Source organism: Micrasema longulum, unplaced genomic scaffold (assembly GCF_059751315.1).
Source record: "Micrasema longulum isolate JH-2025_06_02 unplaced genomic scaffold, ASM5975131v1 h1tg000696l, whole genome shotgun sequence".
NCBI lineage: Eukaryota > Metazoa > Arthropoda > Insecta > Trichoptera > Brachycentridae > Micrasema > Micrasema longulum.
Genome location: NW_028277892.1, coordinates 300,864 through 429,404, shown reverse-complemented (window position 1 = coordinate 429,404; position 128,541 = coordinate 300,864). Strand labels below are relative to the sequence as shown.

At 32.5% G+C, this 128,541-nt stretch overlaps 1 protein-coding gene and 1 non-coding gene across 2 annotated transcripts; both read right to left on the bottom strand.

Moving 5' to 3' along the window:
* Positions 1 to 8,874: 8,874 nt before the first annotated feature.
* On the bottom strand, positions 8,875 to 123,060 carry LOC148279595 (uncharacterized). Its single transcript, XM_088229692.1, has 10 exons — positions 122,753 to 123,060; positions 103,035 to 103,960; positions 73,824 to 74,026; positions 73,333 to 73,460; positions 67,890 to 68,140; positions 40,089 to 40,298; positions 39,127 to 39,259; positions 38,259 to 38,459; positions 21,375 to 21,513; positions 8,875 to 13,449 (listed from the first exon to the last, which is right to left on the bottom strand). The coding sequence occupies exons 2-10, from the start codon at positions 103,277 to 103,279 to the stop codon at positions 13,319 to 13,321; spliced, it is 1,641 nt and encodes a 546-aa protein (XP_088085818.1). The 5' UTR covers positions 103,280 to 103,960; positions 122,753 to 123,060; the 3' UTR covers positions 8,875 to 13,318.
* On the bottom strand, positions 77,664 to 77,825 carry LOC148279596 (U1 spliceosomal RNA). The gene has a single exon (XR_015822828.1). It is a non-coding gene; the product is annotated as a U1 spliceosomal RNA (small nuclear RNA).
* Positions 123,061 to 128,541: the final 5,481 nt, after the last annotated feature.

Below are 128,541 nucleotides of genomic sequence, written 5' to 3'. Positions count from 1 at the left end.
TTGTTTCGTCAGATTTTATAACATCAACATTCCTTTCAACATCGTAAAGCATGTTGTACTTTGATTCAATTTTGTCTAATGCTTTTTTATTGGTTGTTTTTTTCTTAATATCCTCTGGATCTTCATACAAAACTTCGTATTTTTCTTCGATTTCCATGATAACTTTTTCGTCTTCTGTATCTTTGTTGATGTCTTCTGGAACTTCGTAAAATACTAAGAATTCCACTTCATCTGGTAATTTCTGTTCTTTTTTCTTAGATATGTTTTCTGGATTTTCGTAAAGCAGAACAACGTATTTACTATATTCTTCATTTTCATTTGATACACTTAGCTTCTTTGAAACACCCTCTGAGTTTTCACGAACCAACACACAAATATTAGGTTTATTTTCTTTGGTCAAAATATTTTCAGGAGAGGTGTCATCAGGTTCTTCATAAAATACAGCCGATTTTTCTTCTTTATCATCTAAACCATTTTCATTAGTTGATTTTGGTATATAAAAGTCTTCCTTCGTTTCAATACATTTAATTTCACTAATAGCATCTATTTTTTCAATTTTGTCGCCACCACATGCATCATTGTATTTTTTATATTTTACAGATCTAATACTATTGTCAGATGTTTCAGAGACATTTGAAGTACTATTTAAGATATAATTATTCGACGTGTGTGAGCTTAATTTCTTAATAACTTTATCATTGATTCTGCAAATTTTTTGAGACGTATTAAGTTGATTTGGAGGTTGTTTGAGGTCTTCATTTTTCAAACAAGTTTTATCTTTTTTAAAGGTTTGTTTGCGCAAAACTCTTCTAAAAATACCAATTTTCTTTTTTTCTTCTGTTACTTTGTTGGAATCGAGGGCTTGTGTTTTGAACATGAGTTCTTCATACGCATTTTCTTCCGGTTTAAGATCTCCGTCTGAAAATCTTCTAACTTTCAACTCGGTATTCTGTGATGATACTTCATAATATCCTCTGTCTGTCAAAATGGTATTTGAATCATGATCTTTTGACCCAAGAAAATTATTCATATTAAAAGTGTGATTTTTTATTTTTCTTAAAATCAAATCATCTTGACATCGCACTTGTTTCATAATTCCACTTTCCATTTCTGTATAAGGATGTATTCTTGTTAAGGCACGTTGAACTTTATTGCTATAGAGAAAGCTTTTTGGTGGAATCATATTGCGTAAATCGATGTCATTAGCAGTTTTAATTTCTTTTTTAATTTTAATATCGACGCTTTTATCATTATCATTATTAGTTTCTATTTTATCAGTCAAGTTTTCTGATGATCTATTTGTTTTGATCAGTGAATCTCTTCTAACTGGTACTTTTGGTTTAACCTTTGTTGGGTTTCTTCGTACATTGACAGCTGATTCAGATGGGTGACTGACAAATGGGTGATGAATTTCTAGAGAGTTTAATTTTTTGATATACTTTTCTGGGTCAGATTTTAAGTCATTGATAGCATTTATAAGTTTTTTTGCATCTATTTTTGGTCTCCACATTGCTACAAAGACTTCTGATAGCAACTGAAATAATATTTTAAAACACCAAATATTAGCAAGCGGGAATAAAACAACACAGTGTAAATGTTATGTATTGTTGTAAGTTAGAAGCTTATATTTTAAAACAGCGATTTGAGCAATAAAAATATTTCAATTTCAAAGTTCTCACCTTTTAAAGAACTTTTTTTAATGTAAGGTTTTATATTGTTATATTTTATTGCTTATTATTCTTAAGTTATACAAAACATATTATTTTATATTCGTTCGTCTTAGGGTATACTCGTATATATATATATATATATGCTGTCTCGAGTTCTGAGGAGGACCAAGCACTGTTGATTTTTTAATTGTTACTGTTCATCGTCATGATTAAAAAATATTCTTCTGTTTTCTTTAACAATAAAACGAACCGTTTTATTTAATGTCACTTTTTTCCATTTACAGTGGTCTCTCGGTTATCCGGCAGATATCAGACCAGAGCACTGCCGGATTACTGGGAAACACTAAATATGATGCATTTAAATATCATAAGCTATGATTATGTCTTTCCTTTGAGTAAGAGTATTTTTGAATCTGTAGGAGAGTATTGTTTTAGCGTATAATTGCTTTGGTGTTATAAGTTGTGATTTGTGGAATATTTCTTCAGTAGATGTCTGTATCGGGACTCGTGAGTATTATTTTAATCATGGATTTTTGTACAACAAATACACTATTTAAAACTGTGTCACTCGCACCACCCCATCCGATTATACCGTACTCCAAAATTGATTGGCACAATGCAAAATAAATCTTTAAAAATTCCTTTACATTAATAATATTTTGAATTGTTTTGAATATATATGTTTTTCAATGTATATAATCTATGTACATTTTTAAATAATTTTATTTTTATTTATTTACAATTTTAAAAAACCCGTTAGGGTTACATTAGAAATTTAATATTGTCTAGTCATTTTATGTCTCGTCTAGTCTAGTTAGTTCAGTCATCATGTGCTTTTTCAGGTTGATTTTAAATTTAAAGTAGAGGCTTTAATTTGGATCTCCGAATGCGCATTGTACGGTATTAGGTTTTCTCAGTTCTATTTTAAGGCGTCAAAACGTGGACACCCACCCAAAGCACTTAAAAAAGATCGAAACCATTGAAATGTGGTGCTACAGGAGGACATTAAAAATCTCCTGGGTGAACAGAGTCCGAAACAATGACGTTCTCCGACGGATGGAAAAAGATAAAGAGGTACTGAAGTACTTGAGTACTTTGGGTATGTGATGAGAGGCGAAAAATATAACATTTTATCAGTAATTCTACAGGGAAGGATTGAAGGAAGACGCAGTGCAGGTAGAAGGCGCATCTCTTGGCTAAAGAACTTTCGTGACTAGTTCCATTGCAGCACTCAGTCATTGTTCAGGGCAGCTGCCAACAAAGTGAGAATTGCTACGATGATACTCCATCGAGGAGATGAACGATACGAAGAAGAAAAGAAAAAATAATACCATACCAAAAGTTTCACTCCATCTAATTCCTTTTGATTAGCAAAACACAAGTATTCACTCAAATTATTCGACACCAGAAAATTCTGCACGTCAGTCGTTGTCCAATCCTTCACAATGTTCATGAATGCCATTTTAGTTTTCGGGGATTCCATTTTCTTTTTGGAATCTTTAACATAACAATATGTACACGTAAAACTCGAAACAATGAATATTATTGTCATTTGCTGCAAAAAAGTAGCGAGAACACACTGGAGTGGCAGATGACCTAATGTTATACTGAGTTAACTCTAATTAGTACAACGAATGTAGTTCATCTGAACGCCTTGCGAAGTATGCTCTACTGAACATTATTAAAAAGGTTTCGATTACAAAAATGACCGGAGATGGGTCCGATTAGACCCAGCAGTATTAAAAATTCTCGATTACGTGGAATGTAATTTTTATGCGGGTTATTTACAAATAAAAGATTTTTATCAAATTTGAAAAAATCGAAAAAGGCGACTTTTAAAACTGACCCACCATCGCCACGCGTATTTTTTTTTGAGTGAGCGGGATTTAAGAGTTAAAAGATTGATCAACAATATTTAGAGTTTGTCAAAATTTTTGTAGACAAGGACTGGATTCAACTCCCTGGGGAGCTGTTTATTTTAACATATTACAACAGAGATGAAGAAAATTTCTAGAAGTCTAAGAAGTCTATCCATCTACAGGGCTTATGACCTGTCGATGGCTGGATTAAGTGGCCACTTTACACACTAGGAAAAAATATGTAAATAATCATCATCATTCCCTTTCCGCGCTTAATGGTGCATAGGGCACTGCATTGGTACACCAATTGCAGTTTTACGCTTCAGGTACCAGTCCAGGGACTATGAAATATTCTGGTGTAAAAACACCATTTCAAATAAATATTTCATGTCAACCATGTCGGGAATCGAACCCGAGACCTTTTTCATAGTAGGCAAATGCGCTGACCACTGCACCACGAGGCCGACAAAATATATATAATAATAAAGTTAAATATCTGCCTCTCAAAATTCCTATAATTTTTGACCTAAATTTACATACATTGTCACAAAAAATATCAGCCTCGGTACATATATTGTTATATTGGTCGCATATTCTAGGTATTGTAGATTGTTTAAAATAGTTTGTTGGCGCGTTTTCTGTGTAAAACAGAAGATTTTGTCTTGTCCGTCTAGATGGCAAACGGAATGAAAATCTTTCAAGTAGGTTAGGAGAATCAATTTTATTATTAAATAATTTGAATAAAAATAACTGGTCTAACATTATTCTTCGATTTTTCAGAGAGTTTATTCCATGGTACTGCATTCTTTCAGCATAGTCAGATAAGTTAATGTTTCACCGGTAGTCGACTTGCTTAAAAAAATGTTATGTTTGTTATGTTTTGTTTTTGTTATCGCGGTTATAAGTCAACGCGTGTGTAATCTCTAAGTCAACGCTCGTGTCGGTTTGTTTTTTGTTTTCCTCGTAAATAAATACAGTTCACTGGCGAAAAATCGTCATTTACTATAAAAAATTATAAAATATACCGCATTTGCAAAATAGTAAGGAGTACCTAATACAAAAAAGTGAAAATTAAATTACAAACAATTGTTTGTAATTTAATTTTCACTTTTTTGTAATTGTAATTACTATGGCGACTACTTTTCTTGACATTTGGCTTGCCGACCGCCGCCGCCGGCTAAATGCAATAAATTGCATGATAAATTGTGAACAAACAAATATAACTTTATAAAACTAAATTATTCAACTTTACTAAAAAAAGAGCAAAGTAGAATAATAGAATATCACCAACCATTTTTTTTGCCAATATTTAAATCAAATATTGGTTCCCACTGACGCATGAAAGTAATTATGGTCTTATGTCAAAAGTACCATCTCAAAGAAAAATTTCCCTTAAGAAACAATGTTTGAAATACTGTTTTCCAAATCAAGAATCTTCAAATAATTTGTGTAATCTGAAAGTTTAATCTAGGAGAAAAAACCCGCACTGTGGTTAATACATTCAAAATATAGTATACTTATGCGTTTGAAAAAATAAGCTGGAATAATCGGCTCATTCCAATAATAGTTTCTTGGCTCACCGCAGGCGCTGGGCGCGCTTTATTAAAATATATATTTATATTAGGATAAAAGTACAAACGGAGGAAATGATTAAAAATAAATGTTAATTATTTATTTGTTTTTCTATAAATAAAGTTTCCATAAAACATTATTATGGTTAGTCAAATATAATAGAAAGCTGCGCATAATCGCTTCTATACACGGTCCGCCCCCGCTAGACAGGCATTAAAAAATAAATTGTTAACGGTAATTATGGGTAATTTTTTATTATTTAACGGTCATCAGGGGTTAGTTTGTTGCCAACTTTACTATATTGCTGTGTAGTGTTATCTATAAATATCGGATAGTGTTATCTATAAATACTTTGTCATCTGTATTGGGAACTTGTGGGCTTTATGCCCGATCAAGCAGATGAAAAAAATACATTTTTATAATATAAAATTGAGACATTCCTTCAGTTAGGAGTAGACGGACGCCACCAATGACAGGAACGCTTTTTTGGTAGTGATAAATACAAAATTCGGTTTGATTGTGGTTTGACTGTACAATAAAAACGAGGTATGAAGTGATTGTAGAGATACGTCTCACCAATTAGGTTGACTAACAAGGATTACTCACCATAATAAAGCTTACAAAATGATTTTTTAAAATCTGTACATTTTTTGTAATTTATTCTAAATTAAGCAAAACCATATTTTATCCCATATACATAGGTAGTTTTTTTTTTAATCAACCGTATTTTCATATTGGCTGTAATATTAAAGGTATAATATTTTTTGCACAAAGTATTATATAACTATATAGGTGTCCATGATATCCCCGCTCAGATGAACCCTAATGTATTCACTGTAATTTGCGTACCAATGCTGTCTTTGCTGTAGGAAATTTTAGAACCAACGTGGGATTCTTTGCATCTCTGCTAAGGATCCTAAGAACAATGAACAAAATTTCAAGATCAGGAGGAATAATCTATAGTGGACCAAGCAGGAAATTCTCAGCATTTGCTTTTGTGAACAGGAAACTACTTAAAACTCTTCAGAAGAAGCTGGCCTGGTGACAGTCGTCAACAGGCCTTCCGTTCCGCTAGAAGACTGTTCGGCATTTTGTGTCCTACTTTGGTTTATTTTACCAATGTCGTGCACTAACTTGACCATGTAAGATACCATCTCTTGTATAAGTTCTTTATGAAGTATTACAAATCCTACGTCGTATAGGTCTTTGCCCAGACTTCTGCATCGCGCCTCTGGCTGTTGTTTCTGAAAGCTGAAAAAAGGACAATGCATCAACAGATGAGGGACATCTTTAGGTGTTTCATCGTCACATGGGCAGCTGTCGAACCCGAAAATCTTGAAGCGATGCAGGTAGCTCTTGAACCCAGCATGACTCGTGAGGATTTGTGTTAGCCCAAAGCCGGCTTTCTGCATTCTCCTGTGTAAGTGCCTACCGATTGTTATTTATTTAAACTTTTACATTGTTTGTATTCTTTTTTATACAGAATAATGTTCCTTCACTAGGGTGTCCCGTGCCGAGGGAAACATTTCACAAATGTGAAACATGCCTAAGATTAGCTATTTAACAAAGTTAACACAATAATAACAGTAAAAAAAACGTAATTAATCCAATTAACCTAAATTATCATTAACATAATAAACAGTAAAATACTAAAATAATCATAAAAAAACATAACCAATTTATATAGACCAATAGAACAAATTTCATAAACAGTACACACATTTTATTTATTTGGCTCGATCCACTCATCGATACATTGCAATGTACCTATAAGTATTTTTTTAATGTTAAAAAAAGTGCATGAACTCATTTTAAAGGTACAGACGTATAAGACTCTAGTTTATAAAAACAATAGAAACAAAGACAGCTAAATCAACAATACACATTACGATACATAGTTAGAGAGGAATAGTCTATAGTTAAGATTATTCCTTTATACTCTTAACTGATAATCTCACTGTGTTGCCAAGCTCTTAAATAGTTGTTCGGTGCAAATAATTTTATGCGCTCTAAAGGTTATTATTAGTAAGACAATGGTCCTCGTGGCCCGCAAACTTGCGATACCAAGCTTACATATACCAAGAAACAATGATGGGTATTAAAATAGGTGTCCACCATACTCCCTCATGTACAGGTTACGAAGAAACTTCTTCTGTAGTCTCTCAACCATTAGTGAGTAAGTGGCTTCTTCAGGCCTCCACACCACCGCACCGTTCTCCAGAAAGCTACGTTCTAAAGTTGTACATATACGAGTACAGCAGTTTGTTGATATTTTAACGCATAAACATAAATTTGGTTCTTTCAAAAAACACAAACGGTTATGCATAAGTTTACCCACGCCCACGCTCAATTCTGTAAAGTTTGAGAGAGCTTCACGTGAGGATAATAATTATTAGAGTTTAACAAAGTGTGGGTGTGTACCAAGTACAGAGTAGGTACTTACTCAATTGCCGTGGTCAATTAATAACGTTGCAATAATTTGGTAAATAATTCCGACAACATTTTGAGTTACTTACCGTGCGCGGTCCGTCCATAGATTGGATGGAACCAATGCTTGCCAAAATTTGACTTCTAAAGAATTAGTTCTAAATTTTCTTAATATTATAATATCAGATATAAGTTAACTAATCTTTTTAGGCAAGGACTTTTTTGATTTTTTGATTTTTAATTTTTTTATATATTTTTTTTTATATGGGAGTTGCTTTATTATTTACCTTGCTTATAATATACAAGGTTTCTATATCAAAAGTGGATTTTTCTGCTATTGAATTTCTTCAAATTTATCTTAACTGTTGAGATCAGGAGCGATATACTAACGTGGGCCAATCAGGAACTTCTCAGCATTTGCTCATGTGGAGAGGAAACCACTTAAAACTTTTTAGGAGAAGCCGGCCTGTTGGCAGTAGTCAACAGGCCTTCCGTTCCACTAGAGGAGTGTTCGGCATTTTGTTCCCTACTTTGGTTTATTTTACCAATTGCCTGCACTATATTGACCATGTATGATACTACCTCTCGTGTGAGTTCTTTAATACCTATCACCGATGGGATGTCGCATAGATCTTCACCCAAGCTTCTGCATCGCACCTCCAGCTGTTGTCTTTGAAAGCTGAAAAGAGGGCAATGCATAAACAGATAAAGGAGACATCTTGAGGAGTTTCATCGTCGCATGGGCAGCTGTCTATCTCGGAAAGCTTGATTCAGGCAGGATTCAGGCAGGATTCTCCCACTACTTTGACATAAGTCTCTTTCATGTATTTTTTCTTTTTTATAGCATATTCAAAATTATTTTCTTAGACAATTAGATTTCAGAAATAATGTTTCATTCTCAAGTAGGACTGAGTCAGCTAATTTTCACAAGGTTCAAAATCTCGCAACTCGGCGTACCATGTTGGATATGAGCTTTCTATACAAAATTGTTAATAGCGTAATTGATAGCCCAGAAATTGTTAGAGGCATTTCATATCGAGTCCCTGTCCGTAGAACTCGTCAATCTGTACTCTTCGACATTCCTAACTCAATGACTAATTATTTAAAAAATAGCACTCTACGAAGAATACAGATTACCTATAATGACAGTTTTAGTGACATCGATATACTACATTGTAAATACCATATTTTTATCAGATCAGTTAAAGACATTTTAAATTTATCTCCTGCTTGACTTTTAACTTTTAATTTGAATTTGGTGCCCAAGATAGCTATCGATGTACTCGTATTTACCTCAAAACTCGTTCCACTTGTCCAAACCAGAGGGATAAATAAAATGAAACAAATCGTGTAACTTGGCTTTATTTAAAAATGTTTATAAAAATATTAAAGCGTAGTATTTAAAAATTATAAGTAATACTTATTTTGTACTGCATATATTAAATAAATAATAAATCATACAATGCTCAGAATCTTTTTTGGGTGATCCCTTGTAAATTCGATTCGTTTCGACATTTCGGCTACCATTGCAGGAGCCAACTTCAGGGTAAACTGTGTGTTTTGTAGAAAAAGTATGTGTGTATGTCATAGACTTATAATAGTCCAGAAACCGCGTACGCGCATCTCACTGAAGCCGACTAAACCACTCGTAAATGAGTAGTTTTACGATTTGGCTATTAGGTACACTTTAGGCGTCGCTTAGTACGCTGCCGATTTAAATTCAATTATGCCGGGTTGTGTCGTTTGAAAGTGTCAAAATACTGCTGAGAATAAAAGAAAATACTGTAAGATCACATTTCATGTGATCGCTTCTTACAGAAGCGAATTCACAAATAATATTACTTAAGAATTCGATTATTTTACCATCTGTCAGATTGTTAAATAAAATTGGGTGGACATTTTGCTAGTATTGCCGGGGAAGTCGAATTTTTTACCCGGCTTTCTATTAATACGCCTTAGTATAATATTAACCTGTCTTAACATATTACAACAGAGATAAATAACATTTTAGAGAAGATAATATAGAAGTCTAGGCACCTACAGGGTTTATGACCTGTCATTGGCTGGTTTAAGTGGCCACTTTACACACTGTATAACATTCACCATTCTGCCCGTATTTGAACATCTATATCCTTTCAATTCTTTTATCTGTCAATGTTTGTGAAGTTAAAGAGCGAAAAACATTTATTTATGCGGGTGAGATTCGTGTAATTGAATTATTTCACCTGCATACTAGGCAACGCCTAAAATGTTATTTTTTTTTAATTTCTATACTTCTATGAAGAATGTACCATGTACCAGGTGGATTTATCAACAATATTTTACAAAAATTTGGACAAAATCAAAATAGTGTTGATAGACTGTATTGTGAAATGTTTTTTTTTACGTTTATATGTATATATGTGGTTGGATAATTTATAGAGCGCCATTTTTGTGAAAATCACCTCAAGGGCGCTGATGTCTAATAATTGTACCTATTTTTTTTATTGTCCAGTCACTAAAATATTTTTTGTGTTAAAATATTATAACGTAACATGACACAAAATTATCTTAAATTTGTGTACATTGTTCACGGTCTGGTAACTTCTGGCCACTTCACGCATGTGCGGGCGGGATGTCGGGTAGAGGGCAGACTTTTTGACACAGTACGATATATACAAACTTGGTTCCTACGCGCCTTTCAGTATATTATAATTCTACGGTTTATGTATTAGTAATTTGTGCCGTGTCGCAGTCGGCAGTAGGCACATTCCGTGTCTTTTTTGTAGTATGTAGTGCCGGGAACCATGTTGAGTTTTATTTCATTGCATTGTTTATGTTATTTGGGTGTCTGTGTATTTCAATTGCCTCTTTTATTATTTAGGCACTGTAATTTCTAGGTTCATGCAAAAATTTTATTTCGAAGGCGAAATATGTCCTGTGTCTGTAAAGTAGTGTTCTGCTGTTGCAGATTTTACATGGTGCCTCTTGGGCACCTTTTACACGCTCTTTTATGTTCGTCAATTCTTTTTATATTACATACTCACGGATTGCCCAAAAAAGATACATATTAATGACAGTGACCGTGTCACCTATTTACACAACGCTAAAAATAAGAAAATACATATATTCTTATTTTAGTTATGCAACAGAAATATCAAATGCTTTTTTATATAAAATAAAAATGATTTTATGAATCGCGTTTGAAGAAGCAAATCTATCATAATCCTTAAATTGTATTTTTATAAAATCAATACATGTTTACGTATTTATTTAAATTTCGTAGAATAGGGAAATATCACATTGTACGAATATCGATAAAAATACATAAAATGGATTAAAAATAATTAATTGTATTTTCAAAATCAATATGAATATTGTGGAGAAATGATTTCATACATAAATGTAAAAAAGAAATTTAATAAAAAATCGTTGCTAGAAAAATGCGACGTGTTTGGCCTTGGATGTTGTGACTTCAAGATTCGTGATATTGTTCTGAACGCATTTCAATGGCCAGGAACAAATAAACATGAATTGTGACGTATTAGGGGCGTGGCCAATGGAATGGCCGTTTTTGCGGGAATTTGAAATTACAAATTTAAAAGTATTTTTTATGCTACTAATACATAGCATTTTTTTTTACTGGACGGTATTTCATACACTTTTTTTACTTCAAAAATGTAAAAAGAAGTGATATTTCCTTATTGTTCGAAATACAAACTCCATGATTTTCCATGATCGTCATTATCATCCTTTCCGCACTCAAAAATGCATAGGGCACTGCACTGGTAAACCAAATGCAGTGTGTTACACAAAGGTAAAGTGATCAGTCTTATCAGTCCAAGAACAATGATACATTGCAGTTCGAAAAACCTTTTTAGTCAATATTTCACGTCCACGCTATCAGAAACCCAGGATTTCAAGTGTGGTAGGCGAACGAGAAACTGATTTAAGGGTACTTTCAAAGTTTTGCTTTTGACCTGATAAAGCTCAGCCTCATCAAGTGAGGGTTATCACTAGAGCCCGCCCAGGGCACTGCAGATTGAACACCTTGCTAGAATGAACCTTTACGAAACTTCTAGATGAAGGTTCTGCAGTGCAGATGAGGAAACACCTATACGTGTTTTATGTGATTGTGATGCTTTACATCATAAAAGGAGCCTCATCCTCGGGGGACCACCGGTTAAACCTGAGGATGTTAAAGAGCTCGCCCCCTGCTTAATAGCCCTATACTTTATGAATCTGAGCTGAGAGGGAGATTTAGTAAAATTTAAACTCTCGCCTTTCACGCAGTAGCCAGGCTCTTTATAGACCTTGGCTTGGAGGGCGAGAACTATTCACATGGATCCGTCAGAATAGATCTTTACAGGTCGCAGTGACGTCAGGAGCATGCATAGCACTGAGCCCCACCTCTAAGAATAAGAATAAGAATCGGATGAGTTAGATGAAGATCCACTCGATTTCTTTATTCAGGACTTTTATCTGAGAGCAACCATCGAGTTGAAAACACTTGTCCAGGGTTCTGATCTTATTTCATACACAACATTCATGTAATAACCTGCCTCGTACTGTAGCGGTTAACGCGTTCGCCTATCATGTATGAGGTCCTGGGTTCGATTCCTTAGAGGCTAGACATGAAATATTTGTTTGTATAGTGGTTTTGCCCTACAGTATTTTACGGCCTCTGGATTGGCACCTGAAGCGTGAGACCGATTTTTTTTTTAGTTGAAAATTATTTGTACCTTGTTTTTGTCATATGCAAGGTTTTATCGAATATATTTATCTTTAGGTTATATTCAGTTGACTTTAACATTTTTCACCGTAGATAACAATAATAAAATTAAAAGCATAATCAGAATAAACAAAATAACTCTAAAAATATTACATTATCAAATAATAAAAAATAACACACAAAAAAAAAATGACAAAAAAAAAAACCAAAAAAAACCGAGAAACCGGTCACATTACCTTCGCGTAACAGATGATCGAAATACATTGCATTTAGTGAATCGATACAGTGCCCTATGCACTAATGGGTGTGGAAAACGAAATGATGATAAACATAAGAAGGATTGTTTGGTTTGTCTTAAAACACTTTCGCCCCAAAAAATATCATCTGTGAAGTGGCGAATGCATAAAAGTTTTTATAAATTTAATTTTTATAAATTCAAATAAAAACATATTAGTAATTTTAATTCCTCACACCATGAATTTCGCATACATTGTACATAAAATATTATTACACCCATATAACTTACAATTTTTACATATTTTACACTTATATTAATAGCACTTAATATTAAATTTCTTACATTAATAGCACTTTTATAAATGACATACTTAATTCACAAATGTATTAAACGACAAATCATAAACCTACATGTAAACTTAATATTGCTCATTGTCTTACTAAATATAAATACTTCTAGTAAATAAAAAAGTTAATTAAAGACATTTACAATATGAATCAAGAAATAACATCTAAATCAGCTTGATTTTTAAAAACAAAAATAACAGTTATTTCAAACAGCAAGAAAATAGTATAATGGTTGCAAAAAAGTTCAAATTGTTCAATTTTACAAATTGCCATGTAAAATGGGATCGACTGGAAAACAATTGGACAACGATACTATTGATATAATGTTGCTAAAAATCTTGAAATAAAAATAATATTCCCGCCGGTTTCAGATCAGACAGGAAGACCCCAAGTCTTTTAAACGGTTTTTGGGTACGTGGAAGGAGTGCTTCCCTGTGTTTGTTACATAAATTGATTATGGATTTGATTATGTCTGAGGAGTTGGAAGTTTTTATTTAAGTCATAACAACAGCTTTGAAGATGCAAGTCTCTTCTTCCATTAGTGCTGGCCATATAAAGGACCTGATGAGATCAGATCTCTGGTCTGAAGAATGGAAGCGGACGTGTTTTTCTGGTCTCATTAAAACTGGAAATAAAAATCAAACATTACTTATTATGTAAATCATGTAACAAAGCGGAAAATATTTAGAGAAGGAAATATCGTTCATCCGAAAAAATAGTCAACTAAAAAAGTAAAATTTCCAGGAGAGCATAAAAGATAAAACGTGTTGTCTTTAAATCCGGATAAATGTTCGGATAAATAACTATTTATCAACCAGTATTGATGTTACATCGGGTGTACCTCAGGGTGCTCATTTGGCACCCCTGCTTTTCAATTTGTTTATTAATGATGTTGCTAAATCATTCTCTTACTCTCGTTTTTGGCTCTTCGCGGACGACAATAAAATTCTCAAAATAATTCAAACTTTACAAGACTGCTTTCTTCTTCAATCAGACATTAACTCTTTTAACCGATGGCGTAAAGTCAATAAATTAGAACTAAATATTAAAAAATGCAAAATAATGTCATTTCATAGAACAAAACAACCAATTTCCTTCGAGTACCTATTAGAAAACTCCAAAATTGATGTAGTCAAGTCCATCAGAGATTTAGGAGTTGTTTTGGACTATAAACTGACATACAACGAGCATATAGATAATACAGTAAATAAATCACTGAAATTACTTGGCTTCATTAACATAATATCCTCTGATTTTACTAATGTCCGTACAATCAAAACTCTTTATTGCTCAACTGTTCGCCCTCTTCTTGAATATGCCTCAGTGGTCTGGTCTCCATTCCATGTCAATCGCATAAATCACATTGAATCAGTCCAACATCGCTTGCTTCAAAAAAAAGCGTGGATGCTTGGGCTAGAGAGAGATAATTATTCTTATGCTGAAATAGAGTCAATGTTAAATATTTCTAGTCTACAAAAACGTAGAACTAATATTGACTCCAGATATATGTTCGGCATACTAAATGATATAATCGATGTTCCATCATTACTGGGACAAGTAAAATTCAATATTCCGACTCGTAGATTGAGAAACAATGAAGTACTGTTCATCGATCAGCATAGAACAAACTATGGCCTAAATTCTCCAATGACCCGCCTTTGTCGTATTGTTAACTCAAGACAGGATCTGGACTTTTTTGGTTTAAATTTACAACGATTTAAACGAGCACTAAATAAATAGTCCAGATCTTGTCTCGATGTCCCTTATGTTTGTCAATGCTTCTTTCTTTTTTCTTTAAATGTTTTAAACTATTCTTTTATTGTAATATTTAAACCTTATAAATTGTATACATGGACAATGTCCGTTAATAAATAAATAAATAAATAAATCCTGTTTTTTTCTTTTGTTTTTTTTTTACATTCTTAGTCCTGCAGGTGTGTTATATATTTGTGAATACGAATTGTCTAAAACAATGCTATTCATTAAAAAAAAAAACTCGATAGTCATAAATAAAATTGTTAAAATTTGACACGTATGGTCGTCTTCAAATGGTGTGATTTTATTTAAAGTAGGTATACCCTGAACGGCTGGTTTAAAAGATACAAAGTTTGAAAAAGAATATTTTTTATATAGTTTGAGCTAAAAACGATAAAATGGCCTTGTGCTTTTTTAAAAAAGAATAAGGTGCTAAACCCCTATTTTTTTATTATATTTGCCTTCCCTCGTTTGCGAGTGATTTTGGCTCTTAGAAACAAGAATAAGAAATTTAAAGAATATACGCTTTCGTGAACGACAAAAAAACCGTACCCACGAAAAAAAAAATATAATGTGAGGTAGTTAAAATCAGTATGAAAGAGTTATGTGACAAGAAAATATTATTACCGTCTAAATTAAACGTAAACATAACATGAAATTTTGGGCCAAAAGTATAGAGGGACATTCAATTAGACTTATTATTTAAATTTGGCAAATAATATTAAACAAATTCAAATGTTTTTATTATTTGTCCTTAAGAATTTAGTCAGAAGTAAATAAGTATCCAAATCATTCTGGGCGAGTAAAAATTTTACGTTAAGAGAGAACGTGTTATATTCATCACAAACATTTTAAAGGAATTCGCTTCTGTCGTAGAGGGGACAGTCAAAGAACAGATGACCCCTGTCTTCATTCATAATTCGTTTAATCATTAAATCAAATGCAATTTTCCACTCTCACTTTCCTTCAATCATCCTTTACCACTCCTTATCAATGTCCTTCTTTTCCTTTCCACTATCTCCTTGTTTTGTCCATATTTATCTTATTTTAATATATAGTATATTTATTATTTATATAGTTTAAACTTCAAGCCGTCGTCGCTTTATTACAGTAGTATTTAGTGAATACATATAATTGGATGGCAGGCCCTACTATGTATACATTTTATATAATTTTTTTTTAAAAAAAATATTCATTTAACCTGTACATCTGTTTGTATTCGAAATAAATAAAATTTTAAAATCACAAATTGTATAAAAAGAACCATAAATTTAACGTAGTCATGCAAAAGGCATCCAGCCATAGAAAAGTGTTTTTTTTTGTAAAAAGTGTATAATAAAATTTACACAACAGTTAGAATATTTTTTTACTTTAAAAAATGATAAGTAAAGCATATATTCGTTTATTTATATATTTTTTTTTGATTTCGTCAATAAAGGATCTTGGCATTACTTTACATAGTAAACTCTCCTATCGTGAACACATTGATAATATTGTAAACAAATCTCACAAACCGGTTTTATCAGTAGAGTGACGACGGACTTCAAAAATATTAATACCATCAAAACTCTTTATTGCTCACTAGTTCGACCCCATCTAGAATACGCTTCTCCTATTTGGACTCCTACAGGACTCATATTGACCATATCGAGTCTGTCCAACACCATTTTCTAAGAAAAGTGGCATGGTTGCTCGGATTACAAAGGGGTAATTATTCCTATTTTGAAATAGAGCAATCTCTTAATCTGTCTTCATTGGAGAGACGTAGAACTGAGATGGACCTTCTATGCATTTTCAAAATACTTAATGCCATAAGTGATGTCCCATCTCTGTTGCAATCAATTTCTTTTCATGTTCCCAACCGTGTCACCAGAAGTCAAAATCTGCTATTTGTAAAATCTTCTAAGAGCAACTTTGGTTTTTATGCCCCAATGTCCAGAATGTGTAGATTAGTCAATTCATCACACGACTTGGAATTCTTTGGATAGATCTTCCGGCTTTTCGTAGATCTCTTCGCGAATCAAAAGTGTGGGATGAAGTTAAATTGGCATGGTTTAGCTCGAAGTCTTAGGTCTTTCTTTTTTATACAATTATTGTTTTGCCCTTGTTTGTCTTTGCTATTTAGCAAAGACAAGGGCAACTATTTAGTTTTATGTTCTTTTTGTTCAGTTTCTTGCATATATGTTTCTTCATGTAACTGTTGTAATTGGCTTAGGCCGTATACATAATAAATAAATAAATTTATAATATTAAAAAAGAGTTTAATGATACCGGTATTTTTAAATAAATGAATTTATAAAATTCAAATATTTATGTATTTATCCACTTCAATTTATAAAATACAACTACATTTCTGGAGGCATTAATCTTTCCATCAGCATATATCCCGTAATATTTTTCTAGCGCTGTGGGTGTTTTCAGCAAATTGAGTACTGCCATTTTTGTGATCAACACTATTTTCAGAAGGTGATTATTACAGGTTTTTGTACGAAATCGACCTGTTGTTTTCAGCAAAACATAGAATTGACTTTACTGTACCCGATAATACCAAAATCAAATTTAAAAAAAATTGTTTTCAGAAAAAAAAACTGAACGAGTTACTGAGATATTTGCGAAAATCTTTGAAAAAATTATTGTGAGATTTGAGACAACTAAATGAAGAATGCTCAGTTTGCGGTGTCAAGTTGTCTAATTGAAATCGGTTTTCGCAAGATTTAGAGACGGTTTTGAATTACGCTATTATTATGGTAGGTTTTTATGTATACTTTATTTTAGCATCAATAACTAATTTTTCGTTTTTGGTGGAGATTTATAAGTTTGCTTCTAAAACCCCCCCCATACATCAAATGATTCGAAATTTCTTGTCAAAAAAAATTATTTATTTTCATTTTTTTGTTTACATTTTTTACTCGTATATTTTTTATTACAAAATATCTCACTTTATTTATTTTATAAAAAAATCCACATAGGCATGGTCTCATGGGTATATTACATTTAGAATACATTATCAAATTTATGGTGTAGATGCATCCATAAAAAAAAATGTAAAATAAAAATTTTAAGTTACATTTTGGATTTTTTTTACAAAATATGAGAAAGTTGAAAATATGAAATATAAAAAAATAAACGTAAAGTAAAACTTATTAAATTTAAGTAAGATTATTATTCATTAAAATTAAATCATATTTTACTAATTTTATGATCTTTGTCAAAAAGCTGCCGCAGCGCGCCTGTCTGATGGTAAAACGACGCATCTATAATTGCATAGTTTTGCCGTCATACGGCTCAAAATATTTTACTCTCTGAGATATGTCATACGGTAATTCAAACTATTTTTATAAAGCTTCCTCGCCAATTGGCAACTTTGTGTAACTATAGAAACGTTTTGATTTAATTGCCAAAACATTTTAAAAGCGATTATCTCAGTTCGACTTTTTTGAGATGCATCGTTTTGCTATAAGATAGACGTGCCCTTTGCTTATTGAATAAATTTCAATATATTATTAGTTTATTTAATTATATATGTGTCCTCCACGCATTTTTTTTTGTTTCCTGTATGTAAAGCTCATTCTTTTACCTGACCCTTCACACGTCATTTGCATTAATTGGCCAATTTGTAATTACGAGAAAATTCATTATAAATAATGCCTCTATCTACGTGGCCACAATAGAATAATCGTCTTTTGAAATACGGTACCTTCGTTTAATGGCCAGACATTGTTATTGTTCAACGAATTTATCAGAGTTATTGGCGATTCTAATTTGGCCAATCACCCACGTTTCTAACATTATTTACAATATAAATAGCTTGTAATAATAACATCACAGGTACAGTTGCCACTAATTCACTCAATTTGTTCCAAAAAATAATGATATTATGTGGGTTCATATGTACATATTTAGAATGTTAAAAATACGATATAAAATTTACAAATAATCATTGAATTCGTACAATTTTCCAATTATGTTATGCCTTTAAACTGATTTTTAGCATTGAAATGTCAGGAAAAGCTTAGGTAAATTGGACAGTATAATATATTAATTTGAATTTGTTATATTATATTACATTTTAGTATTATATTAAAAAGACGTGTCAAGGGCAAAGATTGTCCGCAATACAAGAAGTGAGAATTTTTACACGAATTATCTACTCGTATGTTAATAATTCTAACTTAAATAAGTTGGGTAAATAAAACATTAAAATAGCATTATATCAATTCATTAGTTAACCCAAAGAAAATTTGTTGATAATGACCCTTAAGATAAAAATAACTTTATTTAATTTACTTACATATAACTTTGAATTATGTATCCTTACCTCTGTTCTGTATAAATACATTTAACTTTTTAAAAAAGATACCAGTCTCGAAGATGTCGCGAAAGCGATGAAACCGGTCACTGGATATTCCAAATTTGTGGATTAAAGTATCACTCGTATTTTATTTATATAATAAATTACAATGAACTTCCATCAAGAATTTTCACTTACAAACTTAAATGTTTTAGATAACTGAGGGACATCTTGACTGACATGAAGAAATTATTGGATGATGTAAAAATCGAAATATCATCATAACAGGGTCCCGATTACAATCGGAAGTTAACAGAGTTACTCGTATCATAAATTATCTATAAAGAATAATAAAAAAAATATGCGAAATGTGTATATTTGTACGTTTTTTCAAATATAAAATACTTAAAATTTGTATACGAATTGTTTGGAACCTCGTTTTACGCGGCTTTGAAATAACAGGGTACAAAAAATAAATTGAAAAAAATTGGATCATTAATTTAACAATGCTTAATGGCAATATAATTATACTGCTCGTTATTGGAATGCCCTACATCGCTTTTTTACTTACTTGGCGTATAATTATTATGATAGTGATGGTAATTAAACTTAGTTACGATTTTTTAGGGTATTTTGATGTCATGTTATATTTAAGAAAAGTAATGAGATACAAAAAATAGTAAACAATAAAAAAAAATATTTTTACATGCTTTATATTACTATAAACATGGTGTTTGCTAAAAAACAAGTAATATTTGGACTAAAAAGGAAAAAAAAGTATATGCAAAATTTGCATTTTTTTATCTTTTTTCAAAACTGAAGCATTTTAGCGAGCCAAAAACATTAAAAAAATAAAATTTACTGGTTTTCTTATGCTTTTTCTAAAACCCACCTTTTGAGAGCTATTACGTTTCTGAATTCGAAAGTTAAAAAAAATAACAGACCCTATAGTCTTTAAAATATAGTTTGATTAAAATGACAGCTGCCAAACTAATGAGATGGGAAATTATTAATCACTTATCATGTACCGATCAAATCAATTTTATCAGTTTTTCATGCAAACATGAGACACTTGTTTCCGAAAATTGATATAAAAACGCAAGCACAAGCCTATTATAGTGTGTTTAAGACAATTGTTGACTAAAAAATGTGACATTTACTTCCTTTTTTACACAAACAACAACAAATGAATTTTTTTTTCGATCGATTTACATTGATCAATTTGTCTCATCTCTAACATTTTTGCAAAATGACGTAACCGTCATTAAAAAAAGGGTTAATTTTAGTTTTGAAGCTGATTTTATATCATTATTTTGATTTATATGTCAAGCATTGTATTAAAAAAAAACATGCCCGATACGAATGATTTTTCGTGTGTCAATATAAATCACTTCTTTTAGACATTACTACAAAGTTATGTCCTCACTTTTGCTGACAACTGTTATTCTAATCAAGCTATATTTTAAGGACTATAGTGTGTATTGCACGCACGCACCCTCACGTTTTTAAGTTGATACTTTTTATATCTCCTTCTACTAACGTACCCCATCGCCGTCGGAATTGGCAAAATTAGATTAAGGGTTACAGACAAATTGACTATACATACGTAGGTTGCTCTGGCGGCGATAGGGGTATTAAAAGCAGTTAATGTAAATTATTTAAAAAAACTCGAATATTTTGTAAACAAGGAATTTTTAATTAAAAGCTTAACAAAATATTTTTGCAACGCGCGGATCTGAAAAGAGGCCATTTGTATGGCCTCTTTTCCTTTTAAAGGTTGTCCTTTAAAAGGAGTCCGGGTAAGTGGGTGGTTTTAATACCCTCTTCTACCACACTGCTTACCTGAGGACATCAGAGATTGAGGACATACTGCGAAGCTTCGGTAAATTTGGTTATAAAACTTTTTTTTTCTCTTTAAAATGTAAATGAGAATTATTTTAAATGTAAATGAAGTAAGGAACGCGGAGTAAAATTTCGAGATGTCCCTCACCTGTTGATGCATTGCCCCTTTTTCAGCTTTCAAAGACAACAGCTGGAGGCGCGATGCAGAGGCCTGGGTGAAGATCTATGCGACATCCCATCGGTGATAGGTAATAAAGAACTCACACGAGAGGTAGTATCATACATGATAAATATAGCGCAGGCAATTGGTAAAATAAACCAAAGTAGGGAACAACATGCCGAACACTCCTCTAGTGGAACGGAAGGCCTGTTGACTACTGCCAACAGGCCGGCTTCTCCTGAAGAGTTTTAAGTGGTTTCCTCTCCACGTGAGCAAATGCTGAGAAGTTCCTGATTAGCCCACATTAATATATCCCTCCTGATCTCAATAGTTTAGATAAATTTTAAGATATTTAACTGCAGAAAAATCCACTTTTTGAAATATAAACCTTGTATATTATAAGCAAGGTAAATAATAAAGCAACTCCCATATAAAAATAAAATAAAAAAAGTGTTACAGTATCTAATAAAATGGCGCTGTATAAGTGAAAACCATAGCCAACCTGGAGTGAAGTCCGTGTCTAATGTGAGAGGGGGACATTGATTACACAGAGTCCATGCGAGTCTGCAGCAGTCGGCAATATACTGCATCAATCCAGTGCATCGCTCGAGACAAGGGTATTCGTGAAGAGTCGACAGGACCTGCAAAATTAATAAATAAATAAAAGATACGCAATATCGTCGTCGTTCGGGCAAAAGTCACTGACCCTAAAATTGAGAGCTTTAAGTTAAAAAAGCCATTCGAAGCGAAAAAATATGTTCTTTAAAAGGCAACCGTCACCAAGTCTTCAAGTTAGAAAATAGTTGCGCAAATCCGAATTATTTGTTTTTTACAGCGTGGTCTATAATTATGTATTAAAGATTATTGTACATTCATCTTATATTATCGGGTCCGGAATTAAGACATTGCCATTGACAGATATCGTCTTCAGCGACAGATATCGTCGTCAGTGGCCATGCTCAAATCATTATCATCTAGTAAACTGCATTTGTGGACACCGCAGCAGATGAGGATCATCCTGCACCTCTCCAGAACCGCAGTTCATGTCATCTCCCTCCAGAAAACCCCACCTCTATGAATTGTATTTGTACCTAGACATTCACACCCTTAGTCTATTGAGAACTTTCCACGTAGGGAAGTCCAAACTGAGGGCGGTGTTTGTGCTTTCAGATGGCTTTATCCAGAGCCTATCTACCAGTTTTTCTCTTCACAGATCATCTCTGCGTTTTTCTGCAGAGGTCTCCAAGTCAGTTGTGACTTTGAGGAAACTCCTTCTCGATCCCAGTCTCGGAAGAGCCATTCGAAGGTCGTAAACGGGGTGTTTAGGGTCGTAGATCTTGAAGAACAGATTATTTCAGGTTCCATGCACGCAGCAATACACCATTGAGCTGTAGTATAAATACAATAAATGTAGAGTATTAGGGGTATAAAAGTGTGCTATAACAATGGATTTAGAGCCCTACACAAGCTTTTCCGACATTGTGGTGCGAGTGGAATGTTTGGCCAGAAAATTCATCGTACACAAATCCAATTAAATATCTACAGACAATATGTAAGAATAGTATCTCATTTCGTTCACAATTCAGCCATGGTTTTGAATGAAAAAAATATGCCTACATGCCAAAACCGCACAGAAAAAATCCCAAAAAAGAAAAAAAAGTTAAACCTTCTTATAATAACAAAAATTTTTTTTTGGCTAAGTTGACTGACAAAACAAATTTTACAAAACAACCTTTTTTTAAGATCCACTGAACTTCCTAACCGATGAAATATTTTTTGTTTGTTATTATTTTTATGCTTATTAATTATTGTCAGTGTACAGGTTCTGTGTGTAAAATTTAACCAGCATCCTGGACTGTTTTCTACTTGATAACTAGGTGCTCTCAGGGGTGTTATTTTAAATCTTCTCTGCCCCCTTAGAGAGTGATTAATTCGAGGATTTTTATTTTTTGCACATGTTTACATTTTGCTTTATATATGGCCATACTGATTAAACGTCAAATAAATATGAAAACGTGAAATCAAACATTACGATTCCTAATGCGACCCTAATCTTTACCCAAAACACTTAATTAGGTTAAATTGACCTAATTGTATTTTTTTTCATTTGGAAAACTGTTTTATACATTATTTGACGTTTAATTATCAATGTGACACTTATATGAAGGGAAAACGGTTGAATTTGGCCTTGTGTTGGTCAGCGCGTTTACCTGCCATGCAAGAGGTCTCGGGTTCGATTCCTGACACAGTTGACATGAAATATTTATTTTAAAATGTGTTGCGGATTCATATATCTTTTCATTTAAGTGTCAAGCCATTCCTTCCTCTGATTCCGGTGGTCCTTGTTTTGAATTCCAATGTACCTCCCTCCCTGACGGCGAGTCAAAAAAGCAACGCGCGCGAACACACCACGAAAACGTACCGCGTGCGTGACGCCATTCGGATCATCAAAATATAAACGAAACGTTTTGACAAAACGTTTTGACGAAAGCGACTTTGTGCAAACGAAAACGGTGTTTTTCTGGACCAGTGCCAAAGGGAGGAAATCCTAAGTACTTACCCCTTTCATTCATTCCAGGATTGACACTTAAAACCATAACGTCAATTAGTTTACGTAAAATCAAACGTTCCCCATTTTCTTCGAACACGCGTATCGTGAGAGGGCAGGCCTTGTTTTACAGTCCCGAGGGCATCCAACAATGTGTTTTTACATTGGAACATTATTTGTCTGTACCCGGGGGTTTGAAATATGTAAAGGATTTATTTATTTATTTTATTTATACTTCCCTTGTCCCTACCTTGTAGACGGTGAGGGGTGGTTTTAGAGCGGCAGTGAAAGGGACATTGAATTTGGTTAGTAAAGGATGGAATATAATTAATTCGTAATGAAAAAATAATAATAAATAAATGCTTGCTTGTATGAGTGAATCCGAAGAAAGACATAACAACAACAACAACAACAACAAACCATCACGCCGTTTCCCCGAAAGGGTAGGCAGAGAGGATAGAACGCCACATAACTCTATCTTTGCATACAGATCTCGCTTCTTCTACATTCATACATCTTCTCATGCACGCGGGCCGATTATTCCGACTTTTGACACGTCCATCTTCAAGTATTTGTTGGATTTGGTCATGCCATGTCTTTCTCGGTCTACCTATATTTCTGCATCCATCAACATTCGCATTGCAAATACTCTTAGCCGTTCTTTCGCTGTCCACTCGTTCTACATGTCCAAACCAGCGCAAAGCTCCTTTCTTGATTATGTCGATAATGCTTGTCTCAGCCTTACATAATGTACGGATCCCAACATTTGTGCATGTATCGTACATAGTTTTACCACACATTCGCCTGAGAGATCGCATTTCAACAGCATTCAGCCTACTTTCATCCCTGTTTTTCCAAGTACATACTTCGCTCCCATACATCAGGGTCGGGACCAGGACTCCGTTGTAAACTGCTAATTTGGCCTTTAAAACGGATTCGGGTATGTGGTGGATGCTTTCAATGTACCTGGACTGGTACTTGAAGCGTAAGACTGATCATCTTACCCCTCTGTAACATAAATGATCAGGATACGCTGCGATTGGTGTAACAATGCAGTGCCCTATGCAGCGGAAAGGAAATGAAGATGAAGATGATGAAATCAGCCATCCAGTAAGAAATAACAGATTCAGATATATTTAGTTTTTAATAGAGTTCGTACTTTTACAGATTTACAGCTATGATGAGCGGTACGAACATAAATTTTTACTGCTAGCTAGATTATAGTCGGTATTATTATCAATAAAGATATATTGGAGTCCACGTTCTTATTCGGTAGGCTACGTGCCCACTGATGAAAGGTCACGGGTTCAACTTCCAACGATTGGGCACCGCGAGCGGTGGGTATGAAAGCAAATTGAAATAATTTTTTTCTATTTCAATTTATTTCAACAGAGAGGGAAAACATTTTTGAGAAGGAAATATGGAAGTCTAGGCATTTACAGGGCTTATGACCTGTCATTGTCTGGTTTAAGTGGCCACTTTACACAACTTTTGACATTCACCATTCTGCAAATGTTTGAACATCCACATTTCGTCAACTCTTCCATCTGTTTACTTTTGTGAAGTAAAAGAGCTGAAACCTTTATCACGGGCGTGAGATTCATCCGGCTGAACCAAATTTTATTTCATTTCATTTAATTTTTTTTGCACCACAACAGGCCAGGAGGCCCAATTACAGTGGTGAATTACATTACAGAACAACCAGGCTTGAGAAAAATCACATTTTTTATTTTTGTGTTCTCACCGGGAATCGAACCCGGAACCTTCCGTGCGTGAGTCAAGCGTCTTGACCACTACACCACGGAGGCCGCAAATAACCTGCTAAGCAACGCCAGACAACAATTTTCCAATTTTTATACTTTTTATTTTATCAGGTAGTTAATTCAACAATGTTTGAGTATGTCCAAATTCTTGCAGACTGGCTGGATTTTCTCCCTAGGGAGTTGTTCATATTTGAATTTGACAATGACAGGTTTTAAGCCCTGTAAATGCCTAGACTTCCATATTACCTTCTCAAAAATGTTTTCCCTCACTGTTGAAATTAATTTAAATATGAATAACTCCCTGGGAGGAAATCCAGCCAGTCTGCAAGCATTTGTACATACTCAAACATTGTTAATTCAAATCTATCGGAATCAGAATGTTTTTAAATTTATTATGGTTCAAAAACAATAAAGAATACAAATGATATTGGTATAATAATCACAAATTGTTATTTTAAAAATTGTTCATCAATTACCTAGAATCAAATATTAAAAAATGTCTTTTTATGCAGTGAAAAAACCAATCTCCTTTGATTACAAAATAGAAAATATTAATTTAGATGTAGTCAAGTCCTGTTAAGGACCTCGGAGTTATAATGGATTGTAAACGTACTTTTTATGAATATATTGATTCTATGATTAACAAGTCAATAAAACTTTTAGGATTTGTTAGCAGGACATTTAGTGACTTTACTAATATGTTCACGGTTAAAACACTATATTGCTCACTTGTTCGTCTTCTTTTAGAATATGCCTCCGTGATCTGGTCTCCATTTTATGTAGGCCGGATAAACCATATCCATTACTTTAATATATAATTCATTAAAAAATTCATAAAAAATACCACAGTGAATTCAGTCGATATTAGGTATTCAATTGAAATGTCAACTGGCCGTATTGTTCTTGTAATTAATACTGCTAAAAACGGCTGCGTGAAGCGCTATATGTCCTGCAATAGGACGCATGAAAGTAATTATGGTCTTATGTCAAAAGTACCATCTCAAAGGAAAATAGTCCTTGAGAAACAATGTTTGAAATACTGTTTTCCAAATCAAGAATCTTCAAATAATTTCTGTAATCTGCAAGTTTAATCTAGGAGAAAAAACCCGCACTTGGGTTAATACATTCAAAATATGGTATACGAGTTTTTTGTATGAAAAAATAAGCTGGAATAATCGGCTAGTTTCTTGGCTCACCGCAGGCGCTGGGCGCGCTTTATTAAAATTTATATTTATATTAGGATAAAAATACAAACGGTGAAAATGATTTAAAATAAATAGTAATTATTTATTTGTTTTTATAATAAAAACAATAAAACACTATTATGGTTAGTCAAATAAAATGGTAAGCTGCGCATAATCGCTTCTATACTCGGCTCGCCCCTGCTAGATAGGTGCTAGGTACTTGTCACTCCCACGTTGACCTTGGGCGTTTTAAGATCACAGCACGTGTCCCTAAATGGGACACCACGTTTCATCACAGAAGAGAAATGATCGTGTAATTTGGACGAAAAGAAAGCGCGATACATAAGGTGTGTAATGGACGTCGATACGGCAGATTCGATACGGGCAATTGTGAAAAATTAAAAGGAGTACTGACCTAGATATATATCTATTAATATACACGGACAGGTAAGGGCTATGGTGACGTTCAATGCTGTAAGTTGTGTAACGCATTCCCTTTTGAGTTACAGAGCAAACATAATCAATTATTTCTGCCCGTAATAAGATTTTATCATCACATTACATGGATATCTGTGTACCAATATTATTACCGTCTATTGCATATCGTCGGCGTTGGCGTCGCCTTAATTTGAATACAATATAAGTCGCTAAATGATAACTTTACAGGAGACAACAAAAACTTCATAGATCAATAACCTTCTATTTTTTATTTGTTCTTATACAAGTTTACTTTTTTTTTCATTATTTATTTTATTTAGTTTTATGATTAACATAGTCTGATTTATATTTACAACACAATATTTACATCTATACTTATTCTAACATTATTTATCACTATTATACACTTAATATCCTAATTTATAATATTAACTGTTTCATATGTACATTTTCATTAATTATATTCACTATTTACACTATATACTACCTTATATTTTTCACATATATAGTTTTTACATTTAATTTTTAATATATTTACGTTAATTTCATTTTTTATGCTTTCTGGCATTTCCTCAAATAGTTGTATTCCCTTGTACATAAGGCAGTTCTGGGACATTGCTTTTGATTTCTTTTCCAGTTTTATATTTTTAGATCCTCTTGTTGCATAGTTATGAAAGAACTCTTTTTTTTTGTGGCGCAGAAGTTGTCACCCGATGTTCTCTGACTGTATTTTTTTTTATAAATGAAAATTTTTTTGTGAATTTCTAGTGAAGCTCAGATTTTAAGGATAAGTATAATATGCGCAAATGTTAAGTAGGTACCTACAGTAAATAACACAGTACGGACCATGTTTGTAGGCATCTTTGTGAATTTTTATATTGGTGGCTAGTTTTTTTTCTTCATAATGTGATGATATAATGCGAATTAAAATACATATTAGGTACTGGTGAATAGCAATGATTTCTTAGTGAGGCTCAGCCTCACTTGCTCCATATGCTCCTTCGTCCCCGGTGTTTATTAAATATCTTAACTTTTGTTCTCGAAAAAATGATATCAGTCAAGCTGACGGATATTCCCTTTGAGGGCTTCAAGAGTCTGAGACTTGTTAACATAGACTCTTGACTTCAAGAAACCCCACATAAAAGTCAGGAACGGTTAAATCGATCTTGCCGGCCAGTGCAAATCACTAAAACGAGAGATAAAGCAACCCGAAAATACAGCCCTCAGAATATTGATTGTGGCTCGTGCAGTATGAGCCGTTGATCCCTCCTGTTGGAACCACATGTTTTCCAATGCTGGTCGATACTCCGGGAACCTCTTCGACATCTTCAGCCACAGCCGGGATATTCTCAGTATAACGGTTACTCCGGGGTCGGCCCGGCATGTTGTCGGAAGAATTCACTTCCCTCTTTTCTCAATCTAATAAAGCGCATATTAAGTACTTCTGGATTACCTTCTATCAGCACAAATAAGCTAAGGCTATCAGATCAGAGAGAGCTCCTTCGGGCAGCTTTTCTCGTTCGGCAACGAGCAACTTTTCCGCCTATATGGGAACCGCCAAAGAGACTTATGTCCTCAGATGCGGTATGTGGGGGGCAAGCAGTGTTTATATTTACTTTCAAGGCATCAGACGACTGCGACTTATTCGCATAGACTGGTGATTTAACGTAGCCACACAAGAAATAATCTAATGGCCTTAAATTAAACATTGGTGGCCAGTTGATATAGCCGAAACGCGAGATACCATGCCGTCGATATGTCGAGCAGAAGATCAATTGTTGAATGCGCTGTATGGGATCACCGTCTCGTTGGAACCACATGTCGTTGAGATCCATATCTTCCTATTCAGAATACCAACAATTGGTTATCATCGACCTGCATCTCTCGCCGTTGACAGTTATCGTTCATACCTGTTCATTTTGGAAGAAGAACGGGTCAATGACCTCACCGGATTAAAATCCACTCCAAACAGTAACTTTTTTGGATGCATTTGCAACTGATGGCTCTTATGTGGATTGTTGACTTCCAAAAAGTGTCAATTTTGCTTGTTTACGTAGCCATTTATCCCAAAAATAGAATCGTCGATTAAGATGATTTTCCTACCTCGAACAGAGCTATCATTTTGATAGTAAAGTTTTATGATTTATATATTTATTTATTTATATACGGCATTTCTGCCATTTACATATATGTGGTATAAAGAGTGCTTAGAAATAAAAAGATTAAAAATAAAAAAAAATCGAGTATGAAATATTAATATACTCGTACTATACACATTATTAATTACTTGAAATACTTACATATTTTAAAGAAATTATACAATAACAAAATACATTAATCAATCAAATTATAACTATTCTAACCCAATCTTCTGAAGATGTTTTGCTCTTTTTGATAAAAATATGTTGGTCACTTTATTTTTTAAGTTAGGCAGAGATAAACTAAATATATCAAAATGTGATGCATATTCATTCCCGGTATTCTGTAATCTAACAATAGGTGAGTAATATTGAGCTACCGTTCGAGAATTTTGACAATAAAATATTGTAGATGTTCTGCTTAATCTAGGTGGTACATAGAATGAAATCAATTTCAGTAGATCAGGGGTATCAAACATTGGTTTTATTATTTTATATAAAGTCATAAGATCGGTCGATGTTCTTCGTTCTTGCAATTTAGTTAATTTAAGAGAGTCTAAAATAAGTCTAAGTCTACGCGTAACTCAACATTGTAACTTTCCATGAGAATTTGCCCAACATTAATCATTAAAAATTCTAAATCTAACAGCTGTGGCTTCACCAACATGGCCACTATTCAAAGCTCAAGCTCCCTATTAAAAAACCCTATACATGCTTTTAAAGTGATTTTTCCAAACTAATGGAAAATACTGTACTACTGACCACCTACTGGCTTATTTTATTTTATTTATTTTATTTTATTTCATTGGAAAGCCAATAGACATTTATAAGATACAATTATACCATAAATACATATCATAAAGTCCAATTAAGCTAGGGTTTCCTATGACAGCGGTGCCTGTATCTTAACGACCGTAGTGAACGGTGATGCGGTGGACAGCCGTCGTAACGGTGACTAGAGAGTGGTTTCTTAGGAAAACGGTGTTAAACGGTGTTAAACGGTGTTAAACGGTGTTGATAGCACCGTTTTCTTAGGAAACCACTCTCTAGTCACCGTTACGACGGCTGTCAACCGCATCACCGTTCACTACGGCCGTTAAGATACGGGCACCGCTGTCCTAGGAAACCCTAGCTTTAGAGGCTTCCACATAATATTGTTATTGTAAATGTTGTCACATAAAAAATATACATAACATAAAATGAGTAATTATACAAAATTTATAATATTACTAGAAATGTAAATGTTATCCCGTACTCCGAGAAGTAGGTAGGTAAACATCTTTTTGAAAAGCGCGTTATTCAAAAAATGTGTTTTAGCTCTTTTCTGTAAACATTTTTTTCGTTCAAATGTCAGAGATAGATGTTATTTTGTTCGGTGAAAAATATTCAACTATAATCTCAAATACAAAAAAAACTACTTACATTGTATTCAAATTAAGACGACGATATGTTAAACATAACGCATTTTTTAATCTACTTATAAGAATATAAGATATGCACATGCGTTAATATTTAAAAATCGAATGCGCAAATAGTTAAGGAATAATTAAAATAAATAAATTATACAAAGAATGTGAAATACTGAAATATATGATATCTCAGACGAATGTGTTGGAAATCAATGTATGACAGGGTTACGAATGATGAAATCAGGCGAGAGTGTAAATCTGAGTCAAGTATAATTATTAAGATTGAGAAAGGGTCTCTGAGATGGTTTGATCACGTAGAACGAGTGGACGACAAAAGAATGGTAAAACGCGTATATATGGCGAAAGTGAATAGCAACATGAGACGAGAACGACCAAGGAAGACGTGGCATGATCAGATAAACCGAAGTCTTAAGTCTGGGCCTCGATTACAATGAAAAGTTAAAAGAGTTATCTTCGACTGTCTATAAAAAAAACCGATAATTGAATACGAAAATAAGTATGTTTGCATGAAAATTTAAAGTATCTTCGTCGGTAGCCTATAATTGAACATGTTTAGAAGAAAAAAATGTATCTGTATTCTGATTTTCTTCTCGAAAAGATAATTTACTTTGTAGATAAAATTAAAGATAAATGATAACTTCCCATTGTAATCGGGGCCCTGGTCATGTCAAAAGCAGACAGAACCGAAGGGCATGTGTGATAAGATGTATGAATGTGGAAGAAGCTTGGAATATAAGCCAGGATAGACGTGTGTGGCAGCCCATTCTCTCTGCCTACCCCTACGGGGAAATAGCGTGATGGTAGTAGTAGTAGTAGTAATGCCAAACACAAGAGACTGACTCTTATTTGGTAAGTTCAACCTGAATTATACTTATTTCTTTACATTATTTTTCTTATTAATTCATTTGCCTTAACGATGCGGTGTCTTATGCACCGCTACGCACCGATGAATACGGATTTGATGATGAAGGTCTAAGAAATAAAAAAATAAAAACATGGCCAGTTCGGGCATTTAAATTTTCTCGGTAAAAAAGTAAACGCTGGAAAAATAGGTTAACCCTTGAAAAGGGCAAGAATTTATATACTTTTAGTATGGTACGAGTTTTGAAAAAAGTTAATCTGTCAAATATACTTTTGGCAAAAATAATTTGTTTTTTCAATGTCTAAATACCTTTGGTGAATCTTTACGATAACTACTTTAAAGTGTAATTATTATAACTGTAATTTGGAGATTGCAGACCCCGTAATTATATCAACAGAGAGTAATTATGCCCATTTATTTCTTTAGAGATAATAACTTTATTATTACGAGGTACCAATAATTTTAATTGCGCCTTACTAAATGTGTGTTCCCATCATTACAAATACGGATTACAAAAATTTTATGACAAGCACTAAGGAAACTTTTGGTTTGAACACAAATAAAATTATATTATATAAAAACTTACATCGAGCAACACTACAGCCAACTTTATCGTAAAGCTCACCATTAGGCTTGAAATGACAGTACACGTTATTCCGCTAAAGTGTAAATATATTTTTTATAGCGTTAAACATGTCAAATTACGTGCGATTTTACCATTTGAACTCCTGCACATAGAATAAGGAACAGTCCAGAAGGAGCGTAGAATCATATTTGAATACATCGGACTGTGTCCAATAATTCCCCCACTATGTCCCACATCTGCCGCGCGCATTCGTGATGTCGCCACGTAATGTTGCACGATGGGAAAAAATATAATTATAACACAAATGTAAGGTAAAAAAGCAATCTGTCAATTACTCTAAAATTTTATTGTGCACGCGGAAATATTGATTCATTATTGGTCATTTAATAAGAGTAATTGAATTAATGAACTGTAAACTTAAAATATAAAACAAATTTTATTTATCATATATTTGATGTTTTAAAGATAATGTCGGTCAAATGTCCACGATAGAGTTGTTTTATCTAGTTTTCATTAGTTTTCTCATAAGATGAGCAAAGTAGGGTTAAAAAAATTACCACCCTGGCAACACTAACGAAATATTCATTTTGTTTCTTCGAAAATCTGACAGATGGAAAAATAATTCAATTTTTAAGTAATGCATTTGTTACATACACATTCATTTGCTACTTACATATATATAGTTGGATAATTTTTATAGCGCCATTTTTGTGAAAATCACCTCAAGGGTGCTGTAAAATTAATAAATATCCCAATACGTCTTGAAGCTACAGAGCGCATGGACGGTTGGGATTCTAGTTCCTCGTTTTCAATTAAGATCAATCAAAAAATATAACAGATAGGAGCTAGATCACAGAACGTCTTGCAGCTACAGAGCGCATAGACAGTTAGAAATTAAGCCCCCATTTACACATTTTAAAAATTGACAAATAAATTTAGTGTATTAATGATACTAAAAAAAAATAATAATATGAATAATAAAAAGGAGTAAGATTACAACACGTCTTGCAGCTACCAAGCGCATAGACGATTGGAATTCTAGACCCCATTTACAAAATTTAGGTATTTTAAAGTTGATATATGAATCATCGTGCAGCTACAAAGCGCATGGACGAGTGGAATTCTAGAAAAGTTATAATGATATCAATAAATTTACAAAAAATAGAGCATGGTAGTAAGTTTGTCAAGTGTTCATGCCAAGAAGTAAGCAAAAAACTAAATAAATAAAGCACTGTATCAACTCCATGGTTAACAAAGGGAAATAGATGTCCGAAGAGAATCTTTTGTAGACAGTAGGTAGATACCGTCATCATGTGGTAATGTGATTGCATTATGTTTCTTTAAGATCCTAGCAGTATTTCTACACTTTAAAAGGACACAGCACGGCATAGTTGAATTCAAATCGGGAGTTGCGTACTGACCGACGTCTAAAAAAAACGTAAACCTACTCATTTATGAGTAGTTTAGTCGCCTTCTGTTTGATGAGCGTATGCGGTTGGTGGACTATTCTTAATTCTATGCTCCTGTATCAATATCGATTGATTCGGTATTTATTTTTAGAACTCCATATTTTAACATATAGAATAAAAAATCTAACACTGATTTGAGTCTACTCAACACTTAATTTTATTTTTACAAATATAAAAACGAAAATTTCGTGACAATTGTTTCGCCTTCTTAGGGCGTTTAAAAAATGAAAAAAAAGTTTTGAAAATGCCCTAACAAGGCGAAACAATTGTCACGAAATATGTGTTTTTATATTTGTAAAAATAAAATAAAGTGTTCAGAAGACTTACATCAGTATTTAATATCTTATATTATAAGCTCCTGTATCTTAATTAAAATCATTCAATATAGCCCGTTATACGATGTACGATTGTAATAGTCAACCTATACCCAAAGTCACGTCCTCCCTTCATCCTTCAACAATTCACCCGCAGCATAACATATGTGGATAGTGGGTATTGCATGTTGGTGTTCTGACGAAGAGGCGGGTACGCCTCGAAACTGGCAGACACAGAAAAGTTGGTAAGTGGATATATACAAATATTTAATAACACTTAGTAAAAGGTTTGACCACAAAGTCAATGCTTGAAATATAAATAAGATCTTTTCTTACTGAGGCCACTTTGAAAAATAACTCTTCATTATTTTTTTTTGTGCAGAAAATCCGACTCCACTTTAAAGACAAATATGAAATGGAAATATAATAATTAATTGTATTTTCAAAATCAATATGGATATTGTCGAAAAATATTTTCATACATAACTTTAAAAAAGATATTATAAAAAATATTTCACTAGAAAAACGCGACATGTTTGGCATTGATAATTGTGACGCCAAGATTCTTGATGATGTTCTATAAAAAATTGAAATGTTAGGAACAAAGATCAAAATTAACATGAATCGTGACGTATAAGGGGCGTGGCCAATGCAATGACAGTTTTTGCGGGAATTCAAAATTACAAATTAAAAAATTATTTTTATGATACTAATTAGTAAAATTATTATTTTTTTACTCTACAGTTTTTCGTAGACGCTTATTACTTTAAAAAGGTTAAAAAAGTTATATTTCTCTCTTTTAGATTAGTCTGTTAACTACTCTTTTTAATACAGGACCAGTGCCCCGATTACAATCGGAAGTAAACAGAGTTATCTTATACTGTCTATCAAGAAAAACCGATATTTGTGGAAGAAAATGAGTATATTTGCATGAACATTTAAAGTATTTTCATCGGTAACCTATAATTGAACATGTTTAGAAAAACATTTTACTTTGTAGATAAAGTTGAAGATAAATGTTAATTTTCCATTGTAATCGGGGCCCATGAATCATATAACAATGATATTCATGAATACGAATTTTCCGTACGAAAATGAGTTTATTTTGTGCAAAATTTTGAATATTCTTCTTCGGTTTTATAAAATTGACTATCTATAGATCAAATACCATAACTCATTAATTATTTGATCTCATCTAAAAATTGTATCAAAGAAATCCCTTTTCATAGGTACAAAATTTTATTATTTCTACGGGTTTCTCATATTATAATTCGAATTTGTTTTTTTAAAATATGGATATGAATCTTAATGTTCCTGTTTGGTAAGTAAACTTGATGAGTACTTCGCCACAAGGCGAGAAAGGCCTAATTAACTTCACATATATTTTATTATTCAAAAGTTTTTATATATCCCAACTGCAAAAAATATACACGATTCTCACACTTTTGCCATATCCGGTATTTTCTCCAACATTCTAACTACTAACATTTACATCCGGCAAACGTTATTTGCCATGACATCTCCTCTTTCACCGGGATTTATTTGTAAGAAGTTCCATTAAAAGTCATTAGCTTTCTATAGAAAAGCAAATCGATAATTGATGAAGATTTAGCGCAATTAGATAACTTTGAAATTTATTTTGCATTACCAACGACCACAAATAATTAACAGTTATCTTAAATATGTAAAAGTTGTTTTCAATTGCATATCCAGACGCGCGCAAACATTTGTCCGATGAAGTTTATCCAAATGTTTGGAGACATGGATTTCACCCCCTCGGGCAGTGGTTCTTAAAATTTGATGTTGACCAAAATGAAGGTATGGATGATTTTGTACAATGTTTTAAAAATAATATCTAATGTGCAAAAATGGCATATTTAGCCGATATTTTTGATTACTTGAATAGCGTCAATGACAGCATTCAAGGGAGAAAAAAAAAATTGACATCCACAGACAAATTGACAGCCATTCGGAAAAAAGTAACTTTTTGGAAAAATCGCATTTTGAAAAAAAGAGTAAATACGTTTCCTTTGTTAAATGAAAACACTGCTGAGAAAATTATTTTAGCTATAACAGAACATTTAACTTTATCGGAAGAAAATATTGAATATGACTTTTCTTTAATGAATATAGAAAATTATGACTGGATACGAAATCCCTTTGCGGCAATTGGTACTTCCAGGGATACATCAAATTGTGAATTTTCGTATCAAGAAGAACAATGAATTACTCTATCAACGGATCGTACTCTAAAAATAAAATTCTCAGCGATAACTCTGAATGAATTTTGGATTTTTGTTCAAGACGAATAGCTCTCTCCACCAGGGCACTGAAAATTTTATTACAATTTTCAACCTTATATTTGTGTGAGCTAGATTTCTCGACATTAACCAATATTAAAACGAAGAAACGCGAAAGACTTAGCAATTCGGATGAAGAAATGAGAGTACCTATATCAAATATTAGACCTAGTAATCGCTGAAATTTGTAAAAGCCGGCAAGCTCAGGTGTCACATTAAATGATTTCCGCCGCAACAGTTTCATTGGAGTATTTATGTTTTAATGTATTTTTTAAATTAATGTAATTTTTAACTTGTCTGTAATAAAATTTTCAGTTTTATTTTAATAAAATTTATTAATTTAATTTTTTTTTTTACTTTTGTATGTTTTTAAATCTTTAGTTTTGGTGTACCGTGAATTTTTCTTTCGATCAAAAGTGCTCCCTGACTTCAAAAAGGTTCAGAACCACTGCCCTAGGGTTACAAAACTATTAAGATTAACACATGACAAGAGAGATGCAGTGCCCTATGCGCCATCTAAAAAAATATAAATAGCTCCTTAGACGTTACTACAAAATTATGTCGTCATTTTTGCTGACAGCTGTCATTCTAATCAAGCTATATTTTAAAGACATATTAACTCTTTAAAAATGTTAAAAATTCATAAAACCACAGTTTTTCGTGCGCGAGTGAAGGGTCTTAGCCTTACCACCACGGATGTCCCCACAAAAAAAGTATATTATAAAACGATCAGAACCAATAAAGAAAATACTGTCATACCATAATGAGTCAGAAAGATGGAACGCATCACAAATTAGAAATGTTGATAAATAATAGAAGTCTTAAAAAGGAGAAAGGTGGAATGTTGCCGATTTAAAAGCACAATCTTCCGCCTACAAGAACAAATGATTCAAGAAATGATGACTCAAGGTTATGATATATCGAAAGAGCAAGACATCTTTGGAAGGACTGCCTGCGCAAAACGTGGGGTACTTTGCTAATTCAGAACCTGTCTGATGATGCCAGGTTTAACTCTTAAAAGACTGTGGTAAATAATTCCTTTACTGTTATATTAAAATAAATTTAAAATTATAAATACGCCGGTCGTCTTACATGCGTGCATCCCTCATTACTGTCAATAACCGATTGAATCTCTTTCATGCCGGCCACAGAACAGTGTCTCTGTTTCCCTTTTTATGTCTTCTATCTTCGTGCTCTCTCTTTTACAGATTTATTGCTGTAGACGTCACATTCATTTTTCAGGTAGCAAGGATACATATTGTTTGTATTAAAATGCATGGTTATACACATTTAACTTTCTAAATCCGCGGTGATTATATCCATTTGAATATCAAAAACATTTTTAGAGATGGAAATATGTGTTCTGCGTACGTTTAAACATCCACATTTCCTGAGCTTTTCCATCTGTTGACATTTATGAAACTCTAGTCTATACTCGGTCAAAACAAAATGCCGGTTATTCAACTCTAGTATAATGCCAGTACTCCTATATGGGTAAAGAACTCACACGAGAGTTAGTATCATACATGGTCAATATAGTGCAGGCAATTGGTAAAATAAACCAAAGTAGGGAAGAAAATGCCGAACACTCCTCTAGTGGAACGGAAGGCCTGTTGACTACTGCCAACAGGCTGGCTTCTCCTGAAGAGTTTTAAGTGGTTTCCTCTCCACATGAGCAAATGCTGAGAAGTTCCCGATTGGTCCACATAAGTATATCCCTCCTGATCCTAACAGTTTAGATAAATTTAAAGAAATTAAATAGCAGAAAAATCCACATAAACCTTGTATATAAGCAAGTTAAATATAAGCAAAAAAAAAAAAAACTCCCAAATGGGTGCGAATCTTGGCACCTTACCAAAGCTCAAAACACCAAACTTCTGAGTTTTGAGAGTAAGTGCTTGAGAAGAATATTATGCATAAGGTGTTTCGATTGTATAACTAACATTGAAGTCCGAGAACGGTCTTCCATAATGAGCGTCTTGATGATGCGGTAGTGGACCTGGCTAGGACACGTGCTGCGCTTGCCTTAGGAGAATCTAAACCCATGTTGCCGCTTCTTTAGACCTGCGAGCTCACGCTGTCCTGGAAGGCCGTCGATGACGATCTTTTGACATTATTCAGTGGAATTAAGGGGCGCTGGATTGATGTAGGAATAGGCGAAAATACTAGCTGGCGATAGTCTCCTGGAGGCAACAGGTGATGTCCGCATGCTCCACTTGAAAGCGGATGTGGAAAAGAAGAAAAAGAAGGCATTAAGAAGTAAAAGAGCTGAAATCTTTTCTACTTTCGGAAGCGGAGGCGGTAAGTTTTTAAGAGTAGAAACTTTAAAAGAATTGTAACATGTTGTCTCTTACCTGATTGGCCACTTGTCTCTCCGCCTCGCCCAATGGGAAAAAGTCTGCAGAAGCCGCCATGGCTGATCTCGCTGCACTCTCCAGCTGCGACAGTTCCGCTCCCATGCCCTCGGCAGCAGGGGATCCGGGACACAGGCCCAGGGTGGTCCTGATGTCACAGAGCTTCCGGTCTCGAAGGATCTGGCAGGATCTAAATGCGAGCTAACCGGACGAACAGATAGGACACTTCAATGTAAATGCATTAATGATTTCCTACAGTAAACATTATATTTTTCATACTGAAAACTTAATTTTACTTTGTAGATAAAATTGAAGATAAATTTTTAATTTTAAAATCCGCCCGGGGAAAAGCTACAGATATATCGATCAGCAAGAATTCCCGATTTCCATCAAATCTAATTGATCATTAATTATTGACCGTTCAGAATTTGAGGGAGTGTCTGTTCTACCATGCATAACTGTCGTAAAGATTTTATGCAAAATATAGTATTATTGAGGTGGCTTTTAATATTCATTGTTTATATTCTGCAAGTGAAGAAAATTTTCTGTCTATGTCTAATTAGTATTGAGTGCAGGGGAGAATTTCGGAAGAAGACCCGTAAAGGGACTTTTTTGAATTCAGCTTGATTTATTTTAAAATACAAATTTATTGTAATATAAAAAGATAAACCAAATACGAATATTGAAATGTCGTCACTAATTCATGCGCAATTAATTGATTTAACTACAAACGCGTGGGAAGCTAGGAAACAATAGGAGATGACGAATACCATAATATAATAAGACAACTTTGAAAAGGCAACAATGAAATACCAAAGCTTTTAGGACATACAGTTTGAAAAGGAGAATTTTATTTTGATTGGCTCACCACAATGACCGAGAAGAGAATTTTGGTTTTCAGTTGACGGGCTTGCTGCAGGGGAGGGAGAGCATCGAGGGCATCCAAGGTATCAACTCTTGACTTGTTGAAGAGCTGCCCGTACCTCATTACCAGCTCCGATCTGCGGAAGAATAAGAATAAATATATTTTATTCCTTTTATTAAGTCTTTAGAGTTATTCAAGTTATTCTTCCCTTAGAAAAGTACCTATTCAAACGGTTTTGGAACTGGTTAAATGATTCTGCAACATGCTTTGTACTATTGCAACATGACAACGTATCTTGATAAGGAAGCTTGTGTAGTTTAAAACAAAGCTGTTTTATTTTAATTTAAACTGTATTTAGTTTAAAATAGGTACTTGTTAAAAATCCTAGCGTTATCTTCATTTACCTTGTTATGCACGCCCTTCGATTATATAGACTTTTGATATTACCTTATTGAAAATGTTGATAATACCAAGTCCTTCTGAATTGTTGTCTTCCTGAGTTTCTGTTCACTCCTATTATACCTACGAATTTATCCATTCTTCCCCCATTTACTCTTAAATCCCGCTGGCTCAAAAAAATACGAACGTAAAGGTGGTAGATCTGATAATATGCAGTTTCAAAAGTCAGTTTTTAGTCGTTTTTCGTGAGTTTTCAATATTATTTAATCGTAAAAATATGGTTTAAATCAACAGAAAGGCACGCGGTAAATGGATTTTGTTAAGAAAAATGACAAGCATAAAAACTCCTTTTTATATAATCAAGAATTTTCAATACTACTGGGTCTAATTGGACCCATCTCCGATGAATATAAGTTAATTTGTTGAACATTTAGAGCATATTTTCTTAGTGACCGCTCTTTTATTTTGATTACACTTGTTGCATATTTGCATTTTGCAACTTCTTCATTTGTAAACCTATTGTTCATTGATTTTCATAGCTCAGGTTTAAAAATCACGTTTCTAACCTTGCAGAGTCAGCTTCATTTCCTGATCCGTCAGGGTCTGAGTGGTAGCCATCACTGCAGCAAGACAAAGCTGGTGGCGAAGGCGGTGGAGGGGCAGGCGCTGCTGTGATTGGCGGAGCGGGCGACGTTCCAGATGCGGGCGCTGAAGGAAGAAGGGCTAAAACCGCGCCGCAACCTCGGGAGAAGCTCATTAAGAGTCCAGCTGCGGCTCTGAAAGGTTATATTTACATTTAAGTCAAGATTGAAATGTCACTATCTAAATATTTAAGTTGTTCCTTTATCCTTCTTCTTTCCTCCCTCCCCTCTCCTCTCTTCATAGTATAGTGTTAATTTTTTTATGTATTTTTACTTTTTTAATCTTTTTTAAAATTTTTGATTTTTGCCTAAAATTGTAAGATTCAATATGTCCATGTACTTGTAATTTTCTCAAACTTAAAGGTTTGGGTAGGTAGGAATAAATTGCCTTAAGGCAATATGTACGCCTTTATATGTACATAAACTGTATATAAATACAAAAGTAGTAGTGGTCATTCACTGGTGATTCTGCTATTTTTTTAGAGTAATATTATTTATAATTGTAATACTCGTATTTCAATAAAAAAGGAAAAGTACTTAGAAAAAATAATGTGTTTTTTATTGTTTTCTTTTATTTTGTACGCTTAAATAATGAAATTCATACCTTTAATGTGGATTTCACTATAAGCTGAACCTTAAACGGCCATTCATTGGTGCTTTGACCCTACTCATTTTCGTACACAAATATCGGTTTTCCTTTATAGGCAGTCAAAGGTAATAATAATAATAATGTTTGGATAATTTATATAGCGCCATTTTTGTGAAAATCACCTCAAACTCTGTTAACTTCCCATTGTAATCGGGGCCTGATGATGCTTATGGAAAAAATCCAACAAATTCTTGTCATTAACGATGCAAAAATTTTCTAAAAATGGACGATTCTCGAAGAAATTATGAAAGTGAGAATTAACTCATAGTTAACACGGATTTTGATGGCTATCAATACGGTATTGTTTTAGTTTTTATATAAGAAAGAAAGCGAAATTAGTTAGAAGACAAGAGATTTTGTGTGTGAGAATCTTTTTCAGTATTATCGCCTTCCCATAAACATGCGATTGTAGCATTATTGCCTGAGAAGATACTTTTTGTGCGCAAAACTCGAAAGTGAATCGTAGAATAGGCGAGGTTAGTGAAAGTATTTTGGCATATTAATTATTATGATTATAAAAATATTGGAAGCTTTTTAGAATTCTCGGGCTGCACCTATCAAAAGGTTGATGAGGACTTAGTCAGCATCTTTAAATTATATTTTTTTACTTTGATTCTTTGTCAACGATAATGAGGCAGTTCAGTTGTTTTTTTAATTTATTTATTTAAATTTCTAAACGCTTTGAGCACCGGCCGAATACACATAGAAGTTACCCTGTGCCCGGCCCATTTTCGTGAAATTTCATGCTTTGTAAAGGGTTTCTTCAAAGTGTCATATTTATGAAAATACGAAGTTAAATCAATTGAAACTTTCATATTATTTTAAATAATTAAGTAAGTCATTTTTTCATGATAGTTTTGCCAACATTGGCTTTTATGGAGAGCCACATTGCGCATTGCAATGTTCACACCTATGCCGGGCCTCACTCCTTTTTTGGGCTTTGTATCCCGGAGCCGTGTAAACACGTGATTTTTATAACCATGCGTTGTGCCCGGTCCCGTGTTTTCACGTGGTTTACCAGCAGCAAAAAAGTACTAATAAAAGTCACTAGATGTCAATAATATGCACTTTTTTAGACAGCTGGTAAACCACGTGAAAACACGAGACCGGGACACAACGCATGGTTAAATAATCACGTGTTCACACGGCTCCGGGATACAAAGTGTTAAAAGACTATTAAACTTAGCAAACAAATAATTATTATCGCTATGATTTTTTAATGTTTTGTAATCAAGAAAATTCCTACCGAAATTTCGAAATTACACAGCCCGCCCTCGACGTCAAGAGTTCAAGTCGTCGAGTTTTTCTTACATTTAAAAGTAGAACTCCGTACACGCCAATTTGTAGCCGCTAAACGTCAAAATATGCAATGCGTCAAAAATATATCTGGGCCGAAAATATTATTCCTAAACATATTACAACAGAGATAGAAATCATTTAAGAGAAGGGAATATGGATATATAGGCATTTACAGGGTTTATGACCTGTCAATGGCTTGTTTGAATGACTTATACACCGTGTTTCACGTGTAGAGTGGTCTCCTGACAATACTCGAAATATAATTGATGTGCAGGAACTTTTAAAGATTTATTTTGCATTGTGTCAATCAATTTTGGAGTACGGTATAATCGGTTGGGGTGGTGCGAGTGACACAGTTTTAAATAGTGTATTTGTTGCACAAAAATTCATAATTAAAAAAATACTCAGAGTCCCGATGCAGACATCAACTGAAGAAATATTCCACAAATCACAACTTATGACACCAAAACGCTAAAACAATAAATACTTACAGATTCAAAAACTACTCTTACTCAAAAGGAAGACAAAACCCCTACAATACATCACAAACAAATAATATAATCACTAGATTCTCAAAAAAAAGACAACCTAAACAAATGCAAACTAATACCACTTTCGGACAAAGGGATTTTGAGTATTATTCAATTAAAATCTATAACCTACTTCCACTATCTATTAAAACAATTAGTAACGAGAAAATGTTTAAAAGGCTATAAAAAATGGATAGTGGAGCTAGGTAGAAGTAAAATGGATTGTCTCATTAGCCCAAACCAATATTGAATCAACCGCTCCACAAGTGTATAGCTTATGTTAGGTTTTTGTTATTTTCATTGTGCGTTTTGTAATATAAATAATACAGATGTACATATCGGGGGTTAAGGGTCATAAGGGCGAAACTACAAAAACACAGTTTTGAGATAAATGATAAAACAGTTTTCAAAAAATAATTCTGTCTTTTAAGGGTAACAAATAACGAAAATTAAAAAAAAAGTCAATAGAGCATAAAATATTTTAGAGACAAAAAATATGAAACTACGCCTTCGTCTATATGACCCTAAATTGCGCTTACATTAGTAAATAACCAAATTGATGTAAAAGGCGTTTTATTCTTCTGACTTTAAACAAAACGCTTCATTTGTAGTTTCACACAAATTTATCTAGGTAACTACTTATCGGATGAGTTTCATCTTTTTGTCACTAACAGGATATTTTGTTTGTATATCAGATTAGTACTTAACACAAAACAGCATTTTCTGTAGTTTCGCCCTAATGACCTTAAGCCCCCGATATATACCTTGTTTTTAAAACTGTGAATATTTTGTTAATTATCTCTGTTTATTCAGTTAGTCTTCTTTGTTTATTCTCTAATGTAAAAACATTTCAAAAAAGTATATTGTTAAGTGTCCTCGGCACGGGTACCCAGTGAGGACACATTATTTTTATTATTAATTATAGTTTGTAAGAGAAAAATATGAATAAATAAAATTTAAAAAAAATGAATGCCGGCATTTAATGAACAGCCTAGCCGCCCAGTTGAGTGGCTGATTCAACTATTTGGTAGCGATATATACATTTTTGCGATATATACATTTTTTTTTTAAATTTGTGAAAATAAGTTTAAAAAACCTTATTTTTAAAAACATAAAATAAGATTTGTCTTTGAAGACTTACATAAATATTTTTTTTTAATATGAGGGTACTAGAAACAAATTTAGAAATCTCCATTGAAGGAGCTACTGAGATATTTTTTGCGAAATACTGAATCTAATTATGCTTCACCAAACCAATGGAGAATGCTTAGTTCGCGATGTCATGTAGTATTATTGAAATCTGTTTTTGCTAGATTTGGAGACGGTTTTGAATTACGCTATTATTTAGGTAGGTAGGTTTTTATGTAAAGTTTATTTTTGTATCAATAACTAATTTTTCGTTTTTGGTGGAGATTTCAAAGTTTGCCTTTGCCTGTAATATCCTCACAATTTATATTGGCTACTTTGAAGCAGCGGTCATGTAATAAATATGGTAAATTTAGGATTTTTGTGAAAAAAAAAATTAAATTACGTCGAAAATAGGATTAAAACTTCAGAGCAATAATGCGTAACCTAGAGAGAAGCCCTATTACTATGTTTCATAGAACGCAAGCGATGTTGGTTAGCAACCAATTGGTGGCCATTCTGTATTATTTGATAACATAAACATAACGGTTCGATCGGATGCTTTTGTAGCTGTGCTTGGCTTTGTTTGTACATAACTTGGATATTTACGTTATAATAAATAAAAATCGACTATGGCGAATTGCAGTATGTTTGGTTGCAGCAGTAGGAGCGTCAAAGGTGTTAAAGGAGTTAGTTTTCACAGGTAATTGATTTCGAATATTTTCCCATGATTGACATTGATTTTTGGCATTTATTGTCCCGACACGTGTATTATTTTGCTTATAAACCTTACTTATATCAGCATATTTACTTCAGATACTATTTTATTTCAATTCGGGAGATAAATTTGTGAAATTAAGTATGTTTACTGTTGATAATGACAGTTGATTACGGACAATATATCGAGGGCGCACTATATAAAGTTTGAGTCTTTATCGAGTTGAGGTCGATTAAAATGTTACTCGAAAATAGCAATGTTAACCTTGAAGTTGCATCTAAAATGACGTGTACAAATTTCAGGCCGCTCCGACTCGCCATTTCGAAGATGTGACGGACAAACAAACAAACTTAACACAGGATTTTGGTTCCATGGAGTTGGGATTTATGTCTAAATAAAAGTTACATAAGTATATTGTGAATAAAATTATTAAATAAATAAAAAAATTAGCACACACATGTATTTTCAGTTTTATAAATAAAAAAATTAGCACACACATGTATTTTCAGTTTTATAAAATGCCTTATAGGCGATTAAAAAATATATATATATTGGAATAACCCTGCAATAATAAATACACACGTACATATTTAAAAATATTTACAATGCAAATAATATCCATTTGGCAATTCTCGACCTCCGTACGGCCCATTGTTTCGCTGCGAACTGTAACTAACTTAATACCCAATAGTCATATAATGGTTTTCCTACGTTTGGGCTCCTCTATAGCTTGGCGCATTATTACTCTGAGATTAAAACGAATGTAATAATATTTTAAAATACGTCTAAATGTTTTATACGGGGCGATCTCTTAAATCGCTCAAGCTCTGTAAATGTCTATAATTTTACATTCCCTTCTAAAAAAACGTTTGTCTCTCTTTTACAAAACGTATATTTTGAAATTCTAGTAATATTTTATTTTGTTGTTGTTTTGAAATACTTGATAAACTATGTTTAAAATTCACGGCAATGTAGTGCTTTTAAATCACCTTGGAAAATGTATTATGTAAGTTATTGACCCCACACTAGAAGAAGATGCTATACATTATTTTATACTTGTTATAAGCAACTATTCCATTTCCTGCAGACATGTTGTTACGTCACATGTTAGAAAAAGTTGGTAGGAAGACCAAGATCTACTGTTGCGTTATGGACGATATTAACCCTTTGCACCCACACTTTATTTATGTAAGAATATTTAATATTTTTAATAAAGTATAATATCTTTTTTTTTAAATTTCAATTTTATTTATTCATAAATAGGACTATTACAAATAGACTATCTTAATTCATACATATCGAAATAATGAAAATAAACATGTAAAATTTGGTATGAATAAAAATAACACACAATTATAAATAATATCCAGAGAATAATATGTTAAAAAAGTAAGAGAACCTTTTAACGAAAACCTCCCTTAGAGACGTGAAAAATGTCAATGTCCAAAGTAATATTGTTCAACATAGAGATAGCCCTTCCAACAGGCATAACCACTGGCAGGTTGGTGCTGTAAATTGGAATATGAAAAAGTCTATGCTGACGCTGGCTAAGGTAATGTAATGTCGGTAATGGCGCAAATGCCTACCATGCAAGAGGTCTCGGGTTCGATTCCCGACATGGTTGATATGGAATATTTATTTAAAATATTTTTTTCACATTAGAATATTTCATAGTCCCTGGAATGGTACCTGAAGCGTAGAACTGATCGTCTAACCTTCATGTAACGAAAAAAAAAGGTCAAGATACGCTGCGATTGGTGTACTAATGCAGTGCCCTATGCACCATTAAGTGCGGAAACTGAATGATGATGATGTCTAAGGTAATTATCCGGAACATAAAAGCTAATGCTAATAATTTCAGGGTTGTTATATACACATTCCTTCTGGTCTTCAAACTGCTGTAACTGAGCATACCCTGGAGGAACTCTGAGCCGGGAGTGGGATAAAGCCAAGGATAATATCCGCACTCCCTCATGTAAAGATACAAAAAAAAATACTTCTGAACCCTCTCATCCATAAGAGAGTACTTCAAATACACATTCCTTCTAGTCTATGTTGCAGCCGAGCATACCCTGGAGAAACTAGATCGGGTAGAGCCAAAGATAATACCCCCCCTCTCTCATGTAGAGATATCTCAGAAACTTCGTTTGGATTTTGTCTATCATAAGAGAGTACTTCAGTTCACGTGTCCCCCAAATCATCGAGCTACTCTCGAGTCTAGTTCGTGACGAGTTATAAAGAATTCTCAGTACTCGTGCATTATCAAAATCCCTAGTAGTACGCAGGTCGAGTCCTAACATCTTCAACGAACTACTACAAACTGTTTTAATCTCATTATGAAATGTCGGGAAATTCACAAAAGAAACGGCCAAATCTTTAACCATTGAAGTCCGCATAAGATTCTGGTTGATTCTGATTCATTATAAAGCGAAAAAAGCGTTTTGTTGGCCCTGGGGAAAGACAGAACTGAGCATTTTGAAATATTTAATAATAATTTATTTCGTCTTCCCCCATTCAGATACGTATATCATATCCGCCTGGGTCATCCGCGAATTTTTTATCTTTTAATTTTATTTTAATAGTATAATTTTACATTTTTACAATTTAAAAAAAATAATTCACTTGCTATATTTTTACTAAAACTAAAATCCCACCAAGCCACTTTCTGTAGCTTGTTGGTGAAGATTATATTTATTCTAACTTAATAATATTATTTACATTTATAAAAATAATTAATAACAGATAAAAATTAACAGCCGGATAGATTAGAATAAACATGTTTATTCAGATAATAATACATAAATTACACAACGCCGCAGACATTTCATTATCCATCGCCGTTCATCATCATCCGCCGACTCCCGACGAAAGTGAGTGCCAGCAGTGTTCCTGATCACAAATTTCCCTGATTGCGTGAGCTGATTGCCGACAAGAAGGAAGTCTCAACTCTAAGTTATTCGGTGTTATTACATGTTGATTTTCTCTGGTCCGAGTACATGTATAATAAATTGTTTTCTGCATAATCCATTGTCAGCTCACATTGTCAGTTTGGAGAAATTAATTTAATTGTACGCTATCATAAATATATTTTTAGAAACGCAAAGGTTTATCTATTTACACGACACCACATCCACTGTAACTACATAATTAAAAAAAATCTCAACCGCTAGATAGCGATGACGATTGTAAGGAATTTGTAGTGCCAAATATTTGTCGTACACGGAGTATTAAGGGTTAAGACGCAATCACACCGGAAGAGACTCAATTTGAGGTAAGTACCAACATCTGTGTTTGAATTCCGGAAATATTAGTTTTACTTTATAGACTAGAATTAATTATTGTTAAACAATAACTACATTCTAAGTACTCAGTATTCTTCCGCAGTCTTAAATAAACAATCTAAATTATTCGTTTTTAAAAATAATAACTTTGATTGGTGGGTAATTAATTATACTTTGTACCAAGTAGACAGGAAGGATATTTTGATCACTGATTTTTTGATGACGTTTCACTCAAAATTATTTGATGAATGAAAATGTTCATGATATTGACTGCAGAGTCGTACACTTTTGGTGCAATGAGCACATTGGGACTTCGCTGCCTATAGACCATTACGGACATAGTAAGTCTTGCATAAAACTGGTTTCAAGTATGCAGGAATGCTGACCCCAAAAGGACCAGAGGAAATGAAAGATCCTCGCGGGAGCACAGTATGTGAGATAATATTTGTCTGGGAATACTATCGTCATAAGTAAAAAGGGTTTTTAGTGTTTATCAACAAACTGTAAGTAATCATAAGTAAAAACACAAATTTCAATTGTTTCTAAAGCATAAAACCCGTGTGAGTCATATCTACAGCGAGTTTTTGCTTATGAATCTCTAGATATTGTGTTATTGCCTAAATCTTTGAAGAAAACAACTTAAAAATCATCATATCGTTTTTCTTACTGAAATATTTTTAACATATTACGAAGTCTAAGCATCTAAAGGGCTTATGACCTGTCAATGGCTGGTTTAAGTTGTCACTTTACACACTGTGTAACATTCACCATTCTGCCCATATTTGAACATCTATATCCTTTTAATTTTTTCATCTGTTGATGTTTGTGAAGTTAAAGAGCTGAAACCTTTATTTATGCGAGTGAGGTTCATCTAATTGAATTATTTCACCTACATACTAGGCAACGCGTGAAAATATTATTTTTTCAATTTCTACACTTCTTCATGGACCAGGTGGATTTATCAACAATATTTTGAGTTTGTCCAAACTTTTGTAGACAAGGACTGGATTCGACTCCCTTGGAAGCTGTTTATATTAACATATTACAACAGAGATGAAGAGCATTTTAGAGAAGGTAATATAGAAGTCTAAGCATCTAAAGGGCTTATGACCTGTCAATGGCTGGTTTAAGTTGTCACTTTACACACTGTGTAACATTCACCATTCTGCCCATATTTCAACATCTATATCCCTTCAATTCTTTCATCTGTTGATGTTTGTGAAGTTAAAGAGCTGAAACCTTTATTTTTGTGGGTGAGATTCATCTAATTTAATTATTTCACCTACATACTAGGCAACGCCTGAAAATGTTATTTTTTCAATTTCTACACTTCTCCATGGACCAGGTGGATTTATCAACAATATTTTGAGTTTGTCCAAATTTTTGTAGACAAGGATCGTCTCTGGATTTACTCTGTTGTAATATGTAAATATAAACAAACAATTTTTTTTTTTTTTACTTCTCGTTGCTATATATCAAATGATTCGAGTGTTTTTGACTCGATGGCTGCTCTCAGGTAAAATCCTGAATAAAGAAATCGAGTAGAGATAAGTCCGCCCCGTTGTGTAGCGGTTGACTCTTATTATTTTCGCGGTCCTGGGTTGGATTCCTGGGAAAGTGGTCATAAAAATATTTATTTTAAAGAGGTTTTTTGAACCGCAGTATTTCATTGTGCCTGGAGCGTTAGACTGATCACACCGCTTTCACGTAACAGATGATTGCTGCTTTGGGCGTATTAATGTAGTGCCCTATGCAGCACTGGGTGTAGAAAGAGGGATATGATGATGAAGATAAAGACGTGATTTGTTTTTTTGATTGCGAGATACGTTGGTATCAACATTTTCAGTAGCGAATCAAGAGCGATTGTGCAGGTTTAAGTTTGTATAAACAATTTTTTCTTCTGTTTCCTAAGGCGGTATCTACACCTGAATCTCCACGCTTGAATTAGCGAGAGAATTATTTAACCATTGTTTGTTCTGAGACAATAGTTCATAGATAGTGTTGCTCCTACACATTGCTCACCTACTTCTTACAACAGAATTCTACCTTCACAGTCAAGATGCGTTTTAACATATCCAAAGCGTTAGAACGCATCTAGTCTTTTTGTCTTTCTTCTTTGCGGGTCACAATCTGTGCGATTGATTTACATCATGCGTGGTCAGTCTCTACTCGCCTCTATCGGAAGGGCTCAAACAAGAGCGCACATTCGTATTGCCTAGTGAGTACTATACAACTCATTACTTGAATTTCCGTCAAAAAAAAACTTAGAAAGCTGACTAAGTACCAGTGGCGAATCGTGATTTTATTTACAGGTAAGCTATAAAAAAAATTCACATATTTGCACCTACATAGGAGGTACATAATATAATGTAAGTAATATATACTATAAATTGATATTTTTCCGTGGTTCTGTGTGATACAACAACTCTCATCCATGAAATCAACTCAAACGATGTAACTTCGTGATATATTATATTAAATTGATATATTATCCATTACTTTAATATATAATTTATTAAAAAATAAATTAAAAAATACCACTATGAATTCAGTCGATATTAGGTATTCAATTGAAATATCAACTGAACGCATTGTTCTATTAATTAATAGTGCTAAAAATGGCAGCGTGGAGCGCTATATGTCCTGCAATATGACGCATGAAAGTAATTATGGTCTTATGTCAAAAGTACCATCTCAAAGAAAAATAGTCCTTAAGAAACAGTGTTTGAAATACTGTTTTCCAAATCAATAATCTTCAAATAATTAGTGTAATCTGCAAGTTTAATCTAAGAGAAAAAACCCGCACTGGGGTTAATACATTCAAAATATAGTATACTTATTTGTATGAAAAATAAGCTGGAATGATCGGCTAGTTTCTTGGCTCACCGCAGGCGCTGGGCGCGCTTTATTAAAATTTATATTTATATTAGGATAAAAATACAAACGGTGAAAATGATTTAAAATAAATAGTCATTATTTATTTATTTTTATAATAAAAACAATAAAACATTATTATGGTTAGTCAAATAAAATGGCAAGCTGCGCATAATCGCTTCTATACACGGTTCGCCCCTGCTAAATGCATGAGCTGCTCCAAAATGCATGAAAGCAACTGCTTGAATCTTAGTCAAACCTCCATGGGATAACCCTTTTGGAGTGCTGAGAGCCATCTCCCAGTACCAGGACTGGTCCAAATAAGAAAGCGGTCTGATAGCTGAGAAGATGAACTCTCGGTTCGAAAGCAAATATCTTGTACTATGAATGTTTTAAAATACATGAAAGCGGTATGATAGCTGAGATAAAAAACTCTGCCTTATATAGCGGGTACACGACCTTTATAGGTGAACTCTGGTGACTATTTTGGTAGGGATGATTTCCTTCAGGTCTCCGCGGGGGACGAAGCGCGCAGGGGTAGCCGGTCAGCTGCGATGTTAGAAGAGTAACGTTGTGGGGCCGAGATAGTGATACATGGGCAAAAAAATCGTCTGTACCCATTTCGGCCGCACGTTATAAATATTAATAATCTTTAAATAAATTTTGAAATATAAAAAATAATGTTAAGTTTCCGGAGGATGCATACGCAGAAAAGAAGAATTAAGAATTTAAGAAGAAAAATTAAAAATAGTTCTGTATTTTAATATCTTATTTTATAAATGCTTGTGTTATTTCTAAAATAATGGTTTTATTAATTGAGGAAACTGGTTGAAGAACAACCCAACCCACAAAAAAAAAAATTCGAGATTATCGCCGTTAAAGTTTTTGAAGTGTTTTCAACATGTGATAAGATTTTTTAAAATATTTTTATTTTAAAGAAAGTTGTATTTGCTATTCAGCTATTAAAAGAGGTAAAAAAAATTTTTTTTTGCAAATGGTCATGTTAATATTGCCTTTTGAATGAGTCAATGTCTTACGTCGTTCTTACATTCTGTGAACAAAAATGAGTCAAGTTATACATTTTCTTTACCAAAACCGGGGACCAACTTGAGAGGTATGTCAATATTTTTGCATGCCTCAAAATCTATTCTGTTTACAAGCTAGAGTGACTATTTTTTGTTTGGTGATAGCTAAGGCAAGCAGTATACTAAACATGAATTAGCCGGATAAACGGCCTAATGGACGTTAGGTTGTTTCTCCACCTGTGTCCTCAATTGTTAATCTCCCATAACCTTGGATTAAATAAGTTCTTCCAATTCTTAATTTAATTTATAATTTTCGTAAGTTTCACTTGTTTATGACCAAAATAATAACCTTGATAATCAAGAATATTAAACACATTTCCTATGATACGCATCTCCATATAAAACATTTGGGATTCACAAGAAAACACTAAACAGTTTAAATAAATAACATATTTAAACAGAAAAGGAGAACTTTTAAAAAAAGAAAATCAGGGAGGCAACGTGGTAACAAGGCAAAAAATTAATAACCAGACTTGATTAGAAAAAAAAACTCTATCTAATCAGTTATCTTAAAGATCGAGGAATTGTTCAAGATCAGGTATACGAGTATTAATATAAAATCTTAAATAACGAAATTTATTCCCCCTGAACTATTATCGCTAATAAAATTTAGAATACCTAGATTCAATATGTGTATGTATCAGTGGCGAATGGTGATTTTATTTATATGTAAGCTACAAAAAATATCATATATGTGTACCTACATAGAAAGTTCATATTATAATGTAAGTAATATATACTATAAATTTATATTTTTCTGTGGTTCTGTGTGATACAACAACTCTCATCCATAAAATCAACTCAAACGACGTAATTTCGTGATATATTATATTATAATTCTAATTCTTAATTTTAACTTTTAATTAAAAATTTTAACTTAATTTTAATTTAAACTTTTTATTTTAATTTTAACTTTTACTTTTAATTTTAAACAGTTGATTTCAACTCTTAATTTATACTTACCTACATCTACTACCTGCATCGAATAATTTATTGTTGGCTGTGATTTTTTTACAATTAAATTTAAATGTTCATGGAAGCAGAGAGAGAGAGGGAGGAAAGTAGAGTAGCTTTACAATGTCTTCTCCTTTTTATGAACTTTTTATGTAATGTTTTTTTTTTTTCCTTTTTTAGAATTAAATTATTTTTCCCCTCTCCTCATGCATTCATTAGTGTGAAATCTATAATTGGTCTTACTTTTTAAAATTGTTCTTTTGTACCTTGTTTTATATAAAGACTATATGATTTCATTAATAAATAAATATAGATATATTATTTATTACTTCAATACACAACTCATTGAAAAACTAATAAAAAATAGCACTATGAATTCAGTCGATATAACATAGGTATTCAATTGAAATGTCAACTGGCCGAATTGTTCTAGAAATTAATAGTGCTGAAAACGGCCGCGTCGAGCGCCATATGTCCTGCAATATGTCAAAAGTACCATCTCAAGGAAAAAAAGCCCTTAAAAAAATACTCTTTTTCAAATCAAGAATCTTCAAATAATTAGTGTAATCTGCAAGTTTAACCAAGAAGAAAAAACCCGCACTGTATAGTAAACTTATTTGTATGAAAAATAAGCTGGAATAATCGGCTAGCTTCTTGGCTCACCGCAGGCGCTAGGCGCGCTTTATTAATATTAATATTAGGATAAAAATACAAACGGTGGAAATAATTTTAAATAAATAATTATTATTTATTTGTTTTTCTGCAAATAAATTTACAGTGAAACATTATTATGGTTACTAAAATATAATGGTAAGCTGCGCATAATCGCTTCTATACACGGTTCGCCCCTGGTATGTATGAATGTAAATAAATAAATATTATATTTTTATTTTATTTTTAGTTTTTATGGATGAAATATTTTTATTTTATTTTTAATACGATTTTCTTAAATTTGAAGACAGAATTGATAAAATAACCAATTTGAGACCCCGAAATATAAAAAATTAGTCATACTTGCTCTACCTAGGTAGGTTCATGCTCATTCGGTTGTACATAGAAAGTGGGTACTACTGACTTTGCAACAATAAACGAAGAACCAGAGATTCAGTCTGTTTGTATAATAAACTCATATAAAGGTCTATTTATTTTTATTTTTGCTGTATTTGTGTGCCTAATAATGTGTTCCTATGTATGATTTACAAACCTAAAATGTATTTCATATTTACTACTTTTCTTCTATACTTCACTGTTCTTTTTTTATTTATTTTTTTATTTTATTTATTGGGGATATCAACAGTAATACATGTAACAAAAATACAACAAATAAAATATACAGAGAATAAAACCAATGAAAGATATCCACAGAAATACATTAAATACACGTACAATACATACTAGTGTGTTTGTGTGAGTGTGAGTGGGAGGGTGGGTGTTATATTGGAATGAGGGTGGACATGTGTGTAAATATTGCACAAGTGTCAAGTGTCGAAAATACAAATATATTAAAAATATTAAGAATTAGAGATAAAATATATTAAAATAAGATAAGATAAAATAAGACTTTATTATTATTTTTTCTATGAATCATTTATTTATTCTTTTTTTACTAAACATTACTTTTATTGAGTTTAACCATAACAGTTAACTATGTTTTCCTTATATTATATAACTTTGTATTTAACTTTAATTTTGTACAAATTGGCTACGGCCGTTAGTTATAATAATAAATGAATAAATAGTAGAGTAAATATTTTTTTTCATCATCTCTTCAACAAATCAAATCAGGGTCAAAAAGATCTATCGTGAATGTATTCACATTCACGATAGATCTTTTCAATGAAACAAAATATTGTTTCAAAAATATATTAAAATTGCAATGGAGACGTCACAAGAGCAACATTTTAGATGCCATTTTTCATTTTATTTATTAGTTTTCTTTCTCTTATTATTAATTATAAATATATGTACGCCTATGTATGTATGTATGTGTATTTGTGTATGCATATATGTTTATGTGTGTATATTAGTTTTTATTTCTTTATGCATTGTTTTATATTTCCTTACTCTTTCTTCTTCCTTCCTTATTTTCCCATCTCACTTCCTTTCTCTCCTAGCGAACTGTAAATTTTGGTTTTTATATTTTTGTATCTATGTGAAACCCGTAATTAGTCTTGTTAGGGCCGGTTTTATAAACATCCGTTCGTTAACTTGATACCATTTTTAACTAATATTTGGTGTACCGGCCGATTATTGCGTTTTATAAACGTTCGTAGCGTTACGAGCAGTTAAATCTATGGATAAATGGTTACTGGCCGATTTTGGCCGGTTAAATGCATTACGATCCGTTACCTTCAGCGCCGCTGCCGTATTTGACATGACAGTTGTTTTATCACATTGTTATTTGATCAAATCTCCGCCCAATTAACACGCAGATAGTCATTATTTTGGGATTTAGTTGAATTACTAGTTTTATATGTTTTTTACTCTGCGTGGTAGTATAAAATCAACTTTAGTCTGATGGATAAATATATTCAGCAATTTATTTAAAAAAAAGATTTATTGATATAAATGTATACTAAAATAACAGATAATAGTAAAAACTATCCATCGTACCTGTTTTAATTTTAGTTTTAATTCATAGTACTCTCAATTCATAGTTCTTTTTTGTGTAAAAACTTCGTTCAAAATTGTCGAGTATTTGCATCTGATGTATTTTTTCATTCAATGCGAATGCGCACCGTTTGCATTTGACAGAAAGAGCTTAGATAAAAAGTTTTTCCATAGACAATTGACAAAAAAATATAGAAGCTGCGACTAAAATTTCAATTTCTATGAAAATGATTACCGGTGACCGTCCGTTAACAAAAATGGTTTATAGAACACAAAACCGTCAGTTATCGTAACGAACGACCAACCGTTCGTTACACTTACGGAAGTTTGATTAGATGTTTATAAAACCGACCCTTATACTATTAATTAATATGACTGTGTTGGTTTAAAAAAAATACTGTAGATTTTTGTCACAGCGAAATGCTATCTATGTAGGTAAATTAAATACTATATTTTATGTTAACAGGTATTTGTGCCGTAAAATTATTTTTTAATTGATTTATCCTAACTCCGATACCTACCTATTTATTGCTTACTGTTTTTACAGATTAGCATTCGCGTAATTATGAATAAGTGAAGGCGTATATAATTAGTTCAGTAGGCAGATATTATGAGCGTGTGACTTTAGCATAAAGCGTTCCTATAATCTTGATCTTGACTTGTAGTTCTCTTAACCATGAGAGAGAAGATAGACGGGACAAAGAGAGGTAGTGTAATAAAGGGTAATGACACAAAGCTATTAATTTGGGAATGATAAAACGTTAAAAGACTCACATTGTACCTGCATTCAGAGGAAATAAGATAATTTTGAATACTAATTTTCTATCAAATTAATTTTGCATCGTAAATAATTGACAGTCAATAATTGAATCCTTGTGCCGTGACTTATCTATGGAAGCTAAGTGAAGAATTGAAAAAAAACAAGCATTAAAATTAGGTAAAATGCTGTCGAAATGCAATAAGTGTGTGGTCAAACTATGTACTAGCCATGAAACGGATAGTGGTTTGGTCGGATACCGGATATTCGGCGAGACTCTAAGCCGGGTAGCCGGATATTTTATATATTATTTATTTTAGATATTTTTATTATTTTAAAAAGTCTATTTATTCGCTACAAAATGAATGAAAACAATCTGATACGAACATCGAATGTTAAGGATCTGGGCGTTAGATTTGTGAGCACCCTGACATTTCATGAACACTTAGAGACAATCAGTGGTAATGCATTGAAGATGTTAGGATTTGTTCTGCGTACTGCCAGGGTTTTCGAAAATACCCGCGTACTGAGAACCCTTTACAACTCCTTGTTGCGAAGTAGACTCGAGAGTGGCTCTATGATTTGGGGGCCACATGAACTGAAGTAGTCGTACATTTTTATCGATTGCGGTGTGATCGATAATTCTGAGATAATGATGAGCATTGATTTGTGTGTTCCTGATAATTATCTAAGACAGCGTCAGCATAGATTGTTTCATATTCCGATAAACAGGACCAACCTGCCTATGGTTATGCCTGTTGGAAGGGCTACCGCTATGCTCAACAACATCGCTTTGGATATTGATCTGTTCCATGTATCTGAAGGGGTTTTTCGGAGTAGGATACTCCTACTACGACATGAATCTCTTTCATGTATTTTTTCTTTTTTATAATATGTACGTATTTAATATATGTTTGTAATGTATATGTTATATTTAAATAAATGAATTGAATTGAATTGAATATCCGGCATATTGTCTTTTTCTCACGCAAATATATCGTCGCTGCGTCTGCAAAAACCAACAAATATATGAGAGGGTTAAATGCAAAACGACCATTGTGCATAATCACTATTTATGGGATGATCAACAAAACCAGTGGCCAAATTACTATTTCTTTTAAGTTCAATATACACATTCAACTTAAAATGTTTAGTATTTTTGTAACCTGTTATACCACGCACAAATTACACATCTGTCTTTTTGCTGCTAATTTAGTTGGTCTTTCCAGAAACAGTGATTATTCACGGTGGCGCACATAAGGACGGATGACCGATTTAGCGTGCCAATAATTCATGTTGTCTTTAAACTAATCAAAAATACTCTAAAAATGTTAACAATAAACCAATACCCAATGTGACGCATAATTTTATTTTGTCCACGCAACATATCAATTTACGCATGCGCGCAAAGTTGGGTTATCTTCGGCACGGCCAACACCAGTCAGTTGCGTTTGGATTGTTGACGGAGTAACTACGCTTGTCCTGTTTTACTTAATTTAAAATCGCAAAGTTTTCAACATGAATATTGAAGTATTAGGTTAGTACTTTAATCTGCAATCATTATTTATGTAACTATTGTACGTAATATAGATATTATCCATGTTTTATGAAACACCGTTTTTGTTTAGAAAAAATATTAATATGGTTACTTTCCCTTGAGTTTAGAAAAAAGTACCACCGAGTTCCACTCTGATCTGAAAATATATAGAATAAGTTTATTATAACCAGCATAAAAAACAAAATTCACATCCACTTTCATCCACCTTTTTAAAATATAGCGTATTCTTTGCAGGTCATCGTTCCGAACCCGTTCTAAAAGAAATTAAAATTAAAAGAAAAGAACTATTTGAGGTGTTTAAAAATGAACAGTTTTGCAAGTTATCGGCAGTGAAGTGTAATAAACAATCATTTATGTATATATTAGACAAATTTGGAGTCAGTAAGTTTTCAGAAGAATGTGAAAAACAAATTAAAATAGTAGTTAAAGTGTTTGTCTCGAAGCTCTTGACAAAATGGCGTAGCTGTAACTACATGTACGAGCGTTTTTACACCAAACATAAAAAATGGCTTGACGAAGAAGTGAAACTCCCGAATATGGAGTCATTACAGCTTTCATCCTTACCGCCAAAAAGTTCAGGGGAAAAGAAGCGAGGCAGTCCAAAAAAATTGTTCTATAAGATCTCTGGGCGCAGTAAACAAAGGCATGCTAAATCAGTGTTTTCTGATATCAGTTCAGAAAAACTGTGTTCGGCAATAACATCAAGTTTAACTCTATCAGGTAAAAGAACTGCTACTCAAGTTGTAAAATTGGCCATCCAATCTTCGCCCAAAACATTGAAAAAAATGAAAATGGCGCATGATACTTCATCCTCTGTGACCATAAGGCCATACAGCCCAGAAGAGGCCTTAGGTTTTATGGTGGATCTCGGGTTGACAAAAGAAGGTTATTTAAGGATGCGACTTGGAGCAAAAGAGAGAGGGGCTAACATTTATCCCTCATATCAAGTGATAGCAGAGGCAAAAAAGAAATGTTATCCTACAAATATAAGGATAACTGAAAATGAGGCTGTCGTGCCACTGTTGGATCTTCTTATACATACAACACAACGCCTGGCTCATGTACAAGCAGATGTAATACTACAAAATATTTCAGAGGGCGATGATACTATCGATGTTTATTAAAAATGGGGTTTAGATGGCAGCGGTGGACATAGTATATATAAACAAAATTTTGCGAATAACTCAGAGTATGCGGATTCTAATATAATTTTGTGTACAATTGTGCCATTGCAAATGTGTGAACCTAATCGTTGTAAAATATTTTGGAAAAACATGTCTCCATCGTCAACACGATATTGCCGTCCAATCTCATTCAAAATAAAAAAATAAAATAATCAGAATGTCAAAGAGGAGTATAATGAAATACACTCACAAATTTTGCAATTAGAGCCATCAGTAATCGTTCTTGGCACTAAAGTACTTAAATTCAAACATATTCCCATTTGTACAATGCTAGATGGGAAGGTTGTCAACATTTTGACAAATACCTCAAGTTCGCAAGCGTGCAATGTATGTAAAGCTACTCCTAATGATTTAAACAATCTCAAAAAACTAAAAAACAGAGTTTGTAATAAAGATACCTTTAAATATGGTATTTCTGTGTTACATGCGCACCTTAGATGCTATGAATATTTGCTTCATATATCATATAAATTAGAATTAAAGCAGTGGCAAGCAAGAGGTATAAATGCAAAAGAAAAAGTAAAAGAGAGGAAAAGTAAAATAGCTACTGAATTTTACAAAGAAATGGGCCTAGTTGTCGATCAACCAAAACAAGGTGGAGGCAACAGTAATGACGGTAACACGGCACGGAAGTTTTTTAAAAATCCGTCACTTGTTTCCCAAATAACTGGGATTGATAAACAACTTATTGAAAGATTTTCGAATGTGCTTTCCGTTATTTCTTGTGGTCATTACGTAAATGAAAAGCTATTTCAAAAATACTGTTTCGAAACAGCTCAAATGGCTGTTTCTCTTTATGGCTGGTATAAAATGAGTGCCAGTGTTTATAAATTGTTATTACACGGGGCAGATATCATGAAATATCTACCATTACCAGTAGGCCAACTGTCTGAAGACGTTATTGAGGCAGGACACAAGGAATATAAAAAACTAAGAAGTAGTCACTCTAGAAAAACATCTAGAATTAACACAAATATTGATATATTTAACTGGATGTTGGTCTCTTCAGACCCTGTTGTGACAAGTAAGCGAAAAAAGCCAAAAAAAAATCAAACTCCACTGAATGAAGTTGTATTAAGCATGCTAAGGCTACCTTCTTTCTATGGTGGTGATGATGAAGGCATCTGTGATCAAATGTCTGATGATGATGATGATGATGTTGTAGATGGTGAGGATGTTGATGTACAGTAGAATTTTATCCAAATTGTATAGTATGTACATATACTTTAGAATAGAATCAAATTGATATGTTTTTTTTTTATTAGAATTTATGAGAACCCAACCCCAAATAACCCTAATTGGGCATTTTTTTGTAAGATAATTATTCAAAAAGGCATCTTTCATCCTTTTCTGATCATAATATTAAATAAAACCCAATATTATATTTTTGGCGCCCTAAATTGGTCATTCGTCCTTATGTGTGGCGGTTTTGCATTTAACCCCCTAATAAGACGTAAATTCTGCCAGGTTTTTAACATCACATGGCTTTTGGCTGTTGGCATGGCTGCATAAAACAAAAGTGATTAGAAGTCCAAAAGGGTTTAGAAAAAAACCAATAATAAAAGTTTTCATAAAAAAAATCGATAATATCCAATCATATTTACAACCTAGTTTTTTTTTGCATACTTGAATAAATATTGTACCACGTAAAAAACTTTTTTGATTTTTTCAATCATTCAAATATTTTTTGTTTGTCGGTTTTTGCAGGCGCAGCGACGAAATTTTAAACTAAAAAAATACAATTTTAAACATTTTTTTTCTGGGTTTAATTGTTTTTCTAGAGAAATCATATTTTATGATTTTACTGACGAACGTTTTAATGGAAAAAAGTTTATTTTTTCAAATAATGCGGGTAATTTCCCTTTGCCCAAAGACGGTAGATATCAATAAATCAATTTGGTGGCGTTGATTTCGTGAATTTTTCGCAGTTTAATGAATATTAGGGATTCGCCATAAACCTATATACGGCTATTATTCGGTATCCGGCCGGATATTAAGCAAATATCCGTTTCATCTCTACTATATACGAAAGGTGCACAAAATAAATGCTGAGATCCGTGCGTTATTGGCGGCCTTCATGGTGTTGTAGCCAAGTCTTGACTAATGTCTTAAAAATGTGTAATAAACTTCTTATAAGTAAATAAATGGTCAGAAATATCTGGGCTTTTTCTCAAGCCTGCGTGTTCCGTGCTGTAATTCACCATTGTAATCATGATTTTTGTCTTATTGTGGTGGAAACAAATATATATTGTAAACCATGACAGGCGTCGTGGCTCTGTTGGTTAAACGGGCAACTGTAAAACTGGCGTCGCGGGTTCAATTCCCGCCAGTTGCGAGAAAAAAATCCAACAAAGATTTTTTCTCAATTGGTCTGGGTTGTGGTGTATAATTCATATCTTCCTTCCATTTACTTTATTTTTGTACCTGCTAAAAAGTCTCTAAAATATATAGAGCTTTAGCGGGTTATTCCTTTAAAAAAATATACGTTTATTTTGAGTACGTCCAAATGCGTGAAGACAAGAACGGGACTTCGGGACTTCGGGACTTGAATAAGTTTTCGCTGTTTATTCGTGAAAATTACTGCTTTGTTAAAAATAATTGATAAAAAACATGCCATTAAAAGAATTGTCAGTCGCTAGTGATTACTTTTTCCCATATTTCTGCCAGCAAATGAATACCATCTCGATTTAAACTTGATATTGGCTAGAACACCCCAGTAAGGGGTGAAAAAAGCCAAAAAAAAAAACTAAGAAGAAAAATACCATCTCGAAATAACGACTTATCTTCTAAGGTTATCTACGAATCGAGCCATTTTATGACATCTTCATAAGAATGAAATTACAGCTCAGTCAGGACGTGAGTCATCCATCGGAACAAGTGATAATTGGAAGGACCAATATCCGGTGAATACTGTGAAGTAAGACTTTCCATTTGAGCGTTTTCAAGTACGTTTTGACTGGCCTTGCAATACGTGGTCGAGCATTGTCATGCTGCAAAATTGCTTAATCATGAATGTCTCTCCTCGTATTGCGGCCGTTTTTCCTTCAATGCCCGGTTCAAACGCATTAATTGTAGTCAATAGCGATCTCCCGTGAAGGTTTCTTTGGGTTTGAGGAGCTCATGAGTTGAGCTTCCGACAGAGCATGGCCACCTTAGGTCCCCACAAAACACAATTTTACTGAACAATGTTTTGATTTATAGTATAGACTATAGAGTAATTATAAACTATTGAAGATATTCCTTCCCATTGCAATCGGGGACCTGGGCCCGTATTACAATGGGACGAAAACAGTTATCTTCAGCTACGAGTATATCTATAAAGTAAAATTACGTTTTCTGTGTGAAAAATAGAATATTCATACTTTTTTTTCTGAACTCGTTAAATTACAAGTTATCGACAAAGATACTTTCAATTTTATTTTATACAGTCGAAGAAAAGTATTTTACCTTCCCATTTAAAACGGGCCCTAGTAATAAATACGTATTTAAATGCAATATTTTTTTCATCAATAAATAATGAATTGTGTATGATCAGTAATTAAAAAGTGTTAAAAAGATACAAGTAAATTACTAGTTTAAAAAAATATAAATATGTAGTACCTGTTTACCAAATTACGTATATTCAAATATTTTAAAAAAAAAATTAAAAACAAAAAAAAAAAATTGGCGATAAACAAAAGTAAGTCAAAAGTGATGGTATTTGAAAGAGGAAGTGAGGTTACTGACTGCATAATAAATGTGAACAACGAATGTCTTGAATAAGTCAAAGAATTTGTGTATCTATTTCTAGCTTTCTGCTTTTCTGCTTTCGCATGTTTTCAAGAGATGGAAGAGTAGAAAGAGATGTTAAAAGGAGAGTGAACGCGGGCAACAAAATGAACGGCGCACTAAGCACAGTAATTGCTAATAAAAATATCTCAATCTAAGCTAAACTGGCAGTGTACAACGGAGTTTTAGCCCCAACACTTATGTATGGAAGTTAAACATGGATCTGGCAGAGGAAGGATGAAAGCCGAGTGAATGCGGTTGAAATGCGATCTCTCAGATGAATGAGTGGGAAATAAATGTATGACAGGGTTACGGATGATGAAATCAGGCGAGAGTGTAAATCTGAGTCATGTTTAATTGATAAGGTTACGAAAGGGTCTCTGAGATGGTTTGGTCGCGTAAAACGAATGGACGACGAAAGAATGATAAAACAAGTAAATATGGCGAAAATAAACGGTAACGTGAGATGAGGACGACCAAGGTAGACGTGGCATGATCAGATAAACCAAAATCTTAAGTCTGGTCATGTCAAAAGCAGACAGAACCGAAATAAATGTGAGTGAAGCGCCACACAGATAAATGTGTGTGGCGCTCCATTCTCTGCCTTATTATATTATATAATTATTTATTTCTGGTAGTAGTAGTTAAAAAAAATTAAATCGAATTGAAAAATAAAAATACGTTCGGTTCTTTCACGGTTGACGCCCAGCAATTAATTAATAGTTCTGTACTCTGCGCATATAAGCGCCTAAGATATTATTTTTATATCTAGACATTTTTGTAAAAAAAAAGCTTATAATTTGGGTATAGCAAAGTACAGAAAAGCTACAGTAACTGTTTCCGTTAAAGTTATATTACTAACGGATATATGGTAGAACTAAAATCAAACACAATTAAGCTCGTATTTTTCTTAACAACTAGATAAAATACCGTTAAATGGTAAGGAATGTGTCGGATCTGCTAATTGGCTTTGGTAAAAATACAATAAATAAATAAATCCATTTCCTATGGTAAATTAACGATTATTTCATAACTGGTATTATTTGGTCTTTGAGTGTAGCCGTATACTACTGTGTTTGGTCCCGATTTGATTCCCTACTAGATAAATTAACATCATATTTGCTGTCTTATTTGTTAACAGATTGTCAAACCAAGCAAAAAATGTTTCGATTTGTATGTAATTTGTTATTATAGATACATTTTGTGATTTTGATAATCCTCACCATAACTTCGAAATTATACCGCCCGCGCACAGTGATTCAGTATACAATGTTACGAGCTACTTAAAGTAAAAAACCTAATAACATAGAAATTGTAAATTTTAACCAAACGTTAGCGAAAAGGCGGACTGTAAATGAAAATCGAATTTCATTCAGTTTTGTGATTGGGAAATATTTGAGAAAGGATAGGAACAAGGAATGGATACCTACCTTTAATATGATCTGAGTGTTCTTCAATTTCTGGTACTGGATGACAAAATGAACTATTGAATGTTACAACGTTTTCCACGACGCGCGACGATTCCAACCACTTTTTAATCCGATTTTATGTGTAGTCAAAAATCTTGTTTGGTTTTTGCTCTAAATCTGAATTTTCTAATTTTGAATATCTTCTATCTTGATGTTAGGTAGGTACCATAAGGATGGGTCAAAGTAAGGACGGGAACGACAGGTAATCGGCCTGGAATAGTATCGGTAAATGCTGTTATTTACTAAACATACTCCCGGCCTTGAGGAACTATGATAGGTCCTCAAAATGAATAAACAAACAATAAAACGAAACTATCGAGATCCAGTCAATCAAACCATGAAACAATACGATAGTCGATTCGCTTAAATTTTGACCGTTAATTTGCATCATTTTGCCGCTAACCGCCACACTTCTTTACGCTGTTCCTTTGAGTGCATTTGTGTTATATCCATACTTATTTTTGGTTCATCATGCCTTCTACTCCCACAGGAAAAATATCAATATTTTTTTGACAAAAGTTACTTATTTAACTAGAAAAAAAAATCTGCATCGAAAAGTCATCACACATTTTGTAAAAGTTATCAAGTTTCACGGAGTAGAACTTTTTCCCAGCACTTTCCAGCACACACATATTTTTTGTGTTCTTGCGTATTTATCTAGCTTTGAAATAAATCTAGTTTTAACCCTCGTATCCCCTCGTTTTGGGAGTAAGATTTTTTTTGTCCTCATGTGCCGCACGAGAAATGACACGCCTTCATCTTTTCGATCTCTTATGTCGTGACAATATTGTCAACCAAGCAAAATAGGGAGCTAATGGAAGCCTTCATAATGGATGCCAGGGCTTCCAGAGGAAGACATTGAGAAAAAAGTGAAAGTGTTTGCTGCTTTTCTGACCAAAACACAGAAGGTAGCTCGAAAAAAGGATCAATTTTTTGCACAGTTGGCTACAAAAAGAGCTCTGGTAAGCGCAAAACCAGAGCAAAGTGCTGGTGAAATAACAAAAACAAAAACAACAATAATAAAAACACCTGCACAACCTGCTGGTACACCCATTTGATCTGTAACAAGACCAAAAAAAAATTCCCAAACAAGCTCCTCCGGAGAATGTGCTGTCACCAATAACTTTGTTGGCTTCTTCTTTGCCAATGCATTTAGCTCCATGATTTTTTTTTCCCGGTCCTGTTTCAGGTCAAATGGGTGTAATAACACAACGTTCGCACCTTTTTCCGACGTTTTGGATCGCATTACAGCGTCCATCGTCATGACGCAACGTACATTTTCACACAAATAACGAAATCAACCTAAGGTCTACTTTAGTGTTATTATATTTCAGAAGCCGAAGAGGCAAATGATCAGCCACGTCGATAAGCTCTCGTTCTGGTGTGTAATTTGAGAGGAGAGCGGATGTTGGCAGGTTAACTAACTGCAGAACCACAATAAGAGAATTGGAAGGTGTAAGAAGAGAGAACGCGAAGGTTAGATTAGCATCACATACAGAGGAGAGGATTAGTACCTACCGTAATAACATTCCCATGGAAGAATTTTAACTACATAAAAAACGTATCAAATATAAATCAAAACACCGTATATTTTTTTGTTGTAATTCATATGTTGTACTGAAAATATTTACCAATTAAAAATAAAGTAAACACATTATTATAAGACGCCACTCGCCATTATGTGCACACAAATAGTTTTTTAACGTAATGGGAAACGATTTTCTTTTTTCTCTGCTGCATTGGCATGTTTTTATACATTTAAACTACTTTTAATTACTTATATTATATATGTAAATAAAATCAATATATTGCTGCTCTTACTATAATGTGTCATTAATTTTGAAGATGTTTTTAAAATTGACTTAAATTTACTGTCTTATATTTCACTTAAAGATTCTTCTCATCGTTTCTTTGAATCCCTTAAAATAAATATGTGTATATTTATGTTTTTTTTTTTTTTTTTTTTTTTAAATGTTATTACTATTTTATTTTATTTTTACATTTGAGCATGTTTTTCATTCTTTATTTCAATTCTTAATTTTTAAAAACTCTTACAAATTTTCTTCATTTTTAATACTATTTCCATTTGTAAATACTCACTACAAACTACAAACTTTAAAATATCTTTTTTTCACTTAAATGTTAATTTTTAAACAACTTTCATTTATGTTTTTCTTTTTCCTTCTCTTTTTTATACTTTCATAATTAACCTTACATATAATTGCTTTATAATATGGAAACTTCACTAATCCATTAGAATTAAGTCTAATTGTGTAAAATATTAAACTTTGTAACTGTACTGTGTGTTTCCTAAATAAAAGAAAATAAAATTTAAAAAAAAAATAATAGTGTAAATATACACAGTAAATTTGTACAGGGTGTTCTTTAAACCCTGTCACATCTGAAGCTACGTTGATTAGAATGGGCAAGAAGACATATTGGCACATTAAAATGAATTTTTAGAACGAATCATATTTTAAAAAAATACATATAAAACAAAACAAATGGTTGCTTACTTCTGCAGGGGAGAAGCGAGGGGAGCGCTGCCGCGCTGTTGGCGGTGTATCAAACTCCCCCTCTCCCCCCACCATTTGTTTTTTTATTCGTATTTTTTTAAAAATTTATTCGTTCTAAAAAATATTTTAATGTGCCAATATGTCTTCTTGCTCATACTGATCATCCTGGTTTCGGATGTGACAGGGTTTAAATAACACCTGTATAAAATTTGGATTTAATTATAATATTAAATACAATTTTTTTTCTGAATAAACTAAACTGAAAAAATGGTATCGTTTACTTAAATAAAAATAAAAGAATATTTGTTTTTAACAACTTATAATTTTTTTAATTACCGACTGGTTTCGGAGTTACTACATATGTATGTGTTGCCTTTAACGATGTACCTTAAAAATGAATATAATCCTATCCAGTAATGTTAACGGTGTCTGCATAAACCTAATAGATATGGAAGACAGGCGCCGTGGCGCAGTTGGTTAGATGGTCAACTGTGAAACTGGCGTCGCGGGTTCGATTCCCGCCAGTTGCAAGAAAAAAATCCAAGATAGATTATTTCTCAATTGCTCTGGGTGTTGTGGTGTATTATTCATAAATTCCTTTCATACTTTTTCTTTCCTACCTGCTGACAGGCCTCTAAAATAAAGGCTTAGCGGGTTATTCCTTAAAAAAAATAAAAAAATGAAAAAATAAGTCAAGTTTTTTTGTCAAGTTTATAGAGGTATTGAGAAGGGGGTGAGGGGGTCGAAATTAGACATTCAACGTTTGCATTTGTTCTCAGCAAAGAAGAGTGGACTGTTTAAAATATAGTTTATTTGATTATTTTTTGTCATTTAATATCGCTTATTTAATTTATAAGATTTCTAATTTATTGTTTAATTTTAAACCCAAGGATTAAAAACTTATAACCTGGGTCTATTACTGAATTCATAAAATCAAATAGTCCCAAATGTTGTCTGTTTATCTGAGAGAGTTCTTTCAACCTTTATAATAACATAGGCCATCTCTTCGTTCTAGTAACGAGTGACCTCTTTTAATACCCATTCACCGCTATAATTGTTTCGCCTCCTCTTTCACAGTAGTAGCTGCGAGCAGCTTAACAGCAACAATCGAGATTGTGGAATAATCTACCTAAAGTCGAACCTGTTTTGAGCTGGCAGTCGATAGAGATGCATGGAGGCTCTTTGTGGACACCACATGCTACAACTACAGAGCGGATTTGGAATAACGATGATAAATCGTAATATATAAGTAAACAAGTTCTTTAAATGCCAGAGTTCCATATTTCCTTCTGTAAAAAGTTCTTCATCTGTGTTGAAATTCGTTGTTTAAAAAACAGTTTTGTTTTTACCTTTCGTCGATGTTTTCCAACGTCGGGTCCAGCCTTTTGATCTGTCCCACACAGGAGAGGACCTCCTTGTCATTCTGCACCCTGGAAGACAGCTGGGAGATGAGGGGGGGTAGTGCCCCGAGCACCGGACGGTCTAGGAGTGTCAGCACAGTCTTGTTGTCGATGAGGCGCTTCTGGATGTCCCCACGGGTGGTCGCCAGGAGGCGCTGGTGCGACGAAGAAGCAGGATCTTGGTTCAGAGTCACATTAGACTAGAATTAAAAAAAAAAACGACATGGTCGACATACAATTTTGAAATATGCCGGGAATTTGTTGTTAGATTTTCCCGATTTTACATAATTTAATCACCGCTCTTTGAAATTATTAAAATTATTAATCTCGAAATTACACATAACAATATACTTTTAAAAAAATATATATATATTTGAGAATAATCAAAGAAGACTTCACAAACAGAGATAATTAAAAAATGTTCAGACAGTTTTAAACACTTCGCATTTATGTTTATAATTAACTATAATTTAATATAAATATGTATATATTTTAAGTGTACTTTATACAATTAAAAGATATATATAATATAGTGCGTATATTTAAATATAGTATAGTGATAATTTTTTAAAAATATATTTTATTTTGTTAATCTCTGCTTTTAATTTTTGTATGAAATTGTAAGATTCAATATGTTCTTGTATTTATAATTTTCTCAAACTGAACGGTTTGGGTAGGTAGGAAGAAATTGCCTTAAGGCAATATGCCCGCCCTTATATGTATATTTATTGTATATGTATATAAAGTGTCAAATAAATAAAAATAAAAAATACGAAATAAAATGTAGTTGTAAGATTTGTTGTTTTTAGACAATATTTGAACCAACAATGTTTTGAGTGTGTCAAAATGTTTGCAGACTGGCTGGATTTTCTCCCAGGGAGTTATTTAGATCGTAAATGTTACACCGCGTGTAATGTGGCTACTTAAACCAGCCAACGACAAGTCATAAGTCCTGTAAATGCCTAGACTTCCATTGTCCCTTCTCAAAAATGTATTCCACCCTCGGTGGAAAACGTAGCCAGTGTAATTCCCGAAGCAGTGGAGTGATATGGCTAAACTTAAATATTTTAAAAATATGTCTCGCTGCGGCATTTAATACAGACTGTAGGCCAGTCATTTCATTCATTGGTAGACCTGCGTAGATACCATTATTGATTTTGATTTTTTTAAAGAAAGAGTATCAGGAAGATATTCTCTGTTTCAGAAAGTAATGCTTTTTCTAAAAATGGTTATCATTATTTGGTAGCGTATGTCCAAAGAAAGCATATTTAACTAGGCGAATTTAAGGATTTTTGGATGGTTCTAACCATAGAATTAAGAATAGTCCAGAAGGAGCGTAGAATCATATTTGAATACATCGGACTGTGTCCAATAATTCCATCACTATGCCCCACTTACGCCGCGCGCATTCGTGATGCCGCCTCGTAATGTTGCACGTTGGGAAAAAATATAATCATAACACAAATGTAAGGTAATCTGTTAATATCTCTAAAATTTTATTGTGCACGCGGAAACATTGATTGACACAACAGATTAGATAAATAAAGGGTCATTTAATAATAGTAATTGAATTTATGAACTTTGAACTTAAAATATAAAACAAATTTTATTTGACACAAAACGGATATTTTTATATCATGTTAAATAATATTTGATGTTTTAAAGACAATGTCATTCAAATGTCCCCCACGGCGTTGTTTAATCCGAGGTCTAATTTTCATCAGTTCTTTTATTAAATGAGCAAAGTAGGGTAAAAAAAAATTCTACCCTGGCAATACTAACGAAATTTCCATTTTGTTTCTTCGACAATCTGACAGATGGAAAAATTATTCAATTTTTATGTAATTCATTTGTTACTTAAACATTCGTTTGTTAATTACACATGAAATGTGATGCCATCCTGTTTCTTTAAGATCCTAGCAGTATTTCTACACTTTAAAAGGACACAACACGGCAAAGTTGAATTTAAATCAGGAGTTGCGTACTGAGCAACGTCTACAAAGAAACTATTGGGGCAAAACGTAAACCTACTCATTTATGAGTAGTTGAGTCGCCTTTTGTTTGATGTGCGTATGCGGTTTCTGGACTATTCTTAATTCTATGGTCCTAGCTCTTATAAAAGATAATTTACTAACAAAAAAAAACAAACGGTAGGGACACGCCAATGATAGATATCTAAAGTGTGTAAAATTATTATACGGGTATTATCCTTGGCTCTACCCGACCGAGTTTCTCCAGGGTATGCTTGGCCACAACAGTTTAGAGACTAGAAGGAATGTGTATTTGACCACACATTTTTATCGATTGTTGCGCGGTATGATCGATAATTCTGAAATTATGATGAGCATTGGTTTGTATGTTCCTGATAATTACCTAAGACAGCGTCAGCATAGATTGTTTCATATTCCGATATTCAGGACCAACCTGCTTATGGTTATGCCTGTTGGAAGAGCTACCGCTATGTTGAACAACATCGCTCTGGATATTGATCTGTTTCATGTATCCGAAGGGGTTTTCCGGAGCAGGATTCTTCGACTCCTTTGACATAAGTCTCTTTCGTGTATTTTTTTTCCTTTTTTATAATATGTACGTATTGAATATATTTTTGTAATGTATATGTTATATTTAAAATAAATAAATTGAAATTGAAATTGAAATTGAAAATAATCATCGCTCTAGTGCCACAATCCAGGAAGAAAATACGAGAATACGTTTGTATAAAGAAAAGTCAGAACGCGCAAGTGACGGGACTAGATGTGTTTAAGAGGAATGTGGAGTAATGGTTGACTCGGGTATTGGAATCATTCGATCAAAAATTAATTATGAACATTAACAATAGTCCACGGTATCATGTGAACTGTCCCACAAAATTGCAAAGAGAAGCTGGTTTGATCACACGCCTACAAGATACGCCATTTTAATGAGTAGTGTGAACGCAAGGCTAAAAATAAAATAAGCAACAAAAATTATGGCGACAGATTACTATTGCCGTCATTATTGTGTATGTAGGTATAAATCGCAGTCGAAAATTTAACAATAATCACTTATTTCAGCCATTATTAGAAGAAAATTAATATTTAATGCAATAACTTTGTTGTCAAACATTTTGCGAAATGTTATCAAATATTTCTATGAAACCACCTACTGACTGTTCAATGTCTTCAGGTTTCGAGACGTACCACATTTTGGTAGGCATCCCTTAAGCTAGGGTTTCCTAGGACAGCGGTGCCCGTATCTTAACGGCCGTAGTGAATGGTGATGCGGTGGACAGCCGTCGTAACGGTGACTATATAAAAAAAAACGAAAGATCAAAAACTTTGAGCTAAACCATGCCAATCCAACTTCATCCCACACTTATACAGGAGAACAATTAGTTTGCTATAAAGCAAATGACCGGCGCCAAGAAGCGCCATTTAAAATTTAACATTAAAGTCGCCTAAATAAACGACATAATTCCAAAACATTTTATTTTTATTTTTAAAAGGAATAACCCGCTGAGCCTCTATTTTGAGGCTTGTCAGCAGGTGGGATAGAGGGGATATGGAAGGAGGTAATGAAAAATACACCACACCACCAGATCAATTAAGAAAAAATCTTGGATTTTTTCTGGCAACTGGCGGGAATCGAATCCACGACGCCAGTATCACAGTTAGCCGTCTAATCAATTGTGCCACGGCGCCTGTCATGAAATAAGTAGGTGTTTCCTTTAAAAGAAGTTTTACCGCGTGGCAAATCTAAATATTTAAGAGCTTTTTTATTCATTACACCACAGTCTAAAAATAATAATTGGACAAAAGTACATCTTTACAACTTCCAAATTAAAATACAAGTATAAAGAATATGTTATTATTAATCACACAATACAAATAATATCCACGTGCATACGCAATAAGACATTATCAGAATATTCTAGTATTGCTATGTGGAATTTAATATATCAGATTTAAGGCAATTATACTCGTATATATCTAGAATAATTATGTTTGTGAACGCATATTGTTCTACCACACGCCAAAAGAACACTCCCACACTACCAGAAGTCAAACTAAAGGATGCATCATGGGGTCTACCACAAACTTCAAAGAAATTTCAGGTTTCTGGGCCTCAAAATATTCAATACGTTACCCGAACATTGCAAAACCATGACCCAGATTAATTTAAATAAATTTGTGAAAAAATGGTTGCTGGATTTAGGTAGAGAAAAAGCGTAAAACTTACTCAAAAACATTCTAAAATAATAAATGGTATATTTAAATATCGTGTAACTCTATAATAAATTAACTAGTAGGTAAAGGCGTACAAATGTCTGCCCTAAAACAGGTTGTACCTAATTAGGCAGACTAGACATGATCCAGAGAAATCTATTACCTAAGTATGTATGTAGCAGTGGCAAATGGTAATTTTATTTACAGGTAAGCTATAAAAAAATATCTAATATTTGTACCTACATAGGAGGTACATAATATAATGTAAGTAATATAAATTGATATTTTTCCGTGGTTCTGTGTGATACAAAAACTCTCATCCATGAAATCAACTCAAACGATGTAACTTCGTGATATATTATATTATATTGATATGTTATCAATTACTTTAATATATAATTCATTAAAAAATAAATTTAAAAATACCACTATGAATTCCGTAGATATTAGGTATTCAATTGAAATGTCAACTGACCGCATTGTTCTAGTAATTAAAAGTGCTAAAAACGGCCGGGTGGAGCGCTATATGTCCTGCAATATGACGCATGAAAGTAATTATGGTCTTATGTCAAAAGTACCATCTCAAAGAAAAATAGTCCTTAAGAAAAAATGTTTGAAATACTGTTTTCCAAATCAAGAATATTCAAATAATTTGTATATCTGCAAGGAGAAAAAACCCGTACTGGGGTTAATAGATTCAAAATATAGTATACTTTTTGGATGAAAAATAAGCTGGAATAATCGGTTAGTTTCTTGGTTCACCGCAGGCGCTGGGCGCGCTTTATTAAAATGTATATTTATATTAGGATAAAAATACAAACGGTGAAAATGATTTAAAATAAATGTTAATTATTTATTTGTTTTTCTGTAAATAAAGTGACAATAAAACATTATTATGGTTAGTCAAATATAATGGTAAGCTGCGCATAATCACTTCTATACACGGTTCGCCCCTGGTATGTAGTAGATAAAGAAATTGTATTTTTTTGTTAATAAACCATGATTATTATTATTATTATTTTAATTATTATTATGTAGACATTTTTAAACAAAGACTCTAAAGACCCTACATCATCCTTAGCCAGAAATCTAAACAGGCACCTCAAGTACGTCAATGATGGACTTGCACAAAAGCAACTGGCCCAGTATAATTTTCAGTGGGTATTATTTAGTAAAAGTTCACTTACTAGTTCGTCTAATTTATGTACGGCATTTTTGTAGGTTTCTACGTGTTTCTGGAGTTCGTTCTTCAGCGCCACGTGGAGAGAGATGAGATCGCCACTGCTATCCGCGGTTAGGCCATGAGTTCCGAGACCTGAGGAAGAAGTAACCAAAATTAACCAAATTTAAACTTAGATTGATTTCAACAGAAAACGACGATCTACTTTGGGTCCACTATATTTTATATATAAATGACTTATCACTGTACAATTGTTGTATATGCCGACGACATTGGACTATTCTATAAAAATCAAGCAGACGTTAAACAACATGAACGTGTTTAGCTCTGAAACCGATCGGTGAAAAAAATGGTGGTTAAAAACAAATGGGCTTTATTTATTTCATTATATTTCTAATTATTGTTGTGAAATAGCTCTGTCAAATAAATAAAACACACTGAAATGCATTTTTCCTCCGCTTATCCAGACGTAGGTAAAAAATATATATTGTTTCTTACCTTGCACTGCCTTGTCAAGCTCTCGTCTTCTCGTCAGCAGTAGTTCTCTAAGCTGGGGGTGCCAGCAGGCTAGCTCCCTGGCTAGCCCGCCACACCTCTGCCGGAGGGAGGCATCCTGCTGCCTGCTGAAGAGCCTCACCAGCCTCCAGGCCACCAGCTCGGGCTGGACATCGGGTCTTGGCACCACTTCCACAGTGCAGAGCCTGGAAGGAAACAAATAAATCAGATTAAAAATTTTGAATCACAAGATGACTTGTCTATTAATTTGGGTATAAATAATATTTTCATACGCGCGGCAAAAATTAGAGTATTAAATTGTACGGCGAAGTTTCTTGAAAATTCACGAAAAAAGTGATTTTAGTAAAAACGACGTCACTAGTTTTGCTGAGTGTTGTAATATGTTTCCAGTTCACGGGAAGCCAATTCACCAAATAGCAGAACTTACCGAATAAAACTTGTGACGTCACAAGTGGAGTAATTTAAAAATTGCAGAACTAAAAAATTATAACGCTGATAATACGATACATAAAAAAATTGGCTTAGTTTGATAGTCGATTAACAAATGAAAAATATTTTTTAAAATACTGAACATTATTACCCAAAGATAAAATTTCAATATTTTTTTTAGATGTAAATGATATTCTTTATTAAAATTTATTGTAACTGAGAGGGAAAACATTTATAACGGTTATGATTCAACGAAACGAATCCAATAAAAATATTGAAAGTCCGTAAAAACTGACCCCTTTTCAATAATATATGTCGCTAGTTGATTGCATACTTTTATTATATTTATTTATTTTGTTCAATAACACCCAAAAGGCATTTACAAAAAATAAAAATGAAATACATGCTAAATATTAAATAATAAACACAGAATATCCACAAAAAATATGTGAAATTAGTTAGAAAGGATATAGTAAAAAGTTTTACAAAGTAAAAAAAAAACAATAATAACAAAGGTATGCAAGAAAAAACAGTAAGCATATAAACAAAAATGGCAAAGATATAAGCTTATGAAATAAATTCTGTAAAGCAAACAATGAATAAAGTGTTACGGTAAGCAAGAAAGAAATATTTAAGTTAAATAAATAAACAAGCAAGCATATATTATCACGAAAAAATAAGAAATAAAAATATTTATATATGAAATGCGTTTTTGCCAACACTACAATGCAATTTGATATAATAGTAAAATATAAAAAAACAAGTATAAGGTATTAAAAATAAACAAGTATTTTTTAAATTTATGGAATTGAATTGTCAATAATAGTTTGATGAGCAGCTACAAATAAACTTGATATTGTGGACTTATAAGATAGTAAAGAATTGGACAGAATGAATTGAATTTATATAAATATTCAACCCACGCATAGAATCGGAAAATGCCATGTAAGCAAATATGGAAGTCTTTTGCCGGAATAATGAATGTGTAGGAATTATGTGTGGGTTGGAGCTCCTACCCCAGTTAGAGATTGACAGAAGACACGAAATTGCTGTTTAATGTGTATTTATTGCATGGCGAATAAATAGTGAATTATGTGGCGCGAATGTTACGACGATAAGGTGTTGAAGTAACTGCATTTGAACTACATGCTGGAACTAAGTGACTGATTGAACTGGACTGACTGGGCGTTGACTGCGCCATGTGGTCTTTTTATAGGTTACGTTCCTTTGTTCTTCATATCTTTCTCACTTCAATTTGTTATCTTTTATTTGTATGTTTCTTTTTGACTTTTTTGTCAGTTTAAAAAAAAAAGTTACTAATCTGTTTAGTTTTAATTATTAAGTTGAATTATATAGTTCTATTTCATATTATATATTACATAATGAATTGTTCACTGTTATGATTATTTCTGTAAAACTTTTTACTGTAAAAGGTTCTTTAAACCGTTGATATATAAATAAATAAATAAATATCTCCATAGTAAGGATGATGTTTATGTACTGCAGTACATTGATCTCGTGTTCTCATTCGCAGAATGTAATGAATTGAATTCAATAGAAAAAGCTGAGCTTCTTCTTGAAGTCATGACTCTATATTTCAGGCGAAATTATTAAGCACGTGTCATAGATCATGGACTATAAACCCCACAAATGTTACACAGCGTGTAAAGTGATAACTTAACCAAGCCGATGACTGATCAAAATCTCTTTATATGCCCAGACTTCCATATTTAGGTTCAACTGTGTTGAAAAAATACCTAATAAAAAAATAATAAAGTTTTCTATAAGGTAAATCTCAGCCACCACAAACCGTGCATGACAATAATATCACTGTAACCTGTGACTAAAGCTTTTCATGGGCTCAACACAGCTACCTGTGCAGGTATCAAAAAGAACAAATAACATGACATAACTGACACTAATGACCGACCACACGTTTTTATTATGTCGCTGTCAAATACTTTTCGGACAGATTCTTTAGATTTATTTGTGCTATTGTAATAAAGTGAGCGATGCTGAATTTATTAACAAAATGACGCAAATCAATGACGTTGAAAAAAACACTAAGTCAAACATATAAAATATATCAAATGTTGCGTAGCCCTGAAAAATTAAAAAAAAAAGAGATGGCAAATCATGATACACATTCAGCACAATTTTTTTTTGTGTAGCTTGTTACTCTACTGCTAAAAGGGGTTTCTAAAATTATTTTTCTAAAGTTAATTAAAATTCAAATAAAAGAGTACAAACATAATATTGTATGGGTAAGTACGTATAAAATACAGAACATAATATATTGAATTTGTTTTTGATGTTACGTACTTTAAAAAAGATTTAGAAAACTTTAGCTAAAACGAGACGAAAAAATATAATATAATTATAAATGCAATTATAAAAAGATTTTTTTAAAATTCATCAAAAATATTAAAATTAAAAGTATATATTGATATCTAAAAATACATTAATAAAAAAGAGAAGGTAAAATTAAAAAAAAATATATATAAAATACAAACGATAGATAAAAAGAGTGCATTTTTTAAATGAAAGTTTTACCTAAATAATAAATCAGTTTAGAAACGGTATGCCTTCTAATTTTATTTCTATTAGGTAAGACATGTTCTCCAATCATGTGGTAGCATGTTAACTATTTAAGGAATAGTATAATCTAATCGCTGTCCATATTTATCTTTAATTTTTTTGTCACACGTCATATTAATCCAGACTGTACAGTGAATCCAACATGAAATATATTTCTAATTTCTCCTTGATGCTAGGTGTAATTTTATTTGTACATGTACACTAATTTTACTGTGTCATGTGGATTTGAACGACACGTGTGAAATGATACATTAGGTCGATTTTTTTTAGAGTGTACTGAAAATGGATGCAGAAAAAGTACATCGATCGTCTTTTAGTGAATAATCTTTGCTACGAATTTTAAAAATGAAGTATTTTGTTGTCATATAAACAAACAAACAAATAAACCGTCACGCCGTAAGGGTAGGCAGAGAGGATAGAACGCCACATCAGACTATCTTTGCATACATATCTCGCTTCCTCTACATTCATACATCTTCTTATGCATGCGCGCTGATTGTTGTCATATTATAATTTCAAATCATCATTTTAGAAATTCCGAATTGAACAATGGAAATTAGATGTAAAAATGTTTTCTTGGACACTGAATAAACAGAAGCTTCTTGAATAACATTTTGATAAAAATATTACTTTAAACTACGTCACAAGTTCACGCGGATTAACCAACGATCGGTGCTATGATAGATTTCCGGAGAGCCATAATTCAGCAATCGACAGTCTATTTAACGATCGTCTCAACTAGTGCAACGGAGTATACACCATGTTGCTTCTATGTCTTCATTGAGTAAGATTAAAGCGGGACAGCGCGTACGCAGTCCCGACTACCAAAAATTACGCGCCCGAGTTATCCGCATTAGGGATAATCGCAAGGGTCAGCCCAACCGAAGTGCAATGGAAGAGCCTCGCCCTGGGGGAACCGCCTTGATGATCACGGTATCCCCTACGCCAGGTAAGTATGCTGTATACGCTTCGACTGCAATATTATATCAAACGCATTCCGCGTAACGCTAGCGCGCTGCCAACGCTTGTTCAGCCATCTAGCGGCAAAGATCTTAACCAAACCAGCTTCAGAATATTCGGGAGTAAATTCATAATATAATATACCCATTATCCATGTATTTTAAGTATCTATGTTTATTTTTTATTTAAAAAAAATAATTCTTTGATAAACCCTTACGGGTTACATACATTAAAAAAAATATTTTTGCTTTTAAAATTCACATTCTACTGTTAATAATAATATTTTTAACATCATTTGTAAAGGTTGACTGAGTCTTTTGTTTAGTTTTGTCTGGTAGTTTATTGTATAATTTCAGTCCATGGTTTATTAGTCTCAATTTTCCTTGTTGCTATTTTGCTAATTAAATTATTGACGTGAGCTGTCCATATCAATTGCCTGTCTATTATTAGTCCTAAATATTTAACATGTTACATGTTTTAGTTTACAGTTTATTTTATGTGTGAGAATATATTTTAACTTACTGTGGTGAAATCCGGTAATTGGCTTATTTGTTTTTTATATATAACTAGCGGACCCGACAGACGTTGTCCTGCCCGAACATTGGCTTGCCTGCCATTAGCTGGTTCAGCAAACGTTTTTTCGATATTCGATAAACTATATACTAAGTGACATTTGACATTGAGTTTGAAATTTCAATCTTTTCGTTTTGTTATTGTGTGATTTGCTGTTGCCCAAAGCAAAACCAAAAAAATGTGCAATACCTCGTTATCCCGCCCGGTTGTATGATCGTTTGTGATAGTAAAAAAAACTGTAGTAATAGTCCGAAATAGAAAAAATGAGTTCATCCATAGTAACTAAAGGTGGATAATAAAACTCTTCAAACGTTAGTTGAAAATTCAACCCGACAATGTTGGCGAGTAAAACGTTAATAGTAGAATAATGAAGATGGTATCATTTTTTGACGTTTACCGGTTATCTTTATTTACTCACGTCTCTACGGAATGGACTATGCTTATCAATGCTTAAACAATCTAAATAGGAGAGTTCATTCAACGACGAATTTTTTTATTTAATCGTCAAAAAAACGAAAACATTTTGAAAACGATTTAACAGTATTTTTTCCACCAAACCTCGGCCGCTCAATTTCGTGGCAGTCAAATTTATTTTTCAATGTTTGAGTGTGTCCAAATGCTTGCAGACTGGCTGGATTTCCTCCATTCATATAAAAATTTATTTCAGTAGAGAGGAAAAACATATTTGAGAATGGAATCTGGAAGTCTAGGCATTTACAGAGCTTATGACCTGTCTTTGGCTGGTTAAAATACTTTATTTACACAAGTGTTTTTTTAAATTATATTTTTCGCAATCTGACATCATTAATCTGACATTGGCGGCCTCCGTGGTGTAGTGGTCAAGACGCTTGACTCACGCACGGAAGGTTCCGGGTTCGATTCCCGGTGAGAACACAAAAATTAAAATTTGATTTTTCTCAAGCCTGGTTGTTCTGTAATGTAATTCACCACTGTAATTGGGCCTCCTGGCCTGTTGTGGTGCAAAAAAATGAAACGAAATGAAATGAAGTTTTCATACAAACATATTTTCATATTACGCGGCGACTTCGCGCATGTGTGCGGTGAAAGTGGGACAAAGTGAGGGGTTTCTTGGACACAGTCCGATGTATTTAAATATGATTATGGCTACATTATAATATTTCAGATGTTGTTGGATTATCGTATTTTTGTTGTCTTTTAATCATTCTTGTTCTCAAATAAGATATTAAAATGAAATTGTCAAACTTTATTATTATTTTAAGATTCTGTTGATCGATGTTATTATTTGATAGCGATTAAATATGCCATGTTGCCACGTGGTTTAATTTGTTCACATTTTTGACGTTTGCAAGGTCACATTCCACAGTGTAACAATGTGTAAAAAATGAATAAAACATAATATTCCATTTTTGAGATTTGAAATAAAATTCAGTGGAAAAAAATTTCATTCAAGTAAAAACGCGAGTTGATAGTAGAACGATAGTTAAACCGAATTCGTTAGTAAATTAAACTATACTCAAACTCAACTTACGTTTTAGAAGTACTTGTTTGTGATTAAAATCCAAAAGTAAAAATTGACAATATTAATAAACTATTGAATTTAAGTAGGTACTTGTTTATGGTTGAATTCCAAAACACAAAATTAATATTTTTTCAAATATGGCATTTTTTTGCAAACGTCAAACTCCGGTCGTCTCGTCAACAAATGGATGTAGTTATGTAGGAATACGATTTTAAAAAAATCTACTGAATTTAATATTATTTTAGTGTTACCGAAAATCAAACATAAAGAAATAAATGGGTAGAAGTTATAATGAATTTAAGGAAAGAATCTGATTGAGATCCACAAAAAACAAATGCTGTTTGTAAACATTAAAAAAAAAGTTTTTTATACCCAAAAAAACAACATCTTTCCATTTTTTGCAAATGCATTCTCCTCGAATGCAACCCTGGTAGATCGATGAATAAAACATTTATGATCCTAATTTCTTTTTTACATATTCGATTAAAGATTTTAATGCCTACGAACATGCACAGCGCAAAGATCTATATTTCTCTGAAAACCGCACGTAAATCGGTTAAGCCGTTTAGAAGAAGTACGGTGACATCACACGTACAGAGAAATTATATATATACAGGTGTTCATCAAACCCTGTCACATCTGAAACCACGATGATCAGTATGAGCAAAGACATATTGGCATATTAAAATATTTTTTCGAACGAATAAAATTTAAAAAAATAAAATATCAAAAAAGCAAATGGTTGCTTACTTCACATATATAATAATAATATAACACTTAATCATTTTTATCCGTGGAATCGATTGATTGGCTTTGTGATTGTTTAATGAAATTATTATGTCTTATAACTTTTCTGTATTAAGCAAGGTATATGATTCCCTTATAAATTAAATCAATAAATAATGTAATATACACGATGGACTAAGGCTGATGACCGCGTGAGATTTTAAGCTCTTTGAGTTCCTTGTACTTGTACGTAAATGTTTATTGTGTACCAACATAATGTACGTATTTTATTAAAAATCACATTTTTTATTTATTTTAATAGCAAAATGATACGTACATTTTTACAATTTAAAAAAAACTAAAATCCCACCAAGCCACTTTTTGTAGCTTGTTGGTGAAGATTATATTTATACTGACTTAATAATATTATTTACATTTATAAAAACAATGAATAACAGATAAAAATTAACAGCCGGAAAGATCAGAATAAACATGTTTATACAAATAATATTTTATAAATTTATTTTTTAAATACAAGAAAATAAATGAAAAATTAAAATATTTACTCCTAAGCTACTATTCATATATAAACTCTTGATCGAGTAGCCACTCTCTTATTTTGCTCTTGTTACAATGTGAGTTAAATTTAAGTTCTTTTGGTAATAAATTAAAAATTCTAGGTACCAAATATTTGAGAGTTCTATTTCCATATTTATTACATACTTTTGGTACTACCAAGCCATCATTAGACGTCATTATTTAATAAAAGTACAATGTGTTATGCAGGGTCATTGGATCGGGTTGTGGTCCCGTGGCTAGTGTCTCGGACTCACGGCTCAAAGGTCCGTGGTTCGAATCCGACTCTACCTAACTTGATTCCCATTTTCTAATTGTGAGTTATTTTTTATTCTCATTCTTAGTGGTGGGGTCAGTGCTATGCAAGCTCTTGACGTCACTGCGACCTGTGAAGATCTATTGTGAATAGTTCTCGCCCATCAAGCCCAGGGCTGGTATTCCAAACGCTCTCACGGCCGTATTATCTTGTGTATTTACGTACAAAATTCACGAGAAAAACTGTTTTATCATGCCGCGAGAGTAGTTCAGAATAGCACCCCAGGGCCCCGATTGCAATGGGAAGGTATCATTTATATTCAATTTTATCTATAAAGCAAAATTAAGTTTTCTGTATGAAAAGCAGAATATGCATACAATTTTTTTTTTCCTAAACATGTTCAATTATATTTACTTATACTTTGAATGTTTCGAAGTCGAAGATAACTCTGTTAACTTCCCATTGTAATCGGGGCCCAGGTGTATAAAGAGCCTGGCTACTGTGTGGAAGGCGAGAGTTTACATTGCGCTCAATCTCCCCCTCCAAGCCCAGATCCGTAAAGTATTGGGCTATTAGGTAGGGGGCGATCTCTTTATCATCCTCAGGTTTTACCAGTAGTCCCCCGAGGATGAGGCTCTTTTTATGATGTAAAGCATCACATTCATCTCCCGCCATGCCGGACACCATCGCTCTGGATATTGATCTGTTCCATGTATCCGAAGGGGTTTCCCGGAGCAGGATTCTCCTAATACTTTAAAATAAGTCTGTTTCATGTATTTTTTATTTTTCATAATATATGCGTATTGAATGAATGTTTGTAATTTTTTTATTATTTTATTTAATTTATTGGGGATATCAACAGTAATACATGTAACAAAAATACAACAAATAAAATATACAGAGAATAAAACCAATGACAGATATCCACAGAAATACATTAAATACACGTACAATACATACTAGTGTGTTTGTGTGAGTGTAAGTGAGTGAGAGGGTGGGTGTTATATTGGAATAAGGGTGGACATGTGTGTAAATATTGCACAAGTGTCAAGTGTCGAAAATATAAATATATTTAAAATATTAAGAATTAGAGATAAAATATAATAAAATAAAATAAAGTAAGATAAGATAAAATAAGACTTTATTATTGAAACTAACTTTAAAAAAAAAAAAAAAATTATCCCTCATTAATTACATTTTTGTTATTTTCTTGGGTTAACCTTTTCTTTTCTTTTATTACTTTCTTACTTTCTTATTTCATTTACATTTTTTAGATCTTAATTTTAATATGTACTTTTAATTTTCTTACTAATTTTTTTTTCTTCCTGTAGATATGAATTGAAATTCTCGATTTACTTTACCTTGTTTAATTTATTTTTTTATCTTGTTTTGATTACATTTATGAGCACACACTATTTATATATGTGTCTATTATTTTTTTCTTCTTATATTTAAAATATATTTAAGTAAATTACTATTCTTTGATTTTAATTGTATTATTTTACTCTATTTTCTTACTTAAAAAAAAAAAAAATCTTTAAACTATTTTTATGTTTATTATTTTATACGTATACAGTATTATGTCTGTACTCTTCTTATTTGATTATTAATTAAAACTAATGTCTGAGCACCCGATGACAAACTATTATTGAATGGTTTATCGGGACAAAATATATCTCAATACTTTGTTTTCTTTATAATGTATTAATATTGTAATAATATGTATATTTTATTGAATAAAGACTCTAAAAAAAAAAGTATAAGACAAAAAAGTATGTTTTAAGACGCGCATTTTAAATGTTATTTTTTTACAATCAAATCGATCAATAAGCGGAAAGTTCAAATTATATATTTTTTTTTTTTTTAAATAAAAAGAAATATTTGCGTTCTTATGATTTACCCAAATATTTAATTTTAAGGGGCCATTTTCAACGAGTTGTAAATAACTCACTATCACTATATTCACTTACAAAACGTATAAGTGGAGAGTTCTGAGCATAGTTCGTACGAACTGCTGGCAGATGAAATAGAGAGCTCGACGTGTGACGGGTGCGGTAGCCGGGGACATTTAATGATAACTCCGACAAAAGAGCCGGACTATCAAGGCGTCCACTAAGTATGTCATGAAGCACCCCCATGTCCAACAGTAGACGGCGATCTTCTAAAGTAAACAAGTGGTGTTTTTTGCAGGAAGACATATAATTGAGATCGGTATACCTGCATCTCCAGTTAAAATTTTCTAAGAAATGTCCATTGAATTTTCTCGAACTTTTCTTTATGTGTGACATATTGTGGAGACTAAACAGAAGGGGCATACTCGAGCAAACTGCGAACATGAGCAAAGTAGACCATTTTAATACACGCGATATCTTTAAATACCTGACATGTACGAAGTACAAAACCAAGGTTTCTATGTGCACGGGTCAGTATGTCATCGAAGTGATTCTCAAATGTAAGTTTGATATCAAGAATAACACTCAGATCGCGTACGGTATTAACTCTCTGAACAGGTTGGTTTTCTAATATATAATGATATTGGATGGGATGTCGACCTCGCGAAAAAGAAATAAGCAAACACTTTGATACATTGACGTTAATTCGTTTTTCAAATAGTATTCTGTCAAACGGTTTACATCATCTTGAAGTTTAAGACAGTCAAGGGGATTCTTAACTTTGAAGTATATTTTTTTATCATCTGCGTACATCAAAAACCTTGCGTTCATAAATACAACATAAATATCATAGAGATACGCGTTGTAAAACAATGGTCCCAAATGAGATCCCTGGGGTACTCCGGAGGAAATATCAGCAAACTCAGATCGAAAACCACCAAGAACAACAGCTTGGCTTCTATTGCTGAGATAAGATAAGATCCATCTGTGAACGTCTCCTTTAACACCCAAGTTTTAAAGTTTAAAAGTTTAAATGTATATTATGTTATTTAAAAATAAATGAATTGAATTTAATTGAATTGAATTCATATATAATGTGTATAGGTGTTTCCTCATCTACACTGCAGAACCTACATCTAGAAGTTTCGGACAGGTTCATTCTAGCAAGGTGTTTGTTCAATCTGCAGTGCCCTGGGTGGGCTCTATTAATAACCCTAACTTGATTTCGGCTGAGCTTTATTGGGTCAAAAGCAAAACTTTGCGCGTCCCCTTTTATCAGTTCCTTTGCTTGGTGCTGACTAGGTACTTTTATCCAGAGCATTAGCACTCTGCTTTCTGGCCCATGACCTAAGCTCATTACGAGGAGCACATTTAGGCAACCCACATTAGGGTTCTGGGCCTATCGGGGCTATCTCAGCTCCCAGCCTTGTTAATTCCTCAGTTGACTCGTTACCGTCGATGTTTGAGTGTCCAGGTACCCAAATTAATGTCACACTGTTACACTCACCGACACAACTAAGCCCCCATATGCACGCCAAGGTTAATTTAGAATTGATCTCGACAGAGTTCAGTGCTTTTAGATCAGCCTGCCTGTCTGAGAGAATATAAATTATTTTGTTTTTGTATTGTCTGCGCGTGAGTTATTTACAACTCGTTAAAAATGCCCCTCAAAATGAAATATTTGGGTAACTCATAAGAACGCAGACATTTTTTTTTATTTGATTTTAAAAATACGTATTTTAAAATAATTATTTGTGAATTCTTTTTTTTCTATCAGTGTCAATCAGCAGTGGAGGATGTCTGAAATAGCTAACATTATTTACTGCAACATATAGGAAAAACAATTTGAGAACGGAATATGAAAATCTAAGCATTTACAGGTTTGTCGTACCTGTTTCAATACATTTAGATCTTAATATAAATCCAGCCTGTCTTCAAACATTTGGACATATTCAAAACATTGTTGACTAACATTATGCCATGTTTCCTTTTCCCGCAATGGTTTTAAATAATGACTCGTGCAACAGTGGAATCATTTATTTATTTTGTTTATTCATTTATTTAATATATAACACATTCTGAATATGTAACAAAAAAAATATTTAAAAAAATATATTTATGGGAAGACTGCGAAATGTAATAGATATAAAAAGTAGTGTTCTTATATTAAAAACAATAATATGTTCACACATAAATTACTGTTCTTCCATTCTTTTTTTATGTAATGAAGGAGAAATTAAAAATGTACAAATTCTTCAAAATAAGGCAATGAGGATTATTCACAAAATAAATATTTATTCTAATGTAGAAATAATGCACAAATAAATTGGTTTGCTCACAGTTATGCAGCAAATTAAATATAATGTAGCAATTTTTATGCATAAAATAATTAAGGGGATGAATAAAAATTAAAATAATAATAAAATTTAACCAACACTGTCGTACATATAAAACAAGGGATAAAAAAAAGATAAGATTACCAATGAGGAGAAAATCGGAATTTCAAAACTCGTTGTACAACGGATTGAAGCTGTACAATGTGTTACCTGAAGGAATAAAGGAGATAAAAAAGATCGAACTATTTGAAATTTATTTGAAAAAATCTATTATTGAGAAATTTTGATAAAAAATTGTAATATTATTAAAAGTTTATATTCGTTCTTAAGATGATATTAACTAACTTGGTAAAACATTAATAAATAAATGAACTTAGTAAGGCTTTTTAGGCTATGCCTGTAATAATTAAGAAGAATAAAAAATACATAGTAAAATAAATTAAATTATTATAACGTGTGATGCAATAGAATAACAATCCAGAAAAATAAAGTCAAAATAATTATGAATAAAACAATAAATTTAAATATATTTCAACATATAGGGTTTTTTTTTTTACTTAATTAATTAATATATTGAGTTTTTCTACTGCCATTTCTTGGTGGAACTGCAGAAAATTATAATAATAAAAATACTTTATAGTTTTATTCCACTTTTATTTATAATTATTTGATAATTTTTTTACCAATTAATAAAAAATCATACCAATTAATAATAAAGATCAAAGGGAAAGGGATACTAATTCAGGCTCATATTTATTACGCTGCTGTTCAAAAATAATTATAAATAAAAGTGGAATAAAACTATAAAGTGTTTTTATTATTATAATTTAATTAATTAATGTTACATAGTGAGTAAAGTGGCCACTTAAACCAGCCAATGACAGGTCATAAGCCCTGTAAATGCCTAGACTTCCATATTCCCTTCTCAAAAAAATTTTCCCTCTCTGTTTAAATAAATTTACATAAAATTAACTCTTAAGGGAGGAAATCCAGCTAGTCTGTAAGCGTTTGGACATACTCGAAAATTGTTCAATAAATTTAATTTTATTATAATCTGTATTAAAAATGTATTTTTAAAAAATAATTAATATTATTATTATTTCGTTTACTGTTTATCACCTCGATTAAATAGACTAATTCAATCAAATCTTGAATGCTACCACAAAATGCTTAAAAATGACATAACTGTTTATACTGGCATCAAGTATGGTGATTTTTCACACCAAATATATGATATTATGTCAAATTCCATTCTTTATGAATATTCAGTTATGATAATTAAGCATAATATGCATTTATATAATACCCACCTTTTTACACCATAGAAAATAAACAAAAGAGTTTGATTGATTGAATTATATTAAACAAATAATGTAAGTGCGGTTTGACTTTTCATCATATGAACGTATTTTCGTATTTTCTCCCCGAATTATGGTACTAGAGCTGTTATTTTTTTCCACAGCATAGATATTTATTATGAGCGTTTCTACGTAGTTTTGTTTTTTTTATTAATTGTCTCTTATGGGAGCTAAGACCATCCAAAAACACATAAAGCGCCCAGTTTTATCTGCCGTCTTCGGACGTCAGTATACAAATATGATAAATAATTTTAAAAAATACCAACACATAAAACCATAGAATTATGAATAGTCCAGAAACCGCATACGAGCATCAAATAGAATGCGATTAAACAACTCATAAATGAGTAGTTTTACGTTTTGACCCATTGGTTTCTTTGTAGACGTCGGCGTCGCACACTACTCCTGATTTGAATTCAACTTTGCCGTGTTGTGTCCTTTTAAAGTGTAGAAATACTGCTAGGATCTTAAAGAAACAGGATGGGATCACATTTCACGTGTAATTAGCAAATGAATGTGTAAGTAGCAAATACATTACTTAAAAATTCAATTATTATTCCATCTGTCAGATTTTCGAAGAAAAGAAAATGAACATTTCCTTAGTGTTGCCAGGGTAGTAAATTTTTTTACCCTACTTTGCTCATCTAATGAGAGAACTAATGAAAATTGGACCTCGGATTAAACAACTCTGTGGTGGACATTTGACCGACATTATCTTTAAAACATCAAATATTATTTAACATGATATAAAAATATCCGTTTGATGTAAAATAAAATTTGTTTTATATTTTAGGTTCAAAGTTCATAAATTCAATTACTCTTATAAAAAAATATAAATATAATTTTAGATAAATTAACAAATTGCTTTTTTTTACCTTACATTTTTTGTGTTATAATTATATTTTTTTCCCAGCGTGCAACATTACGCGGCGACATCACGAATGACCGCGGTGAAAATGGGGGGATTTTTGGACGCAGTCCGATGTATTCAAATATGATTCTACGCTCCTTCTGGACTATTCTTAATTCTATGCATAAAACATTCTGGTACTTCCAAAAAAAAAAACATCGGTTCAGTTTTGAACTTTTTGGGACGAGGCAAAATTAGTTCGACGTTTTTCACACAGTAGCGGGGAGGCATTTGCGAGAAAGTGACAGAAAAACCATGTTAAAATACCGATTCATAAAAATTCTTTTCAGCCACCGCGTTTCCTCTCTATACTTTTTTGCAAATCAAAGGTTCATGATTCAACTCTCGGCAAAGTTGACATGAAATAAAATTTACAAACGCGTTTTTGAGAATGACTGAACTTTGTATAAATGCTGTAATTTGGATGGGTGTGACATTCTTTTTCTTCTGCAGTAAAATCCTGTTGTGTTTTGGCTGTCACGTTTTTATTCGGCTTAAGTTAAGTGTTGTAAATCGCTTTACGGGACCAAGCGTGGTATTCGAAAACGGTAAAAAGACTAAAATAATCACCGTACAATTTTATTACGCCACTCGTGCTAATGAACCTACTGTAAAAATAACATTATTTAACATGGCTTATAGAAATTCTTAATAATGACATAATCATTTGCATTTTTAAAATTTTACAAGACATGAATCAACTATTTATTTAAATTTTTTATTTATTTTCTTTTTATTTAGGAAATATACAGTAAAGTTACAAAGTTTAATATTTTACACAATTAGACTTAATTCTAATGGACCAGTGAAGTTTCCATATTATAAAGCAATTACATGTAAGGTTAATTATGAAAGTATAAAAAAGAGAAGGAAAAAGAAAAACACAAATGAAAGTTGTTTAAAAATTAAAATTTAAGCAAAGAAAAGATATTTTAAAGTTTGTAGTTTTTAGTGAGTTTTTACAAATGGAAATAATATTAAAAATGAAGAAAATTTGTAAGAGTAATTAAAAATTAAGAATTGAAATAAAGAATGAAAAACATGCTCAGATGTAAAAATAAAATAAAATAGTAATAGCATTTAAAAAATAAAAAAAAGGAAAAACATAAATATACACATATTTATTTTAAGGGATTCAAAGAAACGATGAGAATAATCTTTAAGTGAAATATAAGACAATTAATTTAGGTCAATTTAAAAAACATCTTCAAAATTAATGACACATTATGGTAAGAGCAGCAATATATTGATTTTATATACATATATAATTTAAGTAATTAAAAGTAGTTAGTAACTATATGAGCACATTAAAATAAAATTGTTACGACATTAAATAAGGAAGTTCACTGCTACAGGAAATTGGATGAAAAAATATTGTCTTACACGCGGTAAGAGGTAGAACGTTTTATATTACGGCGAAGTTTCTCGAAAATGTATGAAAAAAATTATAAAAATACGTTTTAATAAAAATTAAAAACAAAGATATTTAGAGTATGTCCAAATGCTTGCAGACTAGCTGGATTTTCTCCCAAAGGAGTTATTAAATTATTGATTAGGAAATTATAGAGCTGTACTAATAATATTATTTTGTCTTTTTTTCTCTTTTTTTTCTTACTATTATTTATGTATTTATGCTCGTATCTGAGTAAATTTAAGTATGACTACGGGAGATAAAGTCGTTAACATCACATGCCACGCAGCAGTGGCGAATGGTGATTTTATTTACAGGTAAGCTAAAAAAATTATATATTTGTATCTACATAGAAGGTACAGAATATCTGTATATTTTTTTATTTTATTTATTTATTTCTTAAGTTAGCTTGTATTACAATACAATACATAGTTTATAAATTAATATTTACACTTATTTTACTTACAAATCTATTTACATAATTTTACAGTATACATAACATTTATTTTTAAATTCATATAAACTTTTTTCATTTTTCAAAAATTCAGGGATCTCTTCAATGAAAATAACATTTACTATTAATTGATAATTTTCTGTGGTTCTATGTGATACAACAATTCTCATCCATGAAATCAATTTAAACAACGTTACTTCGTGATATATTATATAATATAAATATACGAGTATTATCCATTACTTTAATACATAACTCATTAAAAAATAGCACGATGAATTCAATCGATATTAGGCATTCAATTGAAATGTAAACTGGCCGAATTGTTCTAATTATTAAATTAATAGTGCTAAAACGGGCCGCGTCGAGCGCCATATGTCTAAGTATTACGAAATGGAAAAAAATATTTCTGAAGAAAAAAACATATCAAAATTTAAAATAATGGTCAAGACATATGTGATAAACAATTTAAAAATTTAATATATTTGCAATGTTATTATTAGAACACACATAACAATATGGAATATGTATTGATATGTGTGCCCTACTTTAAGATTTAAATAAATAAATATGTCTTGCAATATTTTCCGGAACCTTCCGTGCGTGAGTCAAGCGTCTTGACCACTACACCGCGGATGACGCATGAAAGTAATTATGGTCTAATGTCAAAAGCACCATCTCAAGGAAAAATATCCCTTCATCAACATCTTTAAATAATTTGGGTAATCCGCAAGTTTAATCTAGGAAAAAAAAGCCCGCACTGGGGTTAAGACATTCAAAATATAGTATTTGTATGAAAAAATAAGCTGGAATAATCCGCAAATTTACGCTAACAGGCGCAGATAATTTAAAATGCATGTCACAAAAGTTTCGTCTTAGAAATTTAACACGAGCATATATCTCGTGCGTTGAAGTGCGTTGAACTGTGAGTTGAAGTACTCTCTTATGGTGGAGAGGGTTCAGAAGAAATTTCTTCGGTTTCTCTACATGAGGGAGTGCGGATATTATCCATGGCTTTATCCCACTGAGTTTCTCCAGGGTATGCTTGGTTACAGCAGTCTGAAGACTAGAAGGAATGTGTATTTAACAACGCACTTCTTTCGATTGTTGCGCGGTATTATTGACAACCCTGAAATTATGCGGAGCATTAGCTTTTATGTTCCTGATAATTACCTTAGACAGCGTCAACATAGACTGTTTCACATTCCAATATACAGGACCAACCTGCCAATGGTTATGCCTGTTGGAAGGGCTATCTCTATGTTGAACAATATCACTTTGGACATTGACATTTTTCACGTCTCTGAGGGAGTTTTTCGTTACAAGATTCTCTTACTTTTTTAACATATTATTCTTTGGATATTATGTATACTAATGTGTTTTTTTTACATATACCTAATTTTACCTAATTATTTATATATGTATGAATTAAGATATTTTATTTTGTAATGTACATATATATGAATAAATAAATAAATGATTAAATGATCTCAATTAGAAACAAAAAAAATGTTTCACGTCAACCATGGTGGAAATCGAATCCGAGAGCTCTTGCATGGTAGGCTAACGCACTGACCGCTACACCCCGAGGCCGACAATAAAAGTTATGAATGAAATTAAGTGACAACGATTGGTGTTTGATTACTGTTATTTTGATACAGCAAATCTCTGTGAGATCCTTTTGTGTCTGGTCCATAAAATATTTAACAGTTAGTTTTTTGCAGTAGATTAATTTATTGGCCGATAGCCGCAGGCGGATTTCGAACCGGGATCTCCGCTCTAAACACCAATAACAAAGAGCAACTGTGCTCCATTGATTATTGTGGTGCTGGGAGCAATATTTATAGAAAATAACAGTTAGAACTTTGAATAAACACCAACATATTATCATAAATACTCGTAGAAATGTATGGTACGAGAATTTTACCAATTTTACCAAAGAGATATTAGAAACAGGTATTTGGAATAAGTATTTGTACATTTTTTTCTGTTACTCTCTCGCAATATCTCCCTGATACAATGCGTAAAAATCAATTGGAAGTCCGAATGATTATGCCTAGCCAAAATTAACAAAATCGATGTTTCGTTTTCCCGTTTTCCGCACCCGATAAACCGATATTCTTTATTTTTTTTAGAAAGATTATTAGAAAAAAATGTTCGATGTCAGAACTTTTTTAGTTTTTCAAAATTTAAAATGAAAAAAAAGTAAATCGCACGCAGATAAACTTGGCGCTTTAATGGGTTTTTTTATGACCCTAGCTCCCAAAATAAACAATTTATCAAAAAAATAAAACTATGGAAACACGCCAATGGTAAATTTTTATAGTGTGTAAAAAAATCACTGCTCTTGTGCTATAATCCAAGGGAAAAATACGAGAATACGTTGTTATGAAGAAAAGTCGGACTACGTTTTCTCCTAATTTTTCATACCTGGATGAATGAACTTAATTTTGTAATTGAATTTATTACAACAGAGATAAAGAACATTTGTTAATATTAACAGCTCCCCTGGGAGTTGAATCCAGTCCTTGTCTACAAAAATTTGGAAAAACTCAAAATTTAAGGACCTCTGAATGCGCTTTATTCGATGTTACGTCTTCTCAGTACTTTTTTACGGCGTCAAAACGTGGACACTCACCCTTAACACATCAAAAAAGATCAAAGCCTTTAAAATGTGGTGCTACACGAGGATATCAAAAACCTCGTGGGTGAACAGAGTCCGAAACGATGACGTTCTCCGACGGATGAAAAAATATAAAGAGGTACTGAAGACCATAAAGAAAAGGAAACTCGAGTACTTCGGGCATGTGATGAGAGACGAAAAATATGACATTTTACAAGTCATTCTTCAGGGAAGGATTGAAGGAAGACGAGGTGCACATAGAAGGCGCATCTCTTGGCTAAAGAACTTGCGTGACTGGTTCCATTGCAGCACTCAGTTCTTGTTCAGGGCAGCTGCCAGCAAAGTGAGAATTGTCATTTATTTATGTGACGGACTTATGCAGTCCATTCTTACGATGGTATATACAATTTCTTATAATAAATACCGGCACTGATAAAATAAAATTAAAGCTAGGACAAAAAAAAATACTACCTTAAGACAAGATCCGGTCTATCTTAGTGATTTTTTAAATCTATAAAGACTTATATCAAAAAAGTCCAGATCTTGTCTCGAGTTTACAATACGACACAATCGGGACATTGGTGCATGCAAGCCATAGTTTGCGCTGTGTTGATCGAGGAACAGCACATTATTATTTCGCAACCGGCGGATCGGAACATTGAATGCCACTTGTTCCAGTAACGATGGTACATCAATTAGGCCATTCAGCAAATTAAACATAAATATGGAGTCAATGTTATTTCCATATTTTTGTAGACTTGAGATTTTTAACATTGACTCCATTTCTCCGTAAGTGTAGTCTCCCCTCTCGAGGCCAATCATCCATGCTACTTTTCGTGGCAAACGATGTTGCACCGATTCGATATGATTTATCCGGCCTACATAGAAGGGAGACCAGCTCACGGATGCATATTCTAAAAGAGGACGAACAAGTGAGCAATATAGTGTTTTAACCGTGAACATATTAATAAAGTCACTAGATGTCCTGCTAACAAAACCCAAGAGTTTTAGTGACTTGTTAATCATAGTATCAATGTGTTCATAAAAGTATCAATATGTCACGGTGATTTCCAACCTCCACCGGGGAGACGAAAGACAAGAAGAAGAAGTAACAAAATGACAGTGGCGAACGGTGACTTTTTTTATAGGTAAGCTTTATTTTTTTTCATAATTTGTACCTGCATGTACATACATAGATATAAGTAATCTCGCAAATGAGTGGAGGCGTATAAAAAAAAAGTATTTACAGGTACACGGATTCTTTTTTTATGGTTTTGTGTAAAAACAACTTCATCTCTCCAGCTCCAGTTTCACCTGCTGGCAACAGAAGACGCAATACCTACTTATTTTTAATCAAAATAATTTTAACCAATAACCCAGCAAACAAACAACAATTAATAATTTTGCGTAATATGTAGGTATATTCTCCATTATTTTAAGACAGTAGGTACATGTATGCTTTTGCATTTATAAAATAAAATATGTTAAAAAATAAGGATAATAAAATAAGTATATTCATAATTCCTTTTTGTTTGGCATTGATTAAAAACACCGCATATTTGTTTGTAATTTACATTTTATACAAATATTTAGGTACTAATATAAAAGAAAGTAAACATTTTTTTGTAAGACGTCACTCCCATTATGTTTACAAATTTTTTTTTTCTTTTACGATATATATATTTTTTTCTGAAAAATTAAAAAAAAAACAATACGATTAGATTTAAATTAATTTATTTATGCCAAAATACATAATTTTAACTTTACATATTATATTACATACCATAACATAACAATAACATTCATTAGAAATATTCGCAACAAAAATGTCACGTGACAGTCGTGACCGCCGCGCTACGCCGCGCCGAGCTGTCAGCTTCGTTTCCTTCTAAACTGAGAATGAATAATGCAAGAAATTGACGACACCGAGCGAGGCACCACTAGCTAAAACGCGCGGATTAAAAAATAGAGAAGCTTGAAATAATATCTGTAATCTGCAAGTGCAAAATATACGCACTGGGTTTTTGAATGTTAAAATACAGTATTTATTTTGTATTGAAAAATAAGCTGCAATAATCGGAACCGGGCAATGCGCTGGGTGCGCATTTAGCAGCCTATATTTATTTTTTTGAGGAAGATATAAACAGTGTAGTTAATTTATAATAAATATAGATTATTTTATTTATTCTCCTTTAATTAAAACTACTATGAAACATTATTATTGGTAGTGAAATATAATGGTAAGCTGCAAATAATCGATTATATGGACGGTTCGCCCCTGCAAAATGATGTGATTAGAAAGTGGAATGTGCATCGGAAGGTGCTAGGTACATCAACAGGTGTGCTAGAAATAAAATATTCGAATAATATAAGTTGTATATTTATTTTTGAGTTATGATTATTTGGCACCCAATAATAAATGTCGATATGAATCTTAAGGTATTCTCAACATTCAGCGCTTCACTCAGTCGTATTTATCTCTAAAGTAACATTAAAATCTCTCGCCCACTATTTCTGCCTAAATTGTGATTATTTAAATCCCAGTGGAATTGTGAAATTGAAGTCAAAATTTCAATATTTTGAGGATATCCAAATCTTTATAAACAATACCGGAATAACTAAATGTTATTACATATTTGTCTTACATTTGCCATACCGAGTCTGCCTATCACCGTTTTCTAAGAAAAGTGGCATGGTTGCTCGGATTACAAAGGGGTAATTATTCCTATTTTGAAATAGAGCAATCTCTTTTTCTGTCGTAAGCGTAGAACTGAGATGGACCTTATATGCATTTTCAAACTACTTAATGCCATAAGTGATGTCCCATCTCTGTTGAAATCAATTTCTTTTCATGTTCCCAACCGTGTCACCAGAAGTCAAAATCTGCTATTTATTAAATCTTCTAAAAGCAACTTTTGTTTTTATGCCCCAATGTCCAGAATGTGTAGATTAATCAATTTATCACACGGCTTGGAATTCTTTGGGATAGATCTTTCGGCTTTTCGTAGATCTCTTCGCGACTAAAACAGTGGGGGATGAAGTTGGATTGGCATGGTTTAGCTCAAAGTCTTATTTCTTTCGTTTTTATGAATATATTTTATACAATTATTGTATTGCCCTGGTTGGTCTTCGCTACATAGTTTAATGTTATTTTTATTCAGTTTCTTGTATGCATGTTTATATATAATATAAATAACTGTTGTAATTGGCTTAGGTCATATTTATAATAAATAAATAACCACTTACCGACTTTTTTATGTCTACCAGTTTCGAGACGTACCCTTCATGCATACCAACATGCAAAACCCACTATACACACTAGTGCCCACTTAAACCAGACATTGACAGGTCATAAGCCCTGTAGATGCATAGACTTCTAAATTACCCCCACCTTCATCGTAGTTGTTGCACAAAAAATAAAACCAATACGACATGCATTTTAATAAGCACATGCACTGACTAGGAAAAACATTTTGTTTTGTGTTGTGATGGATTTCCAGTTTTTGGGTAGCTCTTTTTTTAACGTTTAGTGAATTTTGGCAGCTGGGGGATTACAATATTTTGAGTTGGTCAAAATGTTTGCAGACAAAACTAGATTAGAGAGCTTAGCTAGATTTCACCCCCAGGGAGCCATTAAGATTAACAAATTACAACAGAGATCGATAACATTTGAGAGGAGGGAATATGGAAGTCAATGCTTTTACAAGGCTTATGACCTGTCATTGGCTGGTTTTAGTGGCGACTTTACACTCTGTGTAACATTCACCATTTTGCCTATGTTTGAACATCCATATTTCTTCGATTCTTCTGTAAATGCCTAGACTTCCATATTCCCTTCTCTAAAATGTTCTCCATCTTTGATGTATTTTTTTTCAGCGGGATTCATCTTCTTAATGTCAGCACAATTTACTGAGGAAAACTCGTGACGTCACAGACGGAGTAATGAGGAACTCAGCCCTACGGGAAATTAAATACAAATAACGCTTTCTTGCGCGCGGTAAATTAGAACATTAAATTATAAAAACGCACTATTTTGAATTACGTTACTGGTTTAAATGAACCATCCAATGATATGAGAGCTTTGAAGGATATCCGGTTTGGTCTCCGTAAACAAACCAATCAGAAGAACTGTCAGTGAACAACCTCTGACGTCACACGCGGAGTTATTTCAGAAATACAAAAACTCACCCTTATTAGCCCCCTTAGTTAGACCCTGTACATTGTAAAAAAACAATAAATATTTTTCATCTAATAGAATATTCTCTTAAAGTACACCGCCAACACATGTTTCAATAATTTGTCTCATTCTGTTCCATTGCAATATTTCGTATTGTATCTTTTTCAACTTATTTTAAAATGTACCTACACTTAAGATAATATTTAGTTTTCTATAAATTATTCTTACACTGTAAAATATTCACCAGTCTGAAGATACCCATCAGAGGGTGAAAGCGCTAATCGGTCAAAATAAATAAGTGGAAGTGTACCAAGTATTTTTTAAATTAATAACTTATATGTAAATATAAGTTATTACATCATTACAATGGAATTCCATCAAGAATTGTCAATAAATAATTTAATGAAATAATACTGTATATTTTTTTTAATTGGCGTTTGATAGTTAAAAATAAAATAAGCAGTCAACTTCCTCCTTCAAATATTTGAAGTGATAGGAATGAACTGGGTTCAGTCTTCGGACCGGTTATCCAACGATTTGACCGCTAACGGTAAAGTTTTCATTTTCACATCTTCACATCTTCACACCATCACACCTAACTCCACCGCCATTGTGTTACTGGAGGCAGTCCATACTATCTCCTAAGACCGAGGTGTTAACAAAGATCGTGGGTTCATTACCATTCCGCTATAATGCTTACGAAAAAATCTAATCATCTAAACAAACAGAGGCGATACTTTATTTATATACTTTTTTTTTTTTTTTTTTAATATATTGAAAACATATTATACATAATTATATACAATATTCCCAAGGAGTTTTTTTAAAAAAAAAACTCATTTAGGGACATACAGATAACAATTTTTTTAAAGACGTTTTTTAATTTTAAACTATTATATTATTTACAAAAGCATAAAAATTAAAATTATGATATACTACAAATTAAAAAGGGTATGAAAAATACTTGAAAATAACAAAATAAACAGAATACTAGGCATGGAAATAAATTCAAAATAATGTTTACATTATGCAATCTGGGAAAGAAAATTGAAAAAGTTTAAAAATTACATGTATGTATATATACATACTGAACTAGTACAAAATAAAATCATTTTTTTTAATTAACAAAATATGCGCACACCCAATACAGGTTAATTTTTTTTTATCAAAAACGTATTGAAATTATGTATACAAGCCAAAAAAAGTATATAAAAAGAAAAAAACACAAATAACATTTAAATAGTATTAAAAATTACATATACAAGCAAAAACGGTAAAATATTAAAAGGTATATGTTCAAGATGCGCATTCTCTATAAACTAACATTATTTATTCAAAGTACTTCTGGAAAAAATAATTCTTCAATTCGCACGTCCTGTTTCTATATTTTTAAATAGGTACTTAAAATTTTTGTGGCAATTTATTAAATTCCTTGAAACCTATGTATTGTAAAGATCTAGTACCAAACTTCGTAGACTTCACAGATCCAATATATATATTGTTTTTTGATCGAGTACTGTACCGATGGATGTCTCCAATGAAAGCTGGCTTTATGTTACTGTGCATTGAGTCGAGAGTAGTATTAATGATAGTGCCAGTTATCTCGAAATAGGAAAGCATGCTAAAAGGCATGATTTTTGTTTCAAAATAAATGTCCCTTACATGAGTATCATACGGTACTTATTTTTATTGATTCATACAAATGCATATATATTACAAAAAAAAAAAAAAAACGTATCCCAAACTCTATGAGGCCAAGGGCCCTGTGTTGAGTTGGGATACAACATAATGGAAAGTGGAAGCACGTTCATTATTAAATAATAGCAAAAATAAGAATGAAATATTATTACATAAATACACATATGCATATTGAAATAAACGTCTGTAATAACTATCGACGTGCTAATAAGCGACGTTCGCCATGGTTGTTTATCGTATTCGCAATCACTATGGAACATCCGTGAACACCTAATATAAAATGTCAAAATATGTACGTTTCGCGACGTATAATCCTGCTGCGCAATCATATTTGAACTTCACCGGTGTGAATATGGAAAATATTTTAAAACTGCTATTTATTGCATTTAGCCGGCAGTTTGCAAGCCAAATGTCAAGAAAAGCAACCGCCATAGCAATTGTAATTTAATTTTCACTTTTTTGTATTAGATACTCCTTACTATTTTGCAAATGCAATATATTGTATTATTTTTTATATTATTTAAATAACATTTATTAACGAGGAAAACAAAAAACAAACCTACACGAGCGTTGACTTAGAGATTACACACGCGTTGACTTATGACTGCGATAACTGCGATAAAAGGCAACCGAAATGGCTCAAAATTAGACAGCGGAGAGACTATCACTCCCTCTCACTTCTGTTCAATGTACTTCATAGTCCTAACGCTCCTATATACCTGCGTGAAAAATTTCAACGCTTATCAGTTCATGGTTTACCTCTTCGCTCTAATTCTCAAGGCACTCTCTTAATACCCATCCACAATTCCTCTTTCTTCTCTAACTCATAAAGTGTCCATGCGGCTCGACTGTGGAATCATCTCCCATCCACCATCAAAGATGTTACTACATTATCTCTGTTTAAATTACGTCTGAAGAAACATCTCCTTTCTCTTCCTTAATCTCTCCTCCTTTCCTTTTTCCTCTTTCCTTTTTTTTCCTTTTTTCGATTGAGTAATAGTTTTGATTTAAGGTGATCTATAAACAAATACGTTTATTTCTATTTTTATATATTTTAAACTTTTAAATCTTCTTTTTTCCTATTGAATATGTTCTGTAACTTGAATTATAAAAATAAAACTTTTATTTTATTGATTGGTTGGAAGAAATCGCCATTTGGTAATAAGCCCGCAAAGGTACAAATAACATTATGTACAAAAAGTTAAATAAATAAAAATAAATAACTTAAGCATTTTCATTATTGTTCACTGTGATCGCTCAAATGCTTAGCATGTTTGTAAGCACGTCGATAGTTATTTGTGATTGAGCTAAAAGCCAACACGCTTAATAGTGTATAAATCTATGCAATATCTCGCAGCAGTCTCCTGTAATGGTCTCTTCCCTTGGACAAAATCCGAGCCTGAACACTCTTTCTGAAAATGGCCTTCGTTTTGGAGAACTTAATATGTTCATCCGGGACATTGAACACTCTTGGGGCCACAAAGAAGAAATTCTTTGGAGCAAACGTCGTACGTGTTTTAGGAATTGAATAATTCAAATTACAGGAAAACCTCGTACGAGTATTCTGCTGGGATCTACTCTTGTAGCCGCATGACCAGAATTAAGTCAATGACTCTTTTTAAAAAAACTGTCTGATGTCCAGCACCTTCATGAATTGGAACAAAATCTTGGATGGGAAAGTAGGGAGACATCGAATCATCACAAGTATGAATTTTTGTACATTTATTAGGAGGTTCGTGATAGACTCAGTGCAACCTCCCCAGCCCACTACACCATAGGTTGGCACTGACTGAAAAAGAGCGAAATACACAGTGCTGATAGTGTCAATGTCCAAGATGTTCCGAAGTGAGCGGAATACATGACACAGCTTTCTTAATCTGGAAACCAGCGATTGGATCTGAACCCATATAATATATGTGCATCACCAGATAATGAATGATTATTATGTGGCACTGAGTTTAGTTGAACTGTAAAATCTTTAAATTCACAATTAATGTTTTTTTTTCTTCGAAATAGTTTTTTTGCGATTCCGTCACTACTGACTACATTTGCTGTGGTTTCAATCTTAAAAAACTTATTTATTCAAATACGTTATACCAAAGAGTGTGAATTAACCAGAGAAAATCGCTTAAAAAAGTAAATGATCGTTTTTCGTGTTTCTACTTTAGAAAAGTAGCTGACTGAAAAATTATGAAATAATTCGAATTGGCTTGATCAAATTTACACACTTAAAAACATCGGAAGCATTATCAATTTAAATATCTGGCACGATTGCGGTTTTTATAAATTAATGAAAAAAGATATTTAAAAAACTTGGTTTTCAAAATAGTACACTGTATTGCGCTATTAAAAGAACGTTTGGCGGAATTGTGAAAGTGTTTTTTTTTTTAAGTTCACAAACACTTTTTAGAGTAAGTGAATCTCAAATTTCTCCTCAAATCACATAATCAATTTTAATAATTACTTGTAAAATACAGGAGTTTAAATCTTAAATACAAATAATTAAGGGGTAAAAGTAAGTAATATGGAAATATTTCACAATTGAAAAGCTTTAAAAAATCATGTTCCTTTGATCAATAATCAAACAACCTTTTAATATAGCCCTTTATACGATGTTCCATTATAATGGTCACTATAAACCGATTAAACTCACGCCTCTCCCTCAATCCTCTCCCTCAATCCTCTCCCTTTTTTCAACTATTTCTCAAACAACATAAAATATTTTCATAATTTAATCAGTGCATGTGTGTCCTAATCTGTGCATGTGCTTACAAAAATGCATGTCGTGTTGATTTTATATTTTTGTATAACAGCTATGGTGAAGGTGTATAGTGGGTTTTGCATGTTGGTTTAATTAGTGTCCTGACTAAGAGACGGGTATGTCTCGAAACCGGTAGACATAGACAAGTCGGTAAGCGGTTATATACAAATATTTAATAGCAAGTGTATCTATTTATTACTTTGTTGTTTACGTTTGAGCCTGACTCACAATGTATGAGAAGTTAAATATATTTTTTGTATGAAATTACATGGTTTTTCAGGGTCAGAACGCGAAACTTCAGAGGAACGTTCCTCATGGTAAGCTTTAAAAAGAATCCTAATAAATTTTGTCCAAAAAATTTTTTATGTTCTCAAAATGGGAAAAAAAAATCTCGGACTATCAGTCGTGCCACTTGATGGAGTCGGCAACAGCAGTTTACAGGGAGTGGTTGTGTGTATACAACATTTGGACCGAAAAAATACCAAAAGTAAGTTTTTGGCCAGTATTTTGATACGTATTACGTGAACGCTGACGTGATATTATTTCCAATATGCACTGACTACTCAAATTTCAAGGCTCCATATTGTTTTTATAGCTCGCCTTTGGTTTTGAGGTTAAAAGCCATTATTCTGAATTAGGGCTGATTTTTTGGACCTGGAGAGTTGAAACAGCTGGTTTCAACTCTCCTCTTTTATTTATTTTATTACTACAACGTTTTGTGGTGTGAATTTGGACACCGAACTGTTAATTGTTATTGTTTCAGAATGTACGAGAGACTATTGCTATAATTTATGATTAATGCACGACAAAGCCTAACCAATATGATATTATTGATGAACATATCAACGGTTGATTACAGCAGTGAAATTTGTTTCACGCGTATTTTTCCAAATAATTTTCCTTATTTTTAAAAAATATTTAGTTTTTATTTAAGAAAAATATTCTTAATCCGCAAACACCAAACTGTTACAACTTACCTTGACCTCTGTTTCAACTCACCTCGGTACTAGGAGAGTTGTAACGCAGGGAGCTTTTTCAGTTTTATCCGATTTTCTCATTGACCCCGATTATTTTTTCATGTTATTTTGTCATAATTATTATTATGAGTAACTTATATAGCGCCATTTTCGTAATAAAATACCTCAAGGGCGCTTTACATAGTGATTCTATAGTTATTTTTTTTTAAGCTTTTAAATTTGTAATTTGATTTAAACAATTTATTTTGTTGACACATGCTACGGATTTATTCAAATGATTTAGAGAACAAGGGGGTTTTAAGTTTTTTCCGAAACATCACTTCACTTTCACAGCCTTGCACCTCTGCTGGGAGAGCATTCCATGCCATAGGGCCTGCGACCGCAAATGCGTGTTCACTAAATTTAGTGCGCTGTTTGCGTAGAGGTATAATAACTTTTCCTCTCGCCGTAGACGTAGCTGATTTAAGCGTGAGACGCATGTCAGCTAGTTCATCTTGAATGTATAGTTCCCTTAGATATTCCGGAGGAGAGTTGTGCAGCGACTTGTACATAAGCCAACAGAGTTTGTATTCGACCCTCTGTGGAAAACGTAGCCAGTGTAGTTTTCGAAGTAGTGGAGTGATATGACTGAACTTAGAGATTCTGAAAATAAGTCTCACTGCAGCATTCAATACAATCGTAGGCGAGTCATTTTGTTAAGTTTAAAGTGTATAAAATTGGCTACGTTAAAATATAAAGCTTATTGAGGTAGGTCTATTTAAGGCTGAGATATACTGGGTAATGTCAAAACTGTTTTGACCCTCCTCGGTCTGCCCCACAATATACGAAAGTTGTTTATTGTAGCTTTCGATGATTGAATATGCAGTTATACAAATAAGCGCGGTCTAAAGAATGGACAATCCTCGCCTGTTTGTGTCCTCTGTACATATTACCTATAAAATAACAGAGTAAGGTAGAAATTAAATAAACCAACTCACCGATTATAAAGAGTCTCCAGGAAGTGGGCCGAGTGCGGAAGGGCTTCTGCAAGGAGATCGATCGGCAGCTCTGAAGCCACTCCTGGAAGAACGCCAGCTCCGAGTCTGGCCAGAAGAGTGGCCGCTTCTCTGAATTGCCTTCCCTCCGACAGAAGCAAAACTCTGCGCAAAGCTTGGCGAGGAGACGTGTACGTGTTCCTCTCTCTCTCCCTTTCGCGGCGTATCCTTTCCCTGCTTTCGTTCATGATGGATTCGAACTGATTAATGGTCCATTTACCAGTTTGATAGCTTCAATGATTCAAAAAACCCAAATAAAGTTTTAGTAGATGGATTTTTAATACTAGTTATCAAGATTTTTACCACGTAGTTTTACGTATACATTCTTAAACGTTTCAAAAATTATCTGATACTGTGACGTAAAATACGCGCGGTAGTTTTTAACAACAATTAATGATAACGTGGTCGTTGTAATTGCATCAATTCGGCACCCGTAAAATGTGGTCACATTTCAATCATCTGTTGTTTGTCTTGTGCGTTTATTTGATCGATTTTGATTATAGTTCTGTTGCGTGTGATTGACTTTGTTTGTTCGGTAGATGTATTAAACTTTTCATTTCTATTTTTTGTGTGTCAGGTGTTAACCACTTAAAATTCATGTTTTCACTTCACATTATTCTAACCACTTCCCGCATAGACGTATGATTACTCAAAACATCTATCGCTTAAAACGTTTTCAGTTTTTTACCGACAATTTGTTCACTTGTGTTGATCATTAGTGATGTCAATGCACGTCTAAGCGGTGCTAAATGCTGAAAAAACTTACTTTCGTTATGGATAAGACTCTTTGAAAATCGCTCACATTATTTGTCTTGACACATTCACATATCTTCGAGAGATTTCACATTCGCGAGAGCATTCTGAAGACGCTGCAAAAAGAGAAATGACAGAATTAATTAATATGCATTTCTACAATTGATAAGTGTTAAAACTCACAATGACAAACATATTGTATTTGTAAAATTTAGCAACAATAAAACATATAATTCTACCATCATCGTAATTAAAGAGAGACTCCTAAAAAGTCTAACGTACAACCGATGAATTAAAAATTATTTACGCTTTCCCAGTATTAAGTGTTTTAATTGATTTCTATAAAACATCTGCTTTTGATTTTTGAAAACTAATAAATGTAAGTACAGCAAACTAAAATACAAGTCATTTTTAGTGATCGCCCGGAACAAGATTTTCAACCGAAACGAATTTTGGGTTCTATTCCAGTTTCGGACGAAACTAAAACTTATTTAAATAAGTTAAAAGTCACTTTAAATCACCCAAAATTGCTAAACCTTACGAATGTATTAAAATAAGCGTTTAATCGGGTTGTGGTCCCGTGGCTAGTGTTGCGAACTCAAGGATCGCAGGTCCGAGGTTCGAACCCCACTCTACCCCAACTTGATTTCCATTTTCTAACAGTGAGTTATTTACAAGTTGTTGAAAATGGCGACCTAACTTAAAATATTTGGGTAAATAATAAGAACGTAATATTTATTTATTAATACAATAAAAAACAATGAAATAAATATGTATTATGCGTATATTAGTTTATTTTACCGCTTTTTGGTTTGTTGTTAGGTTAAAGATATCACCATCATTCCCTTTCCAAATCTAATGGTGCATAGGGCACTGCATTGGTACACCAATCGCAGCGTATCTTGATCGTTCTTGTTAGATGAAGGTAAATTACAGTCTTACGCTTCAGGTACTATGAAATATTCAAGTGTAAACACATATTTTTAAATAAATATTTCATATCAATCATATCCAAAATCGACCCCGAGACTTCTTGCATGGTGGGAAAACGCGCTGACCACTACACCACGAGGCCAATAATTATTTTGTGACTTATACAGTTGATAAAATGAACTTTTGGTGCACTTACATATAAAACAATAACATTTCTAGTACGTTCAAATGTTTATAGACAAGGCCAGATTTTACTCCCTAGAGTGTAATTAATATTGAAATATATTGCAACGGACAAGTACAACATTTTTTAAGGAAACATGAAAGTCCAAGCAGACACATTATAACACTCGCTATTATGCTTATGTTTAATCATCCACATTTCCTCAACTCTTTTAAAAAAGTTTTACCTCGGTTGAAAAAAAAAAACAAACATATAACTATGTTTTTTTATCATGAAGTAATAATATACTACTATTACTACCATCACGCCATTTCCCCGTAGGGGAAGGCAGATATAATGGACCACCACACGCGTCTATCCTGGTACACATTTCTAGCTTCTTCCACATTCATACATGCCCCTCGGTTCTGCTTGCTTTTGAAATGACCAGACTTAAGATTTTGGTTTATCTGATCATTCCACGTGTTGCTTGGTTGTCCTCGTCTCATATTATCGTTCATTTTCGCCATATATACTGTCTAGCCATTCTTTCGTCATCCATTCGTCCCACATGACCAAACCATCTCAGAGACCCTTTCTTAATCTTATCAATTATACCTGACTCAGATTTTCACTCTCGCCTGATTTCATCATTCGTAACCCAGTCACACATTGATTTCCCACACATTCGTCTAAAAGATTGTATTTTGACCGCGTTCCCTCGGCTTTCATCCTTCTGCCAGTTATATTTTTCACTTCCATACATAACTGTTGGGACTACATAGTGAACAATAATCTCAATGTCTCCTTTCGCGTGACAAGAAATAGGTATTTGTAACATCTGCCAGTCTGTAGCACTAACTATGCACAACACTCTTTCTTCTATCGTTTTTGCTCTAACTATAATTCTTTTCTTTCAGCCATTGATATATTTTACATGCCCCTTAATTTATTTAAAAAATAAATTAAGAGTCCTTATTTATGGCTGCGATACGATCCCACTTACTATTTAATGATGCTCACACTTACACACACCTGAACACCTACTCCTACACTAATACACATAAACACACATCTACACTTACTCTCATACAAACGCACACACCCTTTTGTTGTAAAACAATTTAATAATATGTATGATTCTTAATTAGAAACTTTGCTGGTCTCTCTCAAAACTGTATTTTTTAAATATTACTTTATGATTGCCGACTGTTTGTTTCTTAAAAATAAATAAATAAATAAATCACACGATAATATAATAAAACAAAGTTGTTTTATTTATTTTATTGTAATGAATAACAACAAAGTTAGTAGGTACTTCAAATATAAAATTTAAATTCAAAACCAATAAATCCTTTTGGAAAGTCTAACACAAACTGTACATATTTTTGATTACTCAAGTTTTAATATTTTTTATCAATTAAATATATTTTAATATCGCGATGATCACGATTCAAAATAAATACATATTTATTTATATGTACATGGGTACACCTTATGTTGAAACCTTCAGAAATGAAAATGTCTATCAAATTATTGAGGGTCGTTGCGCATCGTGACTTTAAAATCTAGTTTTAATAATGAATTCAAGGTTTGTTTTATTTTACATAAATTATGTTATTATTATCTAAGATTGTACAATGTTAAACGATAAAAATGTTACTTTTATTAATATATTTGTTACTTTTCAGTATTGTGTCATTGAATGCGGCTTACGTAATTAATTAACTCACCGTGTAATATTTGCTATTCTGCCTGCGTTCGAGCATCCGTATTTTTGCAATATTTGTATATTGTACTTCTGATATAAGCTGTCTACGTACAGTCAGCAGTAGACGTCCAGGACGTCGAGAACCTAATGCCTTGTAAAGTAGGCAAGCGTGGCTAAGGCTCTCAGGAGGCTTCCGTACTATATGGCCCAGCCAACCGCATCGTCTTCGCTTGATGACAGTTGCCATAACCCAACTTTTCTCAAATATCTTCGCTCTAGTAACGAAAGAACCCTGTTAATATCCTTGCAGCGCTCTAATTTTTTTGGCTTCCCCGTTCACAGAAGTAGCTGTTTGACTGTGAAATAATCTACCTACTAATGTTAGAGATTTGTTGCTTTATTTACATTTAAATCAAGATTGAAATTTCACTATCTAAATGGTTGAGTTGTTCTTATATTCTTCTTCTTTCGTTCTCATCACCTTTCCCCCCTTCTCTTGATAGTATAGTGTAATTTTTTAGTTAATTTTTGTTTTAAACTTTTGTATGAAATTATATGATTCTGCACAATTATCTTTCTCAAACTGAACGAGTTGGGTAAGTGGTAGGAAAAAATTGTCCTAAGGAAATATGCCCGCCCTTATATATATAAAAATTATACATGTTTATAAAGCGTTAAATAAATAAAACCCTAATGGATTATCGGAAATTAAAAATAAATAAAATATAAAAAAACACTAATACCCGTATGCAGAGACAAAATTTAAGGTGAGGAAAGTACATTCTACTTTTAAATGCAGAAAATAACCCGAAAGTGAAGACAATAGAATGTACTTTCCTCACCTTAAGGTTTGTCTCTGCATACGGGTATAAGGGTCTTACTTATAAATCGGGTATAAAGTTAAGCTTGAGAATAGTGGTAGGACAATGATGGTATAGCAAAAATATTACTCATAAACCTCGCATAGAGTTTCTCGGTTTAAATCTGGAATAGCGACCATAGAAACTTATACCTGCACATTATGTGGTATAACGCTGGAATAAGCACGCGATCTGTCAAAAGTCATATTTTCGGTAATCAAAATGGATAGTTTATCAGTTTTTTTTTCAATTTTAAATAATTTCGAAGTCTCTCATCTTTTTTGTACGAGACGCGTTTCCGCCTCGTATAACGAATAGCGAGACTGAAAAATCTCGGCAAGGCGCTGGTATTCTACTGCGAGCTGCGATAGGTATCAGTAGCCCGTAGGTATGAATATTTATTCCAAATACTGTCGGCTGACAGTGGCGGCTAGCAGGTTGTAAATCCGCTTCTGGATTCGGCTGAGTCCAGGAAAGATGCAGTGAAGATCTGAAGACGAAGTGGCGAAGTAATCGGGCAGAGTAGAGTTAAAAGAGAGTGTTTACTGTTTTCGATTGATGCAATTCAAGTTATTTTTAATTATTTGTTGAAATAATATCTGAAATGTTATATGTCTGTATGTGTTTTAATTAATTGTGGTAAAAAAAAAAACGAATAAACTATAGAATTCGTTTTCAACTTCTCCTCTTCTTCCTAATTTTGGTTTCTTTTTCTTACAGTTTTTTCCATGTTCTCGATTACACTGACAGTAGTCTCGATTTGACTTTGACGTTTGTTTGTGTTATTTTAAAAGTTACTGCGCACGCGCACATATCAGTGTTGACTGTTTAAAAAAATGAAGTATGAAATAACATGTGAATTGTTATTCTAGGTAATAAATATTTTTATAAGTAAACCTTTTTTTATATCGGTTATAAATAGTTATACCGGGTATAGTTATTTCTTAATATAAACCTGCCATAAGGAAATCTAATAAGTAAGGCTTTATGTTTATATTAAGTTTAAAATTTGTTTTATGTGTGTATCGGACACCATTTGATGCTTCTTTTTAGTCGTAATTTGATCTACATACTACTACTACTACTACTACTACTAACCATCACGCCATTTCCCCGGAGGGGTAGGCAGAGAGGATAGAACGCCACACCACTCTGTCCTGGCACACTTCCTTTGCTTCCTTCACATTCATACATCTTCTCATGCACGCACGTCGATTATTCCGACTTTTCACATGACCACTTTCAAGAATTTGTTGTACTTGATCATGCCATGTCTTTCTCGGCCTTCCTCGACTTTTACAACCAGACACATTCGCATCATAAATCTTTTTAGCCGTTCTTTCATCATTCATTCGCTCCACATGACCGAACCATCGCAAAAGACCTTTCTTAATTTTGTCGATAATGCTTAACTCAGCCTTGCATTCTGCTCTAATTTCGACATTAGGGCACCTATCATACATTGTTTTTCCGCACATTCGCCTGAGGGATCGCATTTCAACAGCATTCAGTCTACTTTCGTCCCTTTTTTTCCAACTCCATGCTTCGCTTCCATACATTAGGGTTGGTACCAGAACTCCATTATGAACTGCTAACTACAAACTCGTATATTAAAATTAGAATACAATTAATACATGCATTTTTACAATTTTTATTTTAGACATATAAATATTTTATATTTTAATTAGATTTTTTTTATTTGCTAAAAGTCCGATGCACTCCGCTCCTATTCGTTTTACGAACCCGGAACCTTCCGTTTGTGAGTCAAGGGTCGTAGCCATTACACCACGGAGACCACATCTAAAAACGTTTCAACATCCTCAAAATATTGTTGAATAATATTTAAGTATATCACCAAAAAAGAAATTTATTTATTTAGTTTGTAAATTAACAAAGTAACATACAAGATACATTTGCTTATTAATACTATAAAGATATAAACCTACAATACACCTAATTTATTATCTTTGAATATGTCCAATTCGAGGATGTCCAAATGCTTCCAGACAGACTAGATATCCTCCCTGCAAATGCCTAGACTTCCATATTCCCTTTTCAAAAATGTTTTCCCTCTCTGTTGCAAAACATTTATATGTAAATTACTCCCTAAGGAGGAAATGCAGTATGTTTGCAAACATTTGGACATACTCAAAATTGTTGAATAAACTAACTGGTTAAAGAAGTATAAAAATTAAAAAATTGTTTTCAGGCGTTACCTAGAAGGTGAATTTTTCAGCCGGATGAATCTCACCCACACGATAAAGGTTTCAGCTCTTTTACTTCACAAAAGTCAACAAATGTAAGAGTTGAGGAAATATGGATGTTTGAACATAGGCAGAATGGTAAATGTTACACAGTGTGTAAAGTGGCCACTTAAACCAGCTAATGACAGTCATTAGCCCTGTAAATGCCTAGACTTCTAAATTCCCCTTTCGACTTTGTTGCAACAAATTAATATTTATTTATGAATCTTTAAAATATATATTTTACTTTTCCCAATTCGTAATATTTTATGTAAAAAGTATTTTACTTGGAGAGTGGAGACCCGTCCAGCTTTCGTGAGGCTTTCTGGCAAATCATTTGACATTTAAAGACCTCCCCGGAAGAACGGTCTGTATGAAAAAAAAGACAGCTCGACAGAAGACATTTTGATTCACATAGATCCTTATACGCTAAAAAAAAGAATGCAACCATAGATATGAGTCAAAATCAGTGTTGCAAAAAGAAAAATGACATTCCAACACCTACCTAATGCCATATAAATCAATATTTCATCAAAAAATCACTTTTTGATTACATGTACTAAATAGATTCTTCTTCTGGGGAGGTCGTCATTTTTTGATTCCTTCACTACCCTCAATGTGCTATTTACTGCCTTGGTTAGAAGTAATTTAGAATTCAATTCAACAATTTGGTCACCTTATTACAATGTTCATATTTTAAAGTTAGAAAGAGTACAACGTAAATTCCTCATATTCATCAATTACAAACTTAATATACCCACTGAAAATATTGATTACGATAATTTATTATGTACACTAAACATGTTAACTCTTTGTAAAAGAAGAATTATAAATGATTTATTAAATTTATATAAAATAGCAAATGGCGTATTGGACGTCCCGGAATTTACTAGTGTTATCAGCTTAAAAGTACCAGTTTGAAATACTCGGCAGCTAACGCTATTTTTTTAATCTCCTGGCAGTCACAATTATTATTAAAATTCACCAATACCTAGACTACACCGGCTAGGTAATGAGTATGGTGAAGTTGATATATTTCGTCTGTCTTTATATAAATATAGGTTAAGTATTCAAAAGGTTAGAAATTAATTTGTGTAAAATTTCTTAATATTGTTCTTTATTTTGTTTTTGCATGTATCTCTATAATAATGTATAAACTTATATGTATGTATATGTATGTGTGTATGTTTTCATATGTAAATTTATTAAATATATTTCCATGTACCCTATACCCTATACCTATGTTGGTACATTTCCTGATTTTTACTTATTATTGTATCTTTTAGCTTTTCTTATGTTATCTTTAATTTTAACTTAATTTACATACTTATGTTTCACTGCTGCACTTGAATGTAATTTCTAATATATGTAAAAGCCCGAAGGGCGTGTAAATATAAATAAATAAATAAATAAAAATAAATAAATACCTTTATCGAAAATGTTGTTTTGAAATCCATTCAGTCACACTTTAGGAAGCCTGAAATCACCATTACTTCTCGTTCTATACCCGCGGAAATCTTTATTGTATTGAATACTAAATAAAAAAAATAATACAAAATTTTTTCCTTATGGCCAGTAATTCTCGGAAGATAATTTTATCGTAAAGGGATAAAATATTCGTGCCGGCGATATAAAATGCTTGCAAATAATTATCGGTTACAGTTATGCCAAACCGGCTGTTCTTTTTGGGTAAATTATAAACAGTCATCATGTTTTGGGTGAGTGGGCACAGCAGACTGGACACAACAAAATACTAAACTATTCGCGACAAATTAACAGACAAAATATGTATGAACTAATAATATAAACTACAAACGAAAATTTGATGTCGGAAAAACTAAATAGATGGAAATAGGAAGAAAAAAACCAAGCTTAAAAAAGGGTCTCGTAAAAAATAAATTAACCCAAAGTTTGACATCAAATAATATTAATAAAGACGTAAAGCGTTGGACAAAACTTTTGTATATTGGAAAAACTAGTGATAAAATTGGACAAATAATACATAAAAATTAATCCACCGCAGCAGCCTTTTACAATAATAATTTCTTAGCTAATTTGTTAGTAAATACTAAAGACAAAAAATATAAGTTTTCTAACTCAGGAACTACCTTCCTAATTGTAACGACTGTAAAAATACATGCTACGTAGGCCAATTGGGTAGAGCCTTAAAAACACGCATAAAAGAGCACATACAATCATGGTCTAGTAATAAAGATAATTCAAATTTTGCCAATAATTTAATAGAAAATACACATTCCTTCGATTTAAAAACGAATGTAAAAATAATTCATATTGCACCTAAAGGCCATAAACTTGACAAACTTGAAATTCTCGAAATAAATAGATTTAAAATAAACCCGACGTAGAATTATTTAATGAACAAATAACACACGTGCATTATCCATTACTATACCCATTGTAATATATTTTTACTAATGACTTTTTACCCTTTGTTTTTTAGAAATCATAATTGACAAAAATCACACTCACGAAGGAAGGGGCACTAAAAATAAATTAAATAGCATTATATCAACTCATTAGTTGACCCAAAAAAAATAAATTGAAAATTATCCCTAAGATAAAAATAACTTTATTTAATTTACTTTCATATAATTTTGAATTCTCTATTCATACCCTCTGTTTTGTATAAATACATTGAACTCCTTAATTAAGATACCAGTCTCGAAGATGTCGCGAAAGTGATGAAACCGGTCACTGGATATTCCAAATTTGTGGATTTAATAAATTAATAATAAATGTATACAAAGATGACGGAACTATTCAGAAAATCGATGAAATGAAGGATTTGGGTAAAATATTAGACTCGAAGTTAACTTTGAATGCTAACTTCAAGTGTGTTTTTTTATAAAATATTATTTTTCGGTAGATTAAGGAATAAATTAAATAGAAATTCTGCAGAACTTAAACATAGAAAATAATAATTATTCCATTTCTGATATAGAGTGTTATTTTTAGTTAATGACGGAAATTTAAATAATTTAGAAGTAACAACAATGATGTAATAACTTATATTTACATATAAGTTGTTAATTTAAAAATACTTGATACACTTCCACTTATTTGTTTGACCAATTAGCGTTTTCATCCTTTAATGGGCATCTTCAGACTGGCACCAGACACCAGTAACTTATATGTAAATATAAGCTATTACATCATTACAATGGAATTTCTTTAAGAATTGTCAATAAATAATTTAAATCAAGTAACATCAATATTTTGAGTTTGTTTACATTTTTCTAGACAAAAACTGGATTCAACTCCCTGGGGAGCTGTTAATATTAACATATTACAACAGAGATGAAGAACATTTTAGAGAAGGGAATATAAAAGCGCACTTGAGGTGATTTTCACAAAAACGGCGCTATATAAATTATCCAAATATATATATATATAAAGGCATCTATAGAGCTTATTGTCGTTGGATGGTTGAAGTGGTCACTTTACACATAAAATTTGAACAAACTCAAAATATTGTTGATAAATCCAACTTGTCCATGAAGAAATAAAGAAATTAAAAAATTAAATGTTTAGGCGTTGCCTAGTATGTAGGTGAAATAATTTAATTAGATAAATCTCACCCGTATAAATAAAAGTTTCAGCTCTTTAATTTCACAAACATCAACAGATGAAAGAATTAAAGGAATATAGATGTTCAAATATGGCCAGAATGGTGAATGTTACACAGTGTGTAAAGTGGCCACTTAAACCAGCCAATGAAAGGTCTTAAGCTCTGTAGATGCCTAGACTTCTGTATTCTGTTCTCTGCAATGTTCTTCATCTCTGTTGTAATATGTTAATTGAGAAGTACTTTAAAATAGAGCCTTGAGAAAACTGCTAAAGAAAGGTAGATATAATAAAATAGAAAAAAATGAGAGAAGAACTCAATGAGGAACTTCAGCCTTACAGGAAATTGGATACAAAAAAAGTTTTTTGCGTGCGGTAAAAATAAGATCATTAAATTGTGCTGCAAACTTTCTTAAAAATGTACGAAAAAATTAAAATTAATATTTAAATAAAAACACACTACTTTGAACGACGTCAATGGTTCATATGAAACAACCAATGATATGAGAGCTGTGAAGGATATCTGGTTTGCTTACCGAAAATGAACCAATAGGGAGAACTGACAGGGAAGAACCTTTGACGTCACGCGCGAAATTATTTCAGAAATACAAAACTTTAAAAAGTCATAGCGCTGATAATACGATGTATATATATATTTTAATTGGCTTAGTTTAATAGTCTATTAAAAAATTAAAAAAAGACACCGAACCTCCTCATTGGACACCAATAAAAAAGAGACCGATGCATAATATGCTTATTTTTATTTTTCAATCGAATGCCTAAATACTTCATCAATAAGATAGTGTTAAATTTAAAACTTAAGTGTATTTATAGAAATAAGGATAAAGAATAAAGACATTTCGCGTGACAATAATTAAGTATTCCATCTGCCAGTCTGTAGCACTAACTATGCACAACACTCTTTCCTCTATCGTTCTTGCTCTAACTATAATGCTTTTTTTTATCTATTGATATATTTTATATGCCCCTTAATTTATTTAAAAATAAATTAAGACACATTCTTTTTGGCTGCGATACGATCCCACTTGCTATTTAATGATGCTCACACTCACATACACCTGAACACTAAGGGGAAGGTGGGGGCATGATGGGGTAGTGGGGCAAGATAAGGCCCTGCGATAAAAGCCGAAATCTGCCGAGTAGCTCCGAGCAGATTACGCCATTTGATGCTCACTTTAGACCCCCCACCAAAGGTGCAATTGCAGCGGACATGTGTGCACGCTCCGATACGCAGCGATACTCAACGTGTTTTTCGCAAATTTTATGTTATTTTATCGAGTTTGGCTGCTTGTGACATTAAAAGAAGCATACCGTGATTTTAACTGGCTGATAGTCGCTTTAAAAGCTCAAAATATTGTCATATACCGTAAGTTCATCAATTATTTCCAGAGAAATTGTATTTCGTAAACAATAAGCGTTGTTAACAAGCATAGTAAAAGAGGCAAGACATTGTATCGGTACCCCATCTTACCTCATTGCTTGAACACAATGTAGTAACAGTTTTTATTTTCTTTGTGTAAGCAGCATATGGTCCGAAACTACGTTTGAAAGACCAAAAGGGGGTGTTGGTCAAAGGAATGCATGAATCGAGATAAAGACGACATTTTAGAAGGGAAAAAAGGATATAAACTAGCTGCAAGATTTTATTCAATTCCTCAAACTACTTTGGAGCGAAAAGTTATGTTGGCCAGGCAAAATAATAACAGGATAGATAAGGTGAAGGTTCTTTTAGGTCCTAAACATACAGTTTTTAATGAAAATGAAGTAGCCATCGAAACGATCAAGACGTAACTCTTCTTCCATAAATGATGAAGATGATACAGAGTGCCTGTTTTGTAGAGGGCCATACGTTGAGTCAAATAAAGGCTGGATAGCGTGTCAAATGTGCCAGAGCTGGGCGCACTGTTCATGCGCAGGAGTAGAGGAAAAAAACCAAGACACCATCCTTGTCTGTCCTATTTGCGAACCGCAGTAGGCGTACCCCATCTTTCCCCACCAGTGGGGCAAGACGGGATAATTACGACTGTATTTAATTGATTTATTTCACTAATTTTTTTATATTATTTTTAGTTTTTTTGTAACACGTTTGTTAGATTAAAGATCAAAGTTTATAAAAAAACTTTTTTTAAAAGATTTAAAAAAAGGAACGCGTTTTATTGACGTATTACCTTAAAGGCCCTATCATGCCCCACCCTCCCCTACTCCCACAGAAATACACATAAACACACTTGATTGATTGATGATGATTCTTATTTAGAAACTTCGCTGGTCTGTCCTTCAACCGTATTTTTTATATGTTATTATATCATTGTCAACTTTTTGTTTCTTTGAAATAAATAAAAAAAAGAACACGATCCCAAAATTGCATTATGTGTAAAGGTTTAAAAGTGTATGAAGAAATACAAGAAATGAATAGATTAAGTAGGAATTTAAAAATAAATCTCCCAACTCAACACAGGACTTTTAGTCCCATAGAGTTAGAACCTAAGTCTCAAAAAATGTGTAAACTACTTATAAGTAAATAAATGAATAAGGAAAACTTAACAATGCTTGATTATGTCCAAATGCTTGCAGACTGGCTGGACTTCCTCCCTAGGTAGTTATTCATATTTAAATTTATTTCAACAAAGAGGGAAAACATTTTTGAGAAGGGAATATGTATGAAGTCTATGTATTTACAGGGCTTATGATCTGTCATTGGCTGGTTTAAGTGGCCACTTACACACTGTGTACACACTGTGTAACATTCACCATTCTGCCCATGTTTTAACATCCATATTTCCTTAATAAATTTAAATTAAAAATTTCGTTTCAGAATATTTCTGTACATTTATTTTAGAGCATCATCTTCTATTTGCACAAAAAAATTTATGTTTTTAAACTGCTAAATTTAAAATTTTTAAGTCCCTCATGGTTCTGTGAACATGACCAATTTTGAAAATAACCTCCTGATTTACTCTCATACAATTACACACAAACACACCCTCTTACTCATATTATGTATATATTTATATATATTTATATAAACGCACTCCCACATGAATGTACCATAATTTAATATGTATGATTATTATTTAGAAACTTTGCTGGTCTGTCATTCAACCTAATGGTTATTACGTAAATGAATCTGTTGTTGACTGCATGTTTATATTTAATAAAATAAATATGTTAAATAAATGCAAGTAGACTATCCTTGTTAAACTTCTAAGGGCCGGTTGCATCGACAAAAGTTAAGTTAAAGTCAGGCTAAAGTCAAATAAAAGTTACTTTTATGTCAAAATGCGTTGCATACAAAAAAATTAACTTAATATTAACAAAAAAGTTACTTTTATTTAAATGGCCACTAGGGGGCCGTTTAAAGTTAAGTTTAAAGTTAAATGCGATCTGCCATCTGTCAAAAAAGCGTCGTGAGTGTTGAAATCCATTGATCGATCTGTGAAAAGTTGCACAAAATGACAATTTTATCTGATTTTTCGTCTTCCGATGACGAATTTATCATCGAGTATATTCTAAACCGAAAAAAAAAACTGTTCAAACCACGAACGGACCATTTTTTGTGGGAAGAGTCCGACTTTATCGCAATATTTTGAATGTCAAAGAAGTGAAGAACTATTAATTATTTGAATTTTTAATCGTTAATTATTTTTCAAAACACGGGACTTGATCATCATCGGGCGTGGTGTAAAATAAATCTAAATCATCACTGTATTGAATGCTGTTTATTTATTTTTAAACAGAGCTAGATTGAGCTCAGTTAACTCTTTCTGGGCATTTAAGGCTGCCTTAGTTGCCCGAAAAATTTTTTATCTAGTTCAAAAAGGACGATGTCCCTTTTGTTTTTTTCTTCTCCGAATGCGCAGTGTTGCTTCGCCCTTTCGCACACACTGAAAATTGGAAAGAAATTTAAACGTTTGTGCCCAAAGACGCGTCGTGGGGCATGTGTATTGCTACATGTAAATAAACAAGTACGTGCTTGCGCAAAAATCCCAATAATTTTTAGGGTGAAACTTGAACCTTTACAGTGGCAACATTCTTAACTTTAACTCAACTAAAATAATGTTGATGCAACGGAATTTTTCAGTTACCAGATTTTTATTTAAATCTTAAAGTAGGGCACACATATCATACATATTGTTATGTGTGTTCTAATAATAACATTGCAAATATATTTAATTTATAAATTGTTTATCACATATGTTTTGACCATTATTTTAAATTTTGAAATGTTTTTTTCTTCATAAATATTTTTTTCCGTTTTGTAATACTTTTTGATTGCTTTAAATAAAATTGAATTTTGTGACTTTGCCTTTTTCCTAAATGGAAGTCTAATTTTGTTCTTTTCTCTAGTATTGTGATCGTGTTCATGCTGGTTCCGATCAATTTTTTTCCAAAATTCTGTTTTTTTATTAGAGTTTATAATTTTATGAAGAAATATCATTGTATTGTAAAATATTCTTTGTTTATATGTTAATAATTTCATTTCATTTACCATCGACTTTACCCTCGTATATCTATTTTTTTTCAAAATGATTCCAAAGGCTTTATTTTGTAATACAGTTAGTTTATCTATGTTTTCTTTGTTTGATAAAAATAAAATGCTACTAAAGTAGTTAACGTGTGGTTCAATAATTGCTTTGTAAATAGTTTTGCAAGAGTCCCTATCAATAAATCTTCTGATCTTTCCCAAAATTGATATTTTTTTTGCAATCTTATTTATTACCATCTTAGCGTTTTGGTGAAATGTAAGTTTTGAATCCAACATTACACCTAAATATTTAATTTCAGTGACTTCATTAAGTTTTTCATTTTCTATTACAATTGATGGTGTTATTTCTTTTCTTTTGTTATTTTGATCCTTAACTTAGTTTAAATATTTAATTTTAAACTAAATTTATACCAACTTTGATGCAACCGGCCCTAAATCAAATAAAATAACATTTAGGGGTATATGTATCATTGCTTTCAAACTTTCTTTTCGCTTATATGTCACATAAATAATGTATTAAATATTAATTAATTAAACATTAAAAAATAATAAATAAGTATTTTAAGAAAAAGATTTCTTAGTCTTTCCGATACATCATCTTTCTATCATAAAATCTCTAATCACCATGACACTTGTAACCGCATCGTGACAAGATTTCACGGCCCGCTGGTCATTCCTCGGATGAAAAATGTTCACAGAGAAACTATTCTTGCAACCTAATTTGCATAAATATTTACATATTCGTATAGGCAAATAGACATAGGCATTAGCAATGTGGATTCACAATTAATTTATAATAGCAACGGCACCCGCTAATGCCGTATTCACAAGTTTCCTGGAAAATGAGAACTCAAAAGTATCCTCAAACTACCAATACGTTTTCCAAAAAATGGCGGCCGTCATGAATGTCTCCTAAATTTTTAAAATAGTATTACAATGTTGCAATATGTATGTACCAATGGATAAACGGGGAGCAAAATGTTCAGGAAACAAGTTTTAGTGATTGTACGGTTTCCAAAACACCATGAATTTTTAACCAAATGAGATAATCGATATCTTTAACGTGAGTTTTGTAAATTTTATATATCAATGTATATATTCCATATTAAATAGAACTTAATATTCTGTTAATATTGTATTTTAAACATTATGTACCCTAGCTGCTTTAAACCTTTGACTGCATTTCTTTGATATGTTTGTATTTTATTTGTTTATCTATTTTATTTTTTTAAATATCTAGCTTCTATAGCTTATTTTTTAATTTTTTATTGTTATTTTTTATTTTTAAAACCAACTCAACTTCTTAACACAGTTCTGTATGTATTCTGTTTTTATTTCGCATTTTACTGAGTTTCAAAATATTTTTGTAGACATATTTATATATTTTCATGTTTTTTTTTTTTTTTTTTACTATGTTTTCACTGCATTTATTACTATGATTTTATATTTTTTTTTTTTTTGCTACGTTTTTTTTACTACATTTTTTACTATGTTTTTACTACAATTTTAGTATGTTTTTACTACAATTTTAGTATGTTTTTACTACAATTTTACTATGTTTTTACTACATTTTTTACCATGTTTTTACTCCATTTTTTACTTTGTTTTTCACTTTGTCCTGTATCTTTATAACTGTTCCTATAAATTGATTACTGTTTTTTATATTTTTTGACTGTTTTAGAACGGGGTTAATAACCCTAGTTAGACAGTCAAAGCAACTTTACATAAATTATAATTTTGTGTATGTAATATAATGATAATAAATAAATAAATAAATAAATATTTCTTTATATTGTATTTTTTAAAATTTATGTTGTTTATGCACTTATCTTTTTATTTTTATTTTTATTCCAACTATACTTCTTAACACTGGTCCAATCTTTTATATCTTTAAATCGTATTTTTAAAAATGTATGTTGTTTATATACTCATCTTCTTTTTTTATACCAACTTTACTTCTAAACACTGTTCTGTATTTTATTGCTTTATATTGTATTTTTTTAATTTTATGTTGTTTATATACTCATATTTTATATAACTTCCTTGTATGTAAAAGCCTTATGGGCGTAAAAAATAATAAAATAAAATAAAATAATTTCAATCTGTTTTCAGAGTAATATTTGAGTATTAATTTAAAATAGAGATCTTCCGCATATTAACGGGATTACATTGGTATTGCGCAATACCATGTTGACAATCCTGCCGGCCAGTCCGTCTACCACGTGACCAGTTCTCCTCCACTTTGCCGCTAGGGGCACTGCCGACAGCTAGTACCACGTGATCCGTAGTATAACAGCGCTTTAAAACGCTTGTAATACTATAAAGAACTTTTAATGTAAAATGATGATTATTTGGATAATAATAGTACATATTAAAATATCATATCTGGGACGACTGATGTGTTTTGCATGGACTCAAAGTGGAGATTTTTATTTCAACTTAAAAGCATTTTCACAAGGAAAGTGGACTTTGGACTTCTATATTACCTTCTCTTAAATGTTCTTCATCTCTGTTGTAATATGTTAATGTTAACAGCTCCCCAGGGAGTTGAATCCAGTCCTTGTCTACAAAAATTTGGACAAACTCAAAATATTGTTGATAAATTCACCTGGTCCAAGAAGAAGAATAGAAATTGAAAAAATAAGATTTTCAGGCGATGCCTAGTATGTAGCTGAAATAATTTAATTAGATGAATCTCACCCCCATAAATAAAGGTTTTAGCTCTTTAACTTCACAAACATCAACAGATGAAAGAATTGAAGAAATATAGATGTTTAAATATGGGCAGAATGGTGAATGTTACACAGTGTGTAAAGTGGCCATTAAAACCAGCCAATGACAGGTCATAAGCCCTGTAGATACCTAGACTTCTATATTACCTTCTCTCAAATGTTCTTCAATTCTTTTGTAATATGTTAATATTATGTGTGTGTATAATTAAGTTGGATAGCAAATTTGTATAATTAAGATTTAGCAAAGCAGTAGTCAACGCTAAATTAATCGTTTCGCATGTTTACTAACAATAATCATAAATAGCAATCATGATTATGGCATACGTAATACTTTTTATTTATTTTTCTTTACTCTCCGTTAACAGGTGCGCGATATAAAGCACCTTAACGATTTGAAAATGGTGTCAATTTTTGCTCACAAATTAAGCATTGAAATATTTTAATGATATTTTGATGTGAATTTCATGGTGTAAAGGTGAGAGCGTTTGGCAACTATCTTTATTCCCTTATACACATTAAATGGTGCATAGGCCACTAAATATATTATTACATACTGTATTATTAAATTATCTGTATTATATTTTGATATAAGATCTAAATTTATTGCAAAAGAGAAATAAAGCATTTTTTATATGGTAATATGGAAGTCTAGGCATTTACAAGACTTATGACCTGACTTTAGATGCCTAGACTTCCCTATTCCCTTCTCATAAATGTTTTCCTTCTCAGCTGCAACAAATTTTTATCTGAATACTGTAGTGTTAAATAAACTTTAAAACTAATCAATACTATCTATCTTTTTTGGGTGATACCGTGTATGTTGGATTTGATTCGACGTTTCGGCTACCATTGCAGGAGCCATCTTCAGGGAAAACTGTGAAGATGGCTCCTGCAATGGTAGCCGAAACGTCGGATCAAATCCAACATACACGGTATCACCCAAAAAAAAAAGATTATATTGATAACAGTGACCGTGAAAACCTTCGCACCTTTTTAAAACTAATATTTCACGTCAATCATAAAACGAATCGAACCCAGGACCTCAAGAATGGTAGGTGAACATGCCAACTATTACACTAGGAGGCCGACTTATCACTACTTGATTTCCTGCTCCAGGATTTTTACCTCAGAGCAGCCATCGAGTTAAAAACACTTGACCTGGGTTTTGGTTCTATATCACACACGTAACTAAACAATTCACCCGTCTTTCGTTAATTTATTCGTCAACAGTATTTTAATAAATGTTATTTAAAAAAAAAACAAAGCCCAACTTTTTTTATTTCTCAATTCTTTATCTCTCTAGAGATATCGATCTGTTAGAAAATAATGCAGCAAAACAGCGTTTATTCGGTATCGACAATGTTACACAGTGTGTAAAGTGGCCACTTAAACCAGCCAATGACAAGTCATAAGCCCTGTAAAGGCCTAGACTTCTACATTCCCTTCTTTAAGGTATTCTCCATCCCTGTTATAATTTGTTACCATTTAAATGTGTTTGCGTCATATATTATTATGATCCCATGCAAAGCACAAGGGTTGTATTTTTTTAGTGTGGTATTTTATCGAAATGTTTTTTTTGTTATTTCTGATCGAATATATTTTTTCACAACAACAACAAACAACAGAACCATCACGCCGTTTCCCCGTAAGGGTAGGCAGAGAGGATAGAACGCCACAAGACTATATCTTTGCTTACATATCTCGCTTCCTCTACATTCATACATCTTCTTATGCACGCGCGCCGATTATTCCTACTTTTGACATGTCCATTTTGAAGTATTTGTTGGATTTGGCCATGCCATGCCTTTCTCGGCCTTCCTCTATTTCTGCATCCATCGACATTCGCATTGTAAATATTCTTAGACGTTTTTTCGCTGTCCATTCGTTCTACATGTCCAAACCAGCGCGGAGCTCCTTTCTTGATTTTGTCGATAATGCTTGTCTCAGCCTTACATAATGTACGGATCTCAACATTTGTGCATCTATCGTACATAGTTTCACCACACATTCGTCTGAGAGATAGCATTTCGACAGCATTTAGACTACTTTCATCCCCGTTTTTCCAAGTCTAAGTCCATACTCCGCTCCCATACATCAGGGTCGGGACCAGGACTCCGTGGTGAACTGTATGCTAAAAATTGTATCTGTTATAAAACAAAAATATACATACTTACAATTTTTATGTGCTATTTGAGTACAATCCAATAATTCTGCTTGGACACTTCATAAAAAGTGTATTTTCACTTTAATCACTCAGAAAGTGTCAATAAACTTAACTTCACACAGAGAAATCCCAATAATTACACAGTCCACTAAAACATCACACTAAAAGCGTTTTTAGGCATTATTTTGTGGTTTTACAACCAAGTTTGTTTTACGACCGGCTTTATTGTTTACAGACGAGAGAGTTTTGGTTCGATGATCGCGCAGAGCTATGATATTCGATAGCCGTCCAAGCCTTAGGCGGGTTTGCTCATTACTAGACAGGTAGGCTTCGTAGGAGTGCGCGCGCACCTGTGTGGAACTTTCTTCCGAAGTTTGCCGGAGATCGCCGGGGACAGCCGAGCGGGTTGACCCGGCAGGTGGCGTTGAAAAGTCATTGCTAATGTCAAGGATCGCGGTTCGATTCCGATCAAACCGTTATACTATTCAACACATTACAACGGAGATGGAGAGTATTTTTGAGATGGAATTATGGAAGTCTAGGCATTTTCAGAGCTTATGATCTGTTATTGAGTGGTTTAATTATATTTATTTAAACACTTTTTATGTATAAAAAGTTTACATACATATGCGTAAGGGCGGATATATTGCCTTAAGGCAATTTCTTCCTACCTACCTAAACAGTTGAATTTGATGAAATCAGTGATGTGTGAAAATATTGTAGGTATATTATAATATTTTCATTATAAAACAAAACATTGGTAAACCAATACACATATTTATATTTTTAGTAAAAGATATTGACTAAATATCTACACTATACCATGAATAGAGGAGGAGGTATATTGGAAAAGAAAAACGGAGGAGCAAGATAAAGTGGTTTCAGAGGCCACTTTACACCCTGTGTAACATTCATAGTTTTGCCTTTATTTCAACATTCATATTTCTTTAATTCTAAAGCTAAATAGCTGAAACCTTTATTGATGTGGGCGAGATTAATCTGTCTGAATTTTTTTACCTACTGGGTAACGCCTGAAAACAGTTCCCAATTTAAATACTTTTGGGATCAGTTTGTTTAACCAATATTTGTTTTAGTTTGTAGACTCAGACTGGATCCGGTCATTGTCTACAAACATTAGGACAATTACAAAATATCGTAATTTATTTATTTATTTTTACTAGCTGAACCCGGTCACGCTTCGCTGTGACTTTGTCTGATATTAATTATTAGGGCAGTAAATAAATAGTCTAGCAACTATTCATTTACTGAGAAAACACATTGCTTAATTAAATATCTGAGTTTGCTGTAGAATATAAAAAAATGCAATTTTCTATAAAAAAATGTGTCAATCCATCGATTACTTTTTGAAATTTGCAGCCACAAACATTCGAACCCTAAATTTTTATACATATAGATTGTAGGGATTTTAAAAAAAAACTTTGGCTAAAATTGGTCGGTGAACGGTCGTTCAGTATTTGTTAAGTTTAAAACGCATAAAATGTTCCGATTCCATTAGAACTTTCCGAATAAAAAGTATATTTATTTATTTTATTTTTATTTATTTATTCACACTCTTTATCAAAATACAATTCCATGTTCACTTTGCCCAGCTAACAAGGGTACATACCCCGTTCCAAGCTAGGCAATTACATTTTAATATATTATAATAGTTAACAAATTAATATAGAGCACAGACAAACAAAATATAATCTATTCGAATACACATTTTGATTCATTTACATACAGACATACACATATATACACACATATATATAAATATACACATATATACACATGTACATACACACACACGTACATACACCCATGCGCATAAACATACATACATTCATAAAAACATAAACAATTTATTTATGCAAAACTTCATGGTGATATATATATATATATAGTTGGATAATTTATAAAGCGCCATTTTTGTGAAAATCACCTCAAGGGCGCTGTACAGTTAATAAATATCCCAGTACGTCTTGCAGCTACAGAGCGCATGGACGGTTGGGATTCTAGTTCCTCGTTTTCAATTAAGATCAATAAAAAAATATAACAGATAGGAGCTAGATTACAGGACGTCTTGCAGCTACAGAGCGCATAGACAGTTAGAAATTTAGCCCCCATTTACACATTTTAAAAATTGACAAATAAATTAAATGTATTAATGAAACTAAAAAAAAATAAAAATAATATGAATAATAAAAAGGAGTAAGATTACAACATGTCTTGCAGCTACTAAGCGCATAGACGATTGGAATTCTAGACCCCATTTATAAAATTTAGGTATTTTTAAGTTGGTATATGAAAGCTAGATAACCAATCATCGTGCAGCTACAAAGCGCATGGACGAGTGGAATTCTAGCAAAGTTAGAATGATATCAATAAATTTATAAAAAATAGAGCATAGTAGTAAGTTTGTCAAGTGTTCATGCCAAGAACTAAGCAATAAAAACTAAATAAATAAAGCACTGTATCAACTCCATGATTGTGATCTATAAATATATATTTTTTAAATTATTCCTTATTTTTTATATTTTATTTTTAACATCCAGTAAGGTTCTCCAATCCATGGCATGCATCAAATTTTCTGACTCCCTACGACCAATGTCATGAAAGAGCGAGCTCAACACCTTCCGTAACTTGACAACACTCCCGTCTTTCCACGATTCTGGCAAAAGGTTATGGACCTTTTTGCCTACGTAATAGTGTTGTCTCGATGCCAGAACAGTGTTGACCCATATAAAAACACTCTTCTAATAAAATGAAATGTTCTGTAAAGAAATCGAGTCAATCCATCTATTGCTATCCGAGATTTTCGACCATAAACATTCTAAACCCAACACGCTGTGTTAATCTACAAAAAGCCAGAATATCTATTTCAAAGAATTCTAAATTGTTACGAATTGACTAATCTACACATTCTGGATATTGAGGCATAAAAACAAAAGTTGCTCTTAGAAGATTTTGACTTCTAGTGACATGGTTAGAAACATGAAAAAAATTGGTTGCAACAGAGACGGAGAATCGCGTATAGCATAAAGTATTTTGAAAATGCATATAAGGTCATTTTCTCCAATGAAGACAGATTGAGAGATTGCTCTATTTCAAGATAGAAATAATTACCCTTTGCAATCCAGGCCACCGTGCCGCTTTTCTTAAAAAATAGTATTGGACAGACTCGATATAGTCAATATGATTCGTTTAGGATGGAGACAAAATTCGAGAAGAATATCCATTTTTGTAAATATACCATGTATTTTAACACCACCTAATGCAAATATTTTCATAATTATTGCAAATAACAAATGACCTATTATAATATAACAAACCAGTTAGTTTCTTTTTTAAAATAACGCGTGAGAATGAGAAAATACAATCCATAAGAGCAATGTGTGAGACAGAGATACGCTAACTCGTTTAACAACTTTCTCAAAACTCCGTACTAAAGTGGAAGAGATAGGTCAAAATTATCATAACATCAGACAAGTTGAAGGGATTCAATAAATATTTATTTATCAATATTTTGAGTCTGTCCAAATTTTTGTAGATAAGAACTGGATTCAACCCCTTTGGGAGTTATAATTTTCATTAATTTGTATTTATTAGGAGGTATCAACAGTAATACTGGTGGATTTTTATAAGCTGGCACGTGCGCTATATATACACATACGCATTGTGTATTATCCGTGAATAAGCCCATGGTATGACATCGCACGGCATACGCATTATGAAAATAATATCTGTCTCTCTCGCGCTCAGACGCGCTTATGAGCGTGACGTAGACAACTATTGCTTTATTAGTTGCTAATGATTTGGTAATACAATATACACAGGATGCTTCTGCGTTCGTCTGAATTTCGCTGCAATTCTTAATAGCAAAAATATAATAATATGTCGGAGTATTAAGTTATGAATTGCAAACACTTGTTTATAAATATGCAGGTATTTTCATTTAATCGAATCATGAATAGGTCGATTATGTAGTGATGGCGCTTTCACAAAACTTACACAAAAACATTTTAAATGTACGGAATACTGGTTTTAAAAATTTTGATGTTATATATTGTTATGTTAAATTGTTTAAAAAAAATATTTTGGATTAGAGCGGAAAAAAAACAATTACTTAAGAAAATACCATATATTTACAAGTATTTATTTATTTAAATCTTAAAGTAGGGTACACATATCATACATATTGTTATGTGTGTTCTAATAATAACATTACAAATATATTTAATTTATAAATTGTTTATTACATATGTCTTGACCATTATTTTAAATTTTGATATGTTTTTTTCTTCATAAATATTTTTTTCCATTTCGTAATGCTTTTTAATTGCTTTAAATAAAATGGAATTTTGTGACTTTGCCTTTTTCCTAAATGGAAGTCTAATTTTGTTCTTTTCTCTAGTATTGTGATCGTGTCCATGCTGGTTCCGATCAATTTTTTTCCAAAATTCTGTTTTTTTATTAGAGTTTATAATTTTATGAACAAATATCATTGTATTGTAAAATATTCTTTGTTTATATGTTAATAATTTCATTTCATTTACCATCGACTTTACCTTCGTGTATCTGTTTTTTTTCAAAATGATTCTAAAGGCTTTATTTTGTAATACAGTTAGTTTATCTATGTTTTCTTTGTTTGATAAAAATAAAATGCTACTACAGTAGTTAACGTGTGGTTCAATAATTGCTTTGTAAATAGTTATGCAAGAGTCCTTATCAATAAATCTTCTGATCCTTCCCAAAATTGATATTTTTTTTTGCAATCTTATTTATTACCATCTTAGCGTTTTGGTGAAATGTAAGTTTTGAATCCAACATTACACCTAAATATTTAATTTCAGTGACTTCATTAAGTTTTTCATTTTCTATTACAATTAATTTCTATTCTTTTGTTTCCTATATTCATATATTTAGTTTTATGAACATTTAATTTTTATTTATTTATTTTCAAACAAGTATGTTTTTTATTTGATATTTTGTGTCCATTATAATAATAATTAAAAGAGTGTAATTAAAATGCACAGTACAAATTATATCGGAAAAAAAATGTATAAACACTTATTGATAAACAATAAATCTTGTTATTTATATACTTAAAACAATTTTCACAACTTTGCATTCTGGTTCTAGAGTAATTGACTATAAAAAAACACATTTTTTCCAAATTTAAATTGCCTTTTGTTCTTGGAAGGACTAAAATTAGTAAAATGAAACATTTTGAAAAATGATTTGAAAAATTAAAAATGAGACAAAGTATTTTAGTCAATTAACATGACATTTTCTTAATCCATTGTATTTTTTTATATACCCAACCCTCTAATCTAACACCGAATTTTAAAAAAAGGTAGCGCATTTGGCTAAAATTTAATACAATGTTTTTTTAAATCAACATCCTGTAGATTTTAAATGCGATAGTGTGAGTTTTCTGAACCAGAGTGCGCCAGCTTAAGTTAAACCACCAGTACGTGTAAAAAATATACAATTTTTTTTTGTTAAATACAGAGAACAAAACCAATGACAGATATCCATAGTAATACATTGATGATTTATTTAAAAATATGTAAGAATTAAAGGAATATACATGTTCGAATGCAGGCAGAATGGAGAATGTTACACGGTGTGTAAAGTGGGCATTTAAACCAGCCAATGACAGGTCATAAGTCCTGTAAATGGCTAGACTTCCATAATCCTCTATTTAAAATGTTCGTAATCTCTGCTGTAATATATTAATAATTAATATTATATAAATAAATTTGTTAAATTCTTACAACAACATACATGTAT

What these genes read in the sequence shown, in the direction of transcription:
- LOC148279595 (XM_088229692.1), bottom strand. Translation starts at nt 103,279, where the DNA reads ATGAACGAAAGCAGGGAAAGGATACGCCGCGAAAGGGAGAGAGAGAGG. An exon ending in TTCTCTTCTCGGTCATTGTG is followed by an intron (nt 38,460 to 39,126) that starts GTGAGCCAATCA and finishes TCGTCCGGTTAG; the next exon opens with CTCGCATTTAGATCCTGCCA. An exon ending in AGACACGGACTTCACTCCAG is followed by an intron (nt 13,450 to 21,374) that starts GTTGGCTATGGT and finishes TTTTATTTCCAG; the next exon opens with TTTTAATGAGACCAGAAAAA.